The 121,896-nt window shown below is 41.3% G+C and overlaps 2 protein-coding genes across 3 annotated transcripts; both read left to right on the top strand.

Annotated features, from left to right (window-relative positions):
• Positions 1 to 2,680: 2,680 nt before the first annotated feature.
• PIWIL2 (piwi like RNA-mediated gene silencing 2) lies at positions 2,681 to 71,590 on the top strand. Its single transcript, XM_033133401.1, has 23 exons — positions 2,681 to 2,697; positions 4,373 to 4,612; positions 6,569 to 6,656; positions 6,795 to 6,933; positions 7,437 to 7,646; positions 8,264 to 8,374; positions 10,593 to 10,710; positions 11,199 to 11,323; positions 12,175 to 12,255; positions 12,564 to 12,677; positions 32,393 to 32,581; positions 33,193 to 33,277; positions 33,971 to 34,060; positions 35,559 to 35,699; positions 38,543 to 38,656; positions 39,825 to 40,013; positions 42,029 to 42,130; positions 42,704 to 42,820; positions 43,389 to 43,477; positions 44,812 to 44,917; positions 67,809 to 68,062; positions 68,511 to 68,618; positions 69,271 to 71,590. Exons 2-23 carry the CDS (start codon positions 4,421 to 4,423, stop codon positions 69,425 to 69,427), a joined length of 2,919 nt encoding a protein of 972 aa, XP_032989292.1. The 5' UTR covers positions 2,681 to 2,697; positions 4,373 to 4,420; the 3' UTR covers positions 69,428 to 71,590.
• Positions 71,591 to 77,491: 5,901 nt separating this feature from the next.
• On the top strand, positions 77,492 to 118,356 carry SLC39A14 (solute carrier family 39 member 14). Of its 2 annotated transcripts, none has more exons than XM_033134112.1 (9): positions 77,492 to 77,662; positions 103,779 to 104,055; positions 105,653 to 105,839; positions 108,643 to 108,812; positions 110,747 to 110,869; positions 111,586 to 111,774; positions 111,894 to 112,101; positions 113,045 to 113,229; positions 115,295 to 118,356. In XM_033134112.1, exons 2-9 carry the CDS (start codon positions 103,792 to 103,794, stop codon positions 115,439 to 115,441), a joined length of 1,473 nt encoding a protein of 490 aa, XP_032990003.1. In that variant the 5' UTR covers positions 77,492 to 77,662; positions 103,779 to 103,791; the 3' UTR covers positions 115,442 to 118,356. The 2 variants fall into 2 exon arrangements, with proteins under 2 accessions (XP_032990003.1, XP_032990002.1); XM_033134111.1 differs by lacking the exon at positions 108,643 to 108,812 and adding an exon at positions 106,651 to 106,820.
• Positions 118,357 to 121,896: the final 3,540 nt, after the last annotated feature.

Raw genomic sequence — 121,896 nt, 5'->3', positions numbered from 1 at the left:
GAATGGCAATCTTCTTTACTCAGTCTCCCGGATTCAAATGTTAATCTCATTCAAAACACCTTCCCAGAAACACTCAGAATAATGTTTGTTCATATATCTGGGTACCCTGTGGCCCAGTCAAGTTGACACATAAAATTAACCATCACAGTTATTACCTGTCTTTTTTATTATAGCCATTCTAGTGCACGTGAAGTGATATCTCACTATGGTTTTTATTTGCATTTCCCTAGTGACTAATGGTATTAAACACATTTTCATTTGCTTAATAACCATTTGCATATCTTCTTTGTTGAAAGATCAGTTCATATCTTTGCCCATTTTTTTGATTGGGTTGTTTGTCTTGTTTTTATTGAAACTAATCTGTTTTGTGATTAATTTTTTCTTGTGAGCTCATATTTATTGACACTTTTAATGTGGGAGCTTTGGGGATCAGGTTGAGGGTATATTTCTCTTGGGAGGATCTGTGTTTCCCTTGCCTGGAACCCAGAGGTACCACAGATATAGGTCCACTTCTAATCAAACCCTCCCTGTAGTTTTTAGGCCACACAAATAATGTAATTTTCTGCTTTTAATCTTGCTGTGGTAGCTGGTGACCTTATCTTCTGAACAACAACAACAACAACAACAGCAACAAAATCAGGATACGTGGTCAGAATGGAAGTACTTATGGGGACCAAGGGCAAAAATATTTGATGTCATGGTTGCCTGGGAAATCCGGACTGTGTATAGTTACAGGGCCATCCTCACCGAGTTTTAAAGCCTGGCAGGGCCAAGTAGACAGAATTTAGTGTTATGAAACTGTCGTCTGTAATTTAATTTTAAATAGTTTAAACAGCATGATATGTGTGTACCATTTTTAATCAATATCCTAGCGATGGTTAATTAACATATGACGTGCCCTGATTGGGGAAAATAAACTCCAGTACAGGTTGATTATCTGTTGCAAGATTTTAAGATGTCCACATTTTAGAGAACTTCAACCATCTTTATCTCTAATTAACACTGACACTGTGTAGATTTTCCTTTGGTGAAATAAATAGTATTCATGATGTATGGATTGGCTATAAATACTGTACAGAGGCCACCTATTATAGAAATCTAGGGAAATCAATGTGTATACTCTTTGTAATGGTGTTCTGGTTTAGATTACAAAACTGACGTCTTCAGAAAATTATTTGAGGATTGCTATTGTGAAGATCTGCTGAACCCTGGCCCTAAAATATTACTTCCTGAGTATGGGATTAATCTTTTATGAAGGGTTTTATAAGAGTACCTATAAAGACAGGAAGCTGGGACTTAATTGAGTTTACAGAACAATTTGTATAACTGTTTTTGAGTGCACTTGTTACTAAATGTTTGCAAGGGCAACAGAATAATTCTGCCTATATGCTTTATAACATACATTGTAAGATAGCAAGGTTATGGGGTAAAGAACTTATACAATGTTATAATATAATGTTAAACGAATAACATCTACAAAGAGCTAAGTGGTATCCTGCCAATAGATTCTTGCTTTGAAAATCCTCCTGCTTTAATAATTTTCAAACTCTATTCTGATTTGGGAAGGACAGGAGAGTCCTTCAATGTATGGATTAAAACAAGGTACAAGATATCTGAAGCTCGGAAAAGGCTTCTCTTGACTTATTCCATGGAGAGCATTTGTATGTCTCTACAGCATAAGCCAAGACCTCTTGAAGCTTGACCCCAACCACCTCAGAAAAACTGAGGTTGGAGCGGGGTGCAGTTATTTGCCAAAATGGTTGGGAAAGGGGGAGGCATTTTTATTTCCTTGGGTGAAAATATTCTGTAATTGCAGAATTAACCACCAATACTTTTCTATGGTTTGAAGAAAGCTCTTCTTGGCTCACAGATTCAGGCATCAATAAATAATGATAGCATTTATTGCAGGCAATTTTCTCATTGTGCTAAGTATTTTTTGTGCATCTCATGAATGTATGTACATTTCCATACAACCCATACAATGGATGCTGTTTTACTATTTTATATGTAAGGAAAGTGGAGCGCAGAAATCACAGAATTAGGAGTTTGAACATAAACTCAACCTTACTCTTTCCTATTCACCACCTGTATCTCTATATCCTCTAGGGAAGTATGGGGCAAGTCAATTTCAACATGAGCATGTAGGCTAAATCTGTTTACCGTAGTTATGCACCAAAAGCAGGTCAGGATCTTAAAAATGTGGCCATTTTAACTCTTAGGTTCACTCCTAACTTCTAGGGCCCCATTTGGGACGTACCTCCCTGGAGAGCAAGGCTGCTAGAAAGGGAGAGGCTCTTTTTGCAGGTGAGCCAATGAAATGGCTGGATATTGTGACCCGCACTTCGTTTGGCCAATGGGCTCAGGCACAGAGGCCCCGCGAGAGGACCAGAAATGGGAGTATGAGCATGTGGGTCCTTGGGCGTGGCGGGTGCGTTGAGCTCTGGGTTCTACTGAGGCCAGCAGACCCGGGCAAGAACTCGGGCCCTGGTGAGTAGACGCGAAGCGGCTGTGGGAGGACGACGTCGCTCCCTCGTAGGCCGCCGGGCTTTTGCTCAAGCTCACAGTGGCTAGCGGGATCCCTCCACGCCCACTGTAGACCTTCCCCTCCCCCCAGGCGCAAGGGGCTCTGGGTCGCGGGTGGGGCCGGAAGTCGTTATTTTGAGGCTGTGTGTGTAGAGGACGCAAGCCTTCGAAAAGGTGGGAAGGTGGTGGCCGGGCTAGAGGGTGGACTTACGCGGGTTTTGGTTGGGCGAGAGTGTCGTTTGGACTGAAAGGGTGGGCGAGACCTCCCGGTTTGGGGAATGGTACTTTTCTCCGGGGGAGGATTTCCCCTCAGGGGCGTCCTGTCCGCTTAGGCCGCAGTCCTGTTGCCCCACCTCAGAGCTCACTCCTGGAGGTGGGGAATGTAGGTCTGGCCTGTCCTGGGACCCGTCCCTGCTGGACCTTGTAGTCAGCCGACTATCTGCGAGCTAATTAACAGTGACAGTCCACAGAAAGGGAGGGCCTTCTGGAGGAGGTGCCCGAATCAATAGACGCGACGATGGAGGTGAGGGAGCAGTGGAGAAAGAGGAGGGAGGAGTCCAGAAATCCTGTGACTGGTAGGTGTCGCAGCCCCTCTCAGTGTGTACCGGTTAGGTTCTGATTGATCTGGATGCTTCCGGTGGTGGTAGCAGGGTGTGAACAGAGAGGCCACGATAACTGGAAAGGAGTTGAAGCAGTTCAAGGAAAGACCCATTCTAGTCTTTGAGGAAGGGAGGCGTCTTCTGCCATTTTAGTGGAAAAGAGTTTAGTTTAAAACTTCCTGTCAGATCCTGATCTACCTCCTCCACCTGTAGCATTGATGTAGGAATTGTGTGTCAGTCTTTTCTTCGTACGCGTGGCCTGATGTCTCTGTAGCTAATGCTTAGGACAGGTTTGTAAAAGTTGAGAAGAGGCTCGTTTAACTTTTCAGTTAAGAAAGATCCTTCAGAGATCAGGGGTGGGTCAGGACAGGGAAGGGAGCCCCTGAAAGAGGGCGCCCTAAAATCTGTAGGTTATAAAGTGATTTTGAAGAGGCCTCGTGGACCTGAGAGTTGGAGGTCAGGAAGAGCCTCATCCCTCGTTACCTGGTGAGAAAAAGGGGTTAAGTGTGACCTGAGATTCAGCAGGTATTGTAGGCTCAAAGCAGAAAGGGTCTGTCCCTGGAGACCTCAGTTCTGGTGGAGTCTGAAAAGTTGCATAGAGGGGTGGCCGGTTAGCTCAGTTGGTCAGAGCGTGGTGCTGATAGCACCAACGTTGCCAGTTCGATCCCCGCATGGGCCACTACGAGCTGTGCCCTCCTTAAAAAAAAAAAAAAAAAGAAAAAGAAAGAAAAGTTTTATAGAAAGGAATTGGATAAAGATACAGATATGTAACGAAGGAGATCAAGGAGGAGATGGAACAGTATAATGTGACAACGGACTGGAAAAAAATTAGGACTCTGGTAAAGGAAAGAAAGGCCAGAAACAAGCAAAACCCATCAATATTTACTGACAGAGTAATTTTATGATATGGCTGTATTAACTGAACATTCTTACGGTCATGCATAAAAAGTGCTTCCTCCTACGATAGGTAGTTAACATCTAGGGCTGAGTTGCCTGAGAGGCTGTTTGGGTAGAAAATACAGGTAAATTCAAGGACAGCTTGGCCTCTAATGGATTGCTAATGGAGAGTGTTTAGATTGTTCTGAGCTAAAGAGAAGCTTTTGAAGTGAACATGAAATAGGGTGCTGCTTGTATCCCTGGTCTGACCCAAAGTAAGTTTTATTTTAAAATTTTTTTAAATGCTTTGTGAGTCTGTCTTGAAGAAAAAGGAAAACAATTGGGAATCTTTAATCTTTATAAAACGCTGACAGGTAATTAACCAGAACAGGATCGACACCCGTGTCATCTGCAGCCTTTCCATGGATCCCGTCCGACCACCCTTCAGGGGCCCTTTTCATGGGCACCCACCTCAGTGTGTACGGATGCCAGGCTCTTGGCCACAAACTCCTAAACCTTTGGACTCAGCTTTGGGCAGGGCCAGACCTGCAGGCAGAGGCCATATATTTGGAAAGCCAGAGGAACCAAGCCCACAGAGTGAGCCAGCACAAAAGGTAAGACCAAGTCTGGACGCATAGGAGCAGCATACAGCTTCTCATCAGAGGGAATCATGGATTTCAAAGTGCTTAGAAAACTTAAGTCCTATAGGAAAACAAGGGTTGTTTTCTGTTTGTTTGGTTGTTGTTTTCTTCCTTTAACAAGTAGTTGCATATTTCAGATCCTAGAGTTGAGAGTCTAGAAGAAATGCCTCAGAATGAATGCTAGATGGACTTGGGTAAATGCCTTTGTTCTCTGGCTTCTATAAATATAAATACATACCGTGTTTCCCCGAAAATAAGACCTAGCCGGACAATCAGCTCTAATGCGTCTTTTGAAGCAAAAATTAATATAAGACCTGGTCTTACTATATTATAGTAAAATAAGACCGGGTCTTCCGGTCTTATATTAATTTTTGCTCCAAAAGACGCATTAGAGCTGATGGTTTGACTAGGTCTTATTTTCGGGGAAACAGTACATAAATGTTAGGTGTAAAGATACATCATTTTGCTCTCTTCTGAGTATTTAGGTTTTTCATTTGAATTTGGCTCTATAGTATTAATAGCCACTCTTGCCTGTGAGGTAATAATTGTTAAGAATGGTTCCTTTCAGAAGGCTCTTTGTCCAAATCTTAAAGAAAAAAGAGGATCTTCAGCTATTGTTACTGCTTGTATGTGCTTTCTTAATCTAATTTTGTAGCAATTTTAAGAATGGCATTTGTCTATAATTAATAAATCTCAAAGCATAGAATTAACAAATGCAGGAAGAATGTAACAATGCAGTTATGATAATTTTAAGCAGAGTTACTAGCATCAAATATAATGTTCTGTGAAAAGAAAAAATTGATGACAATAATGTTATACTTGTACTCAGATGAATTGCTTGAGTATATGTGGCAGCTCAAACTGGTGTAACAGCAGTAAACTTTCAAGCCTGCTATAGGAAAACAGTAGCAAGTTTTGTTGGAGGTTGCTTAAAAAACAAACAAACAAACAAACCACCCAAACCTCTGATACCCTTAAATGATCCATCTTTTTTGAAACTATATTAACCAGTACACTTGTTCCCTCTTGGATATAATGGTTCACGTGGGTGTACAGGAAATGAACCAGAAAAATACTGTTATAACAGTATAACAGAATGGAACAGAACAGAATTAACTTTACTGTTATACATGGGCTATAACTATTTATGCTTAAAAACCTAATATGGCTCCTTTTTGGCTGGGACTACCACCTTCCAGTAATTCGTCAGAATGACCAACACAAAGGGAAAGGGGAGAGGCACCCGCTATATGTTCCCTAGGTCTTTTAGAAAACCTGGAATTGTTCCTTTGGCCACATACATGCGAATCTACAAGAAAGGTGATACTGTAGACCTCAAGGGAATGGGCACTGTTCAAAAAGGAATGCCCCACAAATGTTACCATGGCAAAACGGGAAGGGTCTACAGTGTTACTCAGCATGCGGTTGGCATTGTTGTAAACAAACAAGTTAAGGGCAAGAGAATTAATGTTTGTGTTGAACATATTAAGCACTCTGAGAGCTGAGATAGCTTCCTGAAACGGGTGAAGGAAAATGAATAGAAAAAAAAGGAAGCCAAAGAGAAAGGTACCTGGGTTCAACTGAAATGCCAGCCTGCCCCATTCAGAGAAGCACACTTTGTGAGAACCAATGGAAAGGAGCCAGAGCTATTGGAACCCGTTCCCTATGTATTCGTGGCATAAGTGCAAAAAAATAAAAGACCTCTGTACTGTTAAAAAAACAAACAAAAAAACACCTCATATGACGTAGTTAGTGTTTCTTAAAAACTGTATTTAAACATTTTTATGAGCTATTTTTATCCTTTACTGTAACATTTATAGACTTTAAAGAAGATGATTTTTATTATTTACCAAGACTTTAAGAACACCATCAATGTTTCTGAGGTTTTAAACTACGTCTTGGAATGACGTGATTTTTTGCCTTTCATAGGAATCTGGGGGTTTGGTCTCCATGTTCCGAGGCCTGGGACTTGAAACAGTGTCCTGGACCCCTCCAAAACGGGCAATGCTTCCTTTAGGTATGTAGAAAAGTAACTTGAGAAAACATGGTGGTATGTATGATTGCTTTGTTCTTAAAGCATAGTTTATCTTCAGAAAAATAACTATATGACATGTTCAACTCTCAGTTATAGCTGGGGTTTGATCCTTCCTTTCAGGTAGAGGCATTTTAGGCCGAGGCTTGTCTACCAGTATGGTGCAGAAGGGCAAAGAAGAACCCCGTCCCGCTTCTCCAGATCTGTCATTGTTGGCAGCTGGGGATAGCAAGATGGCAGAGGCCTCCGTTGGTTGGAATAGGTGGGTAAAGGTGCCTTCTCAGGAAACCGTCAAAATCAGATGAAATATCCCTTTAAGTCCAAAGGAAAACTTTTAAAAGGTGGTATTATTTCACAAACAATGTATGGTTTTATATTAAACAATGGATACTTGTCAATGGAGTAAACAATGGAGTAGTCAGCAGCTACTGATCCAATCAATATTTGGAAAAGGGTAAGAAAGTAGTTCTCCACTGGGCAGTTCACGATTTTAGTTGCCCTCTTAAGAAGTTAACCTGTAGTGATTTTTTAATCTAAGTGAGTCAAATTCCCACCTCAATTCTGCCATGGAAGTTGGCCCTGAGAGTAAATATTAGTAGCAGTTGGTGAGTGAATCATGTTGACATGACAGAGAATCCCAAGGCTTGGGTCCCTCTTGCTGACTCCCCCAGGAAGAGAATGTAGACTTGGGGGAATCATTTAGATGGGGGCAGAGATAGAAGCATGATTAAGAAAGTCCTGATTTGCCTCTTTTTAACATTTCAGAATGCTTGGAAGAGGAAATTCAGATACATCTGTATTACCGTTGGGAAGAGCAGCTCGTGGTATAGGCAGAGGTATGTTCAACGCTCCTGGTGCTGTCGGCGACATGCCTTCTCGGGGTCCTGCCCAGCAGCCATCACTGCCAACTCTTCCCCTTTCCTCACTGTGCTCTCTGGATCGCCTTCCACTGGGGACTGCAGAATGCAAGGAAAAGTAAGTCAGGAGCATGACCTTCTTTGCTTGGTAGTGATGTGGGAGGAGCCCTTCTCATAGTATTGTAAATGCTGTTTCTGCTGTCTGAGCCCTCTGTGGGTGGTAGGTACTGCAGAGTTGTTTGCTTTGTTTTTTTTTGCTCGTGGGAAAATGACAAAGAGATGGGACAATTCCTGATGAAGTAAAATGAGGTTAATGATATAGATATTATGTAGCAGAGAGTGAACTCATGACTTCATTTCCTTCCCAGTTCATATGTAGACAATTTTTGTCATGTTGAAGATAAGACAATCACTTAGGAAAAGTATTGCAGCAATTCATTTTTCTCTATGGAATTAATTATGTTCTTAGTTAGCTGGCCTAGTTTATTCCAGTGATATTACTAGGACAAATAGGGTGACCTTTCTTCTCTAATTAGAGATAGCTATTCATTTATCTACTAGTCTTTAAAGCTTGCTTTTGTATGTCTCCATTCTTGTTTTATGTATCTAAGCAAAGTATGAAATATTACTTCCTTTCCTTTCCTCTCATTTCCTTTCCTTTCCTTCCTTTGTGGTGTGGGTTGTTTGGTTTTTTTGGTTTTGGTATGTGGGTGCTTTCGTTTTTTTATTTTCCAGACAGCTTCTTGTGAAACAAGGATTAAAAGGAATACCTCAATCTTTGGGATTGAACCTTATCAAAATACAGTGTCATAATGAAGCAGTTTATCAGTATCATGTGACTTTCAGGTATTCACAGCTTTTTTTCTCTGTATTGTTCACTTAGAGAGCAATAATGAAATCATTCCCCTGGAATCATAATATTTTTCTGTATAATTCCTGATGAACTTCTCCTTCTCCCCCACAGTAATGCATGAAATTGGATCATTGCAATAATTTTAAGGTTAACATTTTTTTTTGTATTTAGCTATATTACCAATTCAGATTTTATTTTAATAGGTGCAGTTTTATAAAGCATTAGATTAGAGGTGGATTTATTGTGAAGTTACCGAAGCTTAAGTTCAGGACTTTGTATTTACATAGATCCCTTTCATGACCTTTTAACTTATTTTTTATTTGTAATTTTGCATTCCTCTTCTTAAATTCCCTCCTCTTTGCCTTACCTTTCCCCCAGTGGTATAAGATGCACCTCCCACGAAACCTGGATCTTCCCTGCATGAATCTCATACCAATATTTGATGGCTCTCCAGTGACAGTCTAGGGTTAAATGTGAGGGTGAAAAATCAGAGAAAATAACTTTAATATTATATCAATAACTTTAGGATCAATCATACTTTTTAAAAATTAAGAATTCATATTAGTTTGTGTTCTCTTAAAATCTCAGGAGAGTCATTAGCTAGAGGTTATTTGCTGGAGTTATGAACATGAATGAACATTTTGGAATATCTGTGGAGAAATTAGGAAGATGGAAGACTGAATTTTTGAAGGATAGCTACTAATTGGTACAGGAAGAGGAAGTGGAGTGAAAGAAGAAAGGAACAGTTAGGCAGGAAAATACCCTAAAGACAGGTTACAAAGACCAAAGGAAGGGCCCATTTGAATGGTGAAGAGGTGCTTGACTTTGGGCACAAGAAAACATTGTTGAATATATGCTTTCAAGAGCATATTCTAGTGACGTTCTAGTACTTTGTTAGAGTCATGGAGGAAAAAACTAGACTAAAAGAACAAAGGACAGCATTAGATAGCCAGTGAATTGGCCACTTATTTAAATAGTGTGTAAGGGGAAGGAGAAATGGAATGATAAAGAAGGTAACAGGATTGCTGTAAAAGTTTCTATGAGGTAAGAAAGATCTGAGCACACATGACAGGTGAAGAGAAAGAGCCAGAAAAGGGGGTGGAATTGAACCCTGGAGAGGGGGCGGTAGTGGGAATAAACCTGTTCTGCAATGTAGGGGAAGGCGATGAGCATTAATTGGAGGGAGGAACCCTTCCTCTGGAAACGGATTGACGTGTTAATGAAAGAGCAAAGAGTGTGAGGTGTTGGCATTGACCGGGAGAAGACATGCATTCTATAAAGTCCCAGATTGTGGATCTGGACCTTTGAAGCCACAATGAGAAGAGCATGCCAGGCCAATGAGAGAATACTGAAAGAATAGATTACAGTGGACAGGCTGTCCTGTAGTTTCCACATACTATATATGAAGGGAGTTTGGAAAGACATCTTTAAATACTGTGTTTAGGGCATAGCACCATGTATGTGTATAAATTCTTTTGAAGAAACATTTTGAAATGTATTGTCAGCATGTAAGTGTTAGTTTTGGGGACAACTATATTGGATTACCACCAATAAAGATTTTTTAAATCTTTATTCATGTACTTGAGCATGCTTGACTCTTTCAGTCTTGGATTTATTTAAACTTTGCCATTGTAGAACAAGGTTGTGTTACTGTGATGGAATGGGACAGTTATGGTACAAAGTAGCTACTAGAGTTTTTCAAAGCTATAAGATTTATGGCAATGAATCACTAAAAAGTTGAAATTGTCATGAGTGAAAAAAGTTTAGAGTAAAATTCCATAATAAAGTTTTACTGGAACATAGCGGTGCTCATTGGTTTGCATATTGTCTTTGGTGCTTTTGTGCTGTATCGACAGAGTTGAATAGTTGTAGCAAAGACCATATGGCCCATAAAGCCTAAAATATTTACTATCTGGTCCTTTATAGAAAAAGTTTTTTGACCCTGTGGTCTAAACTCTGGAAGAATATATACTAACATGCTGAGGCAGTGGTCTTCGGGGATGGAATTATGGGTTGTTTTTATTTTTGTAATAAGTATCCTTAGGTCAGAGTTCTTTTTCTAGTCAGGTAAAATAGTTGAAGTTTTAATGTGACCACTAGATGGAGTAGTAGTTACAAGAGACTGCTTCTCTAACAAATGTATTACACAGCTGTAGTAAAGAAAGACTGCTGTTTGAGACAAATTCAAATAAAATCCTCTTTATTTTCTAGCCCCAGTGTGGAGTGCAAAAGCATGAGGTTTGGCATGTTGAAGGACCATCAAGCTGTCACTGGAAACGTCACTGCTTTTGATGGATCCATTCTCTATCTGCCTGTTAAGCTTCAACAAGTGAGACCAAACCAGAAATGTATTTTGGGATGAAACCTAGGAGTATTCTGGTGCTTTGAGTAGTGGGAAATCATAGACTTCCTGAACATTTGAGTTGTATTTTCCTGTTCTTAGAGGGAAGGCAGATTTTGCCATAACAAAGCAATGGCAAACTGAGAAGCTTACATTTGAGTTCTTCAAGAAGTCCCTTCTCACCTAAGAGGAGTGGTTGGAAGCTTTTGACCTCCAACAGTGACAAAGAATGGTTTAAGATTTCAAATTCAAAGGGACCCATTGCTAGTTCTCCATTGGGTTTCTTTTACCAAATCCCATCTGACATCCTGGTTGTCTTGCTGTGATTTTGTGCAGTGTGGGCAGCAAAGTGAAGCGGAAATAGAACACATGTTTAGGATATTTTTAGTGTGTTCCAGGACACAGTTGGATTAGATTAGGGCTTGGTTGTCTTGTCATTTTTTTTTTTTTTTAATTTGCATGTATTTATTTGTTAGGTTCTCGAGTTAAAAAGTCAAAGGAAAACTGATGGTGCCGAGATCAGCATTAAGATTCAGTTGACCAAGATCCTGGAGCCTTGTTCTGACTTGTGCATTCCCTTCTACAATGTTGTTTTCCGTCGGTGAGAAAACAGCTGATGTCTTACATTCTTTAACCTTAGTCTTGTATTTGTAACAGTGCTCTTCGAGAAACTTGGATGGCACTGCACTACAGTGTGGATATAGATGAGTTTGGAAACATTTAATAAATAAATGGGTGATACTGAGCTAACTTACTCAAAAATTATCTCAAGAGGTTGACCAGATTTGGGTAAGTGAAAGTAGGTCTGAGTTAGTTGGATGGGGGATGGGTTCTTTTGGATTCATTCAAGAACTTGAAAAGCAGATGATTACAGTGCACATTTAATGGTGTTGGTCATGGGGCTACTTGAAGAGGTAATGTGTAAAAATTTTTGCTGGAAGAGTTCCCCACTCGCTTGAATTTTTGGATATAGCCTGGTCATATTTTTTAAACATTTTTTAGACTCCCTTATTTTCAAAATGTTATTTCCAAAACACCTGTTTTTAATGAAACATAGAACCTAATTTCTACGTAATAACTGAACTGCCTGGAGCAAACATAACATTTTATGCCAGACTGATAGTCACAAACTTAGAAATTAACACTTTTGCATTCTTTTTAGTTAATGGTGCAAGTAATATAAATCGAGCCTGGAAAATAAACGTTTGATTTTTGATCACCTAGTAAGTAGGAAAAGCTACAGTAAGTTGCATAGACCCCAAGATAAATGCTGTGGTACATTTTCTTTTTCTTTTGGCAAGAGTGTTCTCATGATAAAAGCTATATTGTACAAAGAGCACTGATGTTTCTGACCCTTTAGGCTTCCAAAGGAAATTTAGCTAGGAGTAATGGAACTGATTTTTTATTTTTATTCTTTGACTAGAAAATCCATTCTGGCTCTTTTTTTTTCAGGGTAATGAGACTGCTAGATATGAAGCTTGTGGGGAGAAACTTCTATGACCCAACAAATGCTATGGTACTGCAGCAACACAGGTCAGTTGTGTTTTTCTCTTCCTCATTTTAGAATATTCTGGGAAGAAATTTTTCATTGCAATCACCATATTTAGGACAAAAATCTCAGCAGTATTTTATGATAGTGAATGCAATTTATCAGTTAAATTTCTTCCATAGTTTTTTTAATAAGTTCACAATGATGTTGATTTAATTGAATTTGTTTCCTGGCACTTTCTCATTATTGCTAGGGAGGGGCAGCATGTGCTCAAAGTGTTGTTTCAGTCGGGAGCATGGCAATGTCTGTGGTTCTTTCAGAACCCTAAAGTACAGCCCAGCTATCTCTTCAGATTGCAGATCTGGCCAGGCTATGCAGTCAGCATCCGGAGGACAGATGGTGGTCTCTTCCTGCTAGCTGATGTCTCCCATAAAGTCATTCGAAATGATTCTGTGCTGGACGTTATGTGAGTGAATGGCGGGATCTAGCTTTAACAAGCTAACAGTTTTCTGAAAAGCTCAGTAATAACTGATAATAAATACAGATTAGCTATTGTTCTGTTTGGTTTTTAAATTGTAGTACAAATGAAGAATGCTAAATGGTTGTGCTCCATTCCATAAGTTCTGCTAAGGCAGGAATCTGCCTATAGAGACCTGCTGTGCTTTACTGAGGAGGAATTGTATTTAAGTCTCTGATTAAGAAGACTTAGTTTAATGTACACAGACCCTGAGTTTTTGTTAAATGTGTTACCATAGCAAATATTTACTGTAGTAAGGATAGATGTGTATAATTTGTAATGGCTACATGAAGTGCATCTCTGATTAATTTTTTAGGCTATATACTTAGAAGTGGAATTACTTAATGAAAGGGCTGAACATTTTAAAAACTTTAAATATTTAATATAATAAGATACTTAAATATCGACAAATTATCCTCTGGAAGTTTATTCAGTTTATTTTCCCACGAGCTAGGTACAACTACTGGGTGTTATTAGGTTTATAAATCTTTGCTTGTCTGATAAATTCATTAATTCCTTCACGTATATTTGAGCTCCAGCTGTGTACCAGAGTCTTGGGACATATCAGTTAACAAAACAAAGAAAGATCCCTTTCCTCATGGAGTTTACATTGTAGTCAAGTGAGATAAACAATAAATAAAAAGCATGATAAGTAAATTGCATCGTGTACTAGAAATGGTGAGAGCTATGAAAGAAAGAACACGTACAACACAGGGTGGGAGAGATGAGGAATACCGGGGGTGGCACGGTGGGAGTGGAGAGCTGTCATTTTAAGTAGAGTGGTCAAGCTCATTTGAGCCAGCACTTAAGAGGTGAGAGAGTTAGCCAGGTGAAGATGTGGGTGAAAGGAGTTCTTGGCAGAGGGACAGCCAGGGTAAAGGCCTTAAGACTGAAGTTTGCCTGGCTCATTCAAGGAGAGGCAGGGAAACCAGGGTGGCTAGAACAGAGCGAGGTCAGAATGGTAGAAGGATGGAGCAGATGAAGGACCTGAGCATAGAAGGTTTTGTAAGGCTACTGTCAGGATTTTAGCTTTTACTCTGAGTGAAACGGAGGCTTTGTAGCTGAGGATTGCCATGGTGTGACTTGAATGTGAAAGGATCTCTCCAGTTGCTGCTAAGAGAATAGACTAGTAGGAGGGAGTGGAAGTGGGGAGACCCACCAGGAGGCTACTGTACTTTAGTGGAGGAATGAGGAGGGCAGCAGTGGAGGTGCTGAGAAGTGGTCAGTTGGCCTCTGAATATATTTTGAAAGTAGTGCTCATTCGGTTTCCTGATTGGATGGGGGTGTGTGAGAAAGAAGAGAGGTTGGCTCAGGGGATGGCTCAGACTTTTTTGGGTTAATTTGTAATGATTTATTCTCTCTCTCCTTGATTGTGGCAGGCCATGTCTTTTTTTCTCCCTTGGTACATTCAGCCCTAGTTTATTTCTAGCAGGTATTAAGTGTTTAAGAATACCAAATAAAAATAGATGTCTTCAAATTCACTAATTCTTTCTTTATGATTTCTGCCTTCACTTTTCTGCTTAGAAAGGTCTGCTTGTTTTATATTTTCCAATGTTTTATCTTGACGTGATGTTGGGATCATCATGATTGTCTTGGTACTATTAGATAATTTATTGGAAAATATTTTTCTTTAGATTTAAGTCATTCTAAAATACTTGGGTTTATTTCTGAATATTTCATTTTGATCCTTTGGTTAAAAGCAATGTTGATACTTTTGTTTTAAATTTATTGGGGTGACAATTGTTAGTAAAATTACATAGATTTCAGGTGTACAATTCTGTATTACATCATCTATAAATCCCATTGTGTGTTCACCACCCATAGTCAGTTCTCCTTCCATCACCATATATTTGATCTCCCTTACCCTCATCTCCCACCCCCCTTACCCTCTAACCACTAAATGATACTATTTTAATTATTGTAATTTTATTAGGTTTTGATATTTGTCAACGAATTCTATTTTTAGTATTTTCAATCTTCATAGTGAATGCCACCCACTTTTTTGCATGATGTGTTGAGTAATTTAGCGAAAAAGAAAAATCAGTTGGCATTTTGATTGGCATTGACTGAGCAGAATGTTCAGTGAGTCTTTCTATTCACAAATATAGAATGTCTTTCCATTTATTGAAATTTTTAATTAAATTTTTATTTAGGTAAAAGTTTTAGTTGTGTTTTATTGGCTATGCAAAAGCTGTATATAGGTGAGCTAGGTTTAAGTAGTACATACTATGATTATTTTTGTTTTCTGCTCAGTTGTATATCTTAGATATAAAAATTGTCTTCATTTTCTAAGTACATAGTTGTATATGTACTTACCACTAATTCTTCAAATTCTCCTCACTGTATATTCCAGTGCTAGATATTGTTAATTTCACCCTCCCTTCCTCTCCCCCCCAAAATTATATTTCTTGCGTTGTCTAAATCAAATTAGATACAACTTTGAGCACCCATTCTCTAAAATAGTAAGTCCTGTGTCAGGCATTACCCCATTGTGTCACACACACGAGCCCTGAGGTGTTTGTGATCCTGGGCGTTAGTCCAGCTGCTGTGGCCGAGCACGCAGGCCTGGAGAGCATGACCATGCTGTCAGGTGTGGAGCTCTGCGTGTCTTAGTCCTTCTTCCCTTGTACCCTCGCAACTGTTACAGACTTGGGGTGCTGCTACCTCTCTTCCCCTGTGCCCTTTATATTACGAACCACTGGAAACCACAAAAGAGCAGTTATTTTCCTGGAGGTCAGAAATGCTTGGTCTTTAGAATGTAGCGGCTTTTAGCCTTATCAGAAATGGCCCAGGAATAGTTCACATATTTCTCAAAAGATAGTGAGCCAACTAAGGTTTGCCAAATAAGGTTAAATTTCATATGTTGCTATTACGTTCTCAGTAATTCATTTAATAACCCATTCCCACAAAGTTCAGTATCTTCTTTGAAATCTCTGTTAAAGGATGAAGCGCTTCAGTTTACACTGGGTGCTCTCCAGGCTGGCTGGTAACAATCGCCTCGGGATTCCTCTTCATTGTAGTGAGGACTTCCTTTCCACTTGGGCAAATCTGGAGCATGGATCTCTGACCGCTTCTTTCTTGGTTTACTCTCGTTTTGGTGTAGAGTGTATCTTCCAGTATTTTCCTGAGGAAGGCTACATTGCAGGAATTTTTTTTTTTTAAAGGACTTTATTGGGGAACAGTGTGTAAGGGGGACAGGACTTTATTGGGGAACAGTGTGTACTTCCAGGACTTTTTTCCAAGTCAAGTTGTTGTCTTTTCAATCTTAGTTGTGGAGGACGCAGCTCAGCTCCAGGTCCAGTTGCTAGTTGCAGGGGGCGGAGCCCACCATCCCCTGCGGGACTCGAGGAGTTGAACCGGCAACCTTGTGGTTGAGAGCCCACTGGCCCATGTGGGACTCGAACCGGCAGCCTTCGGAGTTAGGAGCACGGAGCTCCAACCGCCTGAGCCACCGGGCCGGCCCAACAGGAAATATTTTTGAGATCTCTTTATTTTACCTTCATTTGATTGGGCATAAAATTCTAGGTTGGAGATAATTTTGCCTTAGAAGTTTAAAAGCATTGTCTCAGTGTCCATTTAAAAAAAAAGTCTTTATTCGCATTCACATATTCTTTCACAATGAGACTATTTCCTTGTTTAATTCTTTGGGTTTTGTTATAGTAATGCTCTATTTGAGTACACCTTATTTCTGGATTTTCCCACTTCTTCATCCTGTGGGTGAGTAAACAACCATTTCCTACACCATCATTCCATCTTTTTAACCTTATTTATACCTTTTGGACAAGCCCAGAACTTGATTTTGACATTGCTTCATCCCTTCTTTTTTTGTCCATATTTTTCCCCCAATGTCATCTAGTTGTTAAATGCTGTATAGGTAATAGTAATTTTAAAAATTACTATTTATGGTTTAGTAATATATTTTAATATTGGTAAGGCAAATCCTTCCTCCTTGTTTTTTTTATTTTTTATTGGGCAACAGTGTGTTTCTCCAGGGCCCATCAGCTCCAAGTCGTTCTTTCTATCTAATTGTGGAAGGCGCAGCTCAGCTCCAAGTCCAGTAGCTGTTTTCAATCTTTAGTTGCAGGGGGCACAGCCCACCATCCCATGTGGGAATTGAATCGGCCACTTTGTTGTTGAGAGCCTGTGCTCTAATTAACTGAGCCATCCGGCCACCCCGCTGGCAGCTCAGTGGCAGCTTGTTGTCTTCAATCTTTAGTTGTGGAGGGTGCAGCTCTGTGGCCCATGTGGGAATTGAACTGGCAATCCTGTTCTTCAGAGCTCGCATTCTAACCAACTGAGCCATCCAGCCACCCCTGCAGGAGCTTTTTAATTTGATACAGTCCCACTAGTTTATTTTTGTCTTTAGGTGTCTATGGGTGTCACTTCTGAGTTGAGATTTAAAAAAAAAATTATAGCTCTGTCAGGAGTTCTGTCTTACTGTCTCTTGGGTCATTCTCCCTGGGGGAAGCCAGCTGCCATGTTGTGGAGCAGCCCGTTGAATGTGGTTAGAACCAGGTTATCCTTCAGTAGAGCTTTGAGATGTCTGCAGCCCTGGCTCACACCTTGCTTGTAGCATTGTGAGAGACCCTGAACCAGAGGCACCCAACTAAGCCACACTCGAATTCCTGACCCACAGTAACTGTGAGATAATAAATATGAGGTGTGATCAACAAATACAGTGAATGTTTAAATTTTAAAAATTTATTACAGTAATAGACACATTGCCATTAATCCCCCCTCAAAGTACTCTCCCTCCCTTGGAACACACTTATTCCATCATTCTTACCACTTTCTGAAGCAGTTCTGGAAGTCCTCTTTCGTGAGTGTCGTTAGTTGTGCTGTCATGGCTGCCTCGATGTCCTGAATCATTTTTATTTTGGGGACGAGCCAGAAGTCGCACGGTGCCAGATCCGGTGAATAAGGTGGATGAGGACACACTGTACTGTTTTTATTTGACAGAAATTGCTGTACGAGAAGTAATGTGTGACATGTAACCTTTCCATTGTGATAAAAAACTACAATGAATGCTGTTGCTGAGTGCCATCAAACGGAAAGGCAGGGACAGTATGGGAAGTGGCGCATCGAACCTTAATAACAGTGTGTGACAAGTTTCCATGTGTTCAGTGCAGTCAGTCAGGTGTGAGCTATGGATAGTGTGAGACATAGTGTGTTTTAATGTGTGCCATAAATCATTCTCCATCATGACAATGCTCCGTGTCACACATGGCTTCTGGTATATGGCAATTTCTGTCAAAAACATTACGGTGTGTCCTCATCCACCTTATTCACTGGATCAGGCATCGTGTGACTTCTGGCTCTTCCCCAAAGTTAAAATGATTCAGGACATGGAGGCAGCCATGACAGCACAACTAGAGACACTCGTGAAAGAGGACTTTCATATTTTGAGGGGTATTAATGGCAATGTGTCTTACTGTAATGCATTTTTTAAAATTTAAATATTCACTGTATTGTTTGATGATACCTTGTATGCATGATGATTCTTTTTTACAGTTTTATTGAGATACAGTTCACACCCTGTACAATTCATTCATCTTAAGTATGGCTTAATATACAGGTATTCACAGAGTTGTACATTTATCACTACAGTCAATTTTAGAACATTTTCATCATCTCATAAAGAAACTCTGCACCCCTTAGATAGCACTTCCCAATTTCCTCATCCTTCCCCACTCCTAGGCAATCACTAATATACTTTCATTATCTATAGATTGGCCTATTCTAAACCTTTCATATAAATGGAATAACGTAATATATGTATGAATTTTTCACTTGGCATGTTTTCAGGGTTCATCCATGTTGTAACAATTATCAGTACTCCATTTTTTTTTAATCGCTGAACGATATTCTACTGAATGGTTATATCTAATTTTGTTTATCCATTCATCAGTTGATGAACGTTTGGGTTGTTTTGTGCTATTATGAATAATTTTAATAGCTGTGAACATTTATGTACAAGTTTTTGTGTGGACACGTTTTATTTCTCTTGAGTATATACCTAGGAGTGGAATTGCTGGATCATATTGTAGCTTTATGTTTAACCGTTTGAGCAACTGCCAAACTGCTTTCCAAAGAGGCTGTACCATTTTACATTCCCACCAGCAGTGTGTGAGGTTTCTGATTTGTCCACATCTTCACCAACGCTTGTTATTATCTGTGTTTATGATTCTGGCTATCTTAAGTGGGTGGGAAGTAGTGTGATTTTTATTTGCATTTCCCTAATAATAGTTAATGATGTTGAAAATATTTTTATGTGCTTATTGGCCATTTGTATATCTTTAAGAAATGTCTATTTAGATCCTTTGTCTGCTTTTGAAATTGGGTCATTTGTCTTTTTATTATTGACTTGCATTTCAAGGTACAGGTCTCTTATCAGATATATGATTTGGAAATTTTCTCTCTTGTGTGTTTACTTTCTCAATGGTGTTCTTTGCAACACAAAAGTTTTTAATTTTGATGAAGTTGTTTTATCTGTTTTTTTCTTTCGTCGCTTATGCTCGTGTAAAAATCCTTCGCAAATTCTTATGTCATAAAGATTTACCCCCATGTTTTCTTGTAAGAGTTTTATAGTTTTAGCTCCTGCATTTAGGTTTTTGATCCATTTTGAATTAATTTTTGTGTGTTGTTTGAGGGAACAGTCCAACTTCATTCTTTTGCATGTGGACATCCTTGTCCTGTTATCTTAGCACCTTTATGGAAAAGAGTATTCCTTCTGCATTGAGTGATCATGGCACCCTTGTTGAAAATCAGTTGATCACCGACACATGGGTTTATTTCAGGACCCTCAATTCTGTTTTGTTGATCTATAAGACTATCCTTAAGCCAGTGCTACACTGTCTTGTTAATGTTGTTTTGTACCTAAGTTTCGAAATTGAAAAGTATGACTCTTCCAACATTGTTTTCTTTTTCAAGATTGTTTTGGCAATTCTAGATCCCTTGCAACGCCATATGAATTTTAGAATCAGCTTGTCAGTTTCTACCAAGCCAGTTGGGATTCTGAGAAACTGTGTGGAATCTGTAGGTTAATTTGAAGAGTATTGCTATCTTAACAATACTGTCTTATGATCTGTGAACACAGGTTTTTGTCTTATGATCTATGAACACAGATTTTTTCTATTGTTTAGATCTTTAATTTCTTTCAACAATGTTTTATACATTTCAGAGTATGAGTTTCACATTTATTCCTAAATGTTTTATTCTTTTTGATGCTTTTGTGAATGGAATTCTTTTAAACTTTATTTTTGGATTGTTTGTTGCAAGTGTGTAGAAATACAATTGATTTTTGTGTATTGATCTTGTGTCCTGAAACCCCTGGGAACTCATTTATTAGTTCTGATAGTTTTTTTCCATGGATTTCTTGGGATTTTCTTTATAGAAGATCATGTCATCTGCAAATAGAGATACTTTTACCTGTTCCTTTCCAATCTAGATGTCTTTTATTTCTCTTTCTTGTGAACTGTCCTGCTAGGACCTCAAGTAAAATGCTGAAAAGAAATGGTGAGAGTGGACATCCTTGTCCTTTCCTTATCTTAGGGGGAGAGTATCCAATCTTGCACCATTAAGTTGGATATTAGCTGTGGAGTTTTTGGAGAGGCTCTCAATCAAGTTGAGAAAGTTCCATTCTATTCTTAGTTTCATGAGTGTTTTTGTCATGAAGGATATTGGGTTTTGTCGATTGCTTTTTCTGCATCTTTTGAGGTGATCATTTTTTTTAAAAAAACAACTATCTGATTTATAAATTGATTTTTGGATGTTAAATCAACCTTGCATTCCTGGTATAAATCCTATGTGCTCATGTTGTGTAATTATTTTTATATGTTGCTGGATTTGGGTTGCTTGTATTTTGTTGAGAATTTTAATGTCTGTTCGTAAGAGATACTCGTCCATACTTGTGATGCCTCTATCAGGTTTTGATATCTGCATAATTCTGACCTTATAGAAAGGTTTGGAAAGTATTTCCTTCTCCTATTTTTCGGAAGAATTTATGAAGGATTGGTATTCATTTTTTCTTGGAATGCTTGGTAGAAATTCAACAGTGAAGCCATGTGGGCTTGGGTTTTTCTTGTGTGCAGTTTTAAAATGACTAATTCTAACCCTGTCCTTGTTAAAGGTTTATTCAGATTTTCTGTTTCTTCTGGGTCAGTTTTGGGAATTTCTGTCTTTCCTAGAATTTGTCCACTTCATTTAGGTTATATAATTGGAATACTATTGTTCAAAGCATTGCCTTATAATCCTGTTTATTTCTGTAAGCCCAGTAGTGATATCCCATCTTTCATTCTTTGTTTTAGTAATCCAAGTCTCATTGTTTTTCATAGGTGGTCTAATTAAAAATTTGTTGACCTTTTCAAAAAGCCAATGTTTGGTTTTATTGATTTTCTCTATTTTTCTGTCCTTTGTTTAATTTATTGTTGTATTTATATTTCCTTCTGTTTGCTTTAGGTTTGGTTTTTTCTTCTTTTTCCAATGTCTTAAGGTAGAATGTTAGATTTATTTCAGATATTTAAAAAAATTTAATGTAGGCATTTATCGCTATAAATTTCCCTGTAAGTATTGCTTTAGTTGTATCCCATGTGTTTTGGTATGTTGTGTCTTTGTTTTCATCTAACCCTAAGTATTTTCTAATTTCCCTTGTGATTTTTTTTTTGTTTGATTCATTGATTATTTAGGAGCGTGTTTTGTTTAATTTACACATATTTGTGAGTTTCCCCAATATCTCTCTGTTACTGATTTCTAATTTTATTCTGTTGTGGTCAGAGGATTTACTTTGTATTATTTTTGTCATTTTATATTTATTGGTTTTTGTTTTATGACTTAGCATGTGATCTGTACTGGACAATGCTCCATGTGCACTTTGGGCATTGTAAGTAATTTTTTTCCCATTTACCAAGGAAAGTGTAAGAGTTAAGATTATAGTATATGCCTTTATAGCAGAAGCAGAAATTCTTCCAGGAAGAGGTTGAGACTTTGACATAGGCAAACCCATGACAAACAAGAAAGAGAAGCACTAAGGTCGTCTAAGTATGTGTGTTTGTGAACCATATCTCAGGTTCCAACCACAAATAGGAAGGGGTCATAAGATCAGCGACCCAACTATCATTGACCCTGGAATTTGGACTAAGTAAACAGAGTGACCTTCTTTCACAAGTTGACAAGACAAGGAGTGCCTCCATGTTGTTTGGCCATTGCTTTTTTACAAATTAGTCTCTGGTTTAATGGACCTCCAACCATGATCTCTCAGGAGTGGGTAGGCTTGGTTTTGAGACTTAATCTGGCTTATGCCTGCATCCATTTCCTATCGAACGCTCTCTTGTGCATGTAACAGAGACAAGGAAATCCAGGACAAAACCAAACACATAAAAGAAGACTTTAGGCATATAGACAAATAATCATTAAAGCAAAATAAGCAAATGGAGAATAGTCAGATTGATGGCAGAAATATTTTCAAATGGTATTACCTTCAAAACAAAAAGCTTAAAGACCTGGGTCTAATTTTATACCCAATAATATAGTTCAAAATAGAAGAGGTCAATATTAAACCGGTAACTAGAGCCTAATGAAACTAGTCAGACTTCTGATGGATGTTGGGATTGACTCCCTTGGCAGCATATGTGAAGGACAAATGGAGTTCAGCACAAGGGGCCCAATGAGTGCATCTGTTGGCCTGAGACTCCAGGAATGTTGCTTAGGAAGAGTTTTCACACTTACCTTGGTGGGACCTCCAGAACAGTGAAAACATGATGAGACCTCTGTTCTGCCTCATAGAAAGAGAAAGCTGATGTACTGCTTACTTACTACAGTGAGAGACTGCTGGTCTTTTAGAGAGTATTTGAGAAGTGTGTACTTGAGGACTGCAGACTTGCAGAGGGGTAAGTAGCCCACCATCATCTGTAGAAGCATGGTTGCTGTTCAGGAGAGACTGTTGTTGATTGATTAGCACTCAGTGGAATGCTTATTACATTAAATCATTCCCTGATTGGCTGATTTACAGAAATAAGGGGATGACACTGGTTGGTTGCCTTGCAAAAGTATGTTTGCTGAGGTGAGTTGATGAAGATTGATTAAACAGGTTTAAAATTGGTTCTTATGGCTACTTGTTACTGTGACTACAGAACAATCCATCTTTTCCAAGTTTGTGGGGATTTTTTTTTTTATTCCCAGGAGTTGATGAATGTTTATGTTTCATTCCAGTTTTATTGCTTAATTTATTACATATTAATCTTCAGTTCATAAATAATTTATTTTTTTAATAATTAGCAAGTTATCCTATCCATTTTTTAATGACCCCTTTTTCCCACTAATTTGAAATACCACCAGTAGTTGCTGTACACCTAATGCTAATCTGTATTTCACGCTAGTTCTGGATATTTTATTGTTCTGTTAATTTCTTTTTTTTTTTTCAGATTTGTTAAGGCACACCTGGCATACAATACACATTTAATAATCATACACATTTAAGATAGATAATTTGATGAGTTTTGACATATTTATATACCTGTGAAATATCACAGTGAAGAAAATGAACATATACATTGGCCCCTTAAAATTTACTCATGTCTCTTTGAAACATCTTCCCACCTCTCTTCTTCTTCTGCCCCTCATAGGCAGCAAAAACTGATCTGCGTTCTGTCACTAGAGATTAGTTTGCATTTTCTAGAATTTTATATAAATGGAATTATAGTATATACTCACTTTTTATTTTTCAGTCTTGCTGCTTTCAGTCAACGTGATTATTTTGAAACCATGTAGTTATTGTATTACCAAAACTTTGTTCTTTTTTTTATTGCTGACTAGTGTTTCATTGCATGAATATACCACAGGGTTTTTTGTTTGTTTGTTTTTTTATGTTTCACCTGTTATTTCCAGCCGATTCCCACTTGTTGGCTATTACACATAAAGCTGTTGTAAATATTAGTGTACTAATTAGTGGACACACAGTTTCATTTCTCTTGGTTAGTAAATACCTGGGAGTGGGAATAGCCAGCACATCATATGGTAGGTGTATGTTTAACTTTACAAGGAACTGTTTCCAAAGTGGCTGTACCATTTTACATTCCCACCAGTAATGTATGAGAATTCAGTTTGCTCCACCTTCTTGCCAACACTTGGTGTAGTCAGTCTTTAATTTCAGAAATTCTGATCAGTATATACTGGTATCTGTTGTGGTTTTTAATTGGTATTTTCCTAATGACTAATCATGCTGAATATCCTTTTCCTGTGCTTATTTGCCATCCATTTATCTACTTTGGTGAAGTGTCTGTTCAAATCTTTTAGCTATTTTTTAGTTAGGTTGTTACTTTTTCACTTTGTTGTGCAAGAATTCTTTAAGAAATATAAATCCTTTATCAGATACATGATTTGCAAATGTTTTCTCCAAGTCTGTAGCTTGTCTTTTCATTTTTATTAATGTCTTTTAAGGAGCAAACATTTTCATTTTGATGAAGTCTAATTTATCAGGTTTTTTTTTCATGGGTTGTGTTTTGGTGTCATATCTAAGAAATTACTGCCTAACTCAAGGTCACAAAGATTTTCTATGTTTTATTTTAGGAGGTCTATAGTTTAAGCTCTTACATTTAGGTTTGTGATTCTAAATGTAAGATTTGAATTAACTTTCATGGATAATATGAGGAAATGGGCTAAGTTCATTTTGTTGCACGTGAATATCCAGTTATCACAACACTATTTCTTAAAAAGGCTATCCTTTCTTACTGATTTATCTTGACACTTTTGTCAAATATGTGGGTTCGTTCGTTGTTATATAATTTGAAGGCATAAATTTCCCTCTGACCACTGTGTTAACTACAGCCCCTAATTTTTTTTACTGGTTTTTATTTCCTTTAAATTCTAGATATGTTCTTACTTCTCTTGTGCTTTCTTCTTTGGATTAATTTAGAATGCGCTGATTAATGTCCAAATATTTGGAGATTTCCTGATTTTTCATTTTGGTTTCTAGTCTTTTTCTAATGTGGTTAGAGAGCATATTTTGTATTATTTCAGGTCTTTTGATTTTATTGAAACTTGTTTTACAGCATAGCACAGAGTCTGTCCTGGAGGAAGTTTATGTGTACTTGAGAAAGATGTGATTTCTGCTGGTGTTTGTTGGAGTGTGTTTTATACGTCAGCTAGGTTCAGTTGGTTTAATAATTTTGTGCAAATCTTCTATATTCTTCCTAATTTTCTACTTGTTCTATCAATTACTAAGAGAGAAATATTGAAAATCCAAGTATAATTGTCAAATTATTGATACCTTTCAATTCTGTCAGTTTTTCCTTCAGATATACACATTTATATTTACATAAATATATAATTTATAATTGCTAATCTTCCTGATCTGTTAACCCTTTTGTCATTATGAAATATGCCTCTTTTGTCTCTAGTAATATTCTTGACTTAGAGTCTATTTTGTCTGACAGTAATGTGGCCGATCTATCTTTTATATATCTCATGTCTTTTCCCCTTCATTCTTTATTTATTGCCTTCTTCTGTGTTAAATATTTTTTAATATACCATTTCTATTTCTCGGTTGAGTGTGTGTATGTGTGTGTTCGTTCATGTGTTCGTTCTAAGGAGTTCAGTAAGCATCCTTCACGTATCATAATGTACTTCAGGTTATACATACTTAATTCCAGTAAAATAGAGAAATTTTGCTCCAGCATAGCTCTCTCCTCCTTTATGCTGATATGAATATGTATATAAAGATTTTTCTATGTTATAAACCCAACAGTACAGTGTTTTTAATTATAGCTTTACACAATCTTACAATATTTAAAGAAATGAAAGGAAGGATAATACATATATAGTCTTTTATATTTATTCATATATACATCATTTCCAGTATTCTTCCTTCCTGTGGATCCAAGTTTCCATTTAGAATCATTTTCTTCAGCCTGAAGGATTTTCTTTAGTATTTCTTATAGAGCAGGTCTTCCAGCAACAAATTCTCTCAGTTTTTGTTTATCTGGGAATAACTTTTTGTCACCTTCATTTGTTTTAACAACTTTAATGAGGTACAATTCTACCATACAATTCACTCATTTAAACTATATCATCAATAGCTTTTAATATATTTAGTGTTATGCATCCATCACCACAATTATGGAGCATTTCCAATACCCCAAAAAGAAACCCCACACCCTACACCCCCTCAGCCATTACCCCTACTCCCTACTCTACCCTTCACCAAACTCCTGTCCCCAGTTCTAGAGTACCACTAACCTTCTATCTCTCCAGATTTACCTGTTCTGGACTGGATTGCATATAAAGGAAATCATATAATATGTTCTCTTTTGTGTTTGGCTTCTTCATTCTCATTTTTGAAGGATAGTTTCATTGGATATAGATTTTTTGCTTGACAGTTTTTTGTTTGTTTGTTTTTGCAGTTGCAGCATGTCATTATGCTGCCTTCTGACTTTCATTTTTTCTGTTGAGAAGTAGATCGTTAACCATATTGCTTATCCTGCACATGATGAGTCATTTTTCTCTCACTGCTATCAAGATTTTCTTTTTGGCTTTGGATTTTGGCAGTTTGTCCATGATGTGTCTTGGTGTGGTTCTCATTATGTTTATCATACTTGGTATTCATTGAGATTCTTGTATCTATAGGTTAATGTTTTTCATCAAGTTTGGGAAGTTTTAGACCACTGTTTCTTTTAATAATCTTTTTCTTCATTCTCCTGTCCTCCTTCTGGGACTCATTATATGTATGTTGTGACTTTTGATAATGGTCTCATGGGATTTTGAGACTTCATTTGTCTTTAGTCTTTTCCCTCTTTCCTTTGGATTTGGAGACCCTCTATTGATTTATCTTTTATGTCTGTGATTATTTATTCTGCCATTTCAAATCTCCCGGTAAGCTCATCTTACCAGTTTCTCATTTTGGATTTTATACTTTCGACTTCTACACTTACTATTTGGTTTGTTTTGCTTTTTAATTTCCATTATTTTTATCGAGAGTCTCTGTTTGTTGACTCATTGTCATCATATTATCCTTTTTTTTATATTTTTATTGGGGAATATTGGGGAACTGTGTGTTTTTTTAGGAGCCATCAGCTCCCAAGTCCAGACGTTGTTTTCAATCTAGTTGTGGAGGCTCAGCTCACAGGCCCATGTGGGAATCGAATCAGCGACCTTGGTGTTAGGAGCACTGCATTCTAACCAGCTGAGCCAACCATCCGCCCATATTATCCTTTAGATAATTGAAGTTATTTATAATTGCTGCTTTGAATTCTTTGTGTGCAAAGTCCAACATCTGAGCCTTTCAGAATAAGTTTCTGTTGACTGCTTTTTTTCATGATTATTGGTCAGACTTCCCTGTTTCTTTGCATATCTAATAGATTGTAATTGAAAACTAAACATTTCAGGTAATATATTGTAGCAAGTTTGGATTCTATTTATTTATCTGAATTTTTAAAAATTCTGATTTGTCCATTCTTAAACTGTGGACCTATATTCTCTGATGTGCAGCTGCTGATTTTTCTGCTCAATTTTTCTATTCTTTTCACATTTTAGCTTAGCTTCCTTGGGACCACACCTGTGCATAGCTTAGTGGTTCAGGCATTGATTTGGGTAGAGGATTGTACCTTATGGATCGAGCCCATAAGTCTTCCAGTCTCTGCTGATGACTCTGTATATGCACTGAAGAACTCATTCGAAGTTAGAGGTAGTTCTCACATGTGTCAGGCTTTCTCCTGAGTAAGTTTCCCAGTTAGCTAAGCATGTGTGGTGAGCTTATCATAAGCCCTTCCATGGCTTTCTGTTTTTCAGATTCTACCTGTTAAATTTTCCAGCCAGTCTGCTGCTTGCCCCAATCTGGACTACCACTTTGGGCTAGCAAAACTTTGGTTTTCCCCATTGCTATTTGTAACTGGTTTTCCATGCATTCCCATTCCTGTGCACAGATTGTATTTTCCCACTCTGGCAGGTAAAACTAATGGTATGAGATGGGGACCACCCCAGGCAAGAAGGTCACAAACTCCTGCTATTCTTATCAGAAGCTTTAGTAGTTGTTAAAAAAATTAACACTTCTCAAGGTATTGTCTACCTTTGGTTGAGTTCCAGTAACCTAAAATTGTTGTTTTTGACAATTTTGTCCAGTTTTATGCTTGATTTTTGTAGAGGGGAATTGCTGATATCTCTGTACTGCCGTAAGAGAAATCCTTTCTTTTTTTTAATTTAAATTTTTGTAGAGATATAATTAGCCATAAAATTCACCATTTTCAGTGCGTAATTGACTGGTTTTTAGTATATACACAATTGATTGTATGTTAAAAATGGTGAAGGCTTGGGGGCAGCTGGTTGGCTCAGTTGGTTAGAACACAGTGCTCATAACACCAAGGTCACTGGTTCGATCCCCACATGGGCCACTGTGAGCTATGCTCTCCACAACTAAATTGAAACAACTACTTGACTTGGAGCTGATGGGTCCTGGAAAAACACATTTAAAAATACATGAAAGTTTTAAAAAAAATGGTGAAGGCTAAATAAGGCCACTATCTAATACCAGAACATTTTCATCACCCCCCAAAGGAAACTCCTTACTCATAACTCCTTTTTATATTTGAAATATAATTTTTTTCAGAACTTTCAGATTGAGGTCCTTTTTCATTAATTTGCTGTCATTTGAGTTCTTTTAGTTGGTTCCAACTCTTCATCTTATTTATTTGTTTATTTCTTTCATTATCTCTCTTCTGTGAGTTATATATGTCTTTTATCTCTTGGACTTGTCTTCTGCATGTGGCTGTCTTTTATTATATTCATTCCTTTCTTATTTCCTCAGAGTACTAAAACAATTTCTTAAATCCACTTTTTAATTTATAAATTTGATATCCAGGCTGAGATTTTCTGCCTCCATTATCTTTGCTAATATTTCTAAAAGTTGGCAGTCATGCTTTATTTTTCCTTCAAGCAATTACTACTGCTCTCAAATTGTCTTTTCATAGATTCCATAATCTTTTGAATATCATGAAAATAAGAATTACAGTTAAAAGTTTTCTATTTTGTATATACCAACTTTTTCTTTTCTAGAATTAGAAAACCTAGTGTTGAATTTCTTTATTTTTCCCTCTCTTGTCAGAGTGTACTTATATTTTTTAATTTTCATATATTTTTTGACTTTTAAGAGAGTTTAGTTAGGTGAAAAATTTAAAACATTTGGAAAAGTAGGGAGAGGGGTATCATAAACCCTCCCATCCCCATTTTATAGATTCAGCTCATACACAATCTTGTGGTGTTTTTTTTAATTAAAGTTTATTCGGGTGATAATTGTTAGTGAAGTTACATAGATTTCAGGTGTACAATTCTGTAATACATCATCTATATATATCACATTGTGAACAGTCTTGTTTTATGTAGTCTCCTACCATTTTCTCTGACCAAACTGAATTACTTTGAAACAAATCCCACGTCTTATTTCTTTCACAAATATTTTAGTATATATCTCCTAAATTGACTTTCATTTTAAAATATAACCATAATGTCATTACTATACCCACATTTTTAATTCCTTACGATCATTATTACATTGGTATGTCTATAGGTTCTTCCAAATTCTCTTCATAAATCAAAACCAAAGCTGGCAGATTTTAGTTTTTTGGGATCTACAATGACTTGTTTGAAGGTAGTCCTTTGTGCTAAGAACTTTATATGTTTTTATTAATGTGGAAGACTATCCAAATAATGTTAAGTTAAAAAGCAAGTTGCAAAACAATGTATGTGGTATGATTACACATAGTTTTGGGAAATTATTAGTCACAGATTTAAGGAAAGCTGAAGGGAAGTGGGTCTGTATCAGAAAGGTTTTACAGGGGGTGGCCGGTTAGCTCAGTTGGTTAGAGTGTGGTGCTAATAACCCAGGGTTGCTGGTTCAATCCCCGTATGGGCCACTGTGACTTGCGCCTTCCTTAAAAAAAATGGGGGGGGGGGGGTGGTATTACAAACTATGTTCAATTTCTGAGGGTTTTTTACAAAAGATTTTTATTAAAACATAGCTAAATACAATATTATGTTAGTTTCAGGTGTACTTCGTAGTTATTCAACAGTACCCACCTATCCACCTGGTACCATACATTGTTATTACCACATTATTGATTATATTCTATATGCTAGAGAAGTAATCACCATGATAAGTCCAGCAACCATCTGACACTGTACCACGCTGTCACAATATTATTGACTATATTTCCTATGTTGTATATTACATCCCCAAGACTTATTTGTTTTATACCTGGAACTTTTAACCTCTTATTCTTCTTTAACTCCCCCCCTTTTTAAATTTTTCAATTAGAGTTCAATATTATTTTGTATTAGTTTCAAGTGTACAGGTTAGACATTTATATAATTTAGGAAGTGGTCCCCCTTACTGGTACCCACCTGGCACTATACATAGTAATTACCACATTATTGATTATATTCCCTGTGCTTTACATCCCCATGACTGTTCTGTAACGACCAATATGTACATAATCCCTTCCCCTTTTTCACCCACCCTAACCCCCTTCCTGTCTGGCAACCATCAAAATGTTCTCTGTGTGAGTCTGTTTCTGTTTTGTTTGTTTGTTTATTTTATTGTTTAGATTCTGCATATGAGTGAAATCATATGATGTTTGTCTTTCGCTGTCTGACTTACTACACTCAGTTCAGTACTCTCCAGGTCCATGCACGTTGTCACAGATGGCAAGATTCATTCTTTTTTTACGGCTGAGTAATATTCCAGTGTATGTATGGTGCCACCTCTTCTTTATCCATTCATCCATTCAAAGACTATTGTAAATAATGCTGCAATGAACATGTGGATGAGCATGTTCTCTTGAAGTAGCATTGTAGGTTTCAGCAGATAAATACTCAGAAAAGGGATTATTAGGCCCTTCTTTGTCTCTTGTTATAGTCTTTGTTTTAAAGTCTATTCTGTCTGGTATAAGTATTGTTACCCCAGCTTTTTTTGGTTGTTCCATTTTCATGAAACATATTTTTCCCATCCTTTTACTTTCAGTCTGTGTGTCTTTTGATCTGAAGTGAGTCTCTTGTAGGCAGCCTATGTAGGGTCTTGTGTTCTTATCCATTCAGCCCCCCATCTTTTGATTGAAGCGTTTAATCCATTTACATTGAAAGTAATTATTGATAGGTTTGTAGTTATTGCCATGTTGTTATTCATATTTTTAGGGTTTTTTTTCCTTAAAGAAGTCCCTCTAAGATTCCTTGTAATACCTGTTTGGTGGTGATGAACTCTCCTAGCTTTTTCTTATCTGTGAAGCTCTATCTGTCCTTTGATTGTAAATGATAGCTTTGCTGGGTAGAGTAATCTTGGTTGTATGTCCTCACTTTTCCTCACTTTGACTATTTCTTGCCAGTACTTTTTGGTCTGCAAAGTTTCTGTTGAATAATCAGCTGATAGTCTATGGGAGCTCCCTTGTAGGTAACTTTGTTGAGTCCTCCCTCTTCCCAGCATGTAGATGTAGGTGGCTGCCGTATCTGAGCCTCCATCAAGCTGGCTAACTCTGTTCGTTCACCACACCCTGGTGATTCGAGACCCCACCCCATACAACTTTCAGGCACACCCAAGCCAATTCCAGTGGCTTTTTCATAGAAACCGCCTGCAACTTCCTTTGATTTTATAATTATTTCAAAGTAAGAAATATTTAAAAAAATAATTTTTAATTAAAGTAAAACTAAATACATTTCTTTCCTTTATCAGCCTGATCTGGTAATGTATGTTGTAAATCTCTAAGAAGGGTTTATAATGTGTAGAGTGAACTCAACTTTCTTGATTATGGAACCTTCTTTAACCCCTCATGACCTCTCAAGGGACCAGTGTTCCTGAGAAATATACCCTGATCACACTGGCTCACAGAAAAAAGTCCAAACTCTGATCCTTGACTTTTAAGGGAATTCATATCTGGCCCCTGGCCTGTCTGCAGCCTACGCTTACCATCTTCTGTTCTTCTTTCACCAATTTGCCTCCCCCGTCTCAGTTCCTGGATTGTTCCCTGCACACTTCTCATTGCCTCTGCTAGAGTTACTCATGTCCCCCTGCCTCAGCTTTTCTGCCTGGCAGATTGTTCCTACAGGTATCAGCTGCCTCTAAATTTTCCTTGGCTCCCTGAGCACATTCAGACATGCTTTTTGTGAGTTTTTTGTGTTGCCCTGTTCATGGCACCATTAGGTTACCACAAGGGTATATTTATATATAGTGAGTCTTTTCATCTCTGCACCTTTGACATCTTCACCAGGGCTGCCATCTGATAGGTACTGTAGTTTCTTTTTTCAGCTAGAAAGGGCAAATATAGTTTAAAGAATGTTTTACTGTCCTTCTGTGGACTATATCCTAATAATGATGATGCAAAATAGTAATTATTTTGGTGACTAAAGTCCCTTATTTTAAGGAATACAGTGAATTTTATTAATTTGTATTTGCTATTTTCAATTTGATTTTTATCCTTTCACTATTTCTTTTTCCTTTTCTTTTTCTTTTCTTTTTTTTGGTAATGTTAAAAAGAAAAGAGATGAGAGTCCTATCTCTTAAAAGAGACATCTGGAGCCTTTGGTGTTTTATAGCTGTGATTATACCCCTGAAGTTCTTACTTGTATCACCGATGCCTTTCATATTGCTCATTGTATACAAATGGGATCCTGAAGTCTTTTGTCTCTTTCCAAAGGCATGCCGTGTATCAGCAAAACAAAGAAAACTTCCAGGATGAGTGCACTAAAGTTCTGATTGGCAATATTGTCATAACCCGATACAACAATCGTACTTATCGTATTGATGATGTGGATTGGAATAAGACTCCAAAAGATAGATTCACGATGTCTGATGGGAAGGAGATCACATTCTTGGAATACTACAGGTAGAGAAAAGAGGCTGTGCTTGCACCTGCGGGTGTGGGGGTAGGTTGTAGTCTACAATTCCCCAGCAGGATATTGAGTTCCATAGTGGTGTACAGTGGGACACTTTTTAAATAATTAGATTGGTAATGTGCCTAAGATTGAATGAGCTCTTTTATGGGCTTGACCCTGAATATGCCATCCTTACAGTTTTGTTTCTTTCAGTACTTTTGGCAGTTACTTTATAAATTAATCTCAGGGCTTTTGAATTGTATTTCCTTTGCTGATTTGGTTAAAAGTCTGGTTGGAGAGATTAAATGCAAGTCATTCATTATTTAACTATCATTTTTCCTTTCTAGATGCCTAAGCCCTTTAGCCTGATGCAGTTTAAACAGATCCTTTCCTGGACTTTTAGCCTATTTCTCCTCTATTTAATTACAAAGTAATTTGAGCATACGTTTTCCAGTTATAAATATGCTATGATATATAGCATATAAATAAGCATTTCCGATGGACCCTTGACAAAGGGACAACGCAGACTTGTGCCTCAGTCTGGTTAAGAGACTCAGACTGTGTTGCTGAGAGAGGAGTGATGCTGCTGCTGACGTGTTTTCCTGCCTCTGCCCTGCTGTAGCAAAAACTATGGGATAACAGTTAAGGAGGAAGACCAGCCACTGCTGATCCACAGACCCAGTGAGAGACAGAATAACCAGGGGACGGTGAGTGGCGATGTCCGTCAGCCGCTCTGGGCCTTCTTCACAGCCCTGGGAGCCGAGGAGCAGTGACCGCAGTGGGGCTAGGGAAAACTGTGCAGTTTTGTCTGGGCCATCTAGTCAGGTGCCGCCTCACACTGTAGGATTTGCTTTTGAAGTCCCCGTAATGAGGAGCTAAATATGCACACGTGCCAGTTAGGTTAAGGAATCAGGAGAATGTGCTGTTAAAGAAGATTAAAACACTGGATCCAGTAGGGAAGTTTTAGACATTTCAGGAGCTGCTAGGAGTGGGGGTAAAGTGCCTTGACACCTGACTATACTGTCTTAAGTGTAAAGCCTGGAGATTGACAGGCTAAGATGAGATGGAGGCACCAGCTTGATAGGTTGTATTGTCTTAGCTTGTCTGGAGGCCCAAGAGGGACAGAATTTTTTTTTTTCCTAGTTTTTTCTGGCCTTTTGACAGTTTCAGTATTTTTTTCCTTTACCTAATACAACAGCTGTAAGTATTGTGACTGAAGGGGAAAGGGTAAAATACCTGTAGTGTTTCACTGCCCCCCTCTCTGGGGTTTTATATCCTAGTTTTCCAGTGTTGGCCCTACAGGGCCAGCCTTAGGCATGGCATGTCTTGTACAGGTCAGGGCAACACGATCCTCTTTTATTTTTATTGCCTTACTTTCTCTCTCCGTTCTCACTTCAAAGCTGCTAAAAGGTGAAATCCTGCTGCTGCCTGAGCTTTCCTTCATGACTGGGATCCCTGAGAAGATGAAGAAAGACTTCAGAGCCATGAAGGTGAGAAACGCCTGCTCTGAGCGGGAGACCTTTTCAGTAGCAGATTGAGCTAGAACCATGTCAGGCGTGCATCTTTACCCAGTCAGGTCCATTCTTCCAAGCTCCAGTTTTCCTTTTTGTAAAACCTGGTCCATGTCCCTTCCCACACACTGAAAGAGCCGATCAGAACTTCTTTTTGAAGGTTATTAGGACAGCAGAGTGACTGGATTATAAAGTACAAGGAAACAATTCTGTCTTCACCCTCACCAATCAAATGGATGACTATAAACTGGCCATTTGATCATAAATGAGATTCTCTGAGAGCCCTGAAGTTTTTAAACATTTTTATAAGTCTTCAGTTTATTTGAAGGGGTGGAGAAGATAATGTAACAAAAAGTCAACAAGTCAGAGCATGGTGAGGTAAAGGATAGTTTATCATGTGGGACTTGGGATGTCCTGGAAGTGCTAGGCTCAGTTCCTGTAGGAAAAAGCTTAGAAGCAACAGATGAGTCCAGACCCTGAGCACTTCACCTCCGCACCCTGCGGCTCCTGGGGCTTTCCACGCTTGGAGATACTCTGTTCTCCACTTCCCGAATCCGTGTCTGTCTAATCCTTGGGCCATGCTTGCCTCGGATGCCACATACTATTTTTAGTAACATCATAAAGAGCCTGAAGTGACACTCAAAATTCCTGTAAGAGATTCCTTTCCTGTTTACCTTCTGATACTTCTGCTTTTAAAATGTGGGTCAAGGGTCCTTCCTTACAACTCCCAGTTGTCTAATGACTTTGTGATCACAGAGCTATCTGCATAGCTCCATAGACTTACTGAGCCTAAAGACTACCTTTTAGGGGACAACAACTGTATAATTCTTTTGTGCCAGAGGAATAAAGAACTCACTTAAGTGATTCAGAATCTTTATACACACTTGTTAGATACTCACTCAGCAATAAACATTTAGAAAGCAACTGTTATGGGCTAACCACTGGACCAAAAAAACATGTCTTATTGGTTAATTACTATATTAACCAATGTCTAAAACATGTCTTATTGGGTAATTACTACATACTACATTAAATGGCTAGTGTAGTATGACATAAAGTATAAGATTGGATGTGGTTTTCCATTCTGTTATGTTTGGCTGTGTGCCTGGCACAGGATGTTTTTCCCCCCAAAATCTTAAATAGGTATAATCAAGCCCCCTTTGCTTCCGTTTCATAGAATTTCTTAGGGATAATTACAAAAATTCAGAACATGACTTTGAGGAAGTGATATGATTTAGATGTTATGAGAAAGAAACAAAATTTAAAATTCTTTCGTGCTGAAAATTTTAACCTTACACCTCATTCACATTCCTGAGAGATGCTTATTAAAGCCTTTAGAGATATTTGAAAATTTCTACAGATTTCAATGGTGAAGGGGTTTCTTATGGAAACGTTTTAGACACATTGGGGTTTATTTAATCTCATATTGGAGAAAGTAATACTTATAACTTGTTATCTCCATTTTAATTCTATTTAGGATTTGACCCATCAGATAAACCTGAGCCCCAAACAGCACCATAGTGCTTTGGAATTCTTGCTACAGAAAATTGCAAAGAATGAGATAGCCAGCAATGAACTAACACGTTGGGGACTCTCTCTGCAAAACGATGTACATAAGGTAACCCAGAAGATGTGATGGGTAGAAAACATTAATCATCGATTTTAGAGCTTTGTGAGACTGTGCAGTACCTTGTTATCTTGTCTTTATTTTGAAGTTTTTGCTTTATTATTATGCTTTTTTTGTTCCTAGTCATGACAATTGAATTTCGTTGACTTAATTTGCCTTCTATCTCTTACAGATTATTCCTCTGTATTTCCAAGGGATATGAGCTAATTTCCAGTGAAATAGATAGCAAAAGAAATACTGACTTAAAAGTTACCTCATTTTCAGTTTTCCAACCCAAATTATTCTTAAAGTTTTATATGTCTTTTTTTTCCTCCAAGTTTTTTTCCTCATTCCCAATAATTAACTTGTGTTTTTTTTTTAATATACTACTGTCTTTCTTCCTGTATAATCGTAGACTCGTACAATCTAATTTTCTTGTGGCCCTTCTGTCTGCAGTTTGCTGAGTCCTGTTGTATTTGTGTGGCCTGATCCATAGCGCAGAGGCCGCATGAGGTCGGTGGCAACGCCCTGGGCCTTGGTGTCAGCTTATTTGGCTTTGAATTTCCATTCTAACACTTGCCATCTTGATTACTTAGAGCAACTTGCTTAGTATCTATCTCTTAGTTTCTTTATCAGTAAAATGAAGATAATGATTGAGTTAAGAGATTGGTAAAATGTTTAGTATAATACCTGACACATAACAGGTGCTCAGTAAATACTAGCCATAAGTACTTTTCACCTTTCTTTTGAGATTATCCCCAAATAATTGTCTTTTCTTTAGTTCTCTTGCACTCTGAGTTGACTGCTTGTTTAAATTTTTTTTTCCTTTCTTTTTTTATAAAAATAATGGATAGTCAGTAAGGAAAGTGTGGAAACTTTAGAAAATGTAAAGAAGGGGGGAAATATCAATAAAAACATCAGTAATTTCATTATCCAAAGATAATATCTCTTATTTTAGACACATATAAAGATATTTTCAATGTATTTTCTTTCCAGGAACTTTTCTTTCTTTTTAATTAAAGTTTATTGGGGTGACAATTGTTAGTACTAAAGTTACATAGATTTCAGGTGTACAATTCCCTATTACATCATCTATAAATCACATTGTGTGTTCACCACCCACAGTCAGTTCTCCTTTCATCACCATATATTTGATCCCCTTTACCCTCATCAACCACCCTCTCCCCACTTGAATTTTTCTGTGAGAGTAAATCTTTCTCTTATAAAACTTATTATACTATATATGGTTTTGCGCCTTCTTTTTTATTGAATATTAATACCTTGAATATGTTTTCATGTCATTAAATATTATTTCCAGATGGATAAAACATAAGCCAAAAAAGAAAAGTTTATAATTTTGCTGTATTAAATAATCACTGTTAACATTTTATTACGTATCCTTCAGTGTTACTTTTGTGTGTAGTGTGCACCCTCACAGTACATATTCATATGGTTTCCTTTTTTTCCCCTCAGTATATTTAGAATGTTTTTCCATGTCATTTAATATTTTTCTAAATATTTTAATGGCTGCCAGATACTTCATTTTAGTAACGATTTCTTTTAAATTAAAATTGAATTTGGTATTTTTCTATTATAAATAGTGACTCAGTAAACATTCTTGAAACTAAATCTTTGCACATGTTATTGTTTATTTTCATAGTCAAGTTTATGGAGGTAAAATTATTAGGTAAGGGGGCATTTTATTTTTAGTACTTTTATTTTACAGAGGGTGCCAAAAAAATGTATGCACATTTTAAGAAAGGAAAACTGCATTAAAATTGTAATACTCGATATATACCGATAATAAAAGATGAATACAAGTCATGTTTGACTTCTGCAAATACAAGAGGTGCTCAAAGTGGTTACAATCAGCATTTAGACCCTTCTGATTACAACTACTGCTTGAGTAATGTTGACAAAAGTGTCCACTTGTATACATTTTTTTGGCACCCCGGTGTAGTATCATTTGCCCTCTAAAAAAGATCAACGATTTTTTACTTTCATAAGCATTAGATGAGTCTGATTCCTTACACTCTTGCTAATACGGGTATTGTTATTCAGTGTGTGAGACTTTCATATTAAGAAAACCATTACAATTTTTTTCATTATAGATAAAATAAGTAACTTTTTTTTTTAAAGCAAATAGTAGTGGTCATAGTAAAAATCCTCCATAATTAAACTTCCCCAGAGATAATCACTACTGAGTGTGGACTCATTGTTTGATGCCATTCATTGGTATTTATTTTTTGCAAAAACAGGATTATATTACATGTAGTTAGAAAGTGACTTTAATGATTGCAGAATAGCCAATCATAATGACATACCATCAACCTAGTTACTTTCCTATTTGGGGATATTTAGATCTAGTTGATTTGTTATTCTTAACTGTAATTTGTTCTTTGATTATGCCTTTTCCTTCCAGGTTTTCCTTTGTATAAAATAAAATAGTAATTTATGTTCAGCCTTATTAAGAAATTTTACCTTTAATTTTTTACTTTCAATTTTTCCCTTAAAGTATGTTTAAAGATTATTTTCCTGTTCATCTTGAAATTATAGTTGTTTTACATGTGTTCTCTGCTCTAAAGAGACAGTGTTTTCTAATGCCTTTCTTGGAAGACCACGTTGGAAGCTCCAATAATTAAAGAGCAGGGTATATAAAAATGTTACCTGTATATGTCCAGGGTTTCATTGACGTGGACTCGCTAGCAGTTTCATTTTCCTGCCATTCTCAGAAATTATAACAGGTATAAGTTTATATAGTGGAGCTGACCAGACCCTGAAGAGAACAGTATCAGTGTTTTTCTAAATAGTGTTTGTAGATGGCTCATGTCATAGATACTTTCTTTTCTTTTTAGATTGAGGGACGTATTCTGCCAATGGAAAGAATTAACTTAAGAAATACTTCATTTGTCACATCTCAGGAACTAAACTGGGTTAAGGAAGTAACCAGAGACCCTTCCATCTTGACTGTAAGTGATTTTTGAGGTGGTAAAAAGAGGACCAGTATTCCTAAATGTGTGGAAATTAGGAAGCAGGAATGATTTAGTGTCCTCTTTTTGAGAGAGAGTTACAACTGAATCCCATCCTGAATTATCTACTAAACAGTTCTTCAAATGTAGCAAGGTGGTGAGTTGCTAGAGGTAAGCCTTTGCTTGACCATGGACTTAGGAAAGGAAAATACATTGCGACAGTAATTCATACAGTGTCAGCCTACAACCCACTCTCCCTTTTTTCTTCCTTTCTTTTTCCCTCCTCTCTTTTCCCTTGGGGTTTCTGAAAGGTATTTTTATTCATGAAAGGCAAAATTAAAACAGTTTCCTACTAAGGGCACCAAAAAGCAAAATGGTATATAATTATTTTTCTTTTTCTTTTTTTTCCCCCCTTTCTTCTGCCTCCCCTCCCAACTCATACACTGGTTCGGCTGCTCACGGCAGCCCAGCTCCAGGGAGAGTTGTTGTTCACAATCTTAGCTGTAGAGGGTGCAGCTCACTGGCCCATGTGGGAATCGAACTGGCAACCTTGGCGTTAGGAGCACGGTGCTCCAACCACCTGAGCCACCGGGCTGGCCCTAAAATTAGTTTTCAATGTTTTTGATTCATCTGGTCTTTATGGCCATACATAAAGTACACATCTGTTTTTAAAACTTTTTCTTGAAATACATTTCAAGAAAAAGAACACTTTTAAGTGTATAACTTCATGAATTTTCACAAGTTAAATAGACCTGTGTAATCAATACCAAGGGTTAAGAAACAGAACTTTACCAGCGCCCCAGAAGCACCCCATCTGTGCTCCTAGTTACTGCCTATCTCTCACCCTGACACACCCCAAGAATAGCCACTATGCTGACTCCAAAGGCATAGATTCATGTATGTTCGGCTTTATTTCTTTAACCTTATATTTGGTGAGTTTTACCCATATTGTTATGTATGGTTGTAGACCTTCCATTTTTATTGCTGTCTGGTATTCTGCGCCTCAATTTACTTACCACACACATCTGTGTTAGTAATAGAACGTAGGTCAGACAAGACTCAAGTAGATACAGTGAAAAGTAATTTATTCTCTAGAATAACATCTGGGTGTGAGTGTGTAGTGTTCAAGTTGTGGGAAGTACTAAAAATAGCTTGTGGTTTTTCCTAGGTCCCCATGCATTTCTGGGCACTGTTTTACCCAAAGAAAGCAATGGACCAGGCCCGAGAACTGGTTAACATGTTAGAGAAGATAGCTGGCCCCATTGGGATGCACATGAGCCCGCCGGCCTGGGTTGAACTAAAGGATGATCGAGTGGAGACCTATGTCAGAACCATTCAATCCATGCTGGGAGCTGAGGTAATAATTGGAGTAGATTTATAGGATGTCTATTCTAATATACTTGAATTCTTGATCTTAAATGACCTTGATTATCAGTCTACTGTTGATGATGTTCAGAAACCTGTGTCTTACTCGTGTGCACATGAAATACTAAACTAAGAAAATCCCCTTTATGCCCTTTGGTTAATTTTGCTTCTCTCATTCTGTTGGCATTCTCACTCACTCTAGTGTTCTGTCTGTCACGTAACTGGCTGAGAGAATAGCTGACTTAACTTTAGTTTGTTATCTATATAGAACATGTCGTGCCCAGAAAGCACCTTCTTGGGCCAGGTGCCCTCCTGCACAATTCAGTACTGATCTGTCAGTCTGGTCTGGCTTGAGATTCAAGTTGCTATGGTGATGAAGTTGGCAGGTGGCCATCAGCTATGAGGTTCTGATAGTCCATCAGGGTCACTGGAGCTGAGCTGTTCATAGTACTCACAACTCAGTAGTTCAGGCCTGTAGTTCTTATCTCTCTGTAAAGAAAACAGAGGAAGACGATTAAGGAGGAACCAAAAGCAGAGGGAAGTTTTTGGAAGTAATTAGTCCTTGAATAGAAGATCAGTTCTTGTGTGATCAATACTAGAATTAGATTATCTTGCCATCATAGCATTCTCTGTTTGACACACTGCTCTGGGTGTATCCATCCACAGCAGCACACTCATGTTCTCTGTCTGTCTGTAATTTCCTCCTGACTTCCCATGCTTACCATACTCTGCCATGGCCTCTCCCCTGGGCCTGGTCATTGGTAAAGTCTGCTCTGCTTTCAAAAGAACAACCCAGTTTAGGACACCAACTCCCCCATTTCACAACTTCTCATGCTCTGTTCATGAGAGTGTACTGCCAACAGTTTTCATGCAGCATGGACATGGACGTGAGTTTCATTCACAGTGTTTACCAGACTTAACTCACATTAGTCTTGCTGTCTGTCTGTAATCTTTACAGCATTCTGTTTTATTACTCTCTTTGGTAGGGGTCACAAACTCAGATGTCTACAGGAGCCAGATGAGTAACACACATGAGTGGAGTGGGCCAGGAGGGGAGTGGAGTGAACTAAAGAGAGTAAACCACATGACTGCAGATAAAAGCCTAGTATTGTCATATTGATTTTTAATTTATTTGTTTTCAATAGAAGCCAAAAATCTGGATTTGCAGATGGGTGCACCTCCCTATGTTTAAATGTTAATAAATAATAATAAACCTGTAAATCATTGTAGGGACTGCAGAACCATATCAGTTGGCTAGAACCAGCCCATAGACTCCCAGTGTCCAGCCTGTGGGCTACGTGACTTTGGAAGTTCTTTGATGTGATTGCTGGAACGTCCTCTGAGAACTCTTAATCTAACACTAATCTTGATTTGGAAGAGCATACTATTGATTTACCATTTATAGCTGTTTCTGGTATAAAGCATTGGCAGCTTTATTTCACATGAGTGCTACTTTTCTTTATTCAGACTTCTGGAGGTCCTCTGTTTTTAATACTGGATCTCTAAAGCAGTGAAGAGGGCGCAGATATGAGATATGCTGCTGGCCATATCCTTTTCTCTCCTATTTGGCCCTAAATCCTTTCCTGTGGTATTGCATTCCATGTGTCCTCAGTTAAAGTTCTGTGGTAGGAATGTAGTAAGGTGCTTAGTTTACTAAAATATTACAGGGAATTGATTGAAAGCAGCAAGCAGTAAGTAAGTAACCCTTGTATATTTTTCAAACCTGGTCCTTTTCCAGGCATCTTAAGTCTAATAAATAAATCAGGTTAATCAGCTCTCGATAATTTCTGGTAACATATTACATATCTATGCAGAGAAGCCCTGGGCCAAACATTCATGGTCAAGGAACTTTTTCTGTGTTAGAATGTCCACCCTCTTTCTTTCAGTCCCCTCTCTACCTTACAGGTCCTGTGGTTTTGCAGACTCTTAAACTGCCCCCACCTGGAACCTTGTTGGGGTCCCCTGAGAGTTCCAAAGCCTGACTTATATATACTTTATCTCCCTAAGGGAAAGATACAGATGGTTGTTTGCATCATCATGGGCACACGTGACGATCTCTATGGGGCCATTAAAAAACTGTGCTGTGTGCAGGCTCCCGTGCCCTCTCAGGTGAGTGGGAGCTGGGCAGGGTGCACAAAGGGAAACTCTAGCCAACCTCGAGGCTTGGAAAAGGAGGATACATGTGTGTTCTAAAAGACTAAAGGAACTATTAGAAGCCAGCATGTGTAGATCCTTCTGGCGAAACCTTCCTCTTAGAGTAACCTGGAGAATAGCAGACGCTCTTCATAAATGTTGCCTTCGTGTTCCCAAATTAGTACTTCTGCTTGTTCAGAGGGTGAGTCTCCAGGTGGTTTCACATGACTGGGTTCTGAGAGTATAGGCTTCACTCTGAAAGGGGAAAGCTGTTTTTTCTATGGAAGCTAAAAAACAATTTTACTCTGCATGAGATTTTTGGAGGTTTTTGTTCGTTTATTGATTTTGGTTTGTGGTGTGTGTGTGTGTGTGTGTGTGTGTGTGTGTCTCTAGAAACTGTAGAATTAGAACTATTAATGCAAAGTATATTAATTGCTAACTGGAGTTTTTTAAAACAAATGTAGTGTTTATTATACTTTGAATTGTTTATATTGTCTGAGAGGTTAATAGTGTCCTCTTTCCCAATACCGTTTGGTCCCTTCATTATAGGTCATCAATGTCCGAACCATTGGTCAGCCCACCAGGCTTCGGAGTGTGGCTCAGAAAATTTTACTTCAAATTAACTGTAAATTGGGTGGTGAACTGTGGGGAGTGGATATTCCTCTGGTGAGTGATGCTGAGATATGTCTTCATTCAGTTCAGCTCTCCAGAGAACCCTGTCAGGCTATTTTCTTCATTTTCCTCATAGAGTTAGCCCTACTCTCAGTGCTTAGTCGTCTAAATGGTTCATTGCCTGTTTTGTATAGCCCACATGCTAAGAATAGTTTTTTACATTTTTTAATAGCTTAAATAAAAGTAATATTTTGTGACAGATGAAAATTATGTGAAATTCAGTTTTCCGTGTCCTTAAGTGCAGTTTTATTAAAACATACCATAGTCCTGTACATACTGTCTGTGGCTGCTTTCGTAATGGCAGAATTGAATAGTTCTTACAGAGATCGTGCGGCTCCCAAAGTCGTAAGACTACTCTTCAGTCTTTTACAGAAAAAGTTTGCTGATCCCAGGTCTAGAGCTCTGACTTTGCCTAGTGTTTAAACTTAATTGTAATCTTTCTCTTTTTTTCCTAGAACTTACTTTCAGATGTTGGTTTGGGGTTCAGGTAATAATTAAAGATGGGGTGGTGGACCACTTGGGGTTTTTCATTCATTTTTTGTTTGTTTGTTTTCTAATGCAGAAACGGTTAATGGTGATTGGGATGGACGTTTACCACGACCCCGGCAGAGGCATGCGCTCCGTGGTCGGCTTCGTGGCAAGCATCAACCTGTAAGTACTCCTCTAGTGCCATTTTATTTGGTTACCTCCTTTTGATGCTTAATCTTATTATAAATGCAGCAAATATTTTTTTAGTATTCCATATTACAGTAAAAATGTGCTTAACTTTTACCTAACCCATAAAAGTATACTCAGCTCCTTCCTGTTCTATATTCCCGTGATATTAGTTTCTGCAGTCTGTTTGCCAAACTTGTCACATATGTAAGTTTGTTCCCCAACTTCAGTGTCGTCTTCTTCGGAATGAGAACTGTGTCTTGTCAGTGGTGTTTCTTTTCCCCAGAAATGAAGGATTTTTTGTTTTGAGTTTCTCCTGGTCCATCTTCTGTTAACCACCGTCTAAGGTTTGATGTACGGTGGTACCTCGGTTTTTGAACATCTCAGTTGACAAACATTTTGGTTTACAAATGCCGTAAACCAGAAGTAAATGCTTCAGTTTTCGAGCACACCTCGGAAATCGAATATGTCACATGGCTTCCGCTGAGTGCAAGATCCTGAGGCCTAGTTGTCGGCTGTTTTTGAACGTTTCAGAACCTGAACGGTTTCCCGGAATGGATTACGTTCGAAAACCGAGGTACCACTGTATATATACTTTCAGATTCTCTTTTATGCAAATATTAACACAAACACGTGCTGTATCTGTGTATATGCAAATGACATAGTACTATGTATACTGTGCCTCAGCTTGATTCATGTACTTAAACTGTATGTTTTGGACATTCTTCCCATATCAATGCAAGTAAATCTCAACCAGTTCTTTGTAACTGCTGAATGGAGTTTATTGTATGCCACAGCACTACCGTATTTATTTAACTTGTCCTCTAGTGGTGGCTATCTAGGTTGTTCAGTTTTTTCAATTGGAAGCTATTTTGTAGCAAGTATCGACACTTATGCCTATATTTTTACATTCCATATGTGGCTTATATACTGAAGGTGCCCCCAAAAATTGTATGCCCATTTTAGGAAAGGAAAAAAACTATTAAAATTGTAATAATATATACCGATAACAAAAGCTGAATACAAGTCACGTTTGACTTCTGCAATTACAAGAGGTGCTCAAAGTGGTTACTGTCAGCGTCCAGACACTTCTGATTACTCCTGCTTGAGCAACGTTGACTGAAGGGTCCACTTGTATACATTTTTTTGGCACCCCAGGTGTATCTTTCCCCTCATCACCATGTATTTTTACATGTAATGTAAATGCATTTCCTACTTGTTGTTGGATTGTATAGAAAAGCCTGACATTCACACTGTGGGCCTTCCTCTATGAGTGTGTGTTCATCTCTCTCTCTCTCTCTCCCCCCCCACCCCTACTGCCTCCGCCTCAGCACCCTCACAAAATGGTATTCACGAGTGGTATTCCAGATGCCTCATCAGGAGATTGTGGATAGCCTGAAGCTGTGCCTAGTGGGCTCCTTAAAAAAGTTTTATGAGGTGAGGAGAACAGGAATTCTAAAGTTTTGGGGTTTTGAAGGACTGCCTACCTGAGTGTTTTAAGAGGAAGTTTGACTTAGTGGAGGGCTCCCACTTTGAAGGTGAGTCTCCTGAACAGACTGAAGAGTTAGTCATTGCTGAGCAGGCATCTTAATGGACTGCTTTCAGGCTGCTGCCTGTACTGAGTAGCTTAAAGAGGTAAAAGCTGTAATGCTTTAATTTGGTTTGGTGGGTAATGATTATACCCTAGGTTGTCAGCCTGATGCCTGTAGACCTAGTCTTTGTGCCCTTATCAGGGAAGCTGGGGGTAAATTTCAGCAATTAAAGCAGTTTATGAATTTACTCAGCTTTATGGCCTCATTAGGCGGTACCTCTTTTCATTTTGATTCAAGACAAATGACTCCCTGTAAATTACCTCTAGAATTTAAAGGAATGCTAACCCATGGAGAATTGCTGTCATTAAGCTGATATTGGGTCTGGAACAATGAAGAAGCAAAATACTGGTTTTTGCCTTGGCCAGTACATCAAAGGAAGCACTGATAAGTAGCTTTCATTTCTTAGGGTCAGAGTTAGCCCTTTGCATAGAGATTAACCAGCAAGAAATTGAACAATTTCATATGATTAAAGTCAGTCTCTAGAACTCGACCTTGTTTTTTTATTAATGTTTATTACTGGTGTCCTTCAAATAGTTTGATACTGTTTGATACTATTAGAGATTATATGGAAAAGTTGAATTTTTGTCTCTAGTAACATGTCCATAAGACATGTCCTACCAAGTTCTACCACACCTTGCTTTTGCTTATTGTTGCTGTGATTGTTTTCCTTCAAATTTCTATCTTTTAGGCCCACGCTCAAAAATTACTCCTGTGAAGCCTTTCCCATTGCCCTCGACTGCTCCAGCTCTTAGCCAGACTTACGGCTTTATGTTCCTCTCCCAAGGCCCTTTGTTTTTATTTAGTGTGGTGACTAGCACATCCTGCCTTATGTTAGTTACTTGTCTCTCTATCTCTCCCTTGGGTTGTAAATTACTTTGAGCACTGTTTGGTTATAGATGACTGTAACAAATTACTCTAAAACTTAGTGACATGCAGTGAGCATTTGTAGTGTTCACCATCAGGCAGTTGGACAGGACACAGTGGACTCCAGTTCCTCTCCAGGTGGGCCTCTTCATGTGGTCTTTCCTCATGAGCTAATTTGGGCTTCCTCACAACATGGTGGCTAGGTTCAAACCATGAGAGTTCCAAGACAGAGAGCCAGGTGCAGGTCTGGGCACCTTTTGTACTTTAGCCTGGAAAGTCACGTAGTATCACTTCCACTGCATTCTATTTGTTGAGTAGTATCATTATGAATATGCTTAACATTTGGAGGAGCCAGTGAACCTGTTTTGCTAGAGGGTGAAAGCACAACCCAACCCATCAGGTCCTTAGAAACTGGAACATACAGGTTTTAAAAATACTCATACAGTTACATAGTTACAGTTTCTTGCTTAGTGATTGTTATGGGTTGAATTGTGCCACTCACCCCGTCTTGGAAATGTCCTTTCAGGTCTTTATTTAATTTTTAAATTGAGCTATTTGTCTTTTTGTTGAGTTGTAAGAGGATTTTTTTGTTTTGTTTTTTAAAATACATATTCTTGTCTGGTATATAATTTATAAATATTTTCTCCCATTCTGTAGGGTGTTTTCACTTTCTTGGTAATGTCAGTTGATGCACAAACTTTAAAATTTTTATAAAGATCAATTTATGTATTTTTTTTTTGTTTGTGCTTTTGGTGTCAAATTTAAGAATCTATTGCCAAGTCTGAAGCCATAAAAATTTACCCCTATGTTTTCTTCTAACAGTTTTATAGATTTCGCTCATATATAGATCATTGATCAATTTTGAGTTACATTTTGTATACAGAGTGATGTAGGGGTTCAATCAGTTGAACATAGATGTTTGGGTTTGTTTCTGAACTCTTAAATTCTATTTCCTTGGTCTACTTGTCCATCCTTATATCAGTACAACACTGTCTAGATTACTGTTTCTTTTTAGTTCGTTTTGAAATTGGGAAGTGTGAGTCTTCTAGTTTTTTTTTTCTTCTTAATGTTAGGGCCCTTTAGAATTTGCCAATTAGAGGATAGGCATTTTCATTTCTGCAAAAAATGCCATTGAAATTTTGATAGGGATTGCATTGAATTTGTAGATCATTTTACAAGTACAGTGATACCTCGGTTTTCGAACATAATCCATTCCTGAAGACCATTCGAGTTCTGAAACGTTTGAAAACCGAGGCGTGGTTTCCCCATAGAAAGTAAAGCAAAATGGATTAATCCATTCCAGACCTTTAAAATCAACCCCTAAAACTGCAAATGTAGCATGAATTTTACTATCTAATGATACCATAGATCCATAAAATTTACGGTGTTCATAAATTGAAATTTTCGTCAACAGAGATGTTTGCAAACCAAGGTACCACTATTGCCATCTTAATAATATTCAGTCTTGAAATGTATGAGCACAGGATGTCTTTCCATTTATTGAAGTCTTTAACTTCTTTCAGCAGTTTTAGTTTCGTAGTTTCCATGTAAAGTATTTTGCCTCCTTGATTAGATTCATTTGTAGGTATTTTATTCTTCTGGATTCTATTGTAAATGGGAGTGTTTTCTTAATTTCATTTTTGGATTGTTCATTGCTAGTATATAGAAATATAACCAGTTTGTGTATTAACCTTTAACCCTGCAACTTTTCTGAATTTGTTTTATTAGCTTTAGGGTTTTTTTTTTTTAAATTCTTTGGGATTTTCTATAAATAGAACCATATCATCTGCAAATAGAGATAGTTGTACTTCTTTATTACCAGTTTAGGTGCCTTTTATTTATTTTTCTTGCTATTTGCTCTGGCTGGAATTTCCAGTAAAATGTTGAATAATAGTGGTGAAAACAAGCATCATTGTCTTTTTCCTGATCTTAAGGAGATAGTTTTAAGTCTTTCACCATTGGGTATGATGGTAACTGTGGGTTTTCCATAAACACCCTTTATCATGTTAAGTAAGTTTCCTTCTATTCCTGATTTGCTCAGTGTTTTTATATTGAATGTGTGTTGGATTTTATCATATGCTTTTTCTGCGTGTTAATTTACAACAATCTCAGATTAATACCAAATTAATTTCAGTAGTATAAAAAATTTTGTTCCTATTTAGTTTTATTCTTTCCTCTTTCTTTGTGTGTGTGTGTATATTATACATACACACGTATGATACACATGTATGTGTACACATGTATGTGTGCATGTGTATGGATTTGGGTATAGATATATATATACACACATACACATACATGCCTACATACATATACATGCATTGTGTGTGTGTGTGTGTGTGTGTATAAAATCTACTTCAGTTTAATTAAAGAGTTAATAAAGCAAAAAAGAATAAGAAAGCCAGGATCCAAAAGGACAGACAGACCCTAGGGACATAATACTAATTCTGAAAGAGGCAGAGAAAAGGTTGAAAAGCTTTGCAGCTCTTTGAAAGTCTTTAGAGATGAAAAACTGGAGGCCAGAATTACTGGTTGTTCTGAGTACATTCCACACCCTTTGGTGTGAATCTAAAGGTTAAAAACTGTAAGTAAAGAAGAACTATAGGTAGACCAAAGCTAAACCATTATAGTCCCTGAACATGGATTTAGGTGAACTCTGACTGCTGGTTTCACTGCCCACTTGCCAGAAGCAAATATGAATCTTTTGAAGGAAGCTACCATCATCCTAGGCATCAGATTGTTTCTACAATGTCTAACAATCCATAAATCATAACTAATAACACCAGGAGAGAAAATGAAGAACTGTTAATCAAGAAAAACAACAGATAATTGATCCTGATCCACAGAGGACTCAGATAATTGAGTAATCAGACACATTTAAAAGTAGCTACATAAACAGCTATATACGATGTCAGAGGGGTAGTAGATTGGAGGAGGGCGTTACCACTTTGGTAGGGGTGTGAATGTCTAACTATTACATTGTTTTATACACCTGACAGTAAAAAAAAAAAAGTGGTCTAATACAGCCTAAGAACCCAAATCTGCACTAAGCTTTGTCGGGAGATTAAATATATATTTACCACACACAAAAATAAATATATATATATATATATATATATATATATATATATATAGACACACACACACACGCACATACTGTCTTTATATATGTACTGTTATTTTTCAAGTATACGCAAAACTACTGTAATAAGTAAAATACAGAAAATTGTTTAAAAATAGCTACATAATACGTTCAAAGAAATAAAAGATAACATTAAGAATTTTAGCAAAAAATTGTAATTTCTAGAACTGAAAATTGTGCTAACCAAAATTAAATACTTAATAGGTAGGTATATTAGCTTACTAGGGCTACCATAACAACAAACTACAGACTGGGTGGTTCAAACAATAAAAATGTATTTGTTCACAGTTATGGAGGATGAGAAATCTAATATCAAGGTACCAGCAGGGTTGGATTCTCCTGAGGCCTCTCTCCTTGTCCTGTAGATACTGTCTTCTCTGTGGTATATGGTCGTCACTATATGGTATATGTGTGTGTCTGTATCCTAATGTCTTATAAAGACACCAGTCATATTTGATTAGAGCCCATCCCAATTACGTCATTTGCAAACAGTAACCTTTTTGCAGACCCTATCTCTAAATACAGTCACATTCAGAGGTACGAGGGGTTAGGACTTCACCATAAAAATTTGGTAGAAACATAAATCCATGCATATAAATGGTTAACAGTAGTTTAGACTAAATTGAGGAAGTAATAAGTCAGCTGAAAGATAGATATGAGGAAAGTCAAACTGAAGCACTGAAATACAAAACGTTAGAAAATATCACAGGACAATAGACATGGAGATGAGTTAAAATATAATGTATGCATAATAAGAAATAACTTTTTGCCCCCCTTTCTTCTGTGCCCCCCACACTCCAGTTCAAGCCGTTGTTTCTCAGTCTAGTTGTGTAGGACACAGCTCCCTGACCGATGCTGGTATTATGAGCCTTGCCCTCCCCTGGCTGAGGCAGTCGGTCGGCAATCGTCTGTTGGCTGCTCACAGCAGCTCATGGCAGCTCTCGCTGGCTGCCGGCCGCTCACGCTGGCCACTGGCCACTCATGGCAGCACACGGTAGTCCACAGCAGCACACAGCAGCTCATGATGGCTGCTGGCCACTCACGCTGGCCACCGGCCGCTCATGATGGCACACAGTAGCCCACGGCAGCACACAGCAGTCTGTGGCAGCACACAGCAGCAGCCCACAGCAGCAGCCCACAGCAGCTCACCTGGCAGCCCAGCTCAGGGAGAGTTGTTGTTCACAATCTTAGCGATAGAGGGCGCAGCTCCCTGACCCATGTGGGAACTGAACCGGCGATCTTGGCGTTAGGAGCACGGTGCTCCAACCACCTGAGCCACCGGGCTAGCCTAAAAATAACTTTTAATATGCTAATATGAAGACATTCTATGGTAAATAAAAAATTGAGAAACTCTCACCAGCAGACTTGCACTGAAGGAAATACTAAAGAGCATTCTTCACCTAGAAGAGAAATTATCCCAGAGAGTAGCTTAGAAATGGTTAACAGAGTAAACAGGAATAAAAGTGTCAAATGTGGTGGTTAAGTTTAAATTAATACATACCATTTAAAATAATGTAATGTCTAGAGTGGATATATAGTCACCTGTGTTTGTATAACTTTCAAATTAATGACAACACTAGCACATGTATCAGGAGGAAGTAAATGAAATTCCAATGCTTTTAGTTCCTGGAATTGTTGAGGAAAAGGTGAAAGTACTAATTTTTATTACACTTTGATATGCTAAAGATCTATCTATGTTGTAATTTCTAAGATAGCCAGTAAAAGAAAAATAAAAGTATACAATTTTCAAGATGAGGAAGAGGAAATAGTAAAAATAATTTTAAATAACCACATAGAAATGCCTGGAGTTGTAAAATATAATAAAAGTCCAGTAGAGGGGCTTAACATTAGATTTGATTAGGCAGAAGAAATAACCGTTGAACTTGGAGACAGGTCAGTTGAGATTATCCAGTATAAAGAAAAGAAAGAAAAAAGAATGGAGAAAAATGAGCAGAAACTCAGAGATCTGTGGGACACCATCAACCATACCAACATAAACTAATGTGATTCCCAGAAGGGGAGTAAAGAGAGAGAATGGGGAAGAAAGAATACTGAAAGGGATAATAGCCTAAAATTCCCAAATTTGATGAAAAACAGTAACCAACTCGTCCAAGAAACCCAATGGACACTAAATAGGAAAACTTAAAGATATCCTCACCTAGACGTATCACAGTAAAATTGCTAAAAGACCAAGAGGACATCTTAAAAGCACCAAGAGAAAGCCATTCATTGTGTTCTGGGCATCCTCAATAAGAATAAGAGGGTGGCTGGTTAGCTCAGTTAGTTAGAGCGCATTGCTACTAATAACAAGGTTGCCGGTTCGATCCCCGCATGGGCCACTTTGAGGTGTGCCCTCCTAAACAAAAAAAAATAAAAGCTGATCTCTTACTAGAAATCATAGAAGCCAGAAGGCACTGGGATGCCATATTCAAAATGATGAAATAAAAAGACATAAACAGCCACATTTTACATTGTTTCATTTCTGTGAAATGTCCAGAATAGGCAAATCCATTGAAACAGAAAAGAGATTGATTACTGGTTTGCAGAGAATGAGGATGTGGGCAAGAATAGGGAGTTACTACTAATGGGTACAGGGTTCTTTCAGGGATTATGAAAATATTATAGAATTAGATCATGTTGATAGGCACATAATTTTGTGAATATACTAAAAACCTCAATTGCAGATTTTAAAGTGAATTTTATGGTATGTGATTTATATTTCAATTTTTTTTAAAAGAGAAATTAAGATATTCTCAGATAAACAAAAATTGGGAGAATTTGTCATAAGCAGACATATCCTACAAGAAATATGAAAGGGAGTCCTTCATGCAGAAATGCAATGACACTAGATAGTAACTCTTGTCTACATGAATTAAATTTCACAGGAAAAGGTAATTATATAGATAAATATAAAAGAGAGCAAAAATTTGTTTCTGTGTGATTTCAGAAACAAATGCATAAAGCTGTAAATACAAATCTGAGTATAAGTGCATACAATGTATAATGATGTAATCTGAATGACAGTAAAAGAGGGGAGGGAATAGAGCCAGTAGGAGCAAAGGTTTTAATATTACTGAAATTCATTTTGTATTCACTGAATGAGATTGTTGTAAGTTAATATGTTAATTGTAATCCCCAAGGGAAACACTAAGAAAACAATTCATAACAAAGGAATTAAAATGGTAACTAGGCAATGTCTATTTAATAGAAAATAAGGCTGTCATGGAGGAATAGAGGGATAAAAAAGATGTAAGACATGTGGAAAACAAATAGTAAAATGGCAGGTGTAAATCTTACCCAATCTGTAATTACATTAAGTATAAATGGACTAAGCATTCTGTTCAAAAGATAGAGATTAGAAGAAAGGATTAAAAAATATACAGATGTACTTTCTACAAGAGACACATTTTAGTTTCAAAGATAGTAAATTGAAAGTAAAAGGATGGAACAAAATAGACCAGGCAAATAGTAAACAAAAGAGAGGTAGAGTGGCTATACTAAGATCAGACAAAGTAGACTTTCAGATAATCATTACTAAAGACAAGGAAGGACATTATATAATGGCAAGAGGGTTTATTTACAAGGAAAACATACTGGAGACATATATGAACCTAACAACACAGACCCAAAAATACATAAAACACAAAATAACATACTGAAAGATGAAATAGACAATTCAACAATAATAGTTGGAGATTTCAAAATTTCATTTTCAATAATGGATAGAACAAGTAGAAATAAGATCAACAAAGAAATAGAAGACTTGAACAACACTATGATCCAACTAAACCTAACATCTATAGAACACCCCACCCAACAACAGGCTATATATTCTTCTTAAGTGTACATGGCACATTCTCAATGATACACCATGTGTCAGGCTATAAAACAACTCAGTAAATTTAGAATAATTAAAGTCATACAAAATATGTTCTCAAACCACAATGGAATGAAATTAGAAATTAATAAGAGGAAAATTTAGGAAATTCACAGATGTATGGAAATTAAACAATACTCCTAAATAATCAAGGGGTCAAAGAAGAAATCAAAAGGGAAATAAACTATTTTGAAATAGATAAAGACAAAGACACAACATACCACAACCTTTGGATGTAGGTAAAGCAATGCTTAGAGAAAAATTTATACTTGTTAACACCTATATTCTTTTTTAAAAAAAGATCTTAAAGCAACCAAACTTCCACCTTGAGAAGCTAGAAAAAGAAGAGCAAACTAAACTCAAAGCAAGGAGAAGGGAAATAATAGAGCATAAATAAATGAAATGGAGAATTGAAAAATAGAGAAAAACCAGTGAAACCAGAAGTTGCTGACTTGAAAAGATTAACAAAATTGATAAAACTTTTAACTAGATTACTACAAACAGAAAAATTTGATTACTAAAATAAGGACTGAACAAGGAGACATCACTACTCATACTACAGAAATAAAAAAAGCATTATAAGAAAGTACTATGAACAGCTACATGTCAAGAAATTAGATTACCTAAATGAAATGGACAAACTCCAAGAAAGACACAAACTACTGAAACTTATACCAAACATTTAAGGGATAATTAACACCAATCTTTCACAAACTCTTCCCAAAAATAAGAAAGGAGGGAACACTTATCAATTCGTACTCTGAGACCAATACTACCCTGATACTAAAGCTAAATAAAAATATCAACCAGAAAGTTGCAGAAGGCATCCATACTGGAAATGAAGAAGTAAAATTTGTTTCTAGATGACATTATATATAGAAAACCCTAAAAAATACACACACGTGCGCGCATGCACGCTAATAAGCAAGTTTAGCAAGATTGAGGATACAAGATTAATATACAGTAATCAGTTGTATTTCTGTATACTAGCAATGATCCAAAAGTGAAATTAAAACAATTTCATTCACAAGAGCATTAAAGAATAAAATGTGTAGGAAAAAATTAACAAAAGAAGTGCAAGACATTACTGAAAACTGCAAACTATTGTTGAAAGAAATGAAGATCTAAATGAAAGATATCCCATGTTCATGGATTAGAACACTTAATATGGTTAAGATGGCAGTACTCCCCAAAATTAATCTACAGATTCAGTAAAATCCATTATCGAAAGTAACATTCTTTTTTTTACAGGTATGGACAAGTTGATTTTTAAATATATATGGAAATACAAAAAAGTCCAAAATAGGCAAAAACAATTTTGAAAAAGAAGAACAAAGTTAAAGGACTCAGACTTTCTGAATTCAAAACTTACTACAAAGCCAGATTAGCAAGACAGCCCAGTACTGACATAGAGGTAGACTTAGAGATCAGTGGAGTAGAATTGAGAGTCCAAAAATAAACCTGTGTGCCTGTGGTAAATTGTTTTTCTACAAGGGTGACATTCAGGAGTCGAAAGAATAGTCTTTTCAAGAAATGGTGCAGGAACTACTGTATATTCACATGCAAAAGAATAAATTTGGATCTTTGCTTCCCACAACATAAATTAACTCCAAATGGATGAGAGACCTAAATAAATGTAGGAACTAAAACTAAAATTCTAGATGATAAGATGTTGTAAATATTTGTAACCATGTATTAGACAGCAGTTTATTAGATATAAATGACACCGAAAGAAAAAGCAAGTAAAACAAATAAATTGGACTTCATCAAAATTAAAATCTTTTGTGCTTCAAAGGGCACTTATCAAGAAAGTGAAAAGACAGCCGATGGAATGGGACAAATCATTCATCTAATATATCTGATCTAATTTCCAGAATATAAAAAGAACTCTTTAACAACTCAACAAAGAGATAACCCATTTTTAATATGGGCAAACATTTGAATAGACATTTCTCCAAAGAGCTTATACAAATAGACAAGAAAAGCACATCAAAAGAGCTTAATATCATTAGATATTAGGGAAATGGAAAAATCACGAGATACCTGCCACTTAACACCAAAACAAAATAAAATAAAGTCATTACACTAAAGAAGGGTATAGACCAATATTTCTCATGAACATAGATGCAAAAATTCTTCCAAAAAAATGCAAAGAAAATTTAATAATGCATATAAAAAATTATACACTATGACTGTACTGAGGTGAACACTTGCCCTCCAAATTCATGTCCACCTGTAAATGTGACCTTACTTGGAAATAGGGCTTCTGTAGATGCAATCGAGTTAAGATGAGGTGAGAGTATTAGGGTCGGCCCTAATCCAATGACTGCTGTTCTTACAAGAAGAGGGAGATTTAGTCAGTCATAGGGTGAAGGCCATGTGAAGAAGCAGAGACACTGACACACGGGAGAGAAAGTTCTGTGAAAGTGCAGGCATTGATTGGAGTGATGCGTCTACAAGCCAAGAAACACCAAGGATTGTCAGTAACCACCGGAAGCTAGAAGAGGCAAGGAAGGAAGTTATTTTGTGGATATTTACAAACTGTAAAGTTTAAATGCACAGGCAAAAAACACACTACTGAAGAAGAACAAAGTCAGGGAACTGGTGTTACTCAATTTAAAGTTTCTATAAAGCTACAGTAATCCAGATGGGGTGGTATTGGCAAAAGAATAGACATGTCAGTGCAACATATTAGAGATTCCAGAAATAGATGTATACAAAACCGAGTTTAGTGATTGATAAAGGAGCATAGGCACTTTAGTGGAAAAAAGATAGTCTCTTAACAAACGGTGTTGGAATAAGTGGACATAATACATGCAAAAAAAAAAAGAATCTATACACAGACCTTTCAAAAAATTGACTGGAAATGTATTGCAAACTTAAATTTAAATGCAAAACTATAAAACTTCTAGAAGATAGCATAGGAGAAAATCTAGGTGACCTTGGGTTTGTTGATGACTTTTTAGATACAAAAAAGCGTTATCTATGACAGAAAGAATTGGTAAACTGGATTTAATTAAACACTTCTGCTCTGTGAAAGACACTAAGAATGAAAAGAAGCTACAGAGTGGGAGAAAATATTTACAAAACATATCTGATAAAGGACTGTCATCCAAAATATACAAAGAACTCTTAAAACTTAAGAAAACGAGCAATCTGATTAAAAGATGGGGAAAAGACTTGAACAGACATCCCCTAAAGAAAATATACAGATCACAAATAAGCATATGAAAAGGTACCAAATATAACATTAGGGTGTTTCAAATTAAAACAATAATGAGATAACCACTACATACCTGTTAGAATGGCCAAAATCCAAACACTGACAACACCAAATGTTGGTGAGGATGTGGAACAGCAGGAACTCGCACTCATTGCTGGTGGGAATGCAAAATAGTACAGTCACTGTTCGAACAGTTTGGCAGTTTCTTACAAAACTAAATATACTCTTGCCATAAGATCCAGCAGTTGCACTCCTTAATATTTACCCAAAGGAGTTAAAAACATGTTCATACAAAAACATGCACAAAAATGTATATAGTGGCTTTATCCATAGTTGCCAAAACCTGGGGACAACCAAGACGTCCTTCAGTAGGTGAAGGGAAAAATAAACTGATACATCCAGACAATGGAATTTTATTCAGTGCTAAAAAGAAATGAGCTATCAAGTCATGAAAAGACATGGAGGAACCTTAAATGCATGTTAATAAGTAGAAGAAGCCAATCTGAAACAGCTATATACTATGATTCCAACTATATGACATTATGGAAAAGGCAAAACTATACACACAGTAAAAACATCAGTGGTTGCCAGGGTTTGGAGGGGGTGAGGAAGAGAAGGATAAATACTCATAGATGGAGCACAGGATTTTTAAGGCTGTAAATCTATTGTGTATGATACTGTAATGGTAGATACCTGTCATTATGCATTTGTCAAAGCTCATAGAATGTACAACACAAAGAGTGAACCCTAATATAAACTATGGACTTAAGTTAATAATGTGTCCATCAACTTTAATAATGTAACACCAATGTAATATGGTAAGAATAGGGAAAACTATGTGTGTAGGTTGGTGGGGACTCTGTACTGTCTCAGTTTTTTTGTAAGCTTAAAACTGATCTAAAACATAAAGTCTCTAAAACATACACACAATAAGATAACCACTTCACACACACAAAGATGGCTAAAATTAAAAAGATAATAGGGGCGGCCGGATGGCTCAGTTGGTTAGAGCGTGTTCTCTTAACAACAAGGTTGCCGGTTCAACTCCCACGTGGGATGGTGGGCTGCACCCCCTGCAACTAAGATTGAAAACGGTGACTAGATTTGGAGCTGAGTTGCGCCCTCCACAACTAGATTGAAGGATAATGACTTGGAGCTGATGGGTCCTGGGAAAAACCCCAATAAAGCCCTGGAAATACACACTGTTCCCCTTCCCTAATTAAAAAAAATCTTTTTTTTTTTTTAAAAGAACATAATGAAAGTGTTGTCAAGGATGTGGAGAAATTGGAACCCTTATACATTGCTGATGGATTGGAAAAGGGTGGGGTTACTTTGGAAAACAGTCTGGCAGTTCCTCAGGATGTTAAACATGGAGTTAACATATGACTCAGCCATTCTACTCCTAAGTCTATACCCAAAAGAATTGAAAACACGTGTCCACACGAAAACTTTCGCACACATGTTCATACCAGTATTATTTAGAATTGCCCAAAATAGAAAAATCCAAATGTTGGTGCACTGATAACTGGACAAACAAAATGTGATATAGCCTGCAATGGAATATTATTTGACAACACAAAGGAACGAAGGACTGATACATGATACAATATAGATGAACTGTGAAAATACTAAGTGAAATTATTTAGTCACAGAAGACCACATATGATTCTGTTTGTCCAGAATAGCCAATCCAAAGGAGGAGAAAATAACATTAATATGTTCCAGGAGTTTGAGGTGGAGGCAATAGGAAGTGACTGTTAATGGGTATGAGATTGCCTTTGGAGTGATGAATGTGTGCTAAAATTAGATGGTAGTGATAGTTGCGAAATTCTATAAATGGGGAAAACCTTTGAATTTTAAACCCCAAGATGGTAATAACTTTCATGGTTTAGCAAATTAGATCTCAAAAAAAAAAAAAAGAAAGAAAAGAAAAGCATCCCCGAACCCCTCCTAGCCTTTTAGGTACCTTTGTGGAATCAGCAAAATCTAAAAATGCTGCCGGGGGAAAAGAGATTCAAAAGCCGGGCTTCCGAGTATTTTCCTGGGCCCCCTATTCCTCTGATGCTGCCCAAATCTAAAGCTTTTAGCTAGATGCTTTTATATTTTGCTGGCTTTTCCGGTCGTCCTCAGTTGCAGGGTTTCTCAGAATTCTTGGTGCACCACCTGAAGCCTTGTAGGCAGCTGAAGCTTATCTAATCTATGGCTTTTTAAAATACCTCTGTTTAGATTTATATCAAGTCCAGCAGTTCTTATAATTTTTGGTCTAAGGAACACTTCGCATTCTTTAATATTATTTGAGTTTTTGTTTATATGATATATATCAATAATATATCAGAAGTTAAAATTTTAATGGTTTTTAAATGTACTTACAAGTAACAATAAGACAGGAAATAAGTGTTGGTGAAGATGTTGAGAAAAGGGAACCCTTGTGCACTTGTTGGTGGGAACATAAATTGATGCAGCCACTATGGAAAACAGTATGAAGTTTCCTCAAGAAATAAAAAAATAGAACCCCCAAGTGATTGAGCACTTCCACTTTTGGGTATTTATCCAAAGAAAATGAAAATACTAACTTGAAAAGATACATGTAACTCCCTGTCCATTGCAGCATTATTTACAGTAACCAAGATATGGAAATGACCTATGTGTCCATTGATGGATAAATGAATAAAGAAAATGTGGTAGGTGTGTGTGTGTATATACCAGGGGTGCCAAAAAAAAAATGTATACACATGACTTGTAGTCATCTTTTATTATCACTATATATTGAGTATTACCAGTTTAATAGTTTTTTCCTTTCTTAAAATATGTATACACCCTCTGTATATACCGTGTTTCCCCAAAAATAAGACCTAGCGGGACAGTCAGCTCTAATGTGTCTTTTGGAGCAAAAATTAATATGAGACCCGGTCTTATTTTACTATAATATAACCTGGTCTTATATTAATTTTTGCTCCAAAAGACACAGAGCTTCTTATCTGGCTACGTCTTATTTTTGGGGAAACACAGTATATGTATATGTATACGCATATGCGCGTACACACACACACACACACACACACACACACACACACACATCTCTCTCTCACTGGAATGTTAACTCAGGCATAAAAAAGACTGAGATCTTGCCATTTGCGATAACATGGATGGAACTTGAGGGCATTATATAAGTGAAATTAGTCAGACAAAGACAAATACTGTGTGATCTTTCTTACATATGTGGAATCTAAAAAACAAAAATCCGGGCGGCCCGGTGGCCCAGGCGGTTAGAGCTCCATGCTCCTAACTCCGAAGGCTGCTGGTTCGATTCCCACATGAGCCAGTGGGCGCTCAACCACAAGGTTGCTGGTTCAACTCCTCGAGTCCCGCAAGGGATGGTGGGCAGCGCACCTTGCAACTAAGATTGAACGCAGCACTTTGAGTTGAGCTGCCTCCCGAATGTCTCAGTTGGTTGGAGCGCGGCCTCTCAACCACAAGGTTGCTGGTTTGACTCCCACAAGGGATGGTGGGCTGTGCCCCCTGCAACTAGCAACGGCAACTGGACCTGGAGCTGAGCTGTGCCCTCCACAACTAAGACTGAAAGGACAACAACTTGAAGTTGAACGGCACCCCCCACAACTAAGATTGAAAGGACAACTTGACTTGGAAAAAAGGCCTGGAAGTACACACTGTTCCCCAATAAAGTCCTGTTCCCCTTCCCCAATAAAACAAAACAAAACAAAAAACACAAAAAACCAAGCTCATAGATACAGAGAACAGATTGGTGGTTGGTTTCCAGAGGCCAGCGATGCAGAGATGGGCGAAATGGGTGAAGGGGTTCAAAAGGAACAAACTTCCAATTATAAAATAAGTCATAAGGATGTAATGTGAAGATGGCAACTATGGTTAATACTGCATTGCATATTTGAAAGTTGCTAAGAGAGTAGATGTTAAAAGTTTTCATCACAGAAAAATTGTAACACTGTGGTGTGACACATTGTGATCATTTCACAACATACACAAATATTGAATGGATTATGTTGTACACCTGAAACTAATATAATGTCAATGATACCTCAATAAAAAAGTAAGAAAAATAACAAACTCAGTACATGTTAATAACATAAATAACATTTTTAATTAAAGATGAATACTTCCAAAATGTTTAGTGCGAAGAGTACCATTGTTTTATATTTTTGTAGCTGGCTTTAATGTTTGGGTTAGCAAAACACAAGTAAATATTCTACATTTAGTCTGTGGCGATGTCACACATTTACACTCTGGAAAATTTTACTGTACATTTGTGAGAGAATAAGAGTGAACACGGCAAATAATGTAGTAGTAGTATTATAAAAGTAGTGTTGACCTTGTGTGTCTCAGAGACTCCTGGGGGGGAAGGATGGAACCCCAGCGCACATATTGGGAACCACCGCTCTAGTCCATACCCTTCATCTCAGCTCCTAGGCCACATCTCCAGCTGCCTGCTTGGCCTCTCCACTTGGATGTCTCATGAGCCACTAAAACCTAACATGTGAGCCTGAGTACTAGTGTTTCCTTCCACTGGAATGTGAAAATCAAAACCAAACTATATTTTTGACTTAGCTTTATCCCTCATGATGAGTAATCACCAGATGTTGAAAGTTCATCTGTTATTTGGCCTGGGCTTTAAGAAGATTGAACTCAGTTCTGGTTAATTCACCCCCTGTTGGTGCCAGTGTTGCTCTGGCTGCGGCTGTGAATAATGACTCCATAGGGCCAAACTTGTTATTAGTGTTTGACCCTAGAGCAGGAAGGGAGTGGATCCAGGTCTTGCCTTTGGCATCAGAAGTAGCAGGCAGCTGTAGGATGTGTAAGAGTAGGGGCTCTTGCTGCTTTTTAGTTCCACTTTCACTTCCCTCCTAGCAGAATTGGGAAGAGATTGGGGTGCAGAGTTACCTTGAACAAGTGATTATTGTTTTGTTACTGTTCCAGACCTCAGCCTGCCCTTCCTGCACCCACAATTGCTGATGGCTTGCCTGGCCTTTTTTTCCCAATTTTTTTTTTTATATATACAACGTAAATTTTACCATCTTAACCAGTTTTAAGTATACAGTTCAGTGGTATTAAATACATTTATAATGTGCATCATCACCACTATCCATCTCCATAATTATTTTCACCTTGCAAAATTGAAACTCTATCCCCATTTAAACAATGACTCCCCATTCTCCCCTCAGCCACATTCTGCTTTCTGTCTTTCTGATTTTGACTGCTCTAGGTATCTTACGTAAGTGGAATCATACAGTATTTGTCTTTTTGTGACTGGCTTATTTCACTTAGCATAATATCCTCGAAGTTCATCCATGTTGTAGTAAGTTGTGGAACTTCCTCCTAAGGCTGAATAATATTCCATGGTATGTATATACCACATTTTCTGTATCCGTTCATCTGTTGAAGGATACTTGGGTTGCTTCCACGTTTTAGCTGTTGTGAATAATGCTGCTATGAACATGGGTGTACCAATATCTTTTTGAGATTCTTTCAGTTTTTTAGGGTGGATATCCAAAAGTGTAATTGCTTGATCCTCTTGTTAAATCTATTTTTAATTTTTTGAGGAACTGCTTTCTAGAGTAGTTGTACCATTTTATATTCCCACCGTGTACAAGGATTCCAATTTCCCCACATCTTTGTCAACACTTGTTTTCTGGTTTGGGTTTTTTGTTTCGGTTTTTTATTTTAGCTATCCTAATAGGTGTGAGGTGGTATCTCACTGTAGTTTTGATTTGCATTTCCCTAATGAGTCTCCAGTTCTGTGAGTTTTTGCTTCATATACTTTTATTTTGATGGTCTGTCATTAGCTGTGTAATTATTACATCTTGCAGTATTGAACCTTTTATTAATGTATAATGTCTCTCTTTGTCTCTTATAACCATTTTTGATTTAGAGTCTATTTTATCTGATACTAACATAGCCACCCCTGCTCTCTTTTTATTACTATTTAATGGAATATCTTTTTCCATTCTTGCATATTCAATCTATTTGTGTCTTTGGATTTAAGTAAGTCTCTTGTAGACAGCATATAGTTGGATCATATGTTTTTATCCATTCTGCCAATCTCTGTTTTTTCATTAGAATGTTTAGTCCATTTACATTTGTAGTAATTGCTGATAAAGAAGGACTTCTGTCATGTTGCTATTTGTTTTCTATATGCCCTATAGATTTTGTTTTCTGTTCCTCATTTACTGTATTGCTATCTTCTTTTGTGCTCAGTTGATTTTTTGTAGTGAAACTTTCAAATTTCTTTTTCATTTCCTTTTGTGTATGTTCAATAGCTATTTATGGTTACTATGGGGATTACATTTAACATCCTAAAGTTAAAATACTCTAATTTGACTTTATAGCAGCTTAACTTCAGTAACATACAAAAACTGTCCTCCTTTATGTCTTTCCCTACCCCTTTCAGCTGTTAGGTCACAAAATTACATCTTTATACATCATGTGCCCCAAAACATAAACTAATAATTATTTTAAATGCATTTGTCTCTTATGTGAAAAAACAAGATTTATAGTTACAAACCAAAGTTACAATAACACTAGGTTTTAGACTAAATTTTTTCTTTAAATGTGCAATCTCTTAAATCATGTAGAAAACAAAAAATATAGTAAACAAACCATTGTTAGAGTAATACTGATTTTATAATTGCCCATGATTTTTGCCTTATTGAGAGCTTTATTTCTCTATACAGCTTCATGTTACAGTGTAGCATTCTTTCATTTCATCCTTGAGGGCATGTCCATTGGTAACAAACTCTCAGCTTTTGTTTATCTGGGAAGGTCTTAATTTCTTCTTGACTTTGGAAGGAATGCTTTGCCTGACGAGTTTTGGATGGATTTTTTTCCTTTAGCACTTTGAATGTATCAGCACACTACATTCTGGCCCCCAAAGTTTCTGATGAGCAGTCTGCTGATAATCTTATTGAGGATAGATCCCTTGTATGTGACGATTTGATTTTATCTTGCTGCTTTCATGATTCTTTGTCTTCGGCTTTTGAAAAATTGATTATAATGTATCTTGGTGTGCGTCTCTTTAAATTCATCTTACTTAGAGTTCATTGAGCTTCTTGAATGTTTATATTATTGTCTTTCATCAGATTTAGAAAGTTTGCAGCCATTATTTCTTCAAATATTCTCCCTACCTCTTTCTTTCTTCTCCTTCTGGGACTCCCATGATGTGTATGTTGGTTCACTGACTGTTGTCCTACAGGTCTCTTAGGCTCTCTCTCTTTATTTTTTTTTTTCCGAATCTTTTTTCTCTCTTCCTCAGACTTGGTAATTTCCATTGCCTCTCTTCAGGTTAACTGGTTCTTCTGTCCACTTAAATCTACCTTTGAATTTAGCTGGTGAATTTTTTATTTCAGTTACTGTACTTTTCAGCTCCCGAATTTCTTTTCGGTTATTTTTCAGGTTTTCTCTTCATTGATAGTTCCATTTTTATCACACGTTATTTACTTTCTCCATATCTTCTTTTAGTTCTTTGAGCATCTTTAAGATGGTTGTTTTAAAGTCTTTGGCTAGTATGTGGCTGCCATCAGATCTTTCTCAGCGACAGTTTCTGTTGATTTAATTTTTCCTCTGAATGAGCTATATTTTTCTGTGGTTTTTTTTTTTTTTTTTTTGTATGCCTTATGACTTTTTGGTGAAAAATGACATTTTAATCCAATAATGTGGTAACTCTGGAAATCAGATTCTTCTCCTTCCCCAGGGTTTGCTGGTTTTTTGTTATTGTTTTTGTTTTTTGATTGCTGTAGGCTGTATCTGTGCTGGGGCTCAGCCTGCAGTATAAATTTAAGGTCTTCTCAGGTCTTTCCCTGGGCATGAGTGGTTACTTTCTAATTTCCCCCCACATATACAGTTGTTTTATAAATGTTCTTGTCTTTAATGTCTGACTCCCAAGAGGAAAAGGGAAAAAATGAATGGGGGCACGGAGGAATCACATCAGCCTGTTAGATCTACTGGAAGTCACTTCAGTTGGAGGGGGAAGTGCAACACCAATGTCCCCCAGGCTCTCTGCACTTCCATAATCAGAAGCAGCAGCTATCAGTCAGAGCACAGATCCTAATATTTGTAGGACAGGGTCCAGAAATGTGGCTGAGGGTTGGGCTAGGGAACTGCTATTGTGCTAAGAGCTGGTATTAATATTAATATTAGCTATCCAAGTCTTCCCTTGGATGTTGCAAGCCCTCAACAGACTTCCGAGTTCCAAAATAGTTGCATCAGACAGATTCTTCCAGTGCAGTTGTTATCTAGGTGGGGAGACAGATTCCTGGTGCTTCCTACTCAGCCATTTCCCTAGAGTCCCATCTATCTGGCCTCTTGTTGACCTGATAAACTTTCTCAGACCTCAGACCTCCTCTTCCTGCTGCCCACACTCACTCGTGGCATTTGTCCCTTGGAAGCTTCAGAAATTCACCACTCAGCTGTGAAGCCTCCTCCTTTTTGGAGATCAGTTTGTCAAGGCTTTCTGTATCTACTGGTCTTTAATAGTCCCATATATATGTGTGATTTTTATATTATTTTGATTTTTCTGGTGTTACCATGGGAATGAAACTTTTCTATATTTTTTGACATCCTGAACTGGAAGTGATCTCTTAATATTCATTTGTAATCATCTTCAGTCTGTTTTGTAGATTGTTGCCAGAGGAATCTTCTAAACGTGGGACTGATCACAGAGGTTGGTCTTCAGTCATTTACTTCAGCCATGTCCGGCCACAGTCTAGGTGTTCGCCTCTGCTCTACCTGGATCCTTTTATCCTTCTATGCTGACTGAACTGTCTGCTGATTCTTTCATCATGCCTTTTCCTGAGGTGTAATGGTCACTTCTCCCTCCAGAGAACAAACGTCGTATACTTCTCTGTTCTCCGAGCATTTTACTTACACCTTAATTATGTTATTTATGATGTATTGAGAGCATTTGCTTTATGTATCTGTCTCCCCGTTCTAATTTGAGTTCCGTGAATATTTGGATGGTATTGAAATAATTTTCTAATTGTTTGAGACAGGCACAATGGCTTATATCTAGTGGACATTAAATGTGTGTTCCGTGAATGAATGAAGCCACACATTAAAAATAAAGTCTCAGGCTTTTAGCAGATACTTATTTTCTACTTGACCCTTGCATTGTACCCAGTACTAGGGATACCAAGCCAGGCAAGCACAACCCTGCTTTCAAGTCACTCATTAATTTATTGTTTCATGTACAGAAGTACTTTAATAACACACAGTACATTTAACATTTATGTATCCATATTGTGATTTGTCACATGTCCTGACCCCTCCTCAGAGCATGGTTTTATCATTTATAAAGTGATGAGAATGAATGAGAGAACCTAAAAAAAGTTACCATTGTTGACTGTTACTAGATGTTTAAGCTCCTTGATAACAGGGATCACGTCTTTCACTTCTCCTGGAAGCTTACATAGTGTATAGTCCTCACATTCAGGGGTTCTTAGCAAATTTTAAATAAAGAGGTGATGTCAGTGAATTGGATTCCATTTTTCATTCCATTGATCTTACGTCCCTTCTCTTAGTGTAGCTCAGTCTCATTTAGCGTACCACTTTAAATTATATGTATATGTAGACACACAGACACACCATGCCAAAAAAATGTATACACATTTTAAGAAAGGAAAAAACTGTATTAAAATACTAATAATATATACCGATAACAAAAGATGAATACAAGTCATGTGTATATGCTTTTTGGCACACCCGGTATATTTACTTTATTCCTCTTAACAACCCTGAGAAGAAGGTATAAGGGGGTCCTTTGTCTCCATTTTTCAACTGAGGAAATTTGGTCTTCATGATTACAGCTGAAGAGCTGCAGAATCGGACTCAGTCCTAGGTTACCTGGTCCTAGATCCAGAGTGCTTCCTCTCTGTCTCCCCGTCTGTGAAATGAGGATTTCTTCCATATCTCAGTGCCTGTGGTGGTGCTCACCTTTTCACACAGCATATCAGTTAGGGGTCTTTGGGGAATCACAGGCATGTGCTAACTTTAGCAAAAGGGGAATTGATTGATAGGATCATGGAAAGTCTCAGGAGTGATGAAAAGGTGGAGCGTTAAGCTGGGAATGCACAGGAGCCAGGGTAGCTTCTGGAGGTCCAGAAGCAGGGACACGAAGAGGTACCACATCAGAGGGACAAAACTCCAAGTGATTTTCATTCTCTGCTCAAGATTCAGAGCAAGGGAGGAATGTCGGTATGGCTTGAGTCATCTCTCTGTTCTTTGGTTAGTGCAGTGGTCCTCAGCTGGGGGCAGTTTTGTCTTCTCAGTGGGCAGTGTCTAAAGACATTTTGGGTTATAATTTGGGGAAATTGCTACTGGCATCTAGTGGGTAGAGGCCCAAATGCTGTTAAATATCCTGTAGTGACAAGAATGGACTAGATGAACTAGACCTAACAAAGAATTATCCAGTCCCACGTGTCAGTAGTGCTGAGGTTGAGAAAGCCTGGATTAGGGGAAGGTACCTCGGTTAATAGTCCCACCAGGCTCTCCTGCTGGAGGCTGGAAGAAACTCGATGCTCTGACCAAAAAAGGTGGAATAGATGTTAGACAGCCAAAAGCAACACAGAAACAAAAAAGGTGCTACCAACTGGGGCAGGAAATCTAATCTTGGAATATGAAAATTAATTACATGTTTGTAAATGTAGTATTTGAGGTTTCTCTCAGAAAAAAAGGAATGGAACATTTATGAAATATTTGAAATTATGAACTTAAGCTGCCAAAATGTCTAGGTGATTATTTTAAGAAAGTGTCCTTTGAAATGAAACTTAAATTTTCATATAAAGTAAGTAACATATACGGAATGTATAGTATGTGCATATTTAATTCAGTGATAATTTAGGTATTGTGAACAAAACTCTAGAATGAGCTACACTCAACTATAATCAAACTGTCACTTAACTGTGAATTAAACTAAAATAGTTTTCAGAGAACTTCTAGTTTAAAATGGAACATCTTATTCTCCAACTGTTGAAGTTGAACATGACTAGAACATAATTATATTCTCTAAATGGGGAAAAAATTATTCTTCAAACTGATGTAAACCAGCATTTAATTTGCTTTGGATCCGTGGACAGTTCACCATGACTGTTTGCTAATTACTTAGTTATAGTAAAAATGTTTCACATTATACCTGGTTGTAGAATAATAGTTAGTAAAGGACCCTTTCACTTGTTAGCAACTTTGGGTGTTGCTGGTACATAAAAATGTGAGAATGGCCCATCTGTGGGATGTGTGGTCTATGTTAGAATTTCTCTAACAGCTCACCTCGTTCTTGGCCTAGACAGTAATTAGTATTAAATCCAAGTAGAAGAAGATTGATTTAGCCCATAATTTTCCTCCCATTCCTTCTAACTTTGTTCACACTGAATATGAGACATATGCGTATGACTCATAACTTGTTTGTTTTGCTTTCATTTTTTATAAAACCTTTGATGTACCAGGCCTGTTTTACTACCCTGAGGAAGTGTAAAAATGGCAAGGAGCTTTTTCCCCCTTGCTCTTCTGACACGGTGGCTTTGGGCCCAGTGGTGTTCTGAGCCAGCCTCTCACTGCCCGTGCTCGTTAGTCCCAGGGCTCCACGCTCACCTCAGTAGGTGTCATTTCAGGTGAACCACTGTCTCCCAGAGAAGATTGTGGTGTACCGTGATGGAGTGTCTGACGGCCAGCTAAAGACAGTTGCCAACTATGAGATTCCTCAGCTACAGAAGTGTTTTGAAGCTTTTGAGAATTATCAGCCCAAGATGGTGGTATTTGTAGTTCAGAAGAAAATCAGCATCAATCTGTACCTGGCCACCACCGAGTACTTTGTGACTCCCTCCCCTGGGACTGTGGTAGATCATACAGTAACAAGCTGTGAATGGTAAGTGGACAAAACATGACATTTCAGCAAGAATAGGTTGCAGAGGTTATCCATTCCCTGGATATGTTGGAGAGATGTGGAATGGAATCCTCAGAGTTTACTGCTAAAAAATAAAGCTTAAAAAACTAGCAGGAAAAAAAATAATAAAGTTTTTACTTCTTAAGTATAAAATATTGAACATACCTTCTTCCCCTGAGTTCATACATGCTTAACGTTCTGCACCCAGAAATGGTAGTTTCTACCACCATTCTTGAATAGCCTGTAGTGTCAGAAGATCTGAGTTCTAATCATGGTTTTGTCTCTGTGTGCGCTTGAACCAAAGGTGGAAAAAATCTTGGATATCATTGTAGCTCCTTAGGTGAAGGAGCTACAATGATATCCAAGATTTTTTCCACCTTTGTTTGGCCAAATCCAACCATATCATTATTTTGTCCTTTTTCTTTATTAGGGTGGACTTCTACCTTCTGGCCCATCATGTACGGCAGGGTTGTGGCCTTCCTACCCATTATGTGTGTGTTCTCAACACTGCAAACCTGAGCCCTGATCATATGCAGAGGTGAGCTGACCAGAAACTCACTTGAAATAATTCTGGACAGCTAACTTAAGGTGAAGTCACTGCCCACCCCCAGGGATATTTACTCCTGGAGTTTCTTTATGTCTTTCATGATAATGGTATCTTTTTGAGAAGTGATTGGTAATCCTTGTTGTACATTAAAATTACTTGAAGAGCTTTAAAAAACATGCTGATGTCCAGGAGTTACCCCCAACCGTTCTGAGGCATTTGTATTTTAAAAAACTGCTCTGGATGATTTTGACATCCAACCTGATTTGAGACCCAAAGCCCTTAAGATCAGATTATATAAATACTTTGCTGGGGTATTTATCCTTCTGGCTATTCTTGAGGCAAAACAAACGAACAAACAAAAAAAGTGTTTTCCTTATTTTCACATAAAAATAGGGGGGGCACCTGAAGTGAGGGAATTTACCCATGTCCTCCTAGCTTACAAATGGTGGTGGCAATAGAAACAATTCCACTTAAAAATAATGATTCCCAAAAGTTGCATCATGTAAAAGTAAATAAATAAAAGTTGCATCACATATTCCTTAATCCCCCAGTTTGCTGGAAAATATGCACCCGTAAGTACATAATCATGCCCCAGATTGAAGGTGAAGGGTCATAAGGTTCATCTTTTCTTCTTGGCCTGCAGGTTGACTTTCAAACTATGCCACATGTACTGGAATTGGCCTGGTACCATCAGAGTTCCAGCTCCTTGCAAGTATGCCCACAAGCTAGCTTTCCTGTCAGGACAAATCTTGCATCATGAACCAGCCATCCAGCTGTGCGAGAGTCTGTTCTTTCTGTGACTGGACAACCAGGATATGGACTGAGTAAAGAAATTAGACTTCTGGACTCGGCTGTGACTCATGCAGGATCAACATAGACTGAAGGGACTTTTGTGTTCATGTTTTCCCTTGCGCCAACCCAGTAGAATAAGATATCTTTTTTTCCTTTATTTCTATTTTAAACGTAGTATCACCAAGAAGCAAGTTCCATTCTAAGTATTGTATCAGCTGGAAATTGCCTTGTGGCCTTTGTAGAGCAAATGGGGGTGACACTGCTGCTGTGTAGATGGAGTGGGTGAATATGGGGGAATCTTGAAGAGCCGGCAAAACCAGCAGGAGCTGTAGAAACCTGCAGAAGCTGAAATTACACCTAGAAGCTCTGCTTACTAAGCAGTTCTCCCTTCTGGTGCCAGAAGTGATAATGAATGAAGTCACTGCACATTTTTTAAAGTAGAGAGTTACTTTATTTGAGCAACTGGGAAAAGTAATAAAAAGGCATGTAAGGCAAAAATTTTTCAAGATATTACTATTGCTGGCAAGTGTGAAAGACATGTAGTAAAACCAACTGGTGGTATAGTCAGGCCCTTACTGACCTAGTCTTCTCCAGGAACTGAGTTTCTGACACCTGTGACTTGAGCTGACTTTGAAAGGGGCATTTATTTCTCCCTTTGCCTCCTGAGAAAGGCCGGATAAAGTTTTTCTGTTTATTTCAATTACCATGTTGATTTCCTTCCTCCCCTCCGACATGCACAGACACCCTTACTCTTTATTACTACTGATCTGTAGTAAGTTTCAGGTTTTAAATCAAGAATCACAATACGTGAAATTCAACGGCAAGGAAGGTTTATGATGGGATGTGAGTTTTTCTTGAACCTTTCTCCCAGGTGTGTGGCCTTCTCTTCTGTTGATATATTTGTGAATTGAATCTCTCATTTCCCTTGCTCAATAACTTCTTTCTGGCTATTGGCTCATCTTGTTAGGAATTTTTCTGAATCCAGGTTAAGATTTCCAGAAGTTGGCTTTGGAAAACATGACACTCCTGCCAAAGTCCACACATTTCGGTTTAGAAAGTTATCACTATGCCTGTGGGTTGCAGTTTTTTGGGAAGCACTGGTTTTTTGTGTTCACTTCCCCCCCTTTTAAAATCTTCCAATCCCTTCAGGGTAACTTCAATCCTACCTCGCTTCAACTGGGTTTTAAAAACCAGTTTTATTTAACCTTTTCAAATTTTTATTTATTTATTTATTTATTTATTTATATTTTGGCATGGTGGCAGGGAAGGGACGAAGCAGAAATTCCATTTTATGTGACAGTGTGTGAGAAGAGAAACTTGAGCTTGAAACTCCTCAGAAGAAGAAAAGCAGGCAAGGTGTCAGTTTGTCGCAGTGTCCAGTAGAGGTTGAGGAGCTCTAGGTGTTAATGGTCCTCATGTGCACTCTGGTTTCCCTGGGATGCGGGAGGTGGGGTGAGGCAAAGACCTGGGATTTTAAAACCACTGAATCAAACCAATTGGAGCATAGGTCTCTGGCTTAACAGATCACTTTTCTGATTCTCTTTGGAAGCATTTTGAATTTCTCTTTGGAAGTTTGTGTTTCCTAATACTCACTTTCTCTTATATAATCAGAAAAGGCAAATACTTGATTATACAAAAATTTCTTGGGCTTTTTATTCCTGGTTTTCTTGCTTTGTTTTTCAGTCTTACTGTGAAATGATCGGGTCACCAGGTGGTAAATAAATAAAAACATTTCTATAAATGTGCAGTTGTGTTTGAAATAGTGTTGTTGATACATTGATACAGGTTTTTCCTTCATAGAGCTGTAATACTTCAATTATTAGTTTATTACTAGAATTATTAATTTGTTACTTGGCATGCACGGTGCAGCTCCAGTATTAGTAGCCAGGTAATTTCACTGTGACTTGGGTAGTAAGATTTCTTGGAAAAGACACTAACAGCCTTACTTCTGGAACAGAGTAGGTACTTGTGTGTATGTGTGTGTTTGTCTTGTTTTTTAAATCTCTTTTCCCATCAGACAGTTTCTCTTAGTCTTATATGAGAACCAGCTCCCCAGGGTGGCCCTCCCCCTCCTCTTTTTCTAATGCTTGCTCTTTGCATGTACTTCATGGTGCGTCTATAACCCTTAAAAATACCTTCCCAAAACACTCTGGCTGCTTGCTTCATCACTACATCCCATTCTACTTATTCAGAAACTCCTTAAATGATAACAGTGCTTCATTTACGTGCATTATCCAACTTAAACTTCTTAAATGATGCAGAGCTTTTCAAACTCGTTCTATAGAAAGAACCTAATTTGTATATAGTGCTACAGGGCCATTTTTTTGAATGGTATAAAAAAGAATAGTTTTACAAGTGACGACCTCTTTATACTGACAATGTTAAAATTTGTGCCTGAAGTTTCTCAGTGATTTGGGATTATTGGAGAAGACCCTGTTCTCTCTTTGTGGCTCTATTGCCAGCTTTATCTGGGTGTCAGTAATTTTTCCTGTCTGGACTTTCTTTTTCTAAAAGAGGAAAATCAAGAGGATGAGAAAATAAGCCACAGACTGGGAGAAAATATTTGCAAAAGATATATCTGATAAAGGACTCTTACCCAAAATATACAACTCAACAATAATAAAATAGACTCATTAAAAATTGGGCAAAAGACCTGAACAGACATCCCACACCAAAGAAAATATATAGTTGGCAAATAAACATGAACAGATGCTCAACATCATATGCCATTAGAGAATTACAAATTAAAATTAGATAACCATCACACACCTGTTAGAATGGCCAAAATCCAAAACACTGACACCAAATGCTGGCGAGGATGTGGAGCAGTGAAACTCTTCATTCATGGATGGTGGGAGTGCAACATGGTTCAGTCACTTTGGCAGTTTCTACATTAAACATACTCTTACCAATAAACTCCAGCAACATAACTCCTTGGTGTTGTCTCCAAATGAGTTGAAAACGTACGTCTACACAAAAACCTGCATACAGATGTTTATAGCAGCTTTATCCATAATTGCCAACACTTGGAAGCAACCAAGATGTCCTTCAGTAGGCGAATGCATAAATAAACGGGGGTACATCCAGACCATGGAATATTATTCAGTGCTACAAAGAAATGAGCTATTAAGCCATAAAAAGACAGAGGAAACTTAATTGCATGTTGCTAAGTAAAAGAAGCCAATCTGAGATAGCTACATACCGTGTGAGTCCAACTACATGACATTGTGGAAAAGGCAAAACTATGGAGACAGTAAAAAGATCAGGATGTAGGGGAAAGGAAGGGATGAATAGGCAGAGCACAGAAGATTGTTAGGGCAAGGAAACTATTCTGTAGGATATTGTAATGGTGGGTACCTGTCATACATTTGTCCAAACCCATAGGCTGTGAAAGACAAGCATGAACCCTGAGGTAAAACTATGGACTTGGGGTGACTAGGATGTGTCAGTGGAGGCTCCTCAGTTGCAACAAATTTACCACTGTGGTGGGGGCTGTTGACAGCGGGAGAGGCTGTGTGTATACAGGAAATCTCTACTTTCTGTGCAGTTCTGCTGTGAACCTAAACTTGCTCTAAAAATAGATATTTTTTAATGAGTAAACGAGAGACTTCTGAAAACATGACACACTGAGCTGACCAACTGACAAATGTTGGCCACAATAGGAAAGTATCTTTTAAGTAGCTGAATTTGGGGGACATGGAACAAGGGAAAGAAGGAAGGAAAGAAAATATCGAGGTACAAGAAAGAAAGGGCAGCCAGAGTGATGATAGTTGGTGACAACACAGCTCCCAGGGTTATGGACAAAATGCAGGAGCACTGAAGGTTTTCATACCAGGAAAGGATAGAAGAAGTGGTCTCAGACCCTGTGAGATGCACAATAGCTGGACTGAAGTCTCCTGGATGAAGAGAGCTGGAGCCTGGGAGGGGAGTAGAGAGTCCCTGCCAACCATCTTGGGGCAGCAGCAAGGAAACTCACACGTAAAAAGGCATTCACGAGAAATCCCTAAGCCTGGGCTACATACAGGTATTTGTAGTCTGTATTTCTATTACTGGCATGTAGAAGGACCACAAGCTGAAAAATTACCACAAAGACTGGCCCAGACTGGTCAGAGCCCTGAAACCTGCAGAAGCAAATACTAAGTCAATTGGATTGCAGCACAGAGAGGTATAAATGGGAACAATGGAAGAGAAGAGAGGAGAGAATCAGAAGGTCCAACATTTGCCTAATAGGAGTTCCTGCATGTTAAAATAGAATGACACAATATGGGAGACGTAAAGACAGAATTTTCCAGAATTAGAAACAAATATGAATCCTCTACCTGAAGAAATTCATTGAAGATAAAAGAAAATCACACCTACTCCTGTATGTATCAAAGTGAAACTCTGGAACACCAAAGACCGAGAATCTTAAAAACAACCAGAGGTGAAAGAGATTGCTTACAAAGAAAAGTCATCAAATCAGCAACAGACTAGCATCACCCACAAAAGATGCTTAAGACAAAAGGAAAAAGAACTTCATGCAACATCAAGTTGGAATTCTTTTCCTAGCTAAACATGAATTCAAAAGTGAGGACAAAAGTAATATTTCCTAATAAAGACCAGAGCAGAAATTAATGAAATAGAGAATAGAAAAACAATAGAGAAAAATCAGCAACACCAAAATTAGTTCTTTGAAAAGATTGACAAAATAGGCAAACCTTTAGCTAGATTGGCCAAGGGGGAAAAAAGACTCATTATTAAAAACAGGAATGAAAGGGGACTATTGATCTTACAGAAATAAAAAGAACTATAAAGGAATAAAATGAACAATTAAATGCCAACAATTTAGGTATCTTAGATGAAATGGATAAATTCCTAGAGATAACTTGCTACTGAACCAAGCATTACTTTTCCCAATTGACTTCATCTGCCGAAACCGTCAGAGGATAACAAACGATAGAGGCTTCTAAAGGTGTTCTAACTCTCTTGGCTGATGGAGTGTGGGGTGCTGGTCCTCAGACCTGATTTTGGGTAAACTAGAACCTTCACATTCCCTCTGATCCTCTTAAATTCATTAAACATACCGAAACAGAAAACTCATTTTTCCCCTTAAAAGTATCATAGAAATCTGATTATTGGTTTCTCTCTCCTGTCTCTCTCCAGCCGGCCCTAAAGCTGGGGAGTGTAAAGGGGGGTCTTTGCCCCAGCCTGCTGATAAGTTAGTTGCCTACCTTGTTGACACAAACCATGAAGGAGCTTTGATTTTCTGAGTCCATAGTCCCACCCTATACACAGTCAGAGCTGGGGAACTCAGTTCTCTGGCTTCTTTCCCAAGGCTATTCCACCCCCTTCAGCTATAGGAAATCTGTCTGCATGTCTTTTTGCAGGTAGCTGTGGTATCTTGCCAGAAGGGAAATAGTCACAAAAATGTCAGATTTTTGTGTTTAGTTCCCTTAAACACTGCCTGATGTCAAACTTAGTGAGCTGGCCGATTCATTAATCCAACAAATACTTGTTGAGAATCTGTTAGGTGCAAGATGTTATGTTAGCAGATACAGTTCTATACAGAAATCTTTGATAATTGAGACAGATTAAAGTCTAATGAGGTTAGGGATAGAAATGTAATAATTTTAAGGGGAAAATGCGAGTACCATAAACCATATAAAATGTTTTAATGCTGTGAATTATGACTCAATGGGTCATGGAATCAATTTTGTAGGTTTGTTGCCACTTTTTAAAAAATTGAAATAGAATATAAAATACCAGTACATTGCATATACTAAGAAAGTTGTGTAAAATTTTTGTTTGCTATATTGTACTGGAGTTGCAGTGTAAATATTTTTTAATGTCAACAAAAATTGAAAGGGCAGATCAAATATGCTTCAGAAGAATCAAGGAGCTTTCTGAAGGGAGGTGGCTTTGAAGAGTTAGAATTTTGACAAGTGGAAATGGGGTAATACTAAGGTGGTGCAAAAGTAATTGGGGTTTTTGCAATTATTTTTAACCTTTTAAGCCGCAATTACTTTTGCACCAACCTAATTTAAGAGGAAGAAAGAACATACTAGCTAGAGAAAAAGATGGAATTGGGATCCCACCTGGCATTAGGTGTGAAAGAACTAACTACTCAACAACAAGGAGGATGGACTTGGTCAGGGCATACGTACAGGATTTTGTGTGGGGGTGGATATGGAGAGTTCATCACCTTTTGATTTCAAGCTGTGTTAATAATTAATTGTATTCCCCTAATGGGTTACTGATACCTTATCAGCTTTGGTGGACTTTGGCAGCTCTACCCTTCCTCTGGTTGCAAACAAGTGAGAATGCTGTGATAGGCACTGTGGTGGGTGTCTTGCCCTGCCTCCCCTTCTGTCTCTGACAGGTGGTTTATTTTCCTGTGTGTAGTATTGATACCTGGCCTGGAAAAGCCATGGGATTGCTTTTGGACCTCAGTTTTCAGAAGAGAGTCACACCCTTTGTAATATGTATTGATGGCCTTCGTACTTTTCAGAGCTCTCTGTATTAGAAGCATGCTTGTTTTACTTAATCTCTAGTGAGTTTCTCATTCCTTTTCTCAAACTTAAGGACAGGAAGGAGTGGTACGGACTGGACCATTTCGGACAGCCCCATTGGAGATGGGATTAAGAATCCCAAATGGATGACATAATGTCTGAAAAATACTCCGCGTTTAACCAAGAAAGACAAATATAAAGGGTTATTACAAAGATGACGGGGCTCCAAGGGAAATTCTGCAAGAGATACTATTACTTTGAAATCGCTTGGAAAATGTAACATCACCCCACCCCTTACCCAACTGGAGCGCTGTAATTGCAGGGTGAGAATAATTGAATTTTAGAAAAAGCCAGGGCCCAGCTAGTCTCTTCAAGTGTGGCATAAACAGTCTACCCGTTCTGGCATTGCTTCAGTGCTTTTTCTCTTTTTCCCTCTCTACCCGTTCCTGAGGGACAAGCTGCCATCCAGCCCCGGATTCTTCCTACCACCTGCTCTAGGGATTGTCTGCTGTCTTCCCCATTAGCACTGCCATCGTGGGCGTTTCCCTAGGACCTGCAAAGTGGGGAGTGGTCCCCATTCCCTGTGCAAATGCACAGACAGTGCCAGCTGGGCACTAACCTTTGAGCTAGAAGAGGGACGTGGGTACTAACTGGCTACAGTTCTATCAGAAGGCCCTTCTTTTGGGTCCCCTAGACCTAGGTGGCCGCTAGCTTAGCTGTAGAGGAAATAATCATGATGTCCAGCAGACAAGAACAATGGGAGTTTAATGGGTGGCTTATTTTCTCAAGAAATTTGCATTTCCGAGTCCTGATATCCTTCTCAATAGGACTATCCCACATCAAAGAGACTGCTAGGACACTCCTCACACAAAAATTAACATTGTCCCCAGCTTTCGGTTAAGAAATCTGGCTCCTTAGAGAGCCTGATCGTTTGAGGGCGTGGTGAGACATCTAGCTCGAAAAGTGAGAGTAGTACGGTTTATTTGGCACGTGTACAGGAAATTTTTGTTCTTTTGGCTGGTGGGAAAATGCAGAAGAAACATCTTTGGTGCGTCCCTTTTTGCGGTACGTTTCAGAACTGAATTGGGGAGGGAAGAGAAGTTTTTTACATTAATCAGAATTCTTAACATATATACATACGTACTGGTCAAGTGAGTAGCAGTCTTAGTCCTGAGGGTTGGAGCCCAGGTTGCTAGTTTCCCACGTAAGAGGGGGAAAGGTCTTAATGGGAGGTTTCCAGAAGAAGGAGGAGCTTGTGGGGCCTCTGTGAATGAAGGATGGAATTCACCAAGCGATTAGAAGAAGAAGCCGGCTAAGCTAGATGTGAGCTAGGACTCTGTGAGCTAGGGTCTCACATTGGGGCCCCGAGACGCAGAAGAGCGCTGGCTCACCCGGAAAGCTGGGCAAGCCAATCGCGGGTCCAGGTCTAGCGGGCAGCGGACCGGTAGTTCCCGCATGTACCCCTCCCGCTGGCGGGGGCCCCACGTGGCAGGCCCGGGGGAGCGCAGGGAGGGGCGGGGGCGGGGCCGAGGTCGGGGGCGGGGCGAGGCTGACGCGCAGGGTATATAGTCGAGCATGCGCGGCGTGGCGGGGACGGACGCAGGCAAGGGGGAGAGGGCACGCGGGTTGCCTGCGCGGACGTCGGGACAGAGCTGCTGCCGCCGCTGCCGCTACCTCAGCCGTTGCAGCTGCCGGCCGCCTGTGGGCCTGGCTTGTGAGATTGCGCGGGCCCGGTGGTGTCCGCCCCAGCTTCAGGTGAGGGGCTGAGGGCGTGCGATTGGGGCCGCGCCGTGCCCCAGGGATGCGGCAGCGCGCGGAGGAGCAGTGCGCCTCCGGGCTCGGGTCACTGGGTGGGGGTGGGGGCCCGGCTGCGCGTACTACCGGGAGCCGCGCCGCGGTCCCCGAAGCCTCGGGCTGGACCGGGGAGTCGCTCCGGAGAGCCCGCACACGGGCCCAGACACTGGAAGGAGGCGACACCTGGCTGCGGTGCCACGATGGGGTCAGTAGGAGAGGGAAGGGAGGTCGCAGCTGCGGTCCGTTGGGCTGTAGAGCGCGGGATGTGGGAGCCAGAGAAGGTACCCAGAACGTGGAAAGCTGCACTGCAGGGCTGAGGGAGGCTTCCTGGAGCCCATAGACGCGAGGACAGAAAAAGCGGAGAATAGTTGGGCAAATCCGGTGGGCAGCTCGTGGGGCGGCCCGAATGGAGCACTGGTGTCCCTCCCGACTTCGCTTTCCAAGAATTGTGGCCCCTACCCCACCCCACGCAGACCACCTCCCCAGCTGAAGAAATGCCCCCAAATCTTCCGGCTGGCCGGTAGCAGGAGATGCAGAGTGGCAAAGGAGGGACTAAGCTAACTCCGACCAAGCTTGCCCGGTGGGTATGGCTTTTTAGCTATTTTTGGTCCGTACCGACCAATTTAGGTGGTCTGGTTTAGGCTGCCCTCTCTCGGTGGATTAGCGCAATAGATCAAAATAGTCATCCAAGCAGTTTCACCATGTGATCCTGAGGTCCAGTTAAGCCAAGAAAATGTCCTCAGCTCTGGCTTGTGGCTACAGTTTTGAGGATCTAGTGTCTGCCGGGGCCTGGGTGTTCAAGAGGACTGTGAACATGATTTGGTGAGGGACCTAAGGAAGCATGGAGGCAGGAGCAGCCTTGACCTGACCCTTCCTCCTGGAGTCACCGTTGGCTTGGGGTTTGTCATCACTCTTCGCGAGGAACCCCGGGCCATTTGGGTATAGGCTGCTCGGAAGTGGTGTTGATAACGTGTCATGGGGGCTGACTTGGCTACCCTGGCCTCTGTCCCAGCGCTGCTCCTCACTTGCCCTACGACCTTGGGGAGGGGTCAGTGCTTGCTGAGGTCAGATTGGATCTCTGGTCTCTTATTCGTTAATCCTTACCTCTTAAAACAAGAGCCATAAAAACTGGGAGGAGCTTGGTAAAGCAAGAGAAAGAATGTCCAGAATCATAACTTTTAGCAGCTGGAATTAAAAACCCCATATTCCATTTCCTGTTGGATGCTCAGAGGTGAGTCTTCCATACATTGTGTGGTAGCCAAGAGATAGACCAGTGAGTGCTCCTCTTCCTGCCATTGGTTTGCAGGTATGACGAGGGAGCACCAAACACAGAATGAGTGACCTTGTCATTTAGGCAAGAAGAGTCAGAATTGTGGGCTTCTTGAGATACCAGAGCTCCGGTGACTCGCCGTTCATCCCTCATACGTAAATGCACAGGGCCTGGTCTGTGATTGGCTCTGTGCTGGCGACCGCAGGTGCAAAGAGAGGAAGAGGTCCCGCTCCTACACGCTCTTGTTGGTCAGAAAGAACATCCCTACGTGAAGAATGAGGTAGAGCAAGAGAGGTCCCACTGTTGTGTTTCATCTACTAGAGGTGGTACATGTACAATGAATGGCAGGATACCTGGCTTTTGAGCCAGATGAAGTTGTGTTCAAATCTGCGCCCATCACTGTCCTGCAGGGAGAAATTCTTAACCTCTGTGGGCCTGTTCTCACCACCGTGCAGCATATTGTGTTTCCACCTAGAACACAATCTCTTCTTCCTCCTCCTCCTCTTCCTCCTCCTCCTCCTCATCTCTGTGGGGTGGACCGGAGTATTTAGGGGTCCCAGAAGCTGATAGGGAAGTTGGGGTGTAGGGGTGGGATGAACCCAGACTTAGGGTTGCTTCTCCTCCTCAGGATGGATGCAGTTTCCCTGCCTTTTGGGTAGGCCTCTTTTCTGTGGCCTGCCAGGGATGGCCCCACAGATTCACTGGGCAAAGGGAAAAGAGATTTTTGTTCCACTGTTAGTTTCGGGAGGTACTCTGATTTCTTCAGGTAATGGAAACACTCCTTTTGTGGGCTGATTATAGGCAAGAAGGACTAAATCTGTATGTATGTGACTCTGTGTGTGTTTGTGTGTGCATGTATGGACCAGTCACTGGACTGGTTCTGATTTCAAACCCTTACCACCTTCTTCCTCTTTTCCTGCTCACAGCCCACTGTGTTCCAGGAGGAACCATGTCCATGTCCAATACTTACAGGATCTTGGGATCTAAGTAGTAGTGCAGTGAATTGATTGTATACGTCAGAATTGGGACCTTCTCCCGACTCTGCCAAAATAATTCAGCCTGTTTGTACTTGATGTCTGAAGAAAGTATTTTGAAGAAAATGCCTAGGCATTTTGCAGAACCACACATGACAGTATGTTGAACTCAGGGACTTGGGGAAGCTTTGAGTCTAGCCCCCCTGTGTTTTACAACTAAAAAAACTGGATTTAAAGAGGTTAACGGGTGTCACCAAGTCACATTGCTTGCTAACGGCCAAGAGACTTATGTTGCAAACCAAAGAAAGGTTCCATTTTTATTCCTAAATGTCATGTAATTGCTAATAATCCTAGTCTTTTCTTGAAAAACGTGAAGAGGAAGAAGGCAGTTGTCCCTGTGCTTATTTGGATGGATGGGGGTCTTTCCTTGTGGGGAGAGAAATTTCTTCTGGAGGAATTCTGTACTTTTTTCTCTCTTTCCAGACTCCCTGGGGACAAGGGAGGTTGGGGAGTGGGGTGAGGAAGGGTCATGCTGTGGGGCCCCAGCCAGGACTCACTAGGTGTCTAGAGAGGAGTTCTCTGACCTTGAGGCTGATGGACTGGCAGAATGCCGGCAGATAAGGAGTCCAGAGTCCTCTGCCAGCCATGGGCCTCAAGCCCTCCCAGGGGACAAACAGGCCAGTCTCAGCACAAGGCCTCCAAGCCCCAGCTGCCTGTCTCCCCCCATCCTTACTGTGATCACTGAGGCTTCCAGAGGGGACCCTTTGTTGGACCCATCTGAGGTCCAGAGGCAGAGCCCCCTGTCGGCCCTCCGTGACTCCTATAACAATGGGAAGAAGGGCGGCCACAGAATCTGCCTAGAAAGAGAGCTTGGCATGACCAGCCATGGGAAACCAGATTCCCTGCCTTGGAAACTTGAGATCTGAATGCTGTGTTCCCAGGCCTCCTTACCTTTCTTCATCATCAGGCCCAGGAGAGTCCTGGGTTTGATAGAATGAGAAGGTGACCATCATTGATGACCGTTGGGTCCCTACAGGCTCTTCAGCACTAAGGAGTTAATAAAAAGCGTCAGCCAAAAGTTTGGAATAAAAAAAAAAAAAAAAAATCCAAGTTTTAAACAATTCATTTTACCTTAAAAACATGTGCATGTATTTTTATTTGCCAAACGTTGATTTAAGGCCAGGGGCCTTATCTTTGATCTCTAGGTTCCTTCACGAGACTTGCAAATTGTTTGTATATAAAAATCACACCACATGTATCACCTGCAATTTCTCGTTTCCTCTGTTTTAAAGTTTTTTCACTAGGCTATATATTCACATAGCTCAAAAGCCAAAAGGATAAAAAATTAGTTTTACAAAGTGGCACACACGTGTACACTCAGTATACAGTGAAACAGCTTACCCCTGTCCCCCTTTTTTACAAATGCTGCAAGTTAGCGTTTTAGGCGCATTGTTTAGCATCTTTTTTCACTTAGCAACTACATTCCATCTTTACATATCAGCGCACAGAATACTTTTAGCATCCTTTTATTATAGCTGCATATTATTCTAGAATATGGAAGTACAGTAAACTTTTAACCAACATATGTTTCCCTCTCTTCCTCACCTTGGGTCGTTTCCAGTATTTTGTCATTAGATAGTGCTGCAGTAGAAAACTAGACAAATGGCATTTTGTACATGTGTGTGACTACAGAAGAAATTCTCAGAAGTGGAGTTGCTGGGTAAAAGAATTTATACATCTGTTGATTTTAATTAAAAAACGAAATCAAGAATTTAAAAGACATTTACAAACCAGTCCACATGCAGAATCCTGCTTTTTAAATTCACACACCTAATTTAATCTTTTAATTTTTTCATTTGTAACACATTTTTCTAAGTGAGCAATAACTAAACTTTTGGATCCTAGGATTCCTTAATACCGTCTTTTGCTTATGTGACTATACCTATTGATATATCACGCTAAAAATGAAAACAAACTTAAAAATAGCTATTCATTCATTTCAAATAAAAATAAGGTCATTGCATATTAACAAAACATTTTTATGAAAAATAACTTTTCCAAAATAAAAAAAGTTTTTTGCATTTTTGCAGATCTTCAGGATTTTAAAATAATGATTTATTAGATAATAAATTATGATAGGCATTATGTCAGTTTGATGGTAAATAGTTGTAATCCTGAGAACAGTTAATCTCTGAAAACATATATTTATACTCTAAACTTCTACCTTAGAAATTTCTAGAAAACTCAAAGTCTATACGGCATACATTATCACACTTCCTGTAGCTTCTGAAAAATGAGAGTGAGAAAGCTTTTAACATCTTAATATTGTAATAAAAATAGTTTTTACTTTGCAGACCTCCTGAAATGGTCTCAGTCACCCAGGTGTCATCTAAGACCACAATTTCAGAATTGCTGTTCTAGAGCATTTAGCTTAATTTTGTAGAAATCAAAAGTTTCTGCATTTATATTTCAGTGACTATTTAATTAAATTGTAATCCTAAAATTAAAAAAAAAAAATAGAAGTGGCATAAAGAGGTTTGGGAATAGGCTCAAAACACTCTTGGTAAGTGAATCCTCAGCTGGTGACAGCCCAGGGGCCTGTGTGCTGTGGGGAGGTCCGTGCAGGAGGGATGGAGGGGATTGGCCAGGCCTGTGGAACTCAGCTAAGAGACTTCCACTCCATGAAGACAGGCAGAACACAGTGTCTATTCCAAAGATGCTTGTATAATTTGTGTGGAGGTGAGTTGAGTACACACAGAAAGTTAACATCCTATCATGTGGCGTTTGTTAAGCTCCACTGAGTGCAACAGACAAGAGACACTTGAGGCCAGAGGAAGGTGAGGCGCCTGGGGGTGGGGGGCAAGAGGTATCTGGGAACGCTTCCTGGAAGTGGAATGAAGCCAAGTTTTGAAAGCTAAGAAGAAAGGAGAGGGAAGAGAGGGTCCTGACAAAGACAGTTGTGTGAATAATGACACAAAGAGGTGTATTCCTGGGACAGGGTGGTCAGCAGAGGCCAGAGTGGCTGGTCGAGGGAGAAGTGATGTGGCTAGAAATGTAGGTGGGGTCCAGCAGTTTTGAAGGGCTCTGGGGTCTAAGGTACATGATATTCTCTGTTTCCGTATCAAAGACTGCTGCTCTTAGCAGCCCTCTAGTATCTTGGAGTCCAGCCTGCTCTTACCTGGAACAACTCCGTGGTACCTCATCTACAACCTTTGTACCAGTCCACTTACTCCAGCCTCCTGCCTGTTTGCCCTTGATGTCTGAAGAAAGTATTAGGAAGAAAATGCTTAGGTATCAAATGCTCTGGTTATCAAAGTAATGCATACTTACTATAAAGATGAGTATAAAGAAGCGTGGGAGAAAAAGTCTGTAATCCTTCAACCCCCAGGCAACCTCTGTTAATGTACTCACCCTTTTATTTTAATCTTTTTATTTTGGACTATTTTAGACTTAAAGTTGTTTTATACATATATACATATGTGTGTTATATATATATATATATGTTATATATATATATATATATATGTGTGTGTGTGTATATATATGTGTGTATACACACACACACACACACACACACACACACACACACATATACATACAGCAGAGTGCCTTTATCTCCTTCACCCCATAGAACAGTTACCAAGAACAGGGAATCAATATTGGCACACTATTAGCTAAACGACAGGCCTTATTTAGATTTCACCAATATTTTCACAAATGCACTTTTTCTGTTCCAGGATCTGCTCTGCAATCCCACTTTGTATTTAGTTACTATTTCTCCTTAGTTCTTCCAGTCTGTCTTTCTTAGAATGAGGTCATGCATTTTTGGCAAGACTATCACAAAAATGATGTTGCATCCTTTCCAGAGCATATCAAGGCATTCAGGATGCCAAATATGTCCTATTACTGGTGGTGTTTTCGAGGATCACTTGGTTAAATTGGTGTCCGCTGGACTTCCATGCTGGAAAAGTGCCTTTCTCCCATGCTGAATCCTTCTCGTGCTTCAAATCCCTTTTGCCTGGAGGAGCCTGTCCCTTTTAAGGGCTCACCTGATTCGTTTTGACCCATACAGGATAATTTCCCTATCTTAAGGTCAACTACATTAGTCATGTAACACCGGCAAAATCCCTTTTGTGAGGTAATGTAACACAATAACAGGAGGGATAGCTCATATTTACAGGTTCTGCCCACACAAGGGCGAGGGTCATTGTGGGTCATCTTAGAATTCTGCCAGCCATAGCAAGAGCCTCGGATAAAAGTGATCGGGCCTTATTAATTAGAGCACCAAAGTATTTGTTTCCTAGGGCTGCCGTAAGAAATCATCACAAACTCAGTGACTCAAAACAATAGAAGTGTACTCTCACAGTGCTGGAGGCCAGAAGTTCAAAATCAAGGTGTCAGCAGGGCTGTGCTCCCTTCAAAGGCTCTAGGAGAGAATCCTTCGGCCTCTTCCACCTTTTGGTGGCTCCAGATGTTCCTTGGCTTGGGGCCCCATCACTCTGATCTCTGCCTCTATCTTCAAGTGTCTGTGTCCAAATCTCCCTCTCCTTTCTCATGTAAAGATACCAGCTACTGGATTTAGGATCCACCCTAAATCCAGGATGACCTCATCTCGAGATCCTTAACTAATTATATCTGCAAAGACCCTATTTCCAAATAAGGTCACATTCTGCAGTTTTGAGTGGACATGGATTTGGGGGGATATTCAACCCCCTACACTCAGGATGGGGGAAAATATCCTTTGGTTTACAGAGCCGCAAAGGAAGGGGAGATTTCTTTTTACACCTAGAATAAAAAGCAGGCCTGACTGCTGTTGAGCCCAGGGCCCAGCCTCAGGCTGCCTGCTGCCTTCATGTTGACACAGATCTGAGAACCAAGTGGGTATAAATTATAAAGCTGGCTTCAGAGGCCCTACATTCTTAGGATGCAGACACTTGGCAATACCAACAACTTGCCTCTGCAAGGAGCTCTCATTGAGTGTTCGTTTCCTTGCTGGCTGCACAGGGCAGAGATGGTGGTACCCATATGCAGGAAAGGAGCAACTGACTTCAAAGAGTTGAAATAAGGATGTCGTAGGTGGTCCGTGTCTAGTCCAGCAGTCCTGAAATGTCAGGCTTGTGCCCCAAGCAAGAGCGAGGTTGATGTATCAGAACTAGATGTACAGATACTGATCTCACCCGGGAAGCTCTGAGGTGAAGCCCTGCCCGCTGGGGCGGCCAGGTTAGGGAGCGATGCACACATGTAGTCCAGTATAGGGCAGATTAGGACTGGAACCCACCTCCAGACTCTAACTGACGATCTTTCAAAAGGGAAGGGACAAGTCATTAATTCCTAATTGGACTCAAAAATTAACTTTCTTCTAAAGTATTGCATGTTCATTATATTTAGAAAATAAAAGTTACCATTAAACCCACCACCAAGAGATAACAGTTTGTTATGTATTTTTAGTCTTTTTCTGTGAATGTATAAATTTTAAGGAAAGGGGATCTGCTGTAAAATTTTGTAAACTTTTTTTTTTTTTCACTTAACATACGAACAGCTTTCCATGTCATTCTTCTCCCAAATAACTAGCATTTATTGAGCAATTACTGTGCCCCAGGCACTGTAATTATTTATATTCAGTATTTCATTTAATTTTCTCAACGGCTCTGAGGGACTGTCAGTAGCTTTGTTTTTCTATATGAGGAAAATAAGTTGGAATTGTGACTTGACTCAAGTCTTGAAGCTAGTAAGTGCAACTCAGGATTCACACTGGGGTCTGTCTCGCCGAGACCCTAAACTCTTAATCTCTGTACTCAAACTACAGATTTTATTAATTACATGGATTGTCTTACTTTAGCAATCCCCTTCTATTGTACATTTAGATTGCGTGCAGTTTTTCACTGTTATACGAGCACTGAGAGAACGCAAGCTCCATGAGGGTGGGGATTTTTGTCTGTTTTGTTCATTGCTGTGTTCCCCGACACTCGATAGGTAAGTTGTTGTTGGGTGTACGCGTCCATAGGTCCTTAAAGCCGAATACCCCCATTCAAGATCATTTCCTTAAGGATGAATTCCCAAAGTGAAGTAGGGGGACTTGACAAGATGACTTTCAAAGTTGTTTTCTGAAAAAGTAAATGTACAAGGATAGTCAAAAACAGTTTCAGAAAGAAAGTAGTGAAGTTGGACTTGTTTTTCCCAAAAAAAATAATAAAGAAAAAAATAAAATGTAACATTGGCACAAGATCGATACATGGAACAAAATGGAAACGTCTAAAAATTGACCTCAATATGTGTAGGAATTCAGCAAACAATAATGGTATTTTTCTTACTAATTGAGTGATTTGGGGCAAGATAGCCTCAGTTCTGGTCTTTATCTGTAATTGGGGATGATATCATACTTCCTCAATTTTAAGATGCTTTTTGTTGTTTTTAATGTTTCTGAAATAGGGAGGTGTCTCATTGATGTATACAGATAATGCAGTGTGTATTTCTACTCTGAAAAGCTGTCACTGATACTTTACAATTCAGGAAGTACTGTAGACTATATCTTATAAGGTTGAGAAGATTCAATGAGATAATGAAAACAAACTGCTTAGCACAATGCCTGGCAGACAACAGTGAATCCTAGCAATTCCTATCAAATTAAAGACGAAAGGATGATGGATGAGTTTCAGGGGTGTTTAGATGCACATAACAGCGTCCAGCCAGATCGCATGTAAAGCATCCGACTTTTAGCCATGGGAGGCTAGGTTCCTGCTCAGTGATACTTGTAGGAACCCAGGCTCTCTCCAGCGTATCTGTCTGCTCTACCATGCTTCACACGGGGGACTTTGTTCGGTTGTCACTTGCCAGCCTGTGACTCTGAGCAGGAAGGAGGAAGGGAAAGAGATGGCACTTATTCTGTGTACTTGGCTAGACCAGCCACCTGTGCCCTCTCAGTACAAAGGATATATTTGACTTTACCTCTATTTCTTCCCTTTTATAGACTCTACAGTTGAGGTTTGCAAGGAAAATCGACTTTTCATTGAACAATATTGAGGTCATTGTCTAACTTTTTTTTTAAAATAAATTTTATTGGGGAATATTGGGGGACAGTGTGTTTTTCCAGGGCCCATCAGCTCCAAGTCGTTGTCCTTCAATCTAGTTGTGGAGGGCACAGCTCAGCTGCAAGTCCAGTCACCGTTTTCAGTCTTTAGTTGCAGGGGGCGCAGCCACCATGCCATGTGGGAATCGAACTAGCAACCTTGTTGTTGAGAGCTCGCGCTCTAACCAATTGAGCCATCCGGCTGCCCGTTGTCTATTTTTAAAAAGTGCGATTCTCTTTCTTACACTGTGCCAAATTAAATTCTAGATGAATTAGAGATTTGAATTTTTTTAAAGGCAAGAAAATATAAGTGTGTGTTTCTGTAATTTCAAGGTGAGAAAGGATTTTCCATGCATGTAACTAAAAGCAGAAACCTTAAAAGTGCGATATATTTACTTTACCTTTTAAAATTTTGTCACAAACACCAATTAACAAAATTAAAAGGCAAATGATTAACTAGGAAGATATTTGTAATGTGTGACAAAAGGTTACTATTTTTATTGGTCTGTGCAGTGAACTCTTACATATACCGATAAGAAAGATGATGAATGTATGGTAGCAAAAAGGGACAAAGGAGGGTAACAGGCAATTTGTGAAAGAAATATAAATCTTAGTAAACCTGCCACTGGTAATGAAAGAAATGCAAATTAAGAGAATCACAAGAATGATTTTTCACTAATGTGGCAAAGATGGAATACCATTTTAATACTCAGCATTGGTGAGAATCTTATGAAACTGTCATCCTCATATACAGGAGGTTTATCAGTTAAATCTTCCGAAGGATAGTTTAGCAAATAGTTCAGTAAGTTCTTAGTAAATATTTGTTGACCACTGTCCTGGGGAAAGGGACTGTCTCTCAGCCAACCTGCTCTGGATCTCACTGATTCCTTTTCTTCTGGGAAAATTCCCTTCACCTCATACGGACTTTCCATGCCCTGCTGCCAGGTGGGTGTAGAGGGAGGAGGCGGCCAGCTCACCTGATGGCCTTCTACTACAGCCACCGTCCACCCCCCACCCCCAGGATTGCTGGGCTGCCCTCCCGAAGGGAGGGGGAGGAGGAGGAGCACAGACCCAAACCACTGTGTTTTCCTCATGCCTTTTACTGGAAGTCTGAAAGGTCGGTTTGTGTGAGAGAAAGGTGGTGGTGTATGTGTGTACCCTGCTAGTCAACAGAGGCCTGTAACTCATGGCAAGCAGGCTGAGCTGTCAGGACTCTTGTCCTTTCCTGGAAACCAGAGGGCTCAGGGCCAGCCCCAGAGACTCTTAATTTTCTTCAAACTCAGAGTACATGAAGTTTGGGGTGAGGTGGAGCCATATTGGCCTGTGGGGAGGCTGGCCCTGCTTTTCTCTCCCAGGCGCCAGCGGTGGTAGGCCCTGGCATCCCTTCCTGCCTCCGTCCTCCTTTCCCCTTGCTCATTGATGGCCTGTCCTGTGCTCTGCCATCTCGGGACCAGGTGACAGTGATTGGCATATATTCAGTGCTGACCATTTCCCTGATGTCGGAGACTTTCTGTCAGAGAGGCCCTGCAAGTTCTCAGGATACCAGGTCCCTGGGTAGTGTCCAGGGGCAGCCAGCCATGGCCGTTCTCATCGGCTTTCCCAGAAAGGTGCAGAAAGTACAAAGTCACCCCCACTCCTCCAGACTCGGGCCACTTGCCAAAGCGCTCTCTGGGCTAGCCTGGGTCCTAGGAACAGAGCTTTTGTCCCGGTTTCTGCTTCTCCTTCCTTGGCCAACCCTCTGCCATCCTGCAGACACTATGCAGAAGTACCTCCCACGGCAGAGGCCTTGACCGTGGGTAAACTGTGGTGTGTGCACAGCACGGCTGGCCAGATTGTGCCTGTGACCTTGGCTCTTCTCACACCACTCCCTCTTGGCAGCTGCGAGAGCCCCTCCCCCCACATTTCAGGATGTGTGCAGTTGGCACGTCGAGAGAGGCTGTGTGCCATGGGACCCAGACTCAGAGTTTCCATGAGCAGCTGAGAAATTCTAGAAACAGCCTGTACTTTGGGGGCTTCCTTTCCTTTTCTGCCCTGCCGCGGGGAAGAGTTAATATGTTATTTTCGGCAGGATTATCAGATGGTTGCCCGTCCTCAGCGCGCTGGTTTTCAGGGTTGTGGGGAAGGGAAGCTGCCTGCCCGTGCCTGCCTCTCTCCTACCACCTTCCTCCTGGGTCCTCTGTACCACCTTATGGGTTTCTCTTTAATTTTTCTACGTTACCTTTTGTACCCCAACTCCAGATCAATTTCTCCAGGGTCATCAGCTCTACTGATGCTGCAGGAAAAGGGGGCCTGCCCCCCGAGGTTGCTTATAGTTCAACTCAGGCTAGAAACCAAAGCACAATAAAATTCTGAGCTGTGAGGCACTGTGAAAACAGGCAGGGAAGTGAACACACTCACTCAGCAGCTATCCTTTGGGCAGACTCCCTGCTAGGTACTCACTCCTCCAGGCTCTGCAGGGGGAAAAATAGGCCCAGCGCCTCCACCACGGTGGAGTTCTCAGTCTAGTAGGAGGAGATAGATAATGTGTAAGCACAAAATAATGAAAGACTGTTTTAGATAGTGACATAGCTTCAGAAGAAAATAAAGCAGGCCACTGGGATTCTAAATGACTAGGAATGGGCTTTTTTTTTTTTTTTTTTTTAAACCAGGTGGCCCTCCACTTTGAGGAGGTGACATTTGAACTGAGACCTGTTGTAAAGATCTGGGGAAGAGCATTTGAGGCATAGGGAACAGCAAGTGCAAAGGGCCTGAGGTCAGAATGCACTTGGTGTGTTAAAGGGACAGAAAGAAGGCCAGGGTGTCTGGATCCTAGTGAGTGAGAGGGCTCAATAATGGAAGGTCACTGTCGTCGGCCAGGGGCCGATGACACAGCGATTTGTAGGCCAAGAATAGGAGTTTAGATTTTATTCCACTTACACTGGGAAGCCATTGGAGGTTTTAAAACAAAGGAAGTGCTGTGATTGGTTTTGTACTTTAAAAGGATGACCCTTTCACTGAGCTTTACACTTAAGATTCAGGCACTTTACATGTATATCTATCACACTTACTAGAAAGAAAGAAAGGGCTCTGACAGTGTGGGGGTAGGTGACCAGCGGAAGCTGGAATGCTAGGTAAGAGATTTTGTTTCAACTAGAATTTCCACATTGCCTCCACTCACGTTCCCTGTGCTCTGTCGCTTTACTAGGAAAACTGGAATGGGCTCGTGTCCTCGGGGTGTTTATAGTGTAGTGTCTTCAGATTCGGACAATCCTTCCAGAGTTTCCTCGAAGAGAGGTCTTCAAGAATGCGCAGTCTGTTCACTTGTACGCAGTTCCATTGTGAGGATGGGTTCGTTTATTGATCTGCTCTCCTGCCAGTGGCCTTTTGGGTTGCCTGCAAGGTTTTTGTTCAGGTGAAGAGTGCTGCCATAAGAATTCTCCTGTCCATCTCTTTTTTTGTCTCTGTTTGGGGTTGAAAGTCACCCAAACTAGAGCACATCTGAGTTGCAAACGAAACTCAGAAACCTCTTCCAGGTGTCAATCCAATTGCCTCTTGGGGTTGGTGACAGCCAGAGAGGATAAGCCTTTAAGTCTGGCTAGAATGTTGATCTCTTTTTAATAGGCAGCAGTTTGTAGGAGGGAAGGGAGTGAAAGGGCAAGTGGAAATAGGAGGGTGAGTCTTTGTGTTAGGGAAGTCACTTGTTTTGCACCGTATTGTCTGGAGATTGCCGACTACACACAGCGCCCATGGCTGTTTGGACTTGAGGAAGGGCAGCGTTGCCCATGTGGGTCTTTTTGCTGGTCCTGTTCTGTATCTAAATGTGATAGGAGCCAGAAACCTGGCTGCCTTTGTTCTGGAATCCATCTGTGAGTGCTCTTGGCAGCTTCTCTCTAGAGCTCTGGCCCGGGCAAAGACAGGAAAAGGATCAGGAGGACACAGGGTCAGCGTCCTCATGCTCTCTCCTTTGCATCTTGGTAACCGGGAGCATGGAGAAGACAACCCCTGGCTCTAAATACTGCATCTTCAGTGCAGTCAGTCCCAGCCATTCTGGAATGTCCAGAGAAAGTGAGGGTGTATCTGTTCTATATGCATTTATATTTACATATTCACGTGGCAAGTACTTATTTAGATCCTACCAGCCTCCTAGGATTGTTACAAAACAACCAAGAAGGTTAAGCATTAGAATTGTCATTCTAAGACAGCATACCATTGAGTTAAAGAGTGATAGGATTCTGGGCGGCCGGATGGCTCCATGGTTAGAGCGCGAGCTCTGAACAACAGGGTTGTTGGTTCGATTCCCACATGGGCCAGTGAGCTGCGCCCTCCACAACTAGATTGAAGACAATGAGCTGCCGCTGACCTTCTGGAGTGGCTGCTGGATGGCTCAGTTGGTTAGAGCACGAGCTCTCAACAACAAGGTTGCTGGTTCAATTCCCACACGGGATGGTGGGCTGCGCCCCCTGCAACTAAAGATTGAAAATGGCAACTGAACTTGGAGCTGAGCTGTGCCCTCCACAACTAGATTAAAGGAGAACGACTTGGAGCTGATGGGCCCTGGAGAAACACACTGTCCCCCAATATTCCTCAATTAAATAATTAAAAAAAAAAGAGCAGTAGGATTCTGAGGAAGGTGAGAATGCTTCTCAGGTGGGGGTGGGACTTGTCCAGGGAGGGAGGATGTAGAATGGATCAGAGATGGTGCTTCCTCCTGCAGTTCATCCTTTCTTCTTTCTTTTTCTTTTCATCTTTCTTTCTTTTTTTTTCCCCCCAACACTCAGGCCCTTTGCACTTGTGGAGTGTACTTAGAGCACATGCAGATTATGTTCAGCTGTGTGACAGATGTTTCTAACAGATGTTACTCAGACTTCCAATCCTGTGCGTGGGTGTGGAGACAGGAGGGTGGCAGGGATGGGGCATTCTGAACAGAGCCCAGGGTCCAGGCAAAAGGTGAGGGGGAAAGGCAGTAGGATCCTAGGCGGAGGGACCCTTGACTACCAGGCTGTTGATTGGAGGGGAGTGATGGAAGGTATGTACTTTAGTAGGAGTGACAGGATCCAGGAGGTGCAGGGGGGGTGTAAGTGAGTCTCACAAACACTGAGCTGCAGTGGTTTCTCTTCAGGAGTCCTAGGAAGAGGGGCGTTCTGGTCACTTAGCGAGGAAGCAGAAGATGGGGAAGGCCTTACTCCTCTGTAATTGGATGGTGACTGCCAGTAACCCTGGGCCAGAAAATGAGCCCGTGGGATGATGCTTCATGTGGGAAGTTTGGACAGTGGGAGGGCAAATGGAGGAACCATGTATGATTCAGGAATGCAGTTACTCAATTTCCTTCCCTTTCCTGCCATCTTTCTCCGGTTTGGAAATCGGGGGGTTTTCTTTCTTTTTCCCAATAACCCTCTTATGAGAATAAGGCTCACTTATTATTCTGCTGGTAAATATTTATGGTCACTGACTAATCTGAGGTGCAGCCTGTGCCCTTCTACTAGGGCGCCTTTGTGACCAGTAACCACACGAAGGTTGAGTGCTGGGCGGGGGCTGGACAGCCGTGGCTCTTGCCCTCTTGGGTGAAGAAACCTGGAGAACTAACAAAAGCTCTGAATCTTCCTCTGAAAGTTGTGGTCCTCAGACTTTAGTGGACATCACGGTCACCTGGAGAGCTTCCTAAAGCACAGCCTGCTGGGCTCCAACCCCAGGTGTCCAACCAGCAGGTGTAGGTGGGGCTGAGAATTTGCACTTGCAGCAAGTTCCCAGGTGATGGTGACGCTGCTGGTCCCGGGACCCCACTTTGAGAACCACTTCCCTAGAGGAATTCTCACACCCAGTTCAGTCTCTCAGCGGTCGAGACAGCTGTGGTCCGAGTCTTTGCGGAAGACGGGGGCTTGAGCTGGCTTACGGATACGGGGTTTGTCAATGGGAAACATGGTGTAGGAAGGCACTGAGGCAGGGAGGGTGGGGGGCTGGTGGGATCTTTGCTGCAGGCAGAGCAGTAGAACTGCCTGCCCTGGGGCCTGGTTAGAGAGAGGTTCACTGCACCAGGGAAGCCAGGCATGCCTCTGCCTTCTATAGCTCAGTGTCTTATCAAGGCTTGCTGTCTGGGAACCGCCCACCTCACTTCCCAGAGGGGGCCTGGGGCTCGGAGGACTCTTACCTGTTTGGGGAAGAAGGGAGCATAAGAGACTTGTTGTGAGAGGCCCTTGTTGGCAAATTCTGCCCCCAGAGTGTCGCTTGTCAGGCATTGGTGTTGGCATGTGTACATGGACCTCCTGCTGCAGCAACAGAGTTGAGCAGACTTGTCTCAGCCTGATTTAGGAAACGAGTGGGGCGGCGTGTTGGTCCTTTCGAACTCACTGTTACACTTTTGGTTACGAGTACAGTGATGGGGCTTGTTTCTCTCCTTGCAGCAGCGAATGAGGTGCCTGTTCAGTTCTTTATGGAAAACTAGGAGGCCAGCGGGACCCTAAGGGCAGGGGAAGCACCCCAGGCTGGGTCGAAGCTGGGAGAAAGAAGCTTGCTCTTTAGGCCACACTGGGTGCTTTGTTCTCCCAACCGGACACCAGAGAGCCTCCTACCTGGTCTCTGGCTTCTGTTCTCGCTCACCTCGAGCCCGTCCTCTGCACAGCAGCCCCACGGGTACACTAAAAACTCAAGTCCCGTCATATGTCTACTGAAAGTGGTCCCCGGCTACCTTAACCTGGCCTGCAGGCCCGTGCCAGCGCCACCACAGCCTTTCCTTTGCACCCCAGCTCACACCGGACTCTAGCTCTTAGATGCACCAGGTTTGCTGAGACTTTCCAAACGCAGCTGCGTCTTCCTGGAATGTTCCCCCCGTCCTTACCCACCTTCACCTGGCTTACGCACCCTTCGGGTCTCCGCTGAAGTGATGTTTCTGTTTGGAGGCCGCCCCTGGCCCCGTGCCGCTAGGGTTGCATTTGCCTGCCCGCCGTGTTCTCCGTAGCTTCCTACCTCCGCCTCACCGTGGTCTGTGGTGAGCGGTGTGTGTGGGCTTGTTCACCAGGCGCCCGTGCTGAGGAACCCGTGGGGTTTACTCCTGTTGTCCCTGCGTGTTTATTAATCGTGTCTCCTTTCCCTGTCAAGTGTGCTACTTTGGATAACACATTACTGTCCAACCTACTAGAAGTAGAGAATCAAAAAACTAGACTTTGCAGACATCCTTGCACAAAAATTCCCAGCGTGATGTGGAGCTGCCTGTTAGCCACACTCAATCCAGTCTTAAATGTGTGGCCATCCTCGTCCTCAAGATGGCATTTTGCTAGTGTGGATCTTGGCAGGGATGGCTTAATTCTGGAGCAGGCTGCTGCTTGGAGCCATAGCTGCCTGACGGTGGCAGGGACCCCAGCTCTTTGGCAGCCTGGCCCTGCACTGTGATTTTAGGAGTAGCTCCTAGAAGCTCAGTCTAGAGTCTGTTTCTGCAGCTTTCCTGATGATTCTCTAAGCCATTTAATACCTTGTACAAAACCCCTTACTGCTCACATGGGCTAACTGAACTCTAATCAAAACAACCCTGGTCATCGTTCTTGTAAATCACTTGCTGAATTGTTTGCTTTCCCTGCTCTGTGAGGGCAGGGTCTAGGCATCGCCTGTACCTAGCATAATTCCTGGTATGAAACTGTTGGCAATGGATGTTTGTTAAATGAATGAACTTTTGGACTGAGTTTCTTCTGGTAGGCATAGCTAGCTTTTACTTCAATGAGTATAAATGAAATGGAAGGAATGGAGGTTGTTTAGTCTAGAGAAGAGATAGCGACCACACAGACATCAGCTAGAAAGCAGGTTGGGCTTTCCGTCTTCTCTGCTTCTCCATCCTGTGTGCCCAGCACTGGTCCAGGCACTGTTTTGTGGGGAGGAGTCAGGGGAGGGCCCTCCTTGCTCTCAAAGAACAAAAATCTGTTGGAGGACACCATGGAAGAGCTGGTGATTGGGAGTCCAAAGTAGTTGAAGAAAAGTACTCTTTGGTCCAAGAAGGCTTCCTGGAAGAAGAGGTAATTGAGCTGCCCACTGAGAATAGGCAGAGTTCAGGTCTACATGAGGGGATTGGCTTGTAAACAGAAGGAACAGACCTGACGTACACACTGCTCTCACCTTTAAGCTCTCTCTCATTATCAGAGTGCCCCTGTGCGGTTGGATGTTTCATAGTGTAATTGTGTTACCATGTTTCCCCAAAAATAAGACCTAGCCGGACCATCAGCTCTAATGCATCTTTTGGAGCAAAATTAATATAAGACCTGGTCTTATTTTACTATAATATAAGACCGGGTCTTATATAATATAATATGATTATAAATACAATCATATTATATATATTATATTATATTATATTATATTATATTATATTATATTATATTATAATACCGGGTCTTATATTAATTTTGCTGATTGTCCAGCTAGGTCTTATTTTCAGGGAAACATGGTAGGGACACATGATAAGTTAGTGGCAGGCTCCAAATTTGAACCCAGGGCTGCCCAATATGTCATGTTGTCTAGTGATTTAGCCACTAGATCGTACATTTTATTTATTTATTTGACCCTGATTAACAAGTCAGAGTTTGGCTTCAAGTGGGTGATATAAGCGGTGGATGTGATACCGTAGTATCGTGATTCCTAAGGCTCATGCCAGGACCTGTGGCCTGACAAACAGGAGTGGACTTAGAGGGACAACAGGTCAGAATGTTGCAACGGAGTGTCTGGGAAATGTTGATGGATGAATGATGAGAACAGCGGTGACTCTTGCCATGCCTCTGAAGGTGGGGTGGGGGCTCTGGCTGGGGGAGCTCTGGCTGGCTCCTGCTTGCCGGCCACGGCTGCCTGACTCAGTCAGTTAGTTTTGGAAGGCTTCTTTGCTTTTTTAAGCTCAGGCTCCGGCTGGAATGGTGAAGCCACGCAAAGGCACTCCCTCCCTCCCCCTCCTGGTCCCACTAGGGACTCAGCAGTGTGTGGCTAAATCAGCCATCCCTGCTGTCATGCTGACTGCCCCGAGCTGACACCCGCCTCTGCCCTTCCCAACCTCCCCTCCGCAGGCGCTGATACACACAGTGGGGGCTCAGTAAATATTGGTCAGTGAGCAGCAGGCTGCTGGTTCTAATTTTGTTGCCTGCTTCTGGGTCACCGCTAATTTTTTTATTTTTTTTGAGTATTCTCATCCCACAGAGAGAGCAAGTGGGCTCCTGCCTCTGGGTACCCCCGCCCCCTCCCCCTGGCAGCACTCCTGCACTGTCTGCAGAAATCTCCCACCCTGGGTGGCCTATGGCTGAGCCAAAGCTTGAGGCTGAGGTTCTGGGAGTGGGAGCTGGAAGAAGGGAACGCATTCTTTCAGGGTATGAAGGAGAGCACTTAGGTGGAAGGCCAAAGGAGGCAGGAGAAGAAATGGCCGATTGAGCTCTGGGCCCCTTGGCCAAGGCCAAGGGCTGCTTTCACACTGTAACATTTATCTTGTGCTTGGGAGGGGGGTTCAGCTTGTCCAGAGAAGGGTGGCGTCTTGACAGTGTTCATCAGTTGGGTGCGGAGGTCGGCAGGCTGGGTAGTTTTTCTCGAAGCTCTTTGAACTATACAGACAGCCTGTAGGGAACTATTGAGTTCAGTACCACGCTGCGAGATGACTGGATTTCTAACTGGGTCCATCGGGACTTGCACAGATGACTGTACCATTAGTTGACCATGAATACTAGGAGTATACTAATTACTTGTAGAACGCTTGGCAGTTTTTGTAGTCCCAACTGTATTTTGCAGTCCCAGCTGTATTAATGCTTTTATTGCTGCTAGGTTTTGTGCCATACTTAGAAAGTTATCCCTAACTCCTTGATTATAAAAATAATCATGTTTTCTAGTATTGCCGTACCCCCACCACCCATTAGGACACATAACCGAAACACTCCAAACCCCCACCACTCAGAAATCGTCATCACTAATATTAGGTGAACATTATTCCAGATAATCTTCCAGGCATATCACAGACACATGGATATAGAGAAGTAGATATACATACTTCTGCAAGTGTATTAAAATTTCCTTGAATGTAACAGGAAAAAGAAACCGTAATAACATTAAAGGAATCATTAAGCTTTAAAATGGGTTTTTCATAAGAGAGATTATTTCCTCAAAGACCCCAATAAGGTTAAGAAAAAAGTCAGAGCTTGCGAGTCATATCTATAATTATTCGTTTCCATTTTAGACAGATTGACTCTTTGCTATGAAAAATGAGGATATTCACATTTTCACATTTTTTTCTCATCTCTTCTTTGCATCTCTTCACTTTTTAAATTATATTATTAAATTGTCCATTTTTATGACATTTAGATTCTGTCCTGTAACCCTAATCCCCATAGGTGTTTTTGATTATCTCCTGTTTGAGGGGTTTATTGTTTACCGTGAGTCCTCATACCATGCTTTCTGCGCTCCTGAGCCCCTTTTAAAAAATTTCTCTGTTAATTACCTACATTTCATTATCACGTCATTTTTTTCTTCCTAGGATAGGGACTACTATATCCTCCGACTTCTTTCATGCTTGAGAATTTTTTTCTGTTGTCTTTACCAAATTTGTAGGACATCTTGTCTGAGAGTAATATTTGTGGTTCATATTTTCTTTTTCTCAGAATTGTGTAAAGTTGCATTTTCTTCCGATACTGAATGTTGCTATGGGAAGGGCGAGGGCAGTCTGAATTTTCTGCCACGTAGAGGTTTTAGGCAATGTCTTGGTGTTGAGCGTTCTGCATCAAATGTTTGTGGAATTCAATCTTCAGATTCTCTTTTTGTTTTCATTTCAGGAAGATATTGTGTTATTTATCTTGGAATTTATCTTCTGTTCCATCCTCGTTTCTCTCCTTCAGAAACACCAATTATCCTATTGGTACCGTTGTCTTGTTACAGTCACGAGCCCTGTAATGACATTTCGGTTGATGACTGACCACATATACAGCTGTGGTCCCATAAGGTTATAATGGAGCTGAAATTTTTGTCTATTGCCTAGTGATGTCATAACCATCTTAACGTAGTAGCACAATACATTATACAAATACCACTGTGTTACCCTTGTCTGCAGTATTCACCATAGTAACATGCTGTACAGGATTGTAGCCTGGGAGCTGCAGCGGAACAGAGTTTATCACCCCAAAATATGTTAATTTGGCGCGATGATTATTTTAGGCTGGTTAATTTTAAGAAACAGCAGACACGGGAGAAGCTCTGAAAACCAAGTAGAAGTTACCCTTTGTAAAAGGCACTCATATGTGTAAGTGTCTTTTACAAAGGGTAACTTCTTGGTTTTTATAAGGGTGTCTCCCGCGCTGCACCAGGAAGAGGTGGGTGACCTTATCTCTAGAAACTCTTATAATACCGAAGCCGTAGGCTTCAATCTGCATAACACCCTTTCCCCTGGTTTACTGTGCCTTTCCTGGTGACTTCCTATAACTAATACCTCCCACCCACACCGTCTTTTGTCTTCAGCTGACGATGGTGCTTAAAGTGGTGGCCTCAACCATTTGGGTGAGTTACGCAGTTTTCCTGGGTCTCCCATGTGTACTGGAGGTGTACATGTGATTGAACTTCTGTTTGTTTTTCTCCTGTTAATCTGCCTTTTATTCCAGGGGTGTCTCAGCCAAGAATGCAGAAGGGCAGAGGGAACAGTATTATACCACATTGCCTACGTGTGTGGTGGGTTATATAGCATCTCGGTTCATGTGCTCTCCGGGATATTCACACGGCGAAATCTCCCCACAACACATTTCTCAAAACGGATCCCTGTTGTTAAGCGGGACATGACTGTATTTGCTTCCATGTGTCTTTTCCATCTGTATTCACTGCGGTTATCTCAGACCTTCCTTTGTCAGTATTTTTATTTTAAATCACTGGCTGAATTTTGTTCTCTGTTCATTATAATGTACTTTTTAGTTCTTCTGTGATGTTGTTTTGGCCTTTTTGTGGTAAGCCTGCACCTCCTTCTGTCTTACTTTGTTTTGTAATCATCTTTGAGCTGTTTTTATTGCATCCGTGATCTAACTCAGTGATTCTGCAGTGGGAGGCAGTCGTGAGGAATTACGTCTTACTTTCAGTTGACGTCTTTGTCTTTTGCTTGGTTGGCCTGCTGTTTCTTTTTGGGTTCATACTAGTGCTGTCTGGCGCTGTTGGCTCTAAAATAAGACAGTGACTTTCTCCCCACCATGTTGAGGTAGACTTGTCCCCCACCCAAAAACAGCAGTGTTGAGAGCTGGGTACTTACGACCTGTTTTCTGTAGCCTGAATGAGCGGTGACTGCAGATGGGGACGTGGGGGAGGTGCATCTGTCCTCTATTCTGGGATTTTTGGTAATGGCCCCCATGGTAGGGCTCCATCCACTTATTTGGGAGGTGTGTTCCATTTCTGTTGGAGGGGGAGGAACAGTCACTGGAATTGGATAGTTTCCCCAATTCTGTAGGTGGCCTTGGAGCCCTTGACCATGAATTCTAGGACTAAATTTCCCTCACAGAGAGTCAGCCCATTGTTCTTCTTCCTGTTCCACCTGTTTGTTTTTTTTGTCCCAGGATCTTTTCCCACTACTCCTACATTGACGAGCAAAAAGAATTGGTGGCAATTTGGTGCTCTCCAGATTTGGGGGAGGTTAGAATGCTCCCGGTTCCGCTCTGGTCACTATGGCTTTCATGCCTGGGCCAGCGCTAGATGAGCCATGTGGGTGCCTCCTGCATTCCTTTCCTTGCTTCTGGTTTTGAAGTTATTGTATCAGAATTTGCCTGTTTCCTTGTCTGGCTGCTGTTGGTGACTTTTTTTTTTTAACTCAAATGTTAATTACCAGGGTAGGAAAATTATGATGCCATTTCAATTCTCCATCTTAACTCAGAAATCCTTATTTTTATATAGTGTTTCAACATACTTTATTTTCTTCAGACTCATAAAACTGCAGGTTTTTCTTTCTCTTTCCAAACTAAGGAAACAGACCTGGTGAGATCAATGAGTTGCTTAGAGTCGTTGCAAATTAGACTTCTCACACCAAGTCCAAAATCGGGGCTGCCCTAGTTACTAGCACCCACTGTACCGAAGACAGGTGTGGGGTTTTTGATTCCTCAGGACCTGCACCTCCACCCTGAGGCATGGTTCAGGGATTTTTATATACCTCTCCTAATGGGGACTCAGAAATGTTGCGCCTGGACTCAGCCAGAGCCATCTGCCTCTGGGAAGGTCCACTAGGGAGATCCTGGTAGGCGGACGGTTCCCAGCCTTCGAGTGGAGTGGGGTGGGTTTGGAGAAAGACCAAGATTTGAAGGTCTTCTGCAGAAATGAGCTGCTGGCAGGAGGGAAGCCCTGAGGGGTGGGAGCTGCCTTGCATGCATTAGCTGAGTCATTGAAGCTCCCAGCCCTGAGGGTGTGCTGAGACGCCCTGTGCCTGCGACACCCCCTGCTGTCTGTCCCAAGCGGAATATCAGAGAACTAGACACCTCCTTATAGCCTTTGGATTTCAGGTGGGGAGAAGACTGGGGGTGGGGGACGGACGGACACACTCAAGATGAATCAGTGAGGCCAGTCAGGAGTGGGGCCACTGCTGAGAGCCATCATGGCTGTCACTGCATGTCCCTACACCTCCTTTGCCACTCCTCCAACCCGCAGGGTCATTCTTTGGTGTGGACAATCAGCCTTTTTTCATTGTTGAGTAAAGTGCTTTGTAAAAACTCCATTCAGACTGCCCTAGCATAGACTGCCACCCTTGGGCCACTGAGACCCCAGCTGAAGAGCTCCAGCCTTGTAATTCACTGTGCTCCCACGTAACCCATACTTGAAGGGGCCACAGAGTTGGCATAAGCGAGTAGGGTTTCCAACACACATCTTACCCATTTCCTGTGGCTTACCAGTTGGCCTTGGAAACAGTTGTGCCTTAGCAAAGTTCGTCTCTGGAGCATTTGATCTTATCTTTCATGTGTCATTGGTTGGCCCAGAGGAATCTGAAAGAGAAGGGTGGTCTTCCTGGGCAGCGTGGGTCAGGGAAGGGAGTGTGTGTTTGGAGGCCTAACGGCTCCCAGACCCCTCAGACCTCTGTTGCCTGTTCAAGTCACATCAAGTCGACAGCCTCTGGACAAAGCATCATAGCATGTCACTACTTTGTCACCCCAAAGGGAAGTAAACGTTTGCTCCTCTCTGAGAGGGGAGATGGACACAGAAAAAAATGCGGCATGGTAAATCCAACCGTCAGATGTGTCCACAGGACACAGTGCTGCCTCTAGGATGAGACACTTCTGGACGAAGTGAAGGGGTGACAAGCAGGTGAATTCTGATTTATGAATTAATAAATTCCTATACCAAGAAACTCTATACCAAGATGGTAAGGAAACTTCTGAAGTTCCACAGAGGGTCTGAGAACAAGCCCCTCTGGCTGACTTTCTCACAGGTCTTTCATTTCCCACCCGGAAGGGTTGGATCTGGCGCCTTGGAGGCAGAGCGAAGGCACTAAAATAATTCATTTCTTTGAACCCAAGCCAAGGGAACAAAAGAATAGCGAGGCTCCACCTTCTCTTCAGTGGGAGAGCCTGGTCCTCCGAGCCAACAGAACACCCAAGGCTTTGTCCCTCCAGCTTGTTTTTCTGTCCTGCCCGTATGCTCTTCTTACCACTCCTGCAAGGTGTCCTTGAGGGCCATGGGCGCATCTCCCTGGGAGGGCTGGGGTGGCCCCCGCGGGCACGCCCATGTGCACGGCCTTAATACCAGCGGGCTATGCCTGTAGCTGGGCCGCACGGCACGGACCCGCCCAGCCTCGCCGTCCATCCAGATGCACCAACAGCTGTATGTGATTTTTTTCCTCTTTTCTTTCTTGCCTCAAAATAATCTTTTTTTTTCCCCCTAAGAATAACTTTTAGTTAAGAGGGGAAAAAACCTCCATGAAAGCAGAAAGCCCTCCTTTTGTATCTGCCGAAAGTCCAAGGTCACTTGGACTTGAAGTGTCTGTAGCAACTCCTAGGTCCGTGGGCCAGGACTTCCTACAGCCCTCCTGGCTCTGGGGGGTGGGTCGTGTCGGAGTGTTGTCCGGGCAGGAAGGCTGTGCTTGCTGAATCTACCCAGCCACTCAGGCTGCCGGAACAGCCGTGCCGAGGGCTGACGGGTCACTGGGTCAGAGAAGAGCACGTGCTGCATTAATGCTGACCTTGAATGTCCAGGTGAAGCTAAAATCACCCTGGATGTCTCCTACCTGAGGTATTTTAATGTTTTTGTTTTCTGATGTTTTGAAGTTGCTGGAGATACCTTTGAGAAATATACCTGAAGTCCAAACAGTTGTTTTTGTTGAAGTGATTCTACAGAAGGAACCCTGTAATCGAGCGCTGCCTCTAAGGTATACCTGGGGGCTCCCCTACACAGGTCTTCAGAGCATGTCATGCCTGGATTTGGGGGGCTTGATGGGGTTGATAGAAACAGTCTGCCCAGAGACATGCAGGATTTTGTGGATCTCCATGGAACCCAGGTCATGTATTTTTGTGTCTCCATCTAGCAGGGACAATGGTTAAGAGTGCCTTGACTTTCGTGTCGTTCAGGCCTAGCTTCAGTTCATGAAAAATTCAGTTTGTGGTTTTGCTGCTCTACTTGCTGGCTGTGGATCATGTTTCCTAATCTCTGAACCCCAGTCTCCTCATTTAGTAGATGGGTGTAAGTGTCCAGACTTCTCTTAAAAGAATCCATGAATGTCAGTGCTTACTTAGCAAGGTGCACACTGGAAACACGAGCTGCTGCCCTCATCATCTCTCTGCCTCTCCTTTCCTAAAGCCACTCAGGCCTTCATTTTGACAGTCCAGCATGTGCCTTAGAGTGTGGTCAGGTGGAGAACAGCTGTCTTTGAACACTGGGATTTAGCCATTTGGGCCTAAGATCCGTACTCTGTACCATAATTTAACTTTTGTTTTTTGGTGGAGATTTGGCATTAAATCTGCACAGTAATCCAATGAGATGGCTACTGGTTTTATAAATGAGAAAACTGAGGTATAGAGAGAAGGTAAGTAACGTGACCAAGGTCACTTGCAGTAAACTGTGGTGCGGAAATTCGAGCTAGGGTCTTTCTGATCCTAACGGCCATGGTAAGCTGCGTCACTGCTCTGGGTGATTCTAGAATGTTGACGCTGGTGAATAACTTGCCCGAGATCACACAGCTGGTAAGTGGCAGAGCCAGGATGCAAACAAGCCTGCTCTGAACCACTTGGCTGTCGTGCCTCTGTCCCCAGCAAAGGCCTGGAGACGGAGTGACTGACCCACTGTGAGGCGCTGTGCCTGGACAGGTGTGGAAACAACTTAATTAAGTTATAACTCCTGAGGGAAATGATTAACAAGTCATCAGTCCTACTCCCTTCAAGCTTGTGTTTCTCTCTGTTCCTTTTCAGTTCTTACACTGTTACATAATTGTTCTGCTTCTTAACATGAAACTCGTGGTTCTCCTTTTTAGAGTTGCGTACTATTCCATGAACTCGATACAATTCACTTGACCGTAACACATCTTTCTGCATGTAGCCTTTTTATTTTTGAATTGCGTCTGTTCGTGTAAATTCTAGGAGTAGAATGACAGATTCAAAGGATTTAAATACCCCTATTATCATAACTTTCCAGGAGTTCTGCCCCACCCTCGTCACTTTTCTGGAAAGCCAGGTAAAGGCATTGGAGAAGGGGTGAGGAGTCAGCTTTGACACTGACTGGATGCAGAGTCCGAGGAGAGACCTGTCCTGTGGAGTGTGGCTGATGGGTCTGGTGGCGGCGGATGGGTGAGTGGGAGGAAAGGTGGGTTTCTTAAGCCTCCCCCTCACCTGGTGTTTTGCTCTGCAGGCTCTTTGTCACCATGAAGCTGCTGCAGCCAGCCTTCCCTAGCTGTTTCCTGCCAATCCTGCTCAGCTTATGGACAGCTGCTCCTGAGGCTCACGCCGTGTCTGTGGAGACGCCGCCCATCAGTGCAGCCTCTTTCCTGCAGGACCTCATGCATCGCTACGGGGAGGGTGACAGCCTCACGCTGCAGCAGCTAAAGGCCCTGCTCAACCACCTGGATGTGGGAGTGGGCCGGGACAATGTCACCCACGCGCTGCAGGGACAGAGGAACCTCTCGACGGTAAGGCTCCCAGCCGCTCCGCACTGTCTCTGTCCTCTCGGCTCCCAGCCCAACCAGGCGCAGGAGCCGAGCTGCTCTGGGCAGGCAGGGCTGGGCCAGGCCAGCCTTGATGATAGAGCAGAGAGGCCCCTTCTTCTTCCCCTGTTGTCTGGATTAGCAAGTCTGAATGTCCAGCCACGCCTCCTGCCCTCCTGTATGCAGGGTTTTGATGGCCTTACCAAAGGGCAGCTGTGAAGCGGGGGTCTCCGCCTTGTAGACGCTTCCTCCCTGGACTGCTGGCATTTCTGATAGAGTTTATAGTGTACGAAGCCCTCTGCCCGCTCTCCCAAGTGAGCTTCGAGCACCTCTAGGTTCAGATGGAAAATCTTCCTTCTGGAGGAAAGAACACTGAGGGTCCCCAGTGAGTTCCTGGAGGGACCAGGTCTTTTGGCTCCTGGCTCTCTGTCCTTTGTTCCATGTCATCTTGGCTAATCTGAATCTGAGGCTATTTGAGGCAGCCAGAGACACGTCAGCCCGCAACGGCTTTCTGTCTCTACTTTGTTCCCTGTGCTGAGTGTTGAGAGAGCAGGGACAAATGAGTCATGTGTAGGGGTTTACCGTCAAAATGCGGAGCTCAACCAAGAACAAAGTCAGCCAGTATTAAGATGAAGGGTTAAATGCTGTGGGTTACACAATCATTGCAGGATTCAGAAATGAGAACGGAGGTGAGTGCGTGCTAGGGTTGTCAAGGCTTGTGGTGGAGGTGTCCTAGAGCTTTGACTTGAAGGAGAGTTGAGTTTGGAGAGATCCAAGGGGCCCCTGTGTCCTGGACGCAGAACCCCAGGAGCATGGTGAGTGTCTGGGTCCGTGAGGAGGCTGCCCCGGGGGCTGGTGCACCGACCCAGACGCTTCCCGACACGACTGCAGTGTGTGGGTCAGCAGAATCGAGCCCGCAGCTTTGAAAGCCCTGCATTCCCGTCAGCACACCCAGGCGGCTGACTATCTGGAGACAAACCCACATGAAATCGAGCTCAGGTAAAGTCTGAGACGCGTAAAGTATAATTAGAAGGAAAACTGCCGTGTTTTACAGGGACAGTGTGAAGACCACTCCTCTGCCACCTCGCCAGGGGACCGAGAGTTTGTGTCTGCTGAACGGCCTGCACGTGCTTTATATACGCCAGTAGCTATGCAGAAATATCGAGAGTCTGCATGTTAACGTAATAGCACCCTGGGCTAGTGTGATGTGCAGCTAGATTTGCTATCTGGTTGAAGCTCTATCTTCAGGTATCCAAATAGCATCATGTTTTCTAGAAACCACACTCTGGTCACGATGACTGGAATTCAGTTGCTCCCAGAACCTCTGGGCAGCCCTTGATAGATGTTGTGCGTCAGATATGTTTTAGCCCAGTGACTGATCGCTAAGATTCCTTATCAGTTTTTCAAGTTGAAGGACTACCTTGCTCTCTCTCACTCCTGGAGGTTAGTCTTACAGATTCGCTCATATCTGGACAATTTGATCTTTTTTTTTCCCCCTCTTAGAAGGCTGAGGCAGTCGCCATCTAGGGCAAGGTATGACTTTGGGTTCTCAAAGGCTTTCTGCCCCTGGCCTGTGTTTCAGTGCTTCAGTTCCGGAGCCCTCTTTGCTGCCCACAACTTCAGCAACCAGTCACGGATAGGGAAGAGTGAGTTCCAGCAGTTCTGCCCCACCATCCTCCAGCAGCTGGATTCCCAGGCCTGCTCCTCCGAGAACCAGGAGAACGAGGAGAATGAGCAGACAGAAGAGGGGAGGCCGAGCGCTTTGGAAGGTGAGCTAGGACAGGAAGGGCTGGTCCCCTTGCTTGTCTTCACAGGCACCTCTGAGCTGATCGATAGTGCGGCTCGCTCAGGGTCTAATCGGTGACCATGTTACCCAGATCGGGAGGGGTGAGTTAGAGCAATGGTCATGCGGTGTCTTTGCACTTACAGGCCTGGTCCAGCTTGTTGTCAGACGGGCCAGTGTGGATGCTGAAATCTCCGCGTTGGGCTCTTAGACCAGCCCAACTGTGGCTTGCTTTTTATGGCCACTTTTCCATTTATGTTTTCATTGACCTACAAGGGGGCCGATGCCTTGGTTTTTCAGTTTAGCACTTAAGACCTTGTAAGGCCTGCCCTTAGCCCACGTCATCCTTTCCCCTCCCCGCCCGGTACCTCTGCTCCAGCCTCAGTGGACTCACTGTGCTCTGTGAGTGTCCACGCATCCTTTGGGCCCGGATTGACCTGCTGAAACGTGGTCGCACTGGTGTGTGCCATCCAACACTTGGTAGCTAGGGTGTGCTGCCCGTGTCATGCCTTATTGTGTCTTGCTCTCATTCTTTAACTCTTAACCTTTCCTGGTAGTTTTTCCTGCCTCCGTCGAAAAGGTAAGCTTCTTTTGGATAGCAACTTCGCTGTATTTTTTTAGGTTTCTCCACAGCACCCAGCAAGAGGCAGACTGAACAAATATTTACTGATGGGTTGGTAGATGTCTGGTGGATGTCTGTGTCTCCTGACCACAGCTGAATTCAGAATGGGCTGCCCAGGCAGCAGGCATCCCACCCTCAGTAATGGAGGCCCCCGTCTGTTCTTATTCCTCCACAGTGTGGGGCTTTGGTTTCCTCAGTGTCTCAGTGATTAACCTGGCCTCTCTCCTGGGAGTCCTCATCCTGCCGTGCACGGAGAAAGCATTTTTCAGCCGTGTGCTCACTTACTTCATCGCCCTGTCCATTGGAACGCTGTTCTCTAACGCGCTGTTCCAGCTCATCCCAGAGGTGCAGTACAACAGACATGCGCGTCTCCTTCCCCTGCGGCGTCCACAGCTGAGCCTTCCCCAAGCCGACATCCCTGCCCCCGCTCCCACCCTGTGCTCCAAGGCACCCGACAGCTGCCACCTGACAAATTAACTTCTCCCTCGTATCAAGGGACACAAATGACTTCTGACTCTGGATCTCAAGGGCCTTCTCTCATTCTTGGGGCACCCAGGTTTGCCTCTGGCCTCTTCAGGCAATGTCAGGTGCAAGGCTCTTAGCATTTTGCCCTCCTGTCGGGGGTCTCTCAGCCTCAGTGCCTCTCCTAAGCCCAGTTTGCAGGGCTCAGAAGGAAAACTGTAGCCGGTGGTCTCTGCTTGGCCCTTGGGGCTTCGCACGCTTCTGTTCTAAGTAGAGGCCCTCGCAGCACTCAGGGGCGGCCACCAAAACACAGAACAAAGACTTTGAACAAAAATAAATGAAATTAAAATTACAAGATAGAGGACAGGGGCACTCCATCCTTCATGCCTTGCATCTTGACTTTTTTCCTGATAGGACGGACTTCCTGGTGCCCTTATTTGACTGTTTGAAAATGTTGGTTGATTTTGTTTTTCAATTGTGACCACTTAGGAGCTAAAAAACGTAAAACCCAAGTTGACAGCCAGCCCCCCTTGTCAGCTCAGGGGGTGATTACAGGGGGGTCTTCTTTGGGCGTGGTGGCAGCCGCCTTCCATAAAGAGCTCGTTCAGTGGCCGCTCAGCCTTTCCCAGTCAGAAGACTCACCCGGAAGAGATACCAGGTGCGGTGCCTAGGCCTTGTCTGTTCTTTCTCAACAAGGAGAGAAGAAATCTGGTTTAAGACGAACCATCTTGATGTTGGCTCAGAATTCTACCTGAATCTAGCAAGCACTTCTCAGGGGAGGCCTCATCTTGGGCTATTTTTTTTAGCTCCAGAAATAGAATTTGTTAATTTTTTTAAATCATTAAGTCAAATGAAAAATGCCTTATTGCCTGTTGAACAGAAATACAATAATTGCGCGTGCTCCAGCCTGTGGCTCACAGGGGAGTGCCTCATCCTGGCTCAGTTTGGTCCTGACCAGAGTGTGGGATGCTGGGAAATGGTAGAGGAAATGTTTTCTGTGGCAGGGTGGTCTTGGAACTCTGCTCTCTACACTGGAGCCCTCTCAAAGCAAACAGAAACCAAGCAGCCCCGAGAACTTAGGAATCTGGATTTCACGGGCGTGGGGCCTTCCTCATTCTCCGTCCCGCTGCCCTGCACACATGACTTTGTTGTATTTTGCACAAACCAGACCGAGCCCAAGGCCGTGTCACACGAGCCTGTGTGGTACGAGTTGGACACTCAGAGCAAACGCGGCAGCACAATCATCAGTCTCTTCCCAGCTGCTCTTATTTCCTCCTGAAGAGAGCCCTCGGGTCCAAAGTCTGCCTTGGCAGCCTGTGGCTAGACCTGCACACCCTCGGCTGAGTGATAAGGCAGTTCCCACCCTGCCAGTCACAGCAGCTGGCAGGTGTGACTCGGGCCGCCCAGCGTGGCAGGGGCAGGAGCCACAGAGTTCCAAGACCACCTTGAATTCCTCTTCATTTCTTCTGAACTGATTAAAGGAAATTTCATCAGACTTGAATCACTAACAAATTTTCTATTTCTCTCTCCCTCCCTACTTGTCTCTCTGATTTTTCCCTTTTGTTGCCTTCGTTAATATCTACCAAAACCGTCCTTGTTGCCTCCCCGTCCCCTCCCCCTCTTTCCCCCTAAACGGTGGCTGCCGTGCCATGGGGCGCTTGCCCTTCTCCCTGTCCTGGGTGGGGCTGGCTCTCCCCAACGGCAGTGTGGGGATATGGTCTCCTCTGCGTGACCGTCATCTCCCTCTGCTCCCTCATGGGGGCCAGCGTGGTGCCCTTCTTGAAGAAGACCTTTTACAAGAGGCTGCTGCTCTACTTCATAGCTCTGGCGATTGGCACCCTCTACTCCAACGCCCTCTTCCAGCTCATCCCCGAGGTATGGCAAGCCAGGGCTCCTCATCCAGGAGCACACCGCCTCCTGGGGGCCGCGGGCTCAGTGGGAGGACCCGGCACTTTGATGGAAGGCAGAGAAAGGAGGTCCTTTCCTTTAGCGAAGACTTAGGCAGAGCTAGGAGAGGCACCATAGCTCAGGTTTGCGAGCTGGGTTCAGATCCCACCGTCTACAAATTGTGTGACCTTGGGCAAGTCACTTAACCTCTTTGTGCTCCTCGTAATGTACAAGGGGGAAAATAATGGACCCGACCTCATGAGGATGTCGCGAGGGTTACATGAGTTAACATTTATGAAATGCCTGGTGCCTAGGAAGTACTTTCTAACTGTTGGTGGAAAGATGTAGTGTAGTTAGGTCACGTAATGGCTCCCAATTTGGGGCTTTTGGCAGACACACTCACACCCACAAACATGTCAACAGAATCCATAGGTCGCAATAAAAAGATCGGTTCTCCTCAGTAAGGCGTTTGGAGGCAAAGGTGATCCAACTAAAATTCACATACATCAAAGGCACCTTTTTGCCCCTTCCCCCAGGTTAGTGAGAAACTGGTCCACAAAAGAGGAGGGAGCTCAGTCTTTGTGAGGTTTGGCGAGCAGCCCTGGAGAGGTTGCATCTGATTTGGTGTAATGTCTACAGGAGACCCGCTGATGACAGTAGGCGTGAGGCGTTTCACTGTAGGTGGTCTGACAGGCCTGGGCAGAGCTGCTTGGAAGCTTCAAGATGACGCCGCGTGCTTTCTGTAGCTCTTTATGTTTTCCAAGATGTGGTTCTGTGTTTTCTTAGTGGATCCTCAGCTCAACTCTTTGACAACAAAGTGATGTTTTATCCATTTATGGAATCAAGAGCCCACATCCCAGAGGCCAGGTTTATAATTCCTGAAGCCATGCTCTTCTCCTGTGCCATCCATCATGGCTTTTTGTGGAGAACTGCAAGTTGCCTATTTTCACTCCACTTTTCCCTGGAAAGTCGACCTGAGTGTGTCATTTCTGCTCTAGAAGCTGACCTTTATGTCTCTTAGAAAACTGCCCTAGTGGGTAGAGATTGTATTTCGTCCCCTTAAAACAGAAAGGAAAACCACTTTACCTTTTAAGCAGCCCAGAGTTCTGGTACTTATGGTCACTTTTATCTTAGACTTACTCCTGAGAAGGCTGGAGTTTATTCAAGAGGACTGTTTCCTGTCAGAAAACTGAGGAGGGGGTCACCGGACACTCCCAATGCCCCACCACAAGTCAGCAGTGTCCCTGAGAATGAAATTTTGATTTCTACCCCTGTGTACTTCCCAACGCATTCTGTTTTTCTCCCATAATAAGAGTTTCCAAAAAAGAACTCAAAACCAAACCCGCAGAATTAACACGTACTGCAGTAAGACGGTCCGCTCTCTTGGCTTTGTGGTCACTGGGAGGGCTGTGGTCAGGAAGATGCCACAGTTCCTAGTATTTCACTGAGGAGTGGATTTCCTCTTTTAGAAAGTACAATTACACCACTGCCTTTGTGTTTACAGGCAGATCAGCGAGAGACACAAGGTAACGATGGAAATAAACACAGTGCCTTCTCTTTACGGAATTTGCCAGCCGAGTCTGCCCTTGTAGCGCAGCGCCAGGAAGAAATGAAGAAAGAGTCCTCCTCATTAAAAGTAGAAAACCGTGTCCAGGCTGTTCTTCTTGACAGTACAGTTCTAAAGATGATCTGTCTTTTGCATCAAAAAATCAGCTAGAGAGAACCTAACAGGCCTGATGGTGGGACATTTGGGAAACATCAAAGGTTAGCTTTCGCTAGAAAGGGAACAGGTAGCCGGCAGTCATCCCAGGGAGCATGTCTCTTTCCTTTCGTACAATCAAGGAAGTGGTTAAGAGGCGAGAAGGGGACCAGTGGAAATGTTTTTATTTTCTTAAACTCATTTTCTTTTCCTGGGTCCACAGGCTTTTGGTTTCAACCCCCTGGAGGATTTTTATGTCTCCAAGTCTGCCGTGGTGTTCGGGGGCTTCTATCTTTTCTTTTTCACAGAGAAGATCTTGAAGATGCTCCTTAAGCCGAAAAATGAGGTGAGGCCCAGTTCGTAAAGGAGATGCTTCTGGGGAAAGCGTCTGTCTCCAAAATGCTTGTGTGGTAGTGGCATCGCGTCAGCAGCCCTCCAGTGGGGGCTTGGGGGGAGGACAGCCCGCGCGGCTCATGAATAGATATTTCGCCTCCTGTGGGTACTAGCAGGGGTTGAGGCGGGCCAGAGATCAAATCTGGCCTCTGTGTCTCTCACTAAGCAGTAATTTATCCCCTCTGTCTTATTCTACATTATTGTCTTAACATACTTTTGTACGTTAGGAGACGAAGGAGGGGCTGGATACGGACATGCCCTGTCTGTGAAGTTATGACAAAGAAACAGGGCCAACTATTGTCGTACAGTTCCAGAAACATACCGTTAGTGCCTAGTCTATAGTTATCCCCCACGTAGTTGCTGAATTGACTAAAGTGATCTGTTGCAAAGGAGGGGCTCTAAATACTTGGAGCTGTGCCGCCTCGCCAGAATGAGGGTGGGCCCTGCAGTCACGGCTTTGCTGTCGGTCCAGTGCCAGCCCCTCGTATTTACCTTGGTTCAGCTCTCTAACCGCTTTCCCCGGTTTCTGTGCGTGTGGCCTGCTTGCATTTTCTCTGCTGGTGGAGTTGGGGTCTTCCCCGTGCTCGGAGCGCTGACTCAGAATGGGTGCTCAGGAAGCTTGGTGGTTTTGGTGAGGGTCACGCTCACCACTCCCTGTGGTCCCTCCAGCACCATCATGGACATAGCCACTATGCTTCTGAAACGCTTCCTTCCAAGAAGGACCAGGAGGAGGGGGTGACCGAGAAGCTGCAGAATGGGGACCTGGACCACATGATTCCTCAGCACTGCAGCAGCGAGCTGGATGGCAAGGACCCTGTGATGGATGAGAAGGTCATCGTGGGCTCGCTCTCTGTCCAGGTCAGTGGGCGGGTGGGGGCGTTGAAGCAGTAATGGCCTTGGTGACTCACTCAGGTCTACCTTGACGGTCCCGAAGCCAGCCTCTGACCTGGGGGCCCTGGGGACGGGATGTTTTGTAGGACCTGCAGGCTTCCCAAAGCGCCTGTTACTGGCTGAAAGGCGTCCGCTACTCTGACATCGGCACTCTGGCCTGGATGATCACCCTGAGTGACGGCCTCCACAATTTCATCGATGGCCTGGCCATTGGCGCCTCCTTCACTGTGTCTGTTTTCCAAGGTATCAGCACGTCAGTGGCCATCCTGTGTGAGGAGTTCCCACACGAGCTAGGTGAGCGCACGCCTCCCCACCCTCGTTCCACTCTGCTGCCTCGGTCACTGACACCTGCTCCCTTCGCAGGGCCGACTCCTCCTCCCTTCAGAAAGCTTATTGTAATTAATTACTACGTTCTCTATGCGATGTGAAAGCTAACCACTGATTCTTAACAATTGAATTAATCATCGAAAATTGATCGTTGAAAGTGATGGAGTTTGTTACAGGGATGTCTGTTTCCCTTCAGCCCCACATCCTGTGGCTCAGTTTCCTCACCTGTGCAGTGGGGTTGATTACAGTACCTGCCTCATAGATTCATCATGGGGATGAAAGGGGGGAAATAGTGAAAGGGACTTCCTATGTGCCGAACACTATCCTAAGTGCTTAACACAGGTGCTTAACATAGGTTATCTCTTACATTCTGTTTAGCCTCCCAAAGGCTGAGATGCATGTTAGAAGTCTGGTGGGTGGAAGAAGTAGGTGAGCCAGGGGTTGTTGGGAGGCCCTTCGTTGTATCAGAGGGAGTGTAAAACACCTGAACTTTGGAGACTCAAGGTCAAGTCCTGGCTTTGCCATTTATTGGCTTGTGGCTTTGGGAAAATTACATAACTTCTCTCAGTCTCAGTTTTGTTTCCTAAAAGTACCACTCATTATAGTTGTGAGGAAAGAAGCTCCTCCTGTTTCACCATCAATCAAAAGAGAAATGAGGCCGTCGTTTGCCGGTTGTCTATTTTGCATTATTTTCAGCATCTCAGCTGAAAGTTTTGCAGCCAGACAGTTCCTGGACATGAAGATGAAGGGAGCCTTCGTCTTGTCAGTGCAGTCTCCTGTCTGGGGCTGTCTTGCTTTTCACCCAGACTTTATCCACAGTCTGAGCGATCTGTCCCCCTCATGCTCTCTGTCCCACGACCTAGTGTGACTCTTCCTGTCCACAGCCTCTCCTCTTTTCTCCCCGCCACAGGAGACTTTGTCATCCTGCTCAATGCTGGCATGACCCTCCAGCAAGCGCTCTTCTTCAACTTCCTTTCCGCCTGCTGCTGTTACGTGGGTCTAGCATTTGGCATCCTGGCCGGCAGCCACTTCTCTGCCAACTGGATCTTTGCGCTGGCTGGAGGAATGTTCTTGTATATTTCTCTGGCTGACATGGTAAGTGTTCCATAGTTTATGCCATGGAGACAAAACTGGACCGGGTAACTAAAGTCACTGGATGGGAGGACAGCTAAGGAGACATTAGTTTGGTTGTTTGTTTGTTTGTTTTTGTTTTTGTTTATTTTTTGTTTGTTTGTTTTTAGATTTTATTGAGGAAGGGGAACAGGACTTTATTGGGGAACAGTGTGTACTTCCAGGCCTTTTTTCCAAGTCAAGTTGTTGTCCTTTCAATCCTAGTTGTGGAGGGTGCCGTTCAGCTTCAATTTGTTGTCCTTTCAGTCTTAGTTGTGGAGGGTGCAGCTGAGCTCCAGGTCCAGTTGCCGTTTTCTAGTTGCAGGGGCACAGCCCACCATCCCTTGTGGGAGTCAAACCAGCAACCGTGTGGTTTAAAGGACGCACTCCTAGTGATTTAAAGGAGTCAGCGGCAGCTCAGCTCAAGGTGCCGTGTTCAATCTTAATTGCAGGGGGCGCAGCCCACCATCCCTTGCGGGACTCAAGGAGTTGAACTCGCAACCTTGTGGTTGAGAGCCCACTGGCCCATGTGGGAATCAAACCGGCAGCCTTTGGAGTTAGGAGCACAGAGCTCCAACTGCCTGAGCCACCGGGCTGGTCCACATTAGTTTGTTTTTGATAACAGCTTTATTGAGGAATCACTCACATACCCCACAATTCACTTATTTAAGGTATACAATTAAGTCTTTTTAAGGGGACAGTAGATTTTAAAGAGTGAAAAGCTTATGTCATTTTAAAGGGTGAAAAGCATATGTCATTAAAGAACACTGATTACTGAGCTCCAGGGTCCTGACTTACATATTTAAGTTTTACAGAACAGATATTTATAGATCAGTGAAAAACATCGTCAGCAATGTCTGGACCTATCTATATATTGTATGTACCCACTAACATGTGGTGTAACCATTTAAATAGTTTTGAGTTTGCTAGTGAAATACCTGATTTGTCACATCTTTTATATACCTCGCCTTGTTTGTTGGCATGATGTGTTCTTTGGCATGTTTTATTTTCATGAGTTATTTTCCACAGCCTTTGAAAGTAATATTTTTGATGAGATGATGAGAGTAGACCACCACGATCCAGCCTCACCTGTAGCAACATTTTAGATTCTCTCCTCTTTCGTGCAGAGCCCTCTCCATGGTTAGGATCTTTTTTGGCAGTTCTTGAATTAAAAGGCCTCCTCATTGTCACCTGCCTCGCTGGACAGCAGTGGAAGGCCTTGAGTCAGAGCTCCAACCTCTGGCCGCTTACACAATTTCTGTTTCCCAAAGAGGTGACAGTAACGTTTTGGTAGCAAAAAGACCTTTTCAAGTGTTTTTAAGGATCCCAATAAAAAGTTTATTTTTAGCAAAGCAGGTATTTTTAGCCAGCATCTAAACACATCCAGGGCCACATGCATGGATAGTACTGGCTTTACCTCGATATTTGTAAAGTACAGTTGACCCTTGAACAAAGGTTTGCACTGCACTGGTCCACGGGTATGTGGGTTTTTTCCAGTAATCACCGGTACTGTTTTCAGTCTGTGGTTGGGAATCCTCAGATGCAGAGGGCTGACTGTGCATGGTTCTGCACCCTTCTACATAGGGAACTTGAGCATCCATGAGTTTTGGTATTCACCAGGGTGTCCTAGAACCAATCCCCCATGGATCCTGAGGGACCGCTAAGGTTGTGGGGAGTCAAAAGTTACACGTGGATTTTTAACTGCACGGGAGTGAGCACTCCTAACCCCCAAGTTGTTCAAGGGTCAGCTGTAGTGGTAGCCACCTCGGAGAAAGGCTATTACATTCAAGTTCTAGAGGCTATTGCTCTTAATTTTCTTTGTAAACCAAATTTTATGTATATATATCTTAATTATATATTATATGATTATCACCCCAGTAATAATAACTATTACGATAATCATGTTATATACTAATGTTACCATTATAATATAAATATTAATATAATAAATATAGTTATTAGATATAATACCTATACTGCACTGAATTCTCCTGGACTGACAAGGTTAGGAAAGGAACTGCAACTCTCTTGTTTGTCTCTTCTTTCTCAGTTTCCTGAGATGAATGAAGTCTGCCAGGAGGATGAAAGAAAGGGCAGCATCTTCATCCCTTTTGTCATCCAGAACCTGGGCCTCTTGACAGGTTTCACCATCATGCTGCTCCTCACCATGTATTCAGGACAGATCCAGCTCGGGTAGGGCCCTGCAGGAGCCAGTGGGAATGGAAGTCGGGCCCTTGGCTGCCTGTTCCCTGGCCCTGGGACTCGGCATCCAAGAAGCACCTCCAGCGAGGCAGTTATATAAAAACTGTGACATGGACTGTATTCCTGCACTAAATGTCAGCTGTTTTGAAAATGCTCTATCCTAGTAATAAGCTGCCCTGGTGAACAATCTCCAGGTAGCACTTCTCTCCCTTTCCTCTCTCTTCTTCTCAGAGTGACTCTGGAACCTGAATGCAGCTTAGAAGACAAGCCTAACTTTTTTCTCAGCTTACCCTGGCCTCTATCTCTTTGAACCAGAGCTGAGAGATGTTGAATCTTTTGCCGCCCCATGCAGAAATAGAGGCAGCAATCGTAACCTGGTTGCAAAGGTCAGGAGCTGAATCTACATGCAGTTTGGGGCCCATGAAACTAAGTGTGTATCCTGGACCTCAAAGAGAACTGAAAGTTGGAACAGATGAGTAAGGCAAGGGGCGGGAGACCATCCTGAGTGAGAGGGGAAGTAGAACCGATGATGTGTGTCCCGTTCTGATGGTTACCGGAGCCCGCTGGGATGCTGGATGTTGTTTTTGTGGCTGCACCTGGTGTTTCCTGGCCGTCCGGCAGAGCGAGCATGTAGGTTCTGTACATTCAGTTGCCTGAACCTCCCCTTCTTTCTGAATTAACACTAACAAGAATGGAGGGCAGAGAAGGAAGACCTGCAAAAAATCGACTGGTTTTGCTGTGGTTGCCACCTCCCCTCCCCACTCCCGTCTTCGGACACTTTTTAGCCGCCTCCCTAGAAGCACATTCTGGGCACATTCACGATGCTGAGACTGGAGGGGAGACTGCACAAATTTACCTCCCCACCAACACGCGTGCTGCACAGGGGCAAGTTGACTTGCAGAATTGGAGTACAACTTGTGTTCTTTCTGACAAGGGTAATCAGAAAAGGAGGCAGTGCAGGCAGCATGTATGCTTTGCTACTTAATCGCGTAAGTGAAAGTATGAATAATAGGAACTCTTGAAATGGAAGGTCCAGAACGTAGGTTGGGCTCTGCAGGTGTCTGTGGAACAGAGGACCTACTGGTCACACGCTGTGAATGGGTTATTAAACAGCACTGTCGAGGTTACCCCCTTCGTCCCTCACCCCAAACAAGAAAGGGCGAATCCTATATGGAATCGAATACTAACTGCTCTAACTCTTCAGAAAATGGCTTGATGGGCTCGTCTGTGAGACCGCAGGCCAGCCTCAGGCACTGTGGAGCCCTCTCCTCAGAACTCTGGCTTCAAGGGGAGCTGATCTCCAGGTTCACTAGGTGAATTGATTTATTATTATCATATTGATAATGTGAGATTCTTTAGCCACTTTGGGGAGCCAGTCTCTCCAGAAGCCTTTCTTAGTGGTGCCCACAGTTGCAGCCCAGGGGCTGTGTTTGCAAACTGATTTGTGTGCATGGCTGACAGTGCTGGCTCGTTGCCAACACCTGTGAGTTTTTTCTCTTCTCACCCAGAAAGACTTTCCACTAGACAGTAATTAAAAGCAGCCTCCATTTTTTTGTTTTTCTCTTCTTGGGAAACATCCCTCAAACCAGAAGTATTCTTGAAAAGAACGTAAGCAGGAAATACTGCTGGTGATGCTTTATAAGTTTTTCTGCTTCTCTTGCCTGTTGACTGATAAATTTGAGAATGGGCTGAAGAGGAAGGAAAACAGTTATCAAGATTCTAGATTAAATATCAGGACTGACTCCTGATAGGATTATGGTCCAGTTTTACCAAAGAATCAATTCCTTGAATGTTGGCATCTAACTTTTTATTATCATTATTATGGTTACTGTTTTAAAACAATTCTTTGTCTTTTCTGTTCTGTTTTTCTCAAATTGCTTTCAGGAGCTAACAGAAAATAACAGTCAAACTTGAAGTCTTGAGAAGATGTTGCTTTCCTTAATTCACACTGATGTATTAAATTTATAGTTTTAGCATTCCCTATAGATCTGTCATTCCTTACAAATACCATTATCCTTGAAGTACAATACTAAGTTAGAGTTAGTGGGTTTCTAGTTTTAGAAGAGCTCAAAAATGTAATCTTTAACAAATTAAAAAATAAAATAATGAAATAGTAGCGTACTTCCCCTTTCTGTGCACATCTGTATTAAGAACCTTCTGTTCATAGACAGCTGCCTCCAGGGGAAATTCTCTTTGAACTGTAGTTAGTCCAGGGGCCAGTCCTGGCTGGAGCTTAGGATGGGGAAAACATTCAAATCATGCAACAGATTTGATGTTGCCATTGGCAACAGACTTGCCTTGTGAGTTGAAAATGTGGCGATTTCTTTTGGACTTTTAAGTGTTGAATTTGCTGTTTTAAGCATTTGTACATATTAGAAGTCTGAGGAGCAGTGAATTTTGAGGACTTGTTCACCCCGACATTCTCGTCTTCAACCTATCTTTCCCCAGATGGACCAGCTCCTGTTAACAATCTCAGGGGCAGTCTGTCCTGTGCTGGAGTAGTGAACCAGGAGCAGGAGTTTTGCTGGTCATCCTTGCCCTGGCTGACAGGCTGCCTTCCATCTTTGCCCCCAAAAGTCTTTTGTGTCTACTGTCAACGTGGGGCTTCACCTTGGGTTTGAAAAAAGAAGGCTTCTCTGTGTGGGTATCCTAAGACTTGTTTTTAGTAAGTCCTCTTCCAAAGAGATGGTAGTATGCCGGAAATCTGCTGAAAAATGAAAAGTTGTCTGATTTTCGCAAGAGGTTAGGTTTTTATTCATATTTCCTTTTACAGTTCTGCAGTTCCACCACAGTATTTTTTTAAAATAACTCAGGAGTTATGAGGATAAATTAGAAAAGAAAATAACTTAAGTTATATGGACTTTAAATGTTTTATTTGTAAGATTCTATAAATAAAGCTATATTCTGTAACTGTTGAATCCCAAGTGTGTGATCTTTTGCCATAACGTGGGTGCAATGAAGCCTGCTCAACACGAGATGGCGGTGGTGACTCGCTGACTTAGAAAGTTTTATTGGTCCAGCTGAACATTTGAAGATTTTAGAAGGATCCTTAAGTATCATAACATTCTCACTTTAATTTCTCTTTTATGGAGCCAGTGACTTCACTGACGTTGCATGGCAGTGTTTCCTAAGAAGAGCTTTCCATCACACTTTCCCCCTGTGTAAATCCATGATTTGAAACTTGAATAGTATATGTGGTTCATTTAAACCACATCTTCTGTATGTCTTACAGGGAAAAGTTCTTGAAATTCTAAATCTTTCCTTATTCCTGTTTAGTCGCAGGGATTTGTTGTTTTCCTTTAACAATAAAAATGAGCAGTAAGATAAAAATTGAGGCAATCTCACTACTATAAGCTACCGCATACATTAGAGACTGCCAGTGTCTATCGCTCAGTCCTTCCATTTTTTTTAAATTCAAGAATAATTAAGTGGCTCATACTGGTATTTTAAACTGCATCAACTACTATATCAGACCACCACCTGCTGGAGTTGTTCAAAATGAAATTCACTCCATCCTTTGGTTGTACCACCTCTGAAGAGCCTAGGCTGGGATGGGTGCTTCCCTGCAACACCTGTTACTGGACTGGCATTGTGATTGCTGTTGTTCTTTATACACCGAATTCATTCTTGGTGGAGCTATATCTGGTTTCTTTCTGTGATTTCAGCACCTGCGACCCAGAAAGGATGAAGGAAAAGACCAAATGAAGTGCCTGTAAGTTCACTGTTTGTGAACATGCTCCTTTTTCCACTGGCCACACTACCTGTTGTGGTTTCCTGTCTTTGGTGTTGCTTATGCCTCGTTACCTGGCCCTCCTTTATTTAGAAACAAGTTTGGGAGAGGTGACTGGCCCATGTAGAACAGCTAAGCAAAGTAAACAGGTCATTAAGAAGATTAAAACTTTGATCTTAGCCATGTCTTTGTAATACTCTTAACCAGCTAAGCCGTTGAAGACATTTTTGGTGGAAGGCAAATGACCTTCTATCGTGTAGTTTCTGCACACTCTTCTTTACCATTCAGTGATGCCGAGATCTGATTTGAGCAAAATCCATTTCAAGAGATAATAAAGACACCAAGTGTGGACATAAAACAAGGCTTTTGATGTGTGGAAAAATAAAATGCTCATCTATTTTAAAGAAGTTTGTACTCTCAATGATCTAGAGTGAAATACCTAGACTTCTGAAGAATGGTAGGTTCGAATCCCAGCAGAAGTGAATCCGTTTCATCTTTCTAGAATAAAATGAATTACATTCCATTTAAAGTAGAAGAAAAAGTAGTGGTTGGAAAAGATCCATAGGTCCTTATCAACCGTCAGCTAAGTATGTTTAGAGCTGCCAGCCAAGAAACATTTTTCTTTCCAACATCACAACCCCTTCTTCCCAGATGTCTAGTCAGCGTTTATTTTAAATGAAGGAAGGGACTACCCTTCCTGTACCAGTGTAAGAGCAATCTTTGATCCTGGCAGTGGGTGGGATTCCGAGATGGTAGAGTCAATTATAGTTAAGGAATAACCCAAAGTGTTCTGACTCTGGCAATCATAAGCCAAGAAGTGGTGCTTTTTTCCACCAGGCTCTGGACTTTTTTCTCTATCTGTGGTTTGCTTATAAATCTTTGGAACATGGAGGTTACCTAAGAATAAGCTTAGGCAGTGATCCATGTCGTTTTTTCAGACATATGCACATGTAGTTAGAAAGCTATCAGCAAATTCCTTAGTGGAGACCCCTGACAAATATTTTGGTAATTCTAAACGTGAAATGAGCTCTAAAAATATATATTGTCCTGCATTTATTACTTTCTCTTTTTGTGTGAACACATTTAAGTGGGATATTGCTGTCAGTGTGTGAGGTTGTAGAGAGACAACCAGAACGGCTTTTGCCCTGGAGTAAAAGGCTATTCAGGCCTCAGACTGGGATGTGCGGAGCAGACTGAGAAGCAGGAAGCGTGTAGGCGGCGTAGCATGTGAAGTTCTGCATACCTCCTTGGGACCACAGTACAGGACTACCCAGTCAGCAGAACAAGAATCAAATAAGGTACAACCCTGGAGTTGGGAGATGCTGAACAGGAGGGTAGTGGGCACACCCATGTCACAGCCCACCTTCAGTGTTTCCAGGTGTGGCCCACCTCCTGGCCAGACCCTCTTGTCCAGTCACCCCTATGTCCATCCTGAGCCAGGCAGGGCCCCTGTGCAGCTACTGGAGGTAGCAGAAGTCTTAAAGCAGTGGTTACCAGCAGCAGCTACCATGTGGCCATCCAAGGTCAGTGCCAGGCTCTGTGGCCCCTGCACTGGCTCTGCAGATATGTTGATGGACAGGAAGCAACCAGACCTGTTGGATACCTAGATGCAGCTATTGCCCCAGTCAGCTTCAGGATGCTTCCATCGGAAGCCACAGCTACACCTGTGGGGGCGCTAAACTGCCCCTGGCCCTCTCTTTGGAAACCAGACTTGAAGAGGAACTCTCAGCTGGCACTGGACACCTTCCCTGAGTGGTTATGGAAAGTCATCACTACAATCTCATTCGTAGCCACAAAATGGGGCCCAGCCATCAGTGGCCCCACGGCCTCCAAGATAGCCGACGAGCTTGTGATGGGGCTGGAAGGTCAAGAAGATGCATTATCATGTTGCCAGCCACATGAGATGTCCGTTCAGGTCTATGGCCACTCACTTGGGGCCCATGAGGTGACTTGCTCTTTTCTTGGTCTTGAACTTGCTCTTAGGGAAAAAGATGCTGACCAATGGTTGTCATTATCTGCCACAATAATGTCTCCATTGGTCTCCACTGCCACACCTGTGGGTCACCGCAGCTGCCCAGGTGAGTGTCCTTGGGCCCCAAAGCGAAACTTGTACTGGCCCTCATTAGAGAAAACCTGGATACGGTGACTATAGCTGTCTGCTACCACTGTGGGGCCACAGCAAGCTGAGGACCACCTGTGAATTGGTGAATTTGCCCTTCTCCCTCCCAAGACTGCCAAAGTCTTCCGTAGGGCTGTCCTGCCATAGGCCACCTGTGCTGTACTTGGAGCTGGGCCCACACACCACCACCCCGTGCGTGTGATTGTCTGGGCGTCAGGGATTGGACCTGGAAGGGCGCAGGACCCAGGCCACAGGGCACGAATGTTGCCTAGTTATTTTTAAATGCATCAAAATTTAAGAATGGCATCCAAGCCAGTTAGATGGAAATTCCTTACACAACATGATGTTAATCTTGTGAGTTTTGAGGGGAAGGAAAACAACTAATTAATAAAGGAGACTTTTTTCCCCCCTTAAAACAAAGGATTAGCTCTTTAATTATAGATGCTAGTAAGGAGGGGACCCCAAGATTCTGTATCCTCCCAGATTCTTTCAAGTGACATGTCCCCTATAACTTCTTGAGGAGGTTAATAAAACAAGTTCTTTTGAAGCCAGTGTCTGGTTGCATCCTATACTCGTGGCCCTTGAAAAGAAGTATCTCATG

This window comes from Rhinolophus ferrumequinum, chromosome 18 (assembly GCF_004115265.2).
Source record: "Rhinolophus ferrumequinum isolate MPI-CBG mRhiFer1 chromosome 18, mRhiFer1_v1.p, whole genome shotgun sequence".
Classification (NCBI taxonomy): Eukaryota; Metazoa; Chordata; class Mammalia; order Chiroptera; family Rhinolophidae; genus Rhinolophus; species Rhinolophus ferrumequinum.
The sequence above is the reverse complement of the archived record's forward strand: the minus strand, read 5'-3'. Positions and strand labels throughout refer to the sequence as shown.

Excerpts from the sequence above, each read along its gene's own strand:
- PIWIL2 (XM_033133401.1), top strand. The coding sequence starts at position 4,421 with ATGGATCCCGTCCGACCACCCTTCAGGGGCCCTTTTCATGGGCACCCA. Across the intron at positions 10,711-11,198 it reads TGCCTGTTAAGCTTCAACAA|GTTCTCGAGTTAAAAAGTCA; the intron begins GTGAGACCAAAC and ends TTTATTTGTTAG. Across the intron at positions 11,324-12,174 it reads TACAATGTTGTTTTCCGTCG|GGTAATGAGACTGCTAGATA; the intron begins GTGAGAAAACAG and ends TTTTTTTTTCAG.
- SLC39A14 (XM_033134112.1), top strand. The coding sequence starts at position 103,792 with ATGAAGCTGCTGCAGCCAGCCTTCCCTAGCTGTTTCCTGCCAATCCTG. Across the intron at positions 108,813-110,746 it reads TCTTCCAGCTCATCCCCGAG|GCTTTTGGTTTCAACCCCCT; the intron begins GTATGGCAAGCC and ends CTGGGTCCACAG. Across the intron at positions 110,870-111,585 it reads TCCTTAAGCCGAAAAATGAG|CACCATCATGGACATAGCCA; the intron begins GTGAGGCCCAGT and ends TGGTCCCTCCAG.